We start from the raw sequence: 135,191 nt of genomic DNA on the forward strand, positions 1-135,191 counted from the left end.
CAACCTCAACTCAATTCACTAAGTATTTGAGAACCTGGAACCTATTAGCTACTTGTGGGTGATATATGATAATAGAATATTAAAAGTCATAAAGCAAAAGGCAGTCATTTGTAGTCCTTGGCAAATAGGTATTTATTTGGAGAGAGATATTACTGTAATATGCATGTAAATTGAGCCTGCTTAGTTGTTGAGAGATAACTTGAACACTTTTTAATCCTGGGCAATGTGGGAGATAGAGTGTAAAACAGGTGACTTTTCCCATTAAACCTTCTTTCCTTCTTTATTTTCAAATGGAAGTCTCACAAATGTACACATGTATGGCCCTGAGTGCTGTCTTGAATGACTGTACAGACTCTTCACATGTGCAGTGTTGTCCCCAGCCAAATTAAAAATCCATTTCCTGAGCATAATGAGAAAACAATGTGAAATGGAGAAACCCCTCCACACCCATCCAGGTTCCTCAGGAAGAGAAGAGTACATTGTTCCCTTAATATTGTCATTTAGGCTATGATTTCTCCACCCATAAGAACATTCTATAAAAAAATTTAAATGCAAAAATAAAAGTGAATTCTGGCATAGTACTGCTCTTCCCATAAACTTATTCAATTATAGACCAAAGCATCATTGTACAACCTATAAACATTTATGTTGGAAAAATATGTATTATATATCTGTTTGAACTGTGGGTTCTGATTAATAGAAAACTGGTTGAATGAAGGTTTTTACCTTTGGGGAGATGCAAATATAATGGAGAGACAAAACTCACAAAAACAATATCTAATTATAGCCAACATAAGACAACATATTATTAGGCATATCAGTGATGAATAACAGGTTGGGGAGGGTTAGTGGAATTGCATTGTGTTAATAGCATCTATGAGCAACATGGTATAGATCTATCCTAACATTTGCATACCCATCCCTTTTTTTTTTGGATGAGGGAAGCATTATGAATAGTATCAGGCACTTCAGATGAGTGTATAATTCAGTACCAAATTGACAAATGTATATTTGATGGGCAGGGGTTTGAGGAGGTAAGAAATGAAGTAGAGCTTGAATAAAGGGTACAATTTTCAAAATCAGGAGTAAGGAAGCAAGAGAGTGAATTCAGTTTTAAAAGTTTCTAAATTGTTATGTGTATCTTTATGTTTATACATATATAAGGACATTTTGATGGTTGACTTTATTATGCCTATTATATTATATCATAATATTCTGAGAGATAGTATTGGGGGTCAGTTTCAGACATTCATGAATCATTTGTTTGGCTCTTGGTATATACTGCACTGTTGCAGGGCTGAATACAAACAGTCCTTGGTCTAAAGGAGTGTGGGACTCTAAAGGCAGGAGATAAAAAAAAATAGGGTTAAGCACAGAGGTGCTTTGAGCAAATGCATATAGGAGATGGAGAGGGGAAATGAGGTGCAAACTACCTAAGCAAGCGTGATTCTAATAGTCAAAGTGGAAGATGACAGCAACCTGTAGAAATGGTGAGTTAGTGATAACTAGAATGTTCAGAGAATCCTTGAAAGGCTGCGTTTTATCCAAAGGACTTGGTGATTGACTACCACTCTACCAGATAAGTGGGAAAAGATAAAGCCTCCTAGGTTGAGTAACTGAAGAAGTTACCCATTCTAAACATTCTCAGACAGGGAACCCAGCAGAGAGAAGCAGGTAAGGAAATACCATGATTTCTGTTTTGCTCACATTGGGAAGAAGACATCTGAGTTGAGAGTACGTCAAAGTGTGGCAAAGTTAAGAAAACTCCTTTGAAATGACAACAGCCAAATGATAAAGTAGGCAGCTATAATGTCTACAAGGGCATTGAAAAAATAAGTAGAAACTGTCAGAGCTCTGGAAAATAATCAAAGGTTTACAGTAAACAAATGAGTGCTGAATCAATAAGAGAGCAAGTTAAAAATGGTATGAAAGCTTTGTGACATTTTTCCTTGCCCTTGCCCTTCCACGTCCCCAACTTGGTCACAGTCTTGAAGATTGCAGCCTGTGTTCTCAGCATGGGACTCTGGTCTCTGGTTCCAAAGAGAATAGAGCAGATATTATTAACAGATTATTGTTTTTCTGTTCTAACCTGTCTGGAGGCTGCCTGAAAAAATGACGCAGGGCACTCATCTCTGTTTTGCCTAACTGAAAAAACCACTTAGAAAGGAAAGGTGATGGGCATTGCTCAAAAACGCTATATGGTGATCAGAAATCCCACAGCTGCCTGGGGTTAAAGATTAATATAAAATTAATGTGATATTAATGAAATTCTTACACGCCCATTGATATTAATTAAAATATGATGTTTTTCTGTAACAACAATGATAACCACAACAATATAACCATAGAACACAGTAGAGAAAGCTGGGGAGAATATAGCAATTAGGAGAATATGTTTAGGAGTCATTCTGCCTGACTTCAGATTCTGGTTTCCCCACCTACTAGTTTCTTGTTTCTGGGGAAGGGACTTAATGTTTTAAGCATTGTATTACTTGTTAATATCTCATGAGATTTCTTGAGTTTCCAGTTCATGATGGTAACATAGGAGACTTCTGAAGTCACCTTCTCCCATGGACACACCAGATCTTAGCTACATATGGCACAATTCCTTCTGAAAGAAATCCAAGCACTGCCTGAGTGACTCCTACCCCTCAGGTAAATGAAAACAAAACAAAACAAAACAAAACAACACAACCATATTGTAATGGGTGGGAGAGGTTGAGACACTCTGGCCATAAACTCCACCCCTGGCACAATGACATACAATCAGGAGAGAAGTCACACTCCCAGCATTTTTCTGAGGAGTGAATGGTTTGAAATGAATGTGTAATGCCTCCAATTTTGAGACATCCAACTGAGAGATGGGCCCCCCAAAAGCCTAGTTCTGAAAGTCAAGTGGGATTTGTATCCATGAGATCTATCAGACCATAGTAAACTAACAGTTCTTTCTTTTTTAAAAAGATTTTATTTATTTACTTTTAGAAAGAGGATAATGGAGGGAGAAACAGAGGGAGAGAAACATCGATGAACAAGAGAAACATCCATTGGTTGTCCCTTGTTTGCTCCCCAATAGGGGCCCATGCCTACAACCCAAGCAGGTTTTCCGACTGGGGATCAAACTGACAACCTTTTGTTTTGCAGGATGACACCCAACCAACTGAGCTATCCCAGTCAGGGCTAATGGTTGTATTCTTAAAAATATTTTTTAAATTTTAAATTACAGGTGATGTACAACATTATATTAGTTTCAGGTGTAAAACCAGTGATCAGACATTTATATAAGTTATGAAGTAATCACTTAAATAAATCTAGTACCTATCTGACACCATACATAGTTATTACAATATTATTGACTATATTCCCTATGCTGTACTTTAATCCCCATGACTATTTTGTAACAATTAATTTGTCCTTAATCCATTCAGCCCTTTCACTCATCTCTTAAATCCCTCCCATCTGGCAACCATCAAAATATTCTCTGTATCTATGAGTCTGTTTCTATTCTACTTGATTGTTTATTTTGCTGTTTAGATTCCATATATAAATGAAACCACATAGCATTTGTATTTTTGTCTGAACTTAGCTTACTCAGTACAATACCCTCTAGATTCATCCATGTTGTTGCAGATGGTGAGATTTCATTCTTTTTTATGGCTGAGTCACATTCCATCATGTATGTGCAACACTTCTTTATTTTCCATCTATTAATGGGCCCTTAGGTTGCTTCCATATCTTGGCTACTGTAAATAATGCTGCAATGAATATATGAATGTATATATCTTTTTGGTTTAGTGTTTTGGGTTTCTTTGGATAAATACTCAGAGGTGGAATTTCTGGGTCCTTATTTGTCTCTTCTTATAGCCCTTGTTTTAAAGACTATTTTATCTGGTATAAATATCGTTACCACAGCTTATTTTTTAATTTCCATTTTCTTGAACTATCATTTTCCATCCCTTTACTTTCAGTCTGTGTGTGTCTTTTGATCTGAAATGAGTCTTTTGTAGGCAACATATGTAAGGGTCATATTTTCTTATCCATTCAATTATTTTATGTCTTTTGATTAGAGAATTTAACCAATCTGTATTTAAAGTAATTATTAATAGGTATATATTTATTGCCTTTTTTATCTTTATTTTTATTCTTAAATAAGACCCTTCAAAATTCCTTGTAATACTGGTTTGGTGGTGATGAACTCATTTAGCTTTTTCTTATCTGGATGCTTTTTTCCATCCTTTGGTTCTAAATTATAGCATTGCTGAGTAGAGCAATATTTCATGCCAGTCCCTCCTGGCCTGCAAAGTTTCTGTTGAGAACTCAGATTACAGTCTAATGTGAACTCATACTGCCTCTAAGATTCTCTCTTTGTCTTTAACCATTGCCATTTTAATTATGATGTGTTTTTTGTGGGCCTTGTTGGGTTCATCTTGTTTCAGACTCTATGCATTTCTTGAACTTGTATGTCTATTTTCTTCACCAGATTAGGGAATTTTTCTGTCATTATTTTTTCAAATAAGTTTTCAATTCTTCTGTCTCTCTCTTCTCCTTCTGGCAACCCCATCATATGAATGTTGGCATACAGGAAGTTGTCCTATAGACATCTTTACTATCCCTATCTTTTCTGAATCCTTTTTTTTTTTTTTTGCTGTTCTGCTTGGATGATTTTTGCTTTCTTATCTTCCAAATTTCTGATTTGATCCTCTCCTTCATCTACTCTACTGTAGTTTTCCTATAATGTGTCCTCTATTTTAGTTATTGTAGTCTTCATTTCTATTTGTTTTTTATATTTTCTATTTGCAGTTTTACGCTTCTGATCTCTATTAAAGTTCACCCTAAGTTCATATACTTTTCCACTAAGTTTATTGATCATCTTTATAACCAGTGTTTTGAGCTCTGCATCCAGTAGGTTGCTTTTCTCCATTTTATTTAGTTCTTTTTCAGTTTTGTTCTTTTTTCATCCTCATTTGGGACATGTTTCTTTATCTCCCCATATTTGCTATTCTCAAGTTTTTTTTTTCTATGTATTAGGTAGAGCTGGTACATCTCCCAGTCTTGGTAATGTGGACTTACATAATAGGTGTTCAGTAGGGCCAAGTGGTTCAGCTTCCCTGGTCACCTGAGCTAAGAACTGCAAGTGCAAACTTCACGTAGTTTCTGTGCACCTTCCTGGTGTAATTGAGACTTGATTGTGGTAATGTCAATGGGAGAGATTTACCCCCAGGCCAATTGCCTGTGAGGACTGGCTATGACCACAGTTATGGAGCTGCTGTACAGAGGTCAGTAGCATAGAGAAAAACTCACTTCATTGGGGCTTTGGTGCCTGATTAGTCAGCCCCTGAGTGTGTTGCTCATGGAGGTGGTTGGGTGGTGCTCCAGCAGGACCTGAAGTTGTCTACCAGGTGTGCTTGCTCTAGCTCTTCTGGGAAATGCAGGCCAAGATCAGCTGCTGCCTGTGCCTTTCCCGAGGACCACCCAGCAAATTGGGTGGAGCAGGGTCTTAGGGAATCAGTAGGGCAGGAAAACAATGATAACTAGGTTGATGGACACTCATATATGGCACCAACCAGCAAGCTCTGTGTGGGGAGGGATCAGCAAAGGAACAATAGTTCTTCCAGTACTTTTTTTCTGGGAAGAGGTTGCCTCTCCAATTCTCACCCCAAAGCCATATAATTCAGTTCTTTCCCATATATCCCCAGTGCCTTTCAAGTTGCTGCCCCATGCTGGAGCTCAGAGCAAGTTCAAGTAAGTTTATGTGTGATCCCTTCAAAAGGAATGCCTGTGACTCTAGAATCCCTCTGTCTCACTCAGCCACAATCCCCACTGGTTTTTAAAGCCAGAAGTTACGGGCACTTCACTTCCGGTCACTGGAAACCTGGGCTGGGGGACCTAGTGTGGGACTAAGAGCCCTTGCTGTTCAGGGGCTAGATATTCTTCCATAGCCTAGATAGTTCTCCTGATTTTTTACCACCATACATTGTCATGGGACCAGCTGTACTGACTATCTGCCCCTCCTATCAGTCTGGACATGATTTGTTCCCTATATGCTTAGTTACAGGACTTATGTTCTGCTAGTTTCAGGCAGTTCTGAATGATGGATGTTCTGTTGTTTAGCTGTAATTTTGATGTGGATGTGAGAGGATGTGAGTATCACATTTACCTATACTGCCATTTTGTCTGAAAGCCTTTAGATAAAAACCTTAAACCAATTGTCTTAATGTTACAGAACAAACAAGGGGGGCCTGGGACGATATACTATTATTGAAAAAAAGCCCCCAGGTCTGTCATGTCCGCCGCCCAAGGAAAGACGTCTCCCAATGCCAGAGATTCGTGAAATGGAAAGGAAATGTTTATTTAATGCTATACAAACTTAAAGTAGTGACCTAATGTCTTTATCAAAAAAATCCTAAAGTCCCTTAAAAGACCCACAAACAGACACAGTCCTTCCTTCCTTCCCCCTTTGCCCAGTCCAGAGTACCATATCTCAGGAAAGGAAATAGAAGTCCATGGCTCAGGCAGTCCCCTGGTTCTTCCCAGTTAGTACTCCATCTCGACTGGGAGACCTCCCTGGGTTCCCGGCACCCTCAGCTGAGTCACTGGGATCTCTGCTAAAACCAGGTGGTGGTTCCCCCTTCTAAGGCTGCAGGGGTCCCCACTCTGGCAAAGCCACGTGGTCCTCTCTCCCAGGGCCATGGGAGTCCCCACTCTGCCAGAGCCGCGTGGTTCTCTCAGGGCTGCAGGAAGGGAGAGTCCCCACTCTGTCCAGGCCGCTTGGTTATCCCCCAATGGCTGCCACGTCTGGGTTTAAATCCCTGGGCCAATCTTCTTCTGCAGCCCCATTTCCGACTCCTCCTACACTTGGGCACACTTGCCCTCAATCTGTTGTCTTCTCCAGCTTTTCTGGTCACCATTGTGGGTCTGGGCAGGTGTCACCCCATGTCATGGAGCCAATCTTCTCCCAGCTCCCATGCAGGCGCTGTAACTCAGGGGACCTGCCCCCTAGTCACATCTTGTGGGGGAGATCCCTTTCCATCCCCCTCGCGTTGAGCCTGGCCATAGCTATTTAGCATGTTTAAGCAACCAGCCAAAGGCTATAGGTATGTTAAATGACCACACTATGGATTAGCTGCAAAGCTGCCCTGCATGTTCTTGCTCTGTGTGCCCCTTCCCCCAACTCACACCTGTGGGGGAAGGGGTGAAGACACCTTAAAATCTCCTGGACACCTTGAGTTCTGGACCCCATTTCAAATGCTTATTTGGGATCCTCCCTCTTGGCTGCACCCTGTAACATTAATATGCTCAATAGCTGAGGAAAGCATTGATAAAGGAATTTGGGAAGATTATGTATGAACAAAATGAGAATATCAATAAAGAGAAATTGTAAAAATAAGCCAAGTAAGAATTTTAGATCTGGATAAATGCAATAACTAACTTGAAAAATTCACTAAAGGGTTGAAAACAAATTTGAGCAAGCAGAAAAAATAATCAGTGAACTAAAAGATTGGACAGTGGGAATTATCCAGCCTGAGGAGCAAAAATAAAAATGAATATGACAAAAAATGAACAGAGCCCAAGAGATCTGTGGCAAACTGTCCATCAGACTAGCATATGCACTATGAGATTCCCAGAATATAGAGTGAGAAGAAGGAACAAAAAATACTTGAAAAAAATAGCTGAAAACTTCCCAAATATAATGAAATATCTAAATCCACACATCCAAGGAGCTCAGTGATTCCAAGCAAGACAAATGGAAAGACATTTACACTGTGACACATAGTTGGATTTTCAAATGCCAAAAATAAAGGCAGATTCTTGAGAGAAGCAACTGAGAAGCAATGTGTTATGCACATGGAATCCTCAACAACAACTTATTTCTGGTCAGAAACCATGGAGGCCAGAAGGCATTTAACGTGCTGAAAGACGTTAGAAACGTTAGAACGGTAGAAACGGTAGAAAGACGTTAGACGAAAGAAAACTCAACCAAGCATTCTACATCCAGCAAAACTAAAGTTCAAAAGTGAAGATGAAACTAAGACATTTTCAAGTTAACAAAAAATAAAGGAGCTTGTTACTAATAGACCTTCTCTGTAACAAATGCTAAAGGGAGTATTTCAAACTGAAATGAAAGGATGCTAGACCATAACTCAAAGCCACATAGAGAAATAAAGAATGCTGGTAAAGGTGACTACACAGGTAAATATAAAGGCCAGTATTATTGTACTTTTGGTTTCTCATTTTTCCTTAGTGTGGAAAAATATTAAAAAATTATAAACATGTTAATGGGCACAAAATTATGAATATGCAAGCTATAATTTAAAGGACAAGAGACAGAAATGTATAGGAATAGAGTATCAAATATACATAAAAATTCAGTTGGTATTATTTAACTAGGTTGTTATAAATTTTAGAATATTAATTGTAATTTCTAACATAACTACTAAAATATTTTTTAAATTACAGAAAAAAGAAGAAATCAAGTTGTACACTACACATACACACAAAATCAAATATAAAAAGAACCTGTAATGGCTCTTTTGGAAGAATTAAGAATTAAGAATTAAGAATTAATAATGGAAGAATTAAGGAACAAAACCACAAATGACATATGGGAAACAAATAGCTAAATGGCAGAAGTCAGTCAGTCAGTAATTACTTTCAATGGAGTAAATGGAATTTTCTCACTTAAAGGCAGAGATTGGCTGGATGAATTATACAGATGATCTGTATACAGGCATGCTTAGTATTATTGTGCTTTGCAGAAATGCATTTTTGACAATATGAAGGCAAGATCCTCCACCTGTAAAATAATTACAACTCGCTGAAGGCTAAGATTATGGTTAGCATTTTTAACAAAAACATTTTAAATTAATGTATGTACATTTTTAGACAAAATGCTATTGCACACTTAAAAGACTACAGTATAAACAATTTTATATGCACTATGAAACCAAAAAAATGTGTGTGTCTTACTTAAACTGATATTTATTTTATTGCATTGGTGGGGAACCAAACCTGCAATATCTTCCAGGTTTGCCTATATGTACTGTCTGCAAGAACTCACTTTAGATTTAAAGACACAAAGAGCTTGGAAGTAAAAGGATAGAAAATAAAAAGATACAAATATTAACTAAAAGAGAACTAGGATGGCTATATTACTATATGAAAAGTACATTTTACATCTAAAAAAGTTTATGAGACAAGAAAAAACCATTATGTAATGCTGGCAGTGGGTTATCATATATGGTCTTTATTATGTTTAGGTGTGTTCCCTGTAATCCCACTTTGCCAAGAGCTTTTATCATAAATGGGTGCTGGATTTTATCAAATGCTTTTTTCTGCATCTATTGACACAATCATGTGCTTTTTCTCCTTCATTTTGTTTATGTGGTGAATGACATTTATTGATTTGTGAATGTTGTACCAACCTTGCATTTCCAGAATAAATTCCACTTGATCATGGTGTATAGTGCTCCTATGTATGTAGCTAACCTCTTTTCTCTTGTGGCTTTTAGGATTCTCTCCTTGCCTTTAAGCCTTGCCATTTTAGTTATGATGTGTCTCTCTGCAGGCCACTTTGGGTTCAAATTGTTTGGGTCTCTTTGGGCCCAAATTATTTGGGACTCTCTGAGTTTCCTAGACTTGTGTGCTTTTTTCTTTCACCAGATTAGGGAAGTTTTCAGTCATCAATTCTTCAAATAGATGCTTGATCCCACCCTCACTCTCTTCTCCTTCTGGTCTTCCCATGATATGGATATTGTTATGCTTCATGTTGTCCAAAGTGTTTTGTAAGCTCTCCTTATATTTTTCAATTCTTTTTTTCTTTTTCTGTCCTGGTTGAGTAGTTTTTTCTAGTTTTCCAAATCACTGATTTGATCATCTGCTTCATCTAACCTACTGTGTATTCCTTTCCGTGTATTATATATTTCAGCTATTGCATTTTTCAAAAATTTCTGACTGGTCCTTTTTTATGGTTTCTCTGTCTTTTTTTCATGCTGTTGAGCATCGTTATAATAATTACCAGAAACACTCTCTCTAATAAGTTGCTTGCCTCCATTTTATTTAGCTCTTCTCTAGACAGACTCTCATTCTTTCATGTGGGGTCTGTTTCTTTATCTTCCCATTTTGGCTGCTTGTTTGTAATTTCTACCTTAGTTAAACTCTGTTTTTCTTCAACACTTTGAATATCATATCACTCCCTTCTGACCTGTAAGGTTTCTATTGAAAAATCTGCTGATAATATTATGGAGTTCTCTTGTACGTAACTGGTTTACTTTTTTTTACTGTCTTAAAAATCTCCTAGTCTTTAATGTTTGACAAGTTGATCATATGAGTTTCAGTGAGTTTTTGGATTTATTTTATTTTGTGAGTTTGGGAGTTTTTATATCTGGATATCCATTTTCTTTTCCAGACTTGGGGAATTTTCAGCCTCCTTGTCCTTTCTTCCTTTCTTTCTCTTTCTCTGTCTCTCTGTCTCACTTTCTCTCTTCTGCCTGAGACTCCTATAATGTGTGTGTGTGTGTGTGTGTGTGTGTGTGTGTTTGGTCTACTGGATGCTATTAAGTACCTTAATCTTTGTTCACTTCTTTCTTTCTTTTCTTTCTTTTTTTTTTGTTCCTCTGAGGGAATCATTTCCAAAGGCCTGTCTTAAAATTTGCTCACACCTTCTTCTGCTTGGTCTAATCTGTTGTTGAACTCCTCTAGTAAATAGTTCAGTTCTGTTACTGCATTATTGTTTCCTAATATCTGTTAGATATTTCAAATATTTTTTATCTCTTTGTTGAAATTCTCACTTTGTTCATGCTTTGTTCTTTTGGCCTCAGTGAAAATCTTTATGACAGCTATTTTGAATTCTCTGTAAGGTAAATCATAGAACTTCATTTTTTAGGGTCAGTTTCTGGAGATTTATCTTGTTCCTTTGTTTAGAACATCCTCACCTAATTCTTAATTTTCCTTGAATTTCTGTGTTGATGTCTGTGCATTAGACAAAAAAGGCACCTCTCCTGGTCCCTAATAACGGTCACAACTGCCACAGATCAGTTTGGCCAGCAATTTAAAGACCTCTACCAACTTTTTTCCCCCTCAGGAAGGAGTAGGTAGTGTGTGTGTGTGTGTGTGTGTGTGTGTGTGTGTGTGTGTGTGTGGTCAGTTCCCACTCTCGTGAACCAGGAGGGGCAGCTATTTGGGTGCCAACCAACATGCCATCTTCATTCTTCCCCAGGCTGCTAGTATATGGTGGACTCATCCAAATTCCAGAATTGGCAGGACCAAGGTAAATCCTCTGGAGAGCACCTTTGGATTAATTGGGGTGATATATAAGCAGCTCTACTCTTCCATTCCAAGGGAAAACTGAGACTCAGGTGTTTTATTATGGTCCTCCTGTCCATATGGGATGCAGGCCCTCTCTTGTAATCAGGAGTCACAAGTCTCTCATTTTTAGATTCCTTGGTGCAACTGAGCATGGCATGGCTTTGGAGATTCCACAAGATCTGGCTTTAGGGAAATAACCTCTTTTGTTTTGGAGTGGTCTTGACCTTGGCAGAGTGGTGTGGACCCCAGAAACACACACACATGACCTAGTCTCTTCCTCCACAGCCCAGACACAGTGATGGGCACATGGGCTCCCTGGATGCTCAGAGTTGTATGGTGTATGTATGTGCAGTTTGCAACCTTGCATTTGGTCTCAGGCATTTATGCTCTAGGCCATCATGGCCAGGGTTTGCCCCTGCCCACATGACCATCTGCCTGTGACAAGTGAGTCTTCATATTGTGTCTCTGATGCAGAAGCTGGATAGATTATTAGAGCTAGACACCATATATCCCTGTTATCTGTATGGGATGTGGGGCCTCTCTCAATATCTCTGTTTTTTTTTTTTCTTATCTGCTTTGTCTGCATAGGGCAAAAGAGGAAGCTATGATGTTTTCCATCCCAACATGTCATCTCTGTTCTCCTCTAGGCTGTTAGACTGTGGTGGATCCATCCGCATTGACAGAGGTTATTCCTCTGAGATCCTTCTCAGAAAAGTTGGGGCACTGGACATGGGAACAAACCATTTCAATCCCCTATGAGAAGTCAAGACTTAGGGAGTCTCTTTCTGATTGTACAGTGCTGCACTGGGGGCAGGAACTGCAGCCAGAGGGTGTCCCAAATCTCCCTACCAGCTTTAATGAGCCTGGTTTCATGGTCATCTAGAGTATCGGGGCTTTTCACTTAGTTTATGGACTTCTCAAATATGGAATTTGTCCATGAATTATTGCTGAGTTAGTGAGTTTTGGGGGGGAAGGATGGCTTAAAGGTACCTGATCTGCCATCTTGCTAATGTTACCTCTTGAACATTTAGTATTGGTAACACACTACTCACCTCAAAACTCTGGCATTCAGACACTATGAGAAACACATCTGTGGACATTCATCTGTGTTGTAAAATGTACAAAATCCAGTCACATGTGAATTATCAGTAAGGGTGTTTCTTAATATTTTTCAGAATGTATTTTTTAAAAACTAGGACAAATTAATTATTGGCTTTCTTTGGATTGTGCAGAGAAATAAGCATAGTAAAAATCTTCACCTTTCTCACTTCCTTCACATTCTACATTCATTCAAATCAAATACTCTTTCTTTTTTTAATCCTCACCCAGGGATATTTTTTTTCATTGCTTTTATAGACAGAAGAAGGAAGAGAGAGAAACATTAATATAAGAGAGAATCATTAAGTGGTTGTTTCCTGTACACTCCCAGACCAGGGATTGCACACACCCAGACTGGGGGTCAAACCCATAAACTAGGTATTGCCACAACCGAATATTGAACTTGCAACCTTTCATGTATGGGATGATGCTTCAGTCAACTGAGCCACACTGGCCAGGGCCAAATTGAATACTCTTATTTGCTGCTTTACATGCTTGATAGTATTTGGGTGTCCATAATATAATATAATTGTGTTAATTGGTACATTGTTATTAAATGATCTAGAACTTTAAAAGCATTAAAAAAGCAAACTCTTTCTAAAAAATTAATGACATATGAGTACTTCACCAGCAGACAGCAAGCTTCACTCAGTTGCTTATATATGTGTACATATCTGTACAAAGATTTTATAAGTAATACATTAAGAAGGGCTATTTCAGATTATAGAATTAGTCCTGAGGTAACTAGTCAGAAATCTAATAATCAATGTGCAAAGAGATATAGTCGGTTAAACTTTAGTTTATATCAATGTTGGTGTTGAGTGGATTGAATTCAGTGGGTGGAACACCACAGTATGAAGCAAGCATATGAGGGCTGGGATTAGTGGTACCTGGGAATATTTTATTGGCCTTGGGAAAAAGGTTAGAAAAGGCCAGAAGTTGTCAGGGCTCCAGCTAAAGGGGCTGATCTTAAGTCTCACCTGGACTTTAGGCTAAAAGCGCATGTTTTGGGCCATTGTGGCTGAGGTGGACCATATTGAGGTCTGCAATATTGGTGGACACACATTATAGCTCTGAGCTGAGATTTGAAAGCATGATGAGAAACACATGATGGTGAAGAGATGAGTCCAAACACAAGAAGTGGCTCAGAGGTTAGACAATCGTATGCCTGTGGTGAAAGCATCTCTATCTCAATAGTCAAACAGAGCTGGGGATGAGGTTTGCGTCTTCATGATTTTAAGCATACAGAACAGGGCCCATTATTTAGTGCTGGCTCAGTCATGTACCTTGACTTTGAAGCCAGAGTTTCTTTGATTGCCCTACTTAGCCCCTCTAGCATCTTTCCAAGACAGAAGTCCTGAAGCATTCTTGATTTGAGACTAATACTTTCTATCATCCCCTCCCTGCATCCTGTGCCCTGTAAGATGCTCTGTGAAAAATGGACATATTTCCTAAAATATCCTATGCTTTGTTTTACGTTCCTCTTCGTGGACTCTTTTGTTGCCCTTTCTTTTCACTGGAATGATCCAATGACACTGATTCTTGCCTAAACTGTGGCTAAACTTCCTTACTCCTGGAGGCTACTTTGGATGACCTCCCAAGCCAGTTGTTTAAATGCTTTTAATAAAGAAATAAAGACCACAAGGCGATTTCCTATGTTATTCAGCTGCTGAAATGTTTCAGTGACATAATATTTGAAATTGTTTGAGGACTGAAAATGTTAATGAATTTGAAAAATCCATCAGTTTGATTCAACAACAGCATTTTATATATTTCTCAGTACCATCATGGAATTTTATTCATAATATTTTTTTGCTTAATGTCAGTTCTTTACACCATGTTATATTATTCATGTCATTACAACTTTGTGAGATTTGGGTTCAGCCCTCTAGTTATGAGTCTGCTCTTAGGTAAATTTAATGTTAAAAAGTATGCTCTTTTTCCCTCTCAAAGTATTTAACTAATGTGATCCAATCTTCCCATTATAAAGTGGTTCTCATCCAGATATTACAACTACATATTTTAGGTTTATCAAGTTATAAAATTGTTCTCATGCAAATATGGAAGCTAGGAATATTAGGCTTCTACTGTCTGAACAGGTAATGGCAAAATTACACATCATAGCATTTCTTCTTTTTAAGTACATTTTATTGATTATGCTATTACAGTTGTCCCAATTTTTTTCTCCTTTTTATTCTCCTCCACCACTTACCATCACTCCCCTCCCTTAGTTCAAGTCCATGGGTTGCACATGTAAGTTCTTTGGCTTCTCCATATCCTATACTATTCTTAACCTCCCCTGTCTATTTTGTACCTACAAATTATGCTTCTTATTCCTTATACCTTTTGCCCCCATTCTCCTCCTCCCCCTCCCCACTGATAACCCTCTATGTGATCTCCATTTCTGTGATTCTGTTCCTGTTATAGTTGTTTTCTTAGTTTTTATTTTTGTGTTTTAGGTTCAGTTACTGATAGTTGTGAGTTTGTTGTCATTTTGCTGTTCATAGTTTTTTATCTTCTTTTATTTCTTAGTTAAGTACCTTTAACATTTCATATAATAAGGGCTTGGTGATGATGAACTCCTTGAACTTGACCTTATCTGGGAAGCACTTTTTCTGCCCTTCCATTCTAAATGACAGCTTTGTTGGATAGAATAATCTTGGATGTAGGTCCTTGACTTTCATACTTTGAATACTTCTTTCTAGCCCCATTGTGACTGTAAGGTTTCTTTTGAGACATCAGCTGATAGTCTAATAGGAACTCCTTTGTACGTAACTCTCTCCTTTCCTCTTGCTTCTTTGAAGATTCTCTCCCTAATTTTAATCTTGGGTAATGTAATTATGATGTGTCTTAGTGTGTTTCTTCTTGGATCCAATTTCATTGGGACTCTTTGAGCTTCCTGTACTTCATGGAAGTCTATTTCCTTTGCTGGATTGTGGAAGTTTTCCTTCATTATTTGTTCAAATAAGTTCCATTTCTTGCTCTTCCTTTTCTCCTTCTGGCCCCACTATGATTCAGATGTTGGAACATTTAAAGTTGTCCCAGAGGTTTCTCAGCTTCACCCCATTTTATTGAATTCTTTCTTCATTGTGTTTCAGTTCAGTGTTTGTTTCTTTCTTTTGTTTCAAGTCATTGATTTGAGTTCTGGTTTCCTTCCCTTCACTGTTGATTCCTTGTATTTCCCTTTATTTCACTTCATATAGCCTTCATTTCTCCTTCATTTTGTGATCAAAATCATTTCTGTGAGCATCCTGATCACCAGTGTTTTGAACTCTGCATCTATAGGTTGTCTATCTATTCATCACTTAGATCTTTTCTGGAGTTTTGATCTGTTCTTTCATTTGGGCCATCTTTTTTTTTGTCTCTGTGTGCCTGTTACATTGTATGGGGCAGTACCTTAGGTATTCGTCTGGTCAGGGCAACTCTTTTTACTGTGTTGTGGTGCTATCTTTGGGGGAAGGGTCAGAGAGGGAACACTGCCACTTGCTTGGCTCTTGCCCCACTTTCCATCACTTCCCCTAGTTTCCCACAAGTGAATTGTATTCTTTTGGGTGCTGATTCCCAGGTGGGTGGGTTTGTGTGTGTTCTATGACCTTTTGGGCCTCTCCAACAGACTCTTCTGTGACACTGGAAGTTTCTCCCACTGCTGCAACCCCACAGAATTTTTACAGTCAGAGGTTTTGCTTTAGTTTCCCAAGCTGAAACCTTGGGTTGTATGGTCTGTCCTTCTCCCTAGTTGTTCCTCCCAACTTAACCACACACAAATGTGGGACCACCGGGTCAGCCAGCTGCCACCTTGCCCGTGTGGTCTGCTGCTTTGCCACACTTCCTCTGTGCCCCAGCTATCCATCTCTGCCCTTCCTACCAGGCTGGATAAATGTTTAATTTCTTGGTTGTTGGACTTCCATGCAGTTTGATTTTCTGGCAGTTCTAGCTGTTTTTTTTTTTTGTTTTTAAATTGGTTGTTGTCCTTCTTTTGATTGTTTGAGGAAGTGAAATGTTTCTACCTATGCCTCTGTCTTGGCCTGAACTCCTGCTGTGTTTCTTATTGCCATTAAGAACCTCTAAAAATGTTTCCTTATATTGTAGTATAAAGAGATCTCTTTTAGGAAAAATAAATATGTAAGCTTTGTAGTCATACTCAACACATTTTTCTTCAATAAGTTTGAAATAAAAGACAAAAAAGACATGGAGAGAAAAGTTTTTGACATTTAGGGATTCAAATAGTGTATTGATGACAGTTACAGAAGTTGACAGAGACATTTTGTTGCTTGACAACACCACTTTATAGATTTTTCTGAAAATGTAGTAGCAAAATCTCAATATTTTCATAATTGTCATACTTTGAAGTGTATGAGGATATAAGTCATAGACTCCAAGTACAGGAACCATAATTAACCAGGTATCCAGATACCACAGTGTGAAATCTATTGCTACCTTTGCACCAAGACCAGGCTGCCCATTGGCTGTTGCCAGTCAATGAAAGAGTATATATAGCAGGACACAAAGTCAGAGCCATTCCCAGGAGCAAGGAACTTTTTGGTGCTTGGCTCAGTGCTCCCAGAAGCCTTGATAAACCATCATTAAACAGTGAGGCAGTCTGCACTGCTTTCTTTCCCCTCTCTAGTTCAACCCCTCTTAGTCTGTCTCATGGGTATTTCCTCTAATAGAATCCTTTCATATTTAGTTTAATTCCCTTTTGGTGCCTGCTATTCTGAGGACAGAGACCAACAAATATGTAATCAATGACATAATAGTTTACATGTTTGCATGTCTACCTGGCTTAAATCCATCTCTCATTGTTGTAGTATCTTCTGCTTATGAAAGTAACACATGTTCATTAGAAAAAGTACAAAATAATTCATGTCCCATTTTTTCCTGTCCAAGAGAATTCAATAATAGTAGAAAAAATAGTGTCACAAAAATTTGTCCTACCCTAGAATGCCTGAGAACTACATTAAAATTCTGCCCTCAGAAGTTATTGGCAAAATAAACTCTGATGCATTCATGCTCTACAGCTGTGAAAAATAAAAATTTAGTTGTATTTCTTACAGGAAAAATGTTTGTGTCATTATTAAATTCATACATTAAAATGGAGAAAACCTGAAAGGATTCATACTGAAATGCTAATTTGACATTTGAGGCAGCCATTTTGACATTTTGGATGCTTTTGTTTTTATTTATTTATTTTTTACTTATCTCATTTGTTTAATGATAAAAGGGGTTATATTTCCTTCCTATTCTAGTGTTAAGCATTTTTTGGGGGTGGGGGTACTGATATTAAGACAGATACCCTATCCCAGGCACTCCATTGATCTGAGAACCTAATACTGCTTGCTTATCAGTTAAGTCACAAAGTGACAATTAACTAAAATTTTTGACTGGTATGTCTGTTAGTATAACTTAATATATCTCTCAATATAAAATGTGTTTTTCAAAAAGTATTTTCCATTAGGAAATATGGTCAATATTAGCACATATCAGATTATAACCTGTAATAGAAATTTGTTCTCTTGTCATTCCCTCTATCATGATAAATGATTATTCCCTTTAGTAGAATGGTTTTATGTTATCAAAAAAAATTATACTTGGGTTTGCTAAACTAAAATTGAGTAGCTCTGGTCCCAGATCTTTCTCTAGCAACATGTGAGGTATCAGCCAAATCCTGACAGCCTTACTTCAGCAAGCTACACAATGAAATCTAAGGTCCTATTCAACATTTTTATTCCATGCTTCCAAATAACCATTTTTTTTTTTGCTTTTGAATTGGTGATACCAGCAGGTAAAGACTTGTAATGTTCCCTTCTTTTTTATTCAGGGACTGGTTCCACCAAGCAGAAGTACCTTTGAGCTAGCTTAAAAGAAATTTATACTAAGTTTGTAATGGACAATCTTATAAGAATCCAAGGCCAGAAACCAAAGGTGTGGTCAGACTGCATTGGTTCAGAACTGGAAAGAATGAAACTATGCCTGGCTGGTGTGGCTCATTTGCTTAGAGCATTGTCCTGTAAACTGAAATGCCACAGGTTCAATTCCCAGGCATGGTGTGTGCCTAGGTTTTGGGTTCAGTTCCTTGCCAGGTGTGTATGAGAGGCAACCAATCGATGTTTCTTACATATATTTTTTCTTCCTCTCCCTCCCTTCCTAGAAACTTCTGTTAAATCCTAATTTTATGTGTAGGTGATTAATTATATTAAATTTGATTTATTAGAGAAATAAGGAGATTGTATAGGTTTTCCCCTGAAGTCAAGAAATCTATCTATCTATCTATCTATCTTTCTACCTATATACTAACTTACTTATCTACCTACCTACTGTTGCTGGTGGAAGTCAGGCTCTTTCATGGGACTGTGAGAAAAGCATTTCACCAACCCATGAACAGGAGATTGTGGTGTGGCTGTGGTAAGATTTATTCAGGTGGAAATAGAAGACTGCTCTTGTGCCCTATCTCTGTCTGTACCACCATGGAAAACATCTAGCTGTATCTTCAGCAAGGCCAAACAAAGGCCAGTGTCCAGATTTTCTGTTTCATTGTTCTGGCATTAGTAGTCTCAGTCCCCAGCCAGGTAGGTTAGTGCTGTTCCTGGCTATGGCGCTGTACCAAGGCTCCTGCCTGGGCCTGCATTTGGAGTCCACAGCTGCTAGACCTGCATGGTTGCTACCGAAAGAATGTATGAATGAAAGGGGTGAACACATATTCCCAAGTGAGAGAGAGCTCTTCCTTGTTAAGCTGAGTTATATCATCTCAGGTTTGGGATGAACTAGGTTCTTTTTCAAAATAATCAACTTTCCAAGCTTTCATAGGCTTTGGATGGGTCCGCCTCCTAACCAATCCCTTCTTTCCTCAGGCTAGACTGGCAGACCTCTATGGTCAAACAACTCCCCTTGGCACCATTTTGACCTTTTTTACACATGTGCTTATCTTCCCCTGCTCCCCTGAGAAGCTGGTACTGAAGGTTGTACAATGCCCCTGAGGAGATTGCCTGTTTTTCTGGAGGATTAAATCTCCTTAGTGGCAGTCCCCTGAAGTATGTGAATGAGTCTGTAAATGCTATAGCATCCTGGTGAAGCAAGCAGGCTTCACCCCAGTTGGTTATGCTTAACAATGCCCAGTTCCTTTGCTTCTTCCTTTATTAATAACCAGCTAACTATGCTAACATTTCCCTCCCAAGTACCTCTGGCCTTGTAATCTTACAATGGTAAATGGATGAAGGTCTCATATCTGTAGCTGCTTCTTGATGTCAAGGGGCATAGTCCTGCCTATCCCCAGGCCCAGAAGTTCTATTTGCTAAAGGAAGAAAGGAGCAAAAGGAAAGGATCAGGGAAGTAGGATTTTGCAAGGTCCAGGTCAGTCCTCTATCCCTAGGAGGTGTCATATGTGATATCTAAAGGCTGGCAATGTTGGATAAGCTGGCATCCTTGTTGTATTCTAGAGGTGACAAATTCGAAAAGAAGGTTAAAAGTCATAGTTCCAACTTCCGGGCAAGATGGAGGTGTAGGCAGACTCACTGCGCCTTCTCACACAACCAAAAGAAGGACAACAACAATTTGAAAACAACAACAACAAAAAAACCAACCAGAACTGACAGAAAATCAAACTGTATGGAAGTCCAACAACCAAGGAGTTAAAGAAGACACATTCATCCAGATGGGTAGGAGGGGTGGAGACAGGCAGCTGGGAGGAAAGGACTCACAGCAAGGTGGTGGCTAGAGGAATGGAATGGGCAGACGGTGGCTGGCAGACGGTGCCTGGCAGAGCCAGTGAGGCAGTGGATTGTGGAGCCAGGCACACAAGGCTGCAGCTGGCTCACAAGACGGCAGCCAGTGGAGCAGGCGGTCCCACATTCACTTGCAGATAAAATGGGAGAAACAGCTGGGGAGTAGACAGACTGCATGACCCAGGGCCCCAGCTTGGGAAATAAAGCCTCAAACCACAGATTAAAAACACCTATGGGGGTTGAGGCAGCTGGAGAAACTCCCAGCCTCACAGGAGAGTTTGTTGGAGATATGCACAGGGTCCTAGAACATACACAAAACCACCCACCCAGGAATCAGCACCAGAAGGGCCTAATTTGCTTGTGGGAAGCAGGGGAAGAGACTGAAATCTTGCAGAGAATGGAGCAAGCACCATTGTTCCCCCTCAGACCCCTCCCCAACATACAGCATCACAACACAGCAACTTGGGTTGCCTCACCCTGGTGAATACCTAAGGCTCTGCCCCTCACTACGTAACAGGCCTGTCAACAAGACAAAAAAAAAATGACCCAAATGAAAGAACAGATCAAAGCTCCAGAGAAAAAATACAACTAAATGAAAGAGAGATAACCAATCTATCAGATGCACAGTTCAAAACACTGGTAATCAGGATGCTCACAGAATTGGTTGAATTTGGTCACAAATTAGATGAAAAAATGAAGGCTATGCTAAGTGAAATAAAGGAAAATGTATAGGAAACCCATAGTGATGGGAAGGAAACTGGGACTCAAATCAACAGTGTGGACCAGAAGGAAGAAAGAAACATCCAACCAGAAAAGAATGAAAAAATAATTCTAAAAAATGAGGAGAAGCTTAGGAACTTCCAGGACATCTTTAAACATTCCAACACCCGAATTATAGGGGTACCAGAAAGAGAAGAGAAAGAGCAAGAAGTGGGAAAGTTATATGAACAAATAATAAAGGATAACTTTTCCATTCTGGCAAAGGAAATAGACTTCCAGGAAGTCCAGGAAGCTTAGAGAGTCCCAAAGAAGTTGGACACAAGGAGGAACATACCAAGGCACATAATTACATTAGCGAAGATTAAAATTAAGGAGAGAATCCTACAAGCAGCAAGAGAATAGGAGACAGTTACCTACAAAGAAGATCCCATAAGACTGTCAGCTGATTTCTCAAAAGAGACTCACAGGTAAGAAGGGGCTGGAAAGAAATATTCCAAGTCATGAAAAGCAAGGACCTACATCCAAGATGATTCTATCCAGCAAAACTTTCATCTAGAATGGAAGGGCAGATAAAGTACTTCTTGTTATATCCAGCAAATGTGAGAACAAATATCGGAGACTTTCAGGATATCAAAGATGTTACTTTATTGGCCAAGTTTAACCTGCGCAGGGGCGAACTCTCAAAGTGTCCAGCGACACAGTGCCCACAAGGAGCTGCACATGAGAGCCGCAACGAGCGCTCACAGCTAGGTTCTTATATAGGGGTTTTGGCCCGAGCAAGCAAGCATTTTACAGAAGCTGATGTGGCAGTTAGCTATTTGCTTACAGAGACCGCGCACGCGGGAACAGGGTAAAATTCAAATTTTTAAAACTAAACAAAGCATTGCTTATTTAGCAGCCCCAGGGGAGAATATTTGCATGACACAGGACGTTTGCTTAACTACATCCTACACTCTGTCTCCCTTGTTAGTTCCTTTTAGCTACAATGTGGTTCCTGTTTACTAAGTTCACATTTAGTTCTTAATTTTCTTGTTCCCAACACTTCTCAGATAAGGTCAAGTTAAAGGAGTTCATCATCACCAAGCCCTTATTATATGAAACATTAAAGGGACTTATCTAAGAAAAAAGATAAAAAATATGAACTGTAAAATGACAGCAAACTCACAACTATTAACAACCACACCTAAAAAAAAAACAATAGCAAACTAAGCAAACAACTAGAACAGGAACAGAACCACATAAATGCAGATCACATAAAGGGTTATCAACAGGGGAGTGGGAGGAGGAGAGAGGGGGAAAATGTACAAAGAATAAGTAGCATTGATGGTAGGTACAAAATAGACAGGGGGAGGCTAAGAATAGTATGGGAAATGTAGAAGCTAAAGAACTTATAAGTGTGATCCACGGACATGAACTAAAGGAGGAGAATGTGGGTGGGAGGGGGTGTGCAGGGTAGAGGAGAGTGAAGGGGGGAATACGGGACAACTGTAATAGCATAATCAATAAAATATATTAAAAAATAGACATAGTCCAAAAATGAGGAGAATTATAGAAACTAAAGGTCTGGTGAGAGGTAAAAACTAGGTGATAAAGGAAGGGACTAACTTCTCAGTGTCCCAGATTAAGTTGGAGAAGTGGCTTCCATAGAAGAAAGTACGTCACACCTGTCTGAAGTTCCCTTATATACCACACCTAAACTAGGCAAAGGTGAACATTTTAAGATTTCCTCTCTGAAGACCTTTGGGCCTCCTTTGTCTGAAACAATTTGGACATAAAAGGGAAAACACTTTCAGGTGAAGCTGATAGACTTCTCCCATACCTCACTAATGTGTCGTTTAGTCCTGAAAAGTCAATCTAGCCAAACTGTTGAGTCTCATTTCAGGAGATGATGATGTACATGGGCTTTTAAAGTGAGGCCTATACTGTATAAACAAGCAATCAGGTAAACAAAGTCATTGATATACACCCTATGGAAATAGAAGACAAAAATACAAAGAGTAATGAACACAGCAAATCATAAACCAGTTTATCAGTCTGCAAGAGTGTCAGATGAGAAGATTTCTAAACACAAGGCTTTGCTAGAATAAAAGCAAGCAGTGACAATTTGACAGATCTTCTTTGTCTGCACTGTGAATATCTCTGGTGATATCATCAGGTGCTGAGGTAAGTTCTGTATGGCATACACAGAAAAGCCTTAGAAAAAGTTTTAGTTCCAATAATTTCCAGTCAAAAAATGGGAGAAAAAAATGAAACATGAGTTTGGAAGGTTGAAGAAAACCAGATGAATTCAGGGACCAGTTCAGCTTACATGTAAAAACAAACTTTGAAGACAATTAACTTCACTAAAGTTCAATATCCACAACTATGCATTGTGATTTCCACTGAAACACAATTTTTCTTCTTGAAGTAACCCTTGTTTTTTATCAAAGAGCCTGCATTAAGTCCACTTTTAATTTGGCCTGATTATTTGCATGAACACAACAAGAATAACAATGGATCACACAGGCTCTTTCAAATCTGCTTTGCTGGAATCTCACAAGGAGTCTTCAACCTGGGCTTTAATTTAGTCACTCATGGTGTAGAAGCTGAGCCACACAATGCCATCTGTCTTTACCTGTAATACATGTAGGTTTGGGTAAGTTCCTCAAGTCCTTAATGTCTCCAAAAATGTCTTGAGGTTCCTTCCTTTTCATCTTTCAGCAAAGCAACCTTTGTTCCTTACCTAGAAAGACTGCCATGAACCATGTGACCAAGCAAGATAACAAGCTATTTCTAGTGGGCTTTTATTAGCTTCAAAAGTCTATCTCAATTCTCTAAGGCTTTCTGGTGATATCTGGAATTCAGGCATGTCTCTCTTAGACAGGACATTCCAGTTACAGTCTTGGGTAATAAAACCACAATTAGAAACTGTTTTTATTAATTTCATGCAAAGAAATATATTGCCATGATTCATTCATTAAGAATTTCCAAATTCATTAAGAATTGTCAAAAGTGGCAAACACACTTTTGAGAAACATACTTCCATGAGACAGGTATTATACAGTAAAGCTCACTGATCTAGAAAGTTTAAACACCTAAAATAAGTTAAATTGATTTGCTCAGATAGCCAAGGTTTTTCTGTCTCAATAAGATTTTCAAGCCCCTATTATATGAAATGTTAAAGGGACTTATCTAAGAAAAAGAAGATGATCAAAAACTATGAACAGCAAAATGACAACAAATTCACAACTGTCAACAACTGAACCTAAAAACAAAAACAAAAACAAACTAAGCAAACAACTAGAACAGGAACAGAATCACAGAAATGGAGATCACATGGAGAGTTATCAGCAGGTAAGGGGAGGTAGAAGAATGCAGGAAAAAGTACAGGGAATAAGAATAATAATTGGTAGGTACAAAATAGACAGGGGGAGGTTAAGAATAGTTTAGGAAATGAAGAAGCCAAAGAACTTACATGTGCAACCCATGGACATGAACTAAGGTGGGGGAATGCTGGTGGGAGCAGGGTACAGGGTAGAGGGGAATAAAGGGGAGAAAAAATGGGGACAACCATAATAGCATAATCAATAAAATATATTAAAAAGCGATTTACCTCTGAGAATTTTGTATTTTAAAGGATGATCTAGATAAGAATTTTTGGAGATTGGTTATTTGCACTTCAAAGGCAGATTTTGGTTTCATAAAGCCAATTGTCTATAAACCCTTTCCTTGAGGAATCCAGAGTTAAATTTTTTGCCAGTTGGCAAGTGTGCACACTAAAACAGGGTTTCTCGGGGCACTGTGGATGGAGACTGAATTGCATATAGTCTTTGGGGAGAGAAAACTTCTGTCCTTGTGAAAGAGGGTTATATTGGGTAACTGATGGAGGCATAAACATACTCAGCGCTCCCTAGCCCTGATCACAGACCAAAACCCAGGGTGGCCTATGACCCATTTGTTCCAGCCTGTGCCGGTTGTGTGGTCTGTTCCACAGCCTGTGTCTTGACTCTCCACTGATGTGGGTGAAGACCTTCCCAAAGTGGCAATATAATTTGTCCAGATGTGGAGCTTTACCAACAGTCAGTGGCAATGCTACTTGGGTTTATTTAAAACTCCACATGGGCGATTCTGATGGCCTCTGTTTTAACTGATCTTACTGGAGGTTATCACCCTCGTGTTTGTCACCTTGGGTAGGAAAACTTGTCCTATAACTCTGGTCTTTAGTTGGGTAAGTGACCTGTTTCCCTGCCTTTTATATTTCCAACAGCTTGGCCCTTCAGGAGGCCTAGTAATGTTAGGAAAGCCTCTACCAGGAGGGAAGGGAGCATTCCTGTTAAACCATCCTGATAATTAGCCAGTCCTGTAGACAGAGGTTAACACCCTTGTCCTGGGGTAAATTATGTTGCCTGTCTCTAGATAGATTAACAAATATTTAATCAGTCTCCAGTTTAGTCAATATAAACCTTTCATTTCTGTGAGCACTTGAATCTGAGGCTTTTTAAGTTATTGTATACCTATTGGAGCATAAATGAGGACTAAGAGTTTGATCATCCTGGTGTTGCAGGAGATAGCATAGGAAGAACTCAGATTGTGCTGCTGTTGCTGGCCTGCAGCTAGCATCCTGGTTGCCAGGCAACACCTTTTAACAGCAGCTAGAAATGAGTGGCCAAAAGGGAAATAAAGGCAGGGCCCTTGCCATTACAATCTAACAAAGAACTCAATACTGGAGGCTAAAAGCAAAAGCTCACACATTGACCAGGTCATTCTCAGCCTGGTTCCATAAGGTTGCCTGGCATTCTGAATAAGATAGTGTAGAGGCGCGGGCAGCCCTTGAAAGTCTGCGTGTGTCACCTCCAGTAGATGGGAAACGGAAAACCTTGAAACTGTGTATTCATCCCAAGGCCTAGAAGAGAGAAGGGAAGAGGGATTATAGTGCCCAAAGAAAAGCCCATAAACAACTTTGGTTAACTGTCTGCCTTCCGTCACTTGCAAAATGAGCAAATAGAATCTGGAACAAGATAAGGATTCAGGGTAACAGAACCCCACCCATACCTACATTTGGCTAGTCACATCTCCCCAGAAAGCTGGCACCACCTTTACCCACCAATCAAAATGTAACTTCTTCACTCCTACCGCACCAATTATATAAGTCCTCAGAACATAGGACTCTCTTGCTCTGCTGGCCACCTGACTTCTAGCTACCTGGCCCCCAGCCACCCTAGTTTTGCCACCCTACTTTTACCACCCTTGCTTTTGCTCTCCCATTCACTAGTAAATTTTGCTTGCATGCTAATAGGCTCACTCATCTGTAGTTCTTTACTGCATTCATGAGAAGAACCAGGGTTTCTCTGGTAACAATGGGCACAGACAAGCAACTGTGTCTAAGGTAGGAGCTAAAAGCACAGCAGTAGCGGTGAGTCCCAAGTAGATGCTCTGGCTTTGATGCCTTAGCAACATGAATTTGCTGGGGGAACTGGGACTTCAGATTAGGGGCAGAGCAAGCAGCAGTGCCAGCCAGCACCTTTCTCTGCATCCAGGTTGTGTGTGTGAGAGCAGCATTTCAGCTGGTGCCTGTCCCTGACACCCAGCCTCAGGCTGCACAGAGGCAGGCCATAGGGCTAGGGGTGCAAGGAGCCAAGGGCCCATTCAACCTGACCACACCTTAAGCCCAAAGGGACTAGGGTCACCCCATGGCTGGAAGAGGGGAAATTCCCAAGAAGCTTCTGGACGTCAGACCCAAGTTCAGTCTGAGCCCTAGAGATGGCAGGCCCACACTGTGTAGTCTGAGCCAAGGGGAGGCAGTGGGGAGGGAAAAATGGGGAAAGGAGCTGTGTGCTTAGGTTGCTACCATTACCCCTTGGAGGTGCTCACTCATTTATTTCCCAGCTGCCTGGAGGTTGGGAATGATGAGAATGTTGTTAGCTGATGGTTCACAGATGAAGAGAGGAGCTTTACCCAAGATGATATCCAGGTCCCAGCTAAATTTATAAAAACTGGAAGGAGCAAACAATCTTAGTGAGGAGTTGGAAAGTCAGCACTTTGATACATCTATGGTCCAAGCATTCTGGAGGATAATTGACAGTATAATTCAGAACTTCCCTTATTGGTCATACTCCTTAGCCTAGCAATGCTTTAACAGGGTGCAGCCAGGGCCCCTCACAAAGAGGAGTTTGTAATGGGGTCCAAAACTCAGGGTGTCCAGGAAATATAAAAGTATAGGATATTCTCACTCCCACAAGTCTGGAATGGGGGATGGGACACATGGAGCAGGGCTATTGAGAGTTATTTTGCATGTTAACAGTTGGCCAGCTTCATACCTGATATGCAAAAAGGTTATGTTGCATCACTATAACATCTGGTTAGCTTCATGGATATGTTAAGTAGCTGCAGCCATGCTTTGAGCCCAGGAGATGGGAGTGACTTCAACCCATGCTGTAACTGGAAGGCAGCTCCCCTTTACAGCGCTTGCAGGAGAGCTTGGAGATGGGTTGGCTCCATGCCATGGGGCCATACCTGCCCAGACTCACTGTGGTAGCCCAGAAAGGCTGGAAAAACATGAAAGTGCCAGCAGGTGTAGCCAGTTGTGGGAGGAATAGGAAATGGGGTTGCAGAGTAAGATTCTAACTGGGATTTAAACCCATTTATGGCAGCCATGCAGGGACTAACCATGGTGTTTAGGGGCTCCCTTTACCACATGGCTTAGGAAGCAGGAAAGCAAGATGTACCAGATATGCAGAGCTCTCTCTTAGCAGTTCGGAAGAATGTAGGAGAGACAATGCAGGACTAGGAATGGAGACAATGTGAGACCTTGGAGGGAAGGAAAGGGGTGAAAGGACTCTTGGTGGACCATGAGAAGGTTCCATGTGGGCTTGGATTAAGACCTGGAGATTGGGGCAACGCAGCTGATGTGGTGCTGGGAACCATAGGAGGCCTGCTAGCTAAGCACAGATTACTGACAGGAGCCAGGAGCTACCAGAGCCACGGACTTCTATTTTTTCACCTGAGATATGGTACCCCGACTGGCCTGACTGCCCAAAGGGGGGAAGGAAGGACTGTGTGTGTTTGTGGGTGTTTTAAGGGCCTTTGGGATTTTTTAATGGCGACATTGCATCATTACTCTAAATCTGTATAACTTTTGAATAAATAGTTCCTTCCCTTTTCACCAACCTCTGGCATTGAGAGCCATAACTCCAATTCCTGGCAGCCGGCAAAGAATCGAGTGACAGAGGGATTCCATAACCCCCAGGTCCATTCTATAACAATGCTACTGAAACAAAAATTTCCCCAAATCAATTAAGGATGTGCACAGATAATAGCTATCAAGATTTTTATTGAAGTATTCGGGATGTTTCATTAAGAAACAAACTAAATCCCTAATACCATAAGGACTTGTTGAGTAATGCATACCATGGAATACAACACAGCCATTATAAAGGAAGAGGCATCAGCTTTATTGACATGAGAACGAATATCAATAAAGGGCTCAGTGAAGAGGGCGGGTTGTGAAACAGTATGTCCTACGTTTTTATTTTTCAAACCATTATATAAATGCATAGGAAACACCTATAAAATTATATACCAAAATATTAACAAGGATTACCTCTGAATAGTGGTGAGTGGGATGAGGTAGGATTTTAATTCCATTATTTTTATTTTATGTATTTATTGAATGCTTTACAGAAAAAACATATTTACTGTATTATTGAAAGGCCAACAAAATTATTTTAAAAATAAATGCCTCCAGTTGTCCTCAATTATAAAGTGTGTTCATAAACATAAGTTTTTCATTAAAGTAACCCAACTCTCAAATAATCCCTACTTCAGAGACAGAACCTCAACTTTCCTCCCTATTATATTTATATTTAACTCTTGTTACATGTATTTAGGTGGAGAAATATTTGAGTGAGAAAAATACATTTTTGGTTCTCACAGAAAGGCCAAGCCCATATTTGTTATATTGTGGGCTAATGTTCATTTTCAACTTTTTCACAATGAATAACCAAACAGTGTCCTGGTTAATCCTTTATCGATTAATCAAATTGATAAGTGTGCCTGATTGATTAAATTTTTGTGTAATAATCAGTATATTATTTAAATATTCAAAGTAAGCAGTGTTTAAATTTATAAAGTCATCTCCAAACTCTTTTTGCCTTCTTTTGCACTTAAAAAAGTTTTCCATAGCATTTTTTCTCCTTTCCATGGAGAGTTTCATATATAACCCCTCTCCCCCAAAGAATTCCTACTATGCTAAGAAGGTAAACTAGGCTAGCAATGCCTTTTAATGGCCTTTCCTAAGTTCTTTAGTGTAGAAGCCATGCTGAACACCAATTTGGCTTCCTTAAGGTCCAAAGAGGTTTCTCTTCATACAGCAGAAACAGACAATGAATATTTTATTGATATTCTTGGGAAGGTCAATCTATTGGATTCCTGTAACTCTGTTGACCAGGAGTAGCAGTGCAGGCAAAGTTACACTTCAGAGACAGATGTGTGTGTCTGTCCTCTTTTTCCCCTCTCACCTACTCACACACCTCACTTCTGTGTCCCACAGCTATAGGGATAAAAGAAAATTGTTTGTTTAATTATCTTCTCTGAGAAGCAGGGACAATGGTATATCTAAGGGAGATTTACCTCTTAAGCATCCAGAATGTTCTTTTACATTCCTGAGTAGTGTGAATGGACAAGTGACCATAGTCACCTTTTCCAGATGCAGAGTTGGTGTGTGGCAGTAGTGTCATAGCAGACTGACAACCAGAGGTTTTGGATCTTGACCCTTCCACTTTAGGCCCATGGCCTCCTTGAAAGCACCAGCAGAGAATCTTGGCCTCAGGATACCTATGATGTCCTGGGAAGTGAGACAAGTACCACACCCAGAGGTGTAAAATACTGGGGTTTGACTAGCTGGTACCTCAATCATAACAGCAGAAACTGTTTCAGTGATACTTAAAGGGTACTGATGGGAAACATCATGAATATTAAATCCAAGCATCTCTACCATGGCATGGTAACCAGAAAACAAGGATCCAGACATTGTTTGCCTGCCTTTCCTTTTTATTTATTTATATCATCATTATCTTATTTTCTAGAATTTATAGCTGAAAACAGAGCAGAAAGGCTTTTTGTTTAAAAAAAAACTCATTACAATTTTCCATATCCTACTTTTGTAGATTGTTTAGAAGTCCCCTTTCATCAAAAAATATTCTTCTACAAACAACAAACACACAAAGATCTTTTAAACATTCATTCCCCTTGCTTTCCCTCTTAGAAGCATATTTTCAATCACATTTTTAAAAATTGCTAAGATTCTAACTACAAAAATCAAATGGGAAGAAAACATATTGTAAACAAATTAGGTCTTTTGTTTGTAAAATGGCATTTATTTTACCATGCACGTATGAGGTCAAACTGAAAAAACAAAAGTATATTTTCTGCCCATGTGGAGCTCTCATGGAGTGCGCACACAGGCTACTCCAAATACTATACACCTTTTTTTGATCAGCTTTTGTATACCTTCCATACCAAATGGCATTCCTCCTGCTATGGGTTGTAGTGGCTTAAAAAGGAAAAACTGAAGCATATCATTAAGAAAAATGCTGCGGGATGTGTCTATAAAGAGTATTGTCATTAAGACAAGGGGTGTGTGGCCTTCCATAGTCTGTCTGGGCATTGCCTAGCCTCATCCTGAGAGGAAGTCTCCGTTTTATAAAGCAGATAGCTTACACTCTTTTCGGGTTTGTTCTCTTTTGGGCACTCCTAGCTTTAATGTTCTTCTTGGGGATGGCTGGCTTGGGAGCAGGTGGCTTTTCCTTTGGTTTCGGAGGATTACTACGACTGGTGCGCGTGGCTGTTCGCTTCTTGTCCTGGATTGTTCTCTGCTGTTCCCGCAGCCTTTCTTCCCACTGCTGGGAGGCATTTGTAAACATGACTGTCAAGTACATCTCACCCCTTTATGCTATTAATCTAAAATCAGAACTAACGAAATTTTTCCACTGTTACATACGAATCATGACAAAAGTTACAATAGCTACTTTACATTGTTGAGCACTTACCATGTACCAGAGACTTTGGAAAGTGCTGAATATATGATGAAGTTTTGACATGCACTCATTTCATTGAAACTCACAACAGCCCTTCTAGGTGTGCACCACTGTCACGACCAGGAAACAAGCACACCAAGGTTATTTGCAGAAGGTCACACGGGTGATAAATGTCAGAGGCAGAATTCAAATTCACCAGTCTGGCTCCAGAGCCCAAGGCCCTAACTCATTCAGTTTCTCCCACTGACCCACTAATGCAACATTCCTACATAGCAAACCCTTCTAAAAAGGGTTGACATGGCTAAAAGCAGAAATTTATCCAGCCTCACCGGAAATCATGGGCCTCTCCCCACACTTATAGATTCACTTGATTCTCTCACATCTAATAGAAGACAGAAGCACCATCCACATCTGGTAATCCAGTCAGTGTTAGCTATCCAGAACTGATGGGAAATGTATCACTCTGGACAGTCAAGTTTCCTTGATAAGAAAGGACTTACTATTTATAGCATAAATAAATACTATTTATTTAAATAGCTGCATACAAGGAAAAAGAAAAAGTGAGTCCACTTAAATAGACATTACTTTTTATTTAACACACATGTCCCTACTTTATTAGATTGTATCTCAATCAGCGGAGTTTGAGCACAACTGTAGGCCAAGAATTCTTCAAGGCATGAGAAATACAATGAAATGGAAAACCCTGTCCCCACCCTCCTAAGGTGTTCTAAGTAATAAACTCATTACCATACATAAGTATTTTGTGGTAATATTTTCAAAGTCTTACTGAAGTATGTTATAATGTGTGTTGCCAAAGTAAGTGGTCCAGATAGCTGATTCTTGAAAGCTTTCTTTCCCTTCAGATCCTTATGGTAGACTTAACTTCTTCACTGATGCTTCTAATCTACTGCAGTCTTGGAAACCAGATAGCTAATTTTTCCAGAATTTTATGTCTAGTGACACTGAGGCATACTCTTCAGCAACTAATAAGTTTTTAGCTCAGATATAACAGTAGTGTTTGGTTCTTTTATTCAGAAATGCACTGTGTAGGAGAGGCTATGTTACATAACTCAGTATTAACATACAGTCTCCCATTTACCTAGTGTTTTATTCATGCAAAGAAATCATAGGCAGTGGCAATACCTTTGCGAACCTTAAAACAAATTCTCCTGAATATACCTAAACATATTTCAGAACAGGAGATATTTAAAAAATTTCAAACAAATGAGTTTATTTCCTAGGTTCTAGTATGACTTCACATGTCTGGGGAATAAATTGTTCTAACTCATCTAATTGAATTACCAGTATGTTTATGATATTACCACTTAAATCATGGATAGTACAAAATACAAAATAGTTACTTTTTGTATATGATTTATTTTGATAAAAGTCTTAAAATTATTTTAAATACAGGGAGAGATTCTGCTTTGTACAGTGATAGGATGAGTTTTAGAATTAGGTATTCACACCCCTGCATGTGTGAATAAAACATATGTCTGTTTTAATCCCTCTGGACATTAATTCTGCTCAAGTACCTGACTGCTAAAACAATTAAATGTAATACAATAAAGAAACAAAAAAAATTTAATCTGGAAATAACCAATAGGTCAGTATCGAATGCAACCAAATTGACTTTGAAGTTGAGAGAGATAATAAAAATTCCAAGTGAGAATAGTTATACTCATAACTACCTTTTCAAAAGAATGGAAAGAATTCCTAAATTCTACAGAATTTCTTTGCATGCATTTACATCCATATTCCCAATAAGTATAATTGTTAATTATACTTACTATGGATCTTTTACTAAGCTGGTCTCTCCATTTTTCAACTAAACAATTTTCAAGAAGCATCATCCTGAAAAAGAGTAATTTATCTTAATAAGTGACTCCCAATTATGAAAGAAGTTTAAAATTGCGAAAATTAAAAAAAATTCTTCATTGACCTCACAATCCACCATTTATTTTTTCTTAATATATCTTTTCATTCTTCCTTATAACTATATACATATTTTATTTTTTCTCATGTAGAAGTTATTCTTTATTTTTATTTCTATTTACTGTATATCTCTATATATTATAGACCATACTGTATATTTAGATCATATTGTACATTTCTTTTTATCATTGTATTATACAGGGTGGACAAAAGTAGGTTTACATTGTTCACATGGAAAATAACATAATAATAAATAATAATACAAGAATAAATTTTGTGTTTTGTGTACTCACAACTATAAACCTACTTTTGCTCCACCCTGTATGCATTCTCTGATATAACTAGAATTCAAAAATATCACTTTAATAATCAAATAATATTACAACCATGAATATCTATAATATATTCTATTTCTCCTTCTCCCTCCCCCCCTGCCTCTCTCTCTCTCTCTCTCTCTCTCTATATATATATATATATATACACACACACATATATATATATGTATATATATATGTATGTATATATGTATGTATGTATATATATACATATATATAATTTTGAAAACAATCTAGCACTATGCATTGTGTATACATGTTTTTTGTGTATATGTGTTTTCAAAATGATTGAATGTTTATTCAATTCACTAACATTAAGACTAAGTAAAAATTAAATCTTGTTTTTGGATGGGAGAATTAAGGTGATAACATTTTTAATGTTTTATTTACTAGTTGTATTTCTTGTGGATCATGTCTCTTTAGATATATGTACACAAAGTGAAATAAACCATTAAGTGAAGACAAATACCATATGATCTCTGTTATATGTGGAATATAATAAACAAAATAACCTAATGTACAAAATAGAAACAGAAGTGTGGATGCAAGGAACAGACTGACAGCTTTTGGAGAGGAAGGAGGGACAGGCTAAAAGAAGGAAGGTGAAGGGATTAGCCAAAGAACATATTTTCATGACCCATGCTCGCTGACAACATATTGCCTGAGGGCAGGAATGGTGGGGCTGGGTGGAGGTGGGCAAAGGAACAAAAATCAGGCACGACTGTAATAGCTTAAACAATACAATGGAATAAAAAAGTTTTATGTACACATATTTCTATGTTGCAGGCTTAATGTTTTAAATATTAACTTACATGAAATTTACATGAAATTTAAAAATAGTAAGATTACCATTCTTTTGTCATACCTGTTGTATTTTCTTAATTTTTGTCTTTCTATTTATTTATATTTTTTATTGTTGTTCACGCACAGTTGTCTCCATTTTCCCTCCACCACTCTCTGTCTTTCTATTTTCATTTGTGATTTCAATATATATGCTAATGTGTGGTCAAATATGTGTACTAATTTTCCCTTGTAATTTGTTTTTAAATTTATTTCCCTTGTAATTTATGACATTACTTTTAAGTTTACAAAGTATTTTTCCATTTAGATATCATACATTTATTTACTTAATTTTATCTTCTTTGATTATTTAAATATTTAATTTCTTTAATATATTTGAAATATATTTTAGAGTATAATGTGAAATTATTTAGCATTTTTCCAAATAAAGATATTTGCATCTTTCACTGAGTATTTTTATTTTCCATTACTTATATAATATAGGTTCTTTTATGCATCAGAATCTGTTTTAAGACTTTTGCCTCTGCTTTATTTATCTTTATGTCTACTCTTGTACCACATGGTTTTAACAAGTGTAGCATTATACCAATCTGAATGTCTTATAAAGCAGATTTCCTCTCATCCCCCTCTTATTTTCATAATGCTCTTTACATGCTCTTACTAGTTTATTCCTCCCAATGACCATTAACATCATTTGTGAATACATAAATTCCAACTGTCCACAAATTTTTGGGGGGAGGGGGTTTGGTCAGAATGACATTAATTTTACAAACTAATTTGTGAAATTTAATTTATTTATATTCATTCATTTGTCTAATAGAATTTAATGACTAACAACATGGTACATCTCCAGAACTGCATCTAATACAGTAGCTGATACAAATACCATGCAAAAGATAAGCTCAGAAATATTATTCAACATTCGTTCATTCAGCTGCTTTAGAGGGATGAGTTATAAGAAGAATAGCTTTAAAACCAAGAACACAAGGTGCTCTATGTGGTATGAGGAGGATACCCAAGTACTGATAGAGTACAGAACAAGAAAGTTTTCAAGTGAGGTCACTTTTCAATTTTTTTTCCTGAGAAATAGAGTCTTGAGCTGTATCTAGAAGGAACAAACAGATAAGCATTAATGACAGAGAATCAAAGGGAAGACCTGTTATAAAAAATGAATAATTTTGCTGGAGAAGTATATTACAGCAAATATTGGGCTCATCCTGGAACCTGTGCTGAAGTGTTTGAGTTTTATGTTATAGGTAATATACTGGCATATAAAAAGGTGCCAAAAAAAGAAATGTGGGGAGACATACTTTCCGTTAGAGATATGAGTACATATGTTTGTGAGCATGTGTGCGTAATACTGTAGCAAAAATTGTAAACTAAGTGTATATAACAAAAAAGGTGTGGAACTGTAGTCTCAAATGGCCATTTTTACTTGATCTGTAAGTTATTAAAGAGACCTTAAAAATTCAGTATTTACCACAGTAAGATTGACTTGAATGATTTGAAATTAATTGGTTTTACTCTGTTTATCTTCCTATATATTTTTAAATCATTTAATTAATTCTGAAATTCATTTTTAAAGATTTTATTCAAAAAGTCATATACTTTTTCTTAATTCTATGAAGAATTAATTAATATTTAAAACATATGTTATCTCAACAATGGCATCTATTGAAATAGCTTTTTAAAAAGGGGGTGCCATTTTTTTTAACCATGACTACTAAATAGGGCTCATATTTTTGTAAGCTGTCTTGCAGTTTTTTCTACCCGCCCTGTGCCTACCGTGAGCGCCACTCATAACACATGATGAGAACATCTTGATGGGGCAGGATGTGAGGACACTGGCAAGAGGAATTCGTAATGAGTGGGACTTGAGTTCGAGGGATGGGTGATGAGGACTTGAAGATCTCTTTCACATCCACCACTGTTGTTACTTCATTACAGCCACTCCTCTGTACAGCCTTTATTTTGGCATGGATGACTGAAATTTAAAAATCAGTATAAGTGTTGTTGAAGCCTTTGGAGAAAAATAGGGATAGTATATTCATGCCAACTCCTGAGCCTCTCTAAAAAAATCAGTCCTGTAATTATGGTCATGTCCAAGTTGCCCAAATGCAGAGAAAAAGCCCACAATCCCATGCTAAATATAAGGCCTCACATGTTGTCAACATTGTCTTGAAAGTTCTGAATCATGCTGCAAGACACTCAAGTAAATTGACAAGCAGGCTTATTTGGGTCAGTGACTGCTCATTGGGCAATAGATAGGCTTTGATTAGAGAATTCCATGGGTTCTTTTGAGTTCTAAAATTCCATAGTCCTAAAATTAGGTGTTCTTTTTTTTTGTCAAAAAACATGTCAGGAAATTTAGTTACATAAGACTATCAATAAAAATTTCATAGAGATAAATATTTGTTTATAATCTGCTTTGTTATATTTGAAGTGAGAATCATATATTCTCAGAATCAGAAGCCAACTTAGAGTTTGTGTGGTTCAATTACCCAACTGAGGCTTGAACTTCCTCTGTTCCAGTGTAAGTCATTAGTGTCAAAACATTTTAGATTGGAAGGAGTCTCTGAAGATCACTGTTCTCAATCTTTAAATTTCCCACACTGTCAAAGCGAGGTCTGTGGTGAGTAGAGGTAGAACTGTTATTATAGATGGCTGTTTATGTTACTGTGTCTGATCAAGCTTTAAATTCTGGTTCTTTTGGTCCCTTCCTCTTACTGTGTGCCATGGAGTTCTAATCAGACTAATATGGATCTATCTCAGATTCCATCCTTGGAAGATAGTTGATGAAGAAGCCAAAGGATTTAAATAGAAATAGTTTCATCATCAAAGTAGTTATGAGGCCATGACACCCCAGAGAACACCATGAGAGTAAAACTCAGATGAACGGACCGAATAGATCAGATTAAGACAATATGAGTATATCTACATAGAAAGGGTTTTAAACAACAGCAAAAAGCTAAATAGAAAAGAAAGTATTTTTTGGTTGAATTACCTACATTAGTTATGATGATTCTCAAGTCTGACAACCTAAAAAAAAGGTTATTTTTTCAGACTTTAATAATGCCATATTTTTCTTACTTTCATGTGTGTTTATAGTATAAAGATTCTTATGATATAAAATATCACTTCAAATATGGAAACAAAGTTAGTGAATAAAATGAACATTTTTTCCCAAAACAGTTTTGTTATTTCAGCAAAATTACTTAAGAAATTCAAAGAACCATAAAATAGTCCAAATGGATATTTTAAAATAAGAACATATTTTTAATTAAATTTACTTTTAAATAATGATAGTAAAATTAAATTTACTTAAATACTCAAAATAGAATGATTGACTTATTCTTCAAAGAAAATGCTGACTAGTTTTGTGTTTTTTCAAATAAAAGAGAAGAGGGTATTTAAGCTATGTCAATAATTGTAGTCATAAGCTCTTGTGATTAACATATTTCTACAGCTTTTTTAAGATGTCAAATATTCGTAGCTATTTATAAGTAAAAAGATACAGGGGCAGATCTTAATTACTCAGTATCTGGGCCTAAGATAACCAAACCCATGGATCACTAGCCCATCCTTCCTGTAGCAACAAGATCTTATGAAAAGAACGAGTGGGGTATGCTATCCTGGCTGAGCAGGACCTCTCACCCAGACAAGTAAGACCATGATGTCAAACTTGCAATCTGAGCCACATCACCAGTCTCATCTGAATAATTTACTTTTGTATTTACTTGATTTACCCAGAAAAGCAAGAAATTTTACAGTTGTTATTATGCCATGTGAAACCCTCACAGTTAACTAGAAAAATCACCAAACCTCTTGTTTTACTTTATGACCAGCAAATCTAGCTTTGGGAATGTGCCAAGTCCCAAAGAGAATGATCTCATTAGGTGACTTACCATAACTGTAGTTTTTGCTCAGATATGTAGCCAGAGTTGGCTTCACTTTTCTGCACTTGCACCGGTCTAAAGAAGACAAGAAAGAAACAAAATGTTGAACAAGGATTAGGAGAAACCAGTCTGGGAAGAAGGAAACTGAGCATTGAGGACAAAGAACTCACCTGGGCTTAGGTGTTTACAGTCAATGTCAAGAGGCCTTTCTTGTACCATCATTTCTGGTGTAATATCTATCCACTTAGCATCTGAAACACACACAGGGTCACATGGATGTGGTCAGTGATTTGGTCTGTTCACCCAGCTGGAATAAGGAACCATCCAGAGACATAAACTAATACAGAGTCACACACACAAACATGTGATTGTCAACTACTTCTTTGATATACATGGCCCTGGGCTTAGGAAAGACTTTCAGGTGAGACTGCCTATCTAGCACAAATTAATGTGAACTCACATCCACTTAACCTTCCTGATACATGCAGCCAACCTGGAAAAATTATGTCATTCTTTTTCAAATCCATTTAAAATGTTGATCTTATGCGTTGACAGCCTACACTAATCAAAATAATTAGAGTGTTTCCCAGTCCTCATCTTCCATTTTGCAATGCAGAAACAGTCCACGGCCATGTAATCCAGCACAAGCACATTCCTTTATCATTCATATAATTCAAGCAAGCAATAGTTTTTTTCTAAAACTGAATTAGAGAGGAGTTTCAATCTTTCCCTTCACTTTACTTCTCTTTCTTCATATTTTGGGCAATGCTGTGAGGTCCATGTAACTTGAGAAACTACACCATAATCTTTTTAAATGTGCAGCAATCTGGGTCAGGTATAAAAGAATGCAAAAATATTCTTAGGTTTTACTTCAACAAATGGATTTAAGCCTGCTCCTTCTTCCTAGGGGGAAAGAAAAACCAACCCCCCCCCAAAAAAAATAACAAAAAACCCAGCAAAATGACCAAAGAGAAAAGAAGGAAGTGGAAGATGAGATCCAGTTAACTAAGATGCCACAGATGTTGGCTCCTGGTCAAAGACCATGAAACAGACATCACAATTTTCCAGGGCGACTACATTTACCAGCTGCAGTGCTGGTGGGGAGTGATGGCTAGAAATACTTTTTCAAAAAGTACTTTCAAGGGCTAACATTAAGTGGAGAATCCTGGTGGGGTTGCTTTAAAGATTTTAAAGATTAAATGATCTTGTAAAGATCATGTAAAGTGCTTAACGCTGACTCAGATCCACCATAAGACCTATATACCTGTTTACTACTGCTACAATTACTATCCTGTTATTAATGTAAGTGAAACTGTCCCCAATGACTCCTTTTGTAAGCAAAATCCCCCTTCCCTTTATGGGACATGTTCTTCCTATCGAGAAGTCAGACTCTCCCAAAAGTAAAGTCACCAGCCCTTCCCAACTCCTCCAAACCCTCCGAAGTGGGATAAGGGAAGGGGGCTGACAGACCAAAGGCAGGTAGCTGTAGGTGTGGCATAATGGTTCTCACGTGGCAGCGAAAGCCAAGGGTGGTTCCTCACCCCCTCAGTCCTTCCCCAGGCCTCACCCTCCGGCAGGTCAGTGACGATGGCCTCCGGTGAGATACACACTCCGCGGTCGTAGACTGGAAGGTCATCGCAGGCTAGGCTCTCGGGCCAGCTGTGGTTATATATCTTCATGAGGGGCTCGCAGTCGTCCCTCGCTCGCTGGCACACCGACTTACACGGCTTGATGGGGTCGTGCAGGAACTCCAAGGTGCAGATAGGAGCATACATGGCGCAGAGGAAGAAGCGCAGCACAGCGCTGCAGTTCACATCCACCAGCTCCTCGTACTGCTCGATGGCCAGGATCGCGTTCTCCTGCGTGCTGTGGTGCAGGTGGTTGGGCATCCGCGTGATGTTCCAGGGCATGTGGCGGCACATGGGGATGCGCACCGCCTCGCAGGGAGCACCACGCACGCCCAGGGACAGGCGCAGCCACAGGCATAAAGCGGCCAGAATGGAGAGAAGCATTGCACTGTCCTCCTGCGCTGCGACCTCGATAGGCGGAAAGGTCCCTTCTCTTCTCTCCCTCCTTTTAATCTTTCTCTCTCCCCTTTCCGAGGAGGTCCTTTAGGGCACAGGGCTCCCCAAAATCCTGTAGGCAGCGACGCGAAGCTGCTGGGGCTTAAGGGAGAAGTCCACTGTCTGGAGCACAGTGCACCAGCAATGCCAGCCCTTCAGCCTCCGGGGCTTGAACCCGGCTGGGCAGCTCCAGCCCCGGACCCGGCAGCTCCAAATGCAACTAGTCACGGCCATTGCGGGACCCTATTTATCCTGATACCTCCCCTGACGTGGGCTCCTAACGCTCCCTTGGCAGTTGCAGGCGCGGCAAGGGCTCCCCCCTTTACCCCCTCCACCGCTCCACCCCCGTGCTCTCTTTGCAGAAGTGGTGACATCATCTCCTCTGGGCCGCAACCCTGGGCTCTGGCATTCCCCCGAAGTCCCACCTTTTTGGTCTGGCCAGTCCCTTCTCCTCGTACCAAGTAAAAGCCTTTGGCACCGGATCCAAAAGGGTGTAAGAGAGCACTTCAAGAGAGGAAAAGACGCTCGTTCCAGTCAAAGCTGAACTTTGCATCTTATGCAAGTACACAGTTGGAGGATACTGGGAACTTCTGCTGACCTTTAATTCTCAAAGATACATGCTTCCTCCAGTAGGGGGCATGAGAAATGCTGTGTAGTGAGATTGTGTGGGATGAGAAAGTGTGGTAGTAATTGCTGGAAGAGGATGGACATGTTACATAAACAACCCCCCCCACCCCACCCCTCAGGGTGTAATATAGAGTTTGTTTTGTTGTTATTGTAGTGGCTAATAGACGTTAGTTTGGGCTAAGGTTTTTCCAGAATGGCATTTGGTCTATTCCTGCTCCAGGAACAGAACTGCCTGAAGGTGCAATAGCATCTTTTAGTTTGAGAAATACCTTCCATCTACCAACTTTTCCCCTATCTTCTTTTAACTCTCTATTCCTCTCTCCAACATAAATGAAACCCAGGAGAAAACAAAGAAAAGTCTGGATACCACAGCCTTGCATGACAAGAGATTCCAACCCAGCAACCTAGAATCTTGATTTTTAATGTGCTTGGAAACTGTTATTTAAATTGAGTAAGAAGCTATGCACCATAGAAAACAATTATGCATGTTTTGTCTTTTTATTTTATCTTATTTTTATTAAGAAGAGGTGGTAAAACCACTGCTGGCTCAGTTATCCACAGAAAAGGGCAGCATTATTGTTGCAAGGATACGTGGATCTTTGGGCAGTAAGATTGCTGGTATATGTTATTTTCTTAGGGCATTAGAATATGAAAAACGTCTTCTCTGAATGTTAATATTTAAAGACATAGTTTCATTGGAAATCTGAACTTAAAGCAGACTGGCTTTTCTCTCCAAAACTTAGAACCACCAAGTTAGTTTAGTTTTGACTCCAGTCAGGACTCAGGACTAAACAGCCCAAGGAATAAAAAGCACAACTGGCATTTATTGAGCATTTACAATGGGCTAGGCATGGTTTCAAGTGCCTTAAATAAATTATCTTATTGTGGGGGGATGGAGGTGGAAGGGCATGAATTAAGCATGTAAGTTTAAAGGGTAAATGAGACAAATGTATTTCAGGATTCACTGCAGGAGTCCAGTTTTATTTAGAGGAATCCCTGGCCAGTCCAGAGAGGTATTTCAGTTTTCTATAAGACAGATACTAAGCTTCTAAAATGCCAAGCTAAGCTAGCAAGATAGCAAGCAAAGGGGAGTGCCCAATGAGATTTCAAGTATTTCCTGCAGTAAAGTACAATGAGACTAAATCCCTGGCTTAGTGAGAAATATTTTCAACCTGAGTTCTTATGAGGGAAGAAAATATAGTTTTGAGAAAGAGCTGAACTGCCTGCCATCTTCCTGTGAGCTGGTTGAGGAGGGACAACTTGGACAGGGCTCATACATATGCAGCCAGTTTGAAGCTGCTGCATTTGTTTAACTATGCAAGTACCAATTCACATTTCAGGTGCTTCCTTGATGTTCTCCATGGCATGTCTTTTACGAAAAGGTGAGAAGTTAAGAGTTCTTATCCATAAAGCTTTTCACTCATCTCATCATGTCAGTTGGTAGTCTGTTGGTAGTGTTTTAGGCCAGGGAGAGGAGGAGCAGTGAGGGACTCATCAAGGAAATTCTGTCAACCCACTTACCTTTTCATGTCCTGCTTTAGCACTCAATCCATTAATTCATACTTGACACTGATTTGTCAAAAGCTTGTATAACTCAGTTGGTCATTAGCTTCTCTTTGGTGATTTGCCAACTGTTTCCTTGGGGGACAAAGTCACCCTGGGTGGATTGCCACTGTTCTACTCTTTGGCTTCACTGATAGCCTAGATGCCAATGGTTTCCCATCCAGACCCCTACCCCTGCTTATTCAACTGTCTGGAAGTGCTTATTCAACTGTCTCTGGTCTGTTTCCACCTATACATCCCATAATCATCTCAAAATCAACCAATTCTAAACTGCTTTTATCTTGTATAGCTCAAGACTATTAGAATTCCAGTGGCCTGAAACCAGAACTCTCTCTGAGTATAAATCCTCCATAGTTCACTGTTCCACTCTCTGCATTCTGGTGACCACCACCTTACTTCTGATAGTATCTCTTGTCTGGATTATGACAGCATCTTCTTCCCTCTTCTTCCCTCCTTTTGCCTTGCCCTGCCTATTCCCCACAGTGGCACCTGAGTGAGCTCCCTAAGGCATGTATACCTGCTGATGCCTCTCCCTAGCTTTGAATTTATCCATGGCTCCTACCACCCTCATAATTAATGCTAAATCTTTAGAATGGCTTTCAAGGCCCTGAGTGATCTGGCTCCTTGTTGCCCTCTGCCTCATAATTGAACCCCAACATTACAGTCATTTTCTTTTGTCCCCATGTCTTTCATCCGGAAATATTCTCTCCCACTTTCACCTGGCTCACTCCACCTCATCCTTGAGATGCAGATCAATGTAAAACATGCTATAAACTTGGAAAGCAAGGGTCTTTTTTAAAAGTTGCTTCTTTTTTCTCGATTCCACATTACAGATCCTAACATTACATAGACATAAACCATAAACCCAATTAACTTTGAAGATGCCAAACTCCCAGACCCACACATATCTAGGCTTGAGGTATTGTCAGGTGATGCATGAGGGCTGCAGTGTCACTGCAAGTGTGTCGTGGAGGCAATGCCCCTGAGTCCTCAGGCTCAGAGCGAGGGCCTATTTTGTAGTCCCCTAGGCTCTATGCTGAGAACAGGAATTGGGGTGTGTTTACGAGTGATTGGCGTCATTTCTTCAGCAAGGAACACTTCTTTACATTTTTAATTTTGTGGAAGAAGATAGCAATTTTAGCAAAAAAGGAAGGCATGTGGCACGTAATAACAAGCGCAGCTGCACTGCTTTCCTGACCTTGACTTTGTTCCCCACTGTGTGGGTTACCTGCTGATCCCTTAAATTATTGGAGAAACCTATCCCTTCTCACCATCCCCTCCCCCTACGTGGATGCCCTTCAGGATGCTAGTGGCACCACTGCCACTGCATTTCCTGTTGGCAGCAGAGAGCAGAAAGCCGAAGCTTCAGTGGGCAGCAGCCCGGGCAGAAATAGCTCCTGCGTGCTTCACCAAAGCCTTCACAGGCCCCAGGCCCCGGCTCCTGGCCTCACGCATCCTGTTTCCAACAGCTGTAGGGGCAAGCTCTCACAGGAACAGACAGCAAATTGGCCGAGACAGCATTGGAGCACAGCGCGGGAGAACCACGCGCAGCCGCCCTCTGCATAGCTGCCCCTTGGACTCCAACTGGCTTTCGGGAGTTGGCGGACGTGGTGGACCCCGATGCCAGAGCGCACTCCCCTCCGTGGGGCAAGGGGGCCCCTGGGCGCCTGGCTGCTGGGTGGCCTCTGGGTTTGGGTGCTGGGTGGCCTCTGCGGGCTAGGGGCAGTAGCGATGCGAGCCGGAACCTTGGGGTCTCCGGGAACACCGAGCCCTTGCCAGGCGCCGCAGCAGTGGGAGGGGCGCCAGGTGTTGTACCAGCAGAGCAGCGGGCGCAACAGCCGCGCCCTGCTCTCCTACGATGGGCTCAACCAGCGCGTGCGGGTGCTGGATGAGAGGAAGGCACTGATTCCCTGCAAGAGGTACACGGGGAGCCGGGCGGGGGCGGGGGGGTCGGTGGGGTAAGGCTTGTGGGGGCTGCTCTGGGGCTCTCGATTTCCAGCGATTCGCGGGGCCTTCCTCCTACCAAAGAGGAACTTCGCCAGGAGGATCACTCCTAGATGGTACTGTTGCGGGGTGGGTGGAGGGGCTGACCAACCGAGGGCAGCCTGCCCTCAGGCACTAAATGAGACCTAGTGGGGCGGTGGCTGGTGAAAAAGGAGCCCAGCAGGAGCTTGATCACACTGCCCGAGCCCCGGTGCCCAGGCCTGAGGTTCTTGGAGCCTCGTTCAGCCTAGGTGGGGTATGTCTTCTGCACTGCACATTTCTTCCAGGAACAATCTGGGAGAGCACATATTTTTAAAGAATTAGTCTTTACATATTAAAGGATATGACAACACTACAAAAAGTATGAGGAATCGACCAAAGAAAACAGCACCCACAAATTCATCACCCTGTTACAACTATTAAAATTTTGGTCTACTCCCTTAAATTTTTTCAAAGAAAATTTTACATACTTGGATCAAAAACATGTATTATCTATATCTTTTTTTATATAACATAGTGTCTTCTGTGTCATTTGCCATTTTATTAGTTGGCTTCCTATCTATTTTTAATGGCAGCACAATATGCCATCAAAGGGCTATACTTTGTGTATATATTTTTAACCACTGGTCTATAATTCACCTTTCCATATCTATTGTGATAAAGGACATCCCCTTCCTGAGACCTGTCTTACTTCTGACCCCTATAAGCCCTGGTTTCTATTTTGGGATTGCCACCTGTCAGTTTTCCAGTCTTCCCATTTCTCTGTGTGCTCCTCTCAGGTTATATTAATTTTTCTGTGTGGCATCTGCCTCATCAGAAGGAGGAGCACATGGTCTCCTCCTTCTGGAGGAGGAGCACAATGTCCATGGTCTAAAGCCCCAGTGGGGAGTAACATCTGCAGCAAATCTTGATATCAAATTCATCTAAAAGCTTTTATTGAGTATTAGGCAACTGGGAGAAAATGTAGGATCCTTTCAAAGCAGTACTTTAAAGAGTACAAAATAATACATTATAAAATGTAAAACACGAGTGCTGAGGAGGCCTGGCACAGCCGAGTCATCTTGGGGTTTGGGACTATTTGTGAGGTCTTTCAAGAACACGAATGTTTTTTGTTAGATCTCTAAGGACTCAGTAATAGTAATAGTAACAACCAAAATTTGAACATGTTGTATACCAAGCATGGTGCTGAGGACTTTCCACATACTATGTGATTTGGTTTAAAGCTCACAAGAACTTGATGGTATAAGATTTATGACCCTTATTTTACAGAGAATCTGAGGTCTAGGAAGATGAAACAACTTTCTTAAGATCACACAGCTGGGACTTGAAGAGGCAGGGTAGATTTTTACACCTGTCATATACCAACTTTTTGTTTGTGTTCATTCATTCATTCTACATGCACTTGTGTGTGTGTGTGTGTGTGGTGGGGGGCATTGTTTATAAACAGAGTGGGTCCTGGGCTTCAGGGAGGTCATAGTCTGGGGCTGGAGTCACATGAATAAACAATTTTCATAGAGTGAGATGAGGGCTGAGCTGAGGGATGAGTGAGATGAGGCATGTGATGAGATGCCTCAGATGGGTACCTAACCCAGGCTTCCTGGAGAAGGTGAAACATGAGTGAGCCCCAAAGCTCCAGTATAAGCTGACCAGAGGAGGTATGCAGAGAAGAATGGTTTGGGAAAATATGAGTGTATTCCAGGCTTGGCTTGTGTGTCATCCTGGAGCAGACATTGCTGAGAATATTCCAAAAGCTGTCGGCCTATCACTGTTAGAACTGAAGCACAGAGTGTGACAAGTAGTTGGGGCTCCACTGAAGGATTTCTAAACAGTGAAATGCCGTGATTGGATAATATAATCACTAGATGCATGGTTGAGAATGAAGGAGAGTAGGAATGGAAAGAAGAACATGCCCAGAAAACTTTTGTAGAGGTCCAGGTGAAAGACAGGCAGTGGCAATGGTGATAGTGAAAAGTGGACACACTAAGGAAGTATTGAAAAGGTTTATTGAAGGACATAATGTGCAAATGATTCAACAGTGTGTGGCTGAAGTGGTGACATGCAGGGAAGCATCATTTGGTTTCTGAAACCAACCATATGATGGAATGGAATAGATGGTGATGGTGACACTGTTCACTGAGATACGGTTTGGCTTTCTGAACTTCTGGTTAAAGGTTGATTGGTACTCTTTATGTGCATTGATGTGAAGGCTGGTAGAGTAGTGGTGTATTGATGAATAGTCATGCTGAAGATGGACTGGATGGACCAAAGCACACTGATGAAGTAGAGGAGTGCAGCCAGGAGAAGGATAGAGCTCATCTTCCAGAGGTAGTATTTTCAGAATTTAGGAGAGTAAGGTTTAGAGTCAGACAGATGTGGTTCTGAATGATTTCTTATGTGGGTCTCTGGATAAATTACTAAAACTTCCAGAGCTTTAGGTTCCTCATTTATGAAATAGGAATATCAATAATGCCTGATTTGATTGGTGTAGGGATTAAATGGGTTCAAGTGTGTAAAGCACACAGTGCAGTATCTGACACATAGAGGTTGCTCAGCAATGGCTGTAGTTGTCCCTGTCACCACCATCATCATCACCACCCTTATGAATTTACCATGGCCCAGAGACTCACTGCCAGCCCCGTGGGCTCAGAAACCTAATCTCTCAGAGTACTCCAGGGCTCTTCCTTTGGGAGCTGAGTCAAGTAAGCAAGCCCAAATGCTAAACTGTATATTTCAATGAGTGCAGTAGCTGGCATGGGGCCAGAATTCTCAAATCTGCAAGACTAGGTTGTTTGCTCCCTGTAGGCAGAACTGTATGGGAGCAAAATTATAATCAGGAGATTGTGAGCAAATAGCTGGAACAGATTCACTGAATCTAACATTTGCCTGCTCTAGACTAGGCTGTATGCTAAATATGGAGCTTTCCATCATGAATGACACAGGCTCGCTCAGAGAAATCTGGCTAAGATGAAATGATGCACTCATTTTCACCATAGAGATGCTGTCTCCCTGGCTCATTGCTGGTTCAGATTCCTTCGACTCTGCACAGAGCCTTGGTGGAATCTATGCAGGTCTGCCTTAGCAGCTCTTCTTCTATAGCTCCATGGTTGGCCTATATGGTCTTTAGATGTGCGTATTGTGTCTTTAGTGGGGCCACACTAAACCTTGCTGGCCTAGAAGCTTTTTTGTCCCATGTGGTATTATCATATTTCCCTGACCTGGTCCATCAATTGATTTCACACTTTAACATTTAGAAGACAATTTTATTCCCCCTCTTTCCAATTTCTTGGCAAGGTTCTGTCTCATGGCCCAATCTCTCATCTTAAATCAGATGTAGAAAAGAATGTTTAAAACATAAATGCATTTTAAAACTCCCTAAATGTGGATTGGTTGAAACAAACTCAGAAACTTTTTCAGGTATTAGCAGTCTGGTCAAGAAACCAGATGTTATTTGAAGAAAATATGGGGGGTTGTCTCTTCATATTTATTCATAAGTTGAGAAGTTTTAGAATTGGATCAACTTCTTAAGATTTTTATTTTGTATTCAGATAGTTATGGAAAATCCTACTGATAGTTACTGTGGAATGACTAGGATTTTTCAGGCTCTCTTTACCCAGAGAAGATGGAAAAGATTAAACAACTTTATAAGCTTCAGATAAAGCAAACCTTAGCAGAGAATGGGAAATGTTAGTAAATAATACTGTTTTGTTTTCTGGTTCCATCTTTCTTTCCTGATCTCTTGACTAAAATCATAAGCATTATATTTGAAGACAAGGAAAAGCAAGAAGATTTATTTTCATAATCAGTCAACACACTGAACTTCTTTGAATAAGCAATGTAGATATTGAATGAATTTGTTAGGCTATCAATAACTTATTGCTTCCACTTCAAAATAGTGCCCTGGGTTGTGTTGTTGCAGTTAACAAAGCCACTTATGTAGAGTGAGCAGAGAGGCATTAAGATAATATATATTGATAAGTCAAGGATAAATCTTACAAGACTATTCAACAACTGATTCTAAAATGAGCAGAGAACCTGAAGGAGTAGACATGTCTCCAAAGAGGACATACAGATAGCCAATAGGCATATGAAAAGATGCTCAGTTTACTAATCATCAGAGAGATGCAAATTAAAATGACAATAAGGTATTACCTCACACGTGTCAGAATGGCTATCATCAATAAATCAGGAAACAACAAGTGTTGGAGAGGATGTGGAGAAAAGGGAACACTTGTGCCCTCTTGGTGGGAATGCAGACCAGTACAGCCACTGTGGAAAACAGTAAGGAGATTCCTCAAAACATTAAAAATAGAACTACTATGTGACCCAGCAATCCCACTTCTGGATATTTATCTGAAGAAATTCAAAACACTAATTTGAGAAGATATATGCATCCCTACCTTCATTGCAGCATTATTTATAATAGCCACTATATGGAAGCAACCTAAGTGTCCAATGATAGATAATTAGAGAAAGAAGAAGTGGTACATATATATACCATGGATTTTACTCAGCCAAAGAAGAAGGAGTGAAATAAAAAAGAGTGAAAAAAGAGTGAAATCTTATCATTTGCAACAACATGAATGGGCCTAAAGGGTGTTATACTAAGTGAAATAAGTCAAACAGAGGGAGATAAATGCCATATAATATGTACTTGTCAGATCTAAAAATAAAATAGACGATCAAACTAAACAGAAACAAACTCATAGTTGCAGAGAACATTCTGATGGTTGCTCTATAGGAGGAGGTTGAGGGCTGGATGACAAAGGTGAAGGGATTAAGAATTACAAATTGGCAGTTACAAAATAGTCATGGGAATGTAAAGTACAACACAGGAAATATAGTCAATAATATTGTAATGACTATGTATGGTGTCAGATAGAAGTGTGAGATTTATCAGGAGGATTACTTTGTAAATTATATAAATGTCTAATCACCATACTGTACACCTGAAACTAATATAATATTGAATGTCAATCGTAATTGAAAAAGTAAAAAAAAAAAAAAAACAACAAAAAAACTACCAAACAACCAATCCTACCTATCTGGGAATTTTTTTTTTCTTGGTAAATGATGAAAAGAAAAATATGTCTTAAATGTATTTGGCAACTGGTTTTTTTTCTTTTTTTAAAAGATTTTATTTATTTTTAGAGAGGGAAGGGAGGGAGAAAGAGAGAGAGAGAGAGAAACATCAATGTGCGGTTGCTGGGGTCCATGGGCTGCAACCCAGGCATGTGTCCTGACTGGGAATCGAACCTGCTACACTTTGTTTCACAGCCTGCACTCAGTCCACTTAGCTATGCCAACCAGGGATAACTGTTTTTTGTTTTGTTTTTTTTTTTTCAAATTCTGATCAGTCCATAACTGCCTTAATTTTTCCAGAATATTTTACATCTTGGAGAACAGAGTATCACTTCTTTCATCTTTTTTTTTTTTCAGCAAATCACCTCGTATAGTGGAGAGAGGATGGGCATCCATTTAGATAGTCATGGGCTACCAAATGTGGCTTCTTATCTTGGCTTCACAACAAGGTCCTTAAATTCTCAGAACAGCAGTGTTTTCTATCTTTTGATTTGATTTAATGATACCTATAATGTTGATACTAAATATTTAGGTTTTCTTTCATAAGTTGGGTTCAGATAAGATTAAATGATAGCATGAAAGCTATCATTTTATTACATCAGGCTAATTCTTATTTATACAATGATGTGATGAATTTGACATAGATTCTAAAATTTTTCTCGACTTGTCTCTTCATGTAGTTAAATTCAGTTCTTTTTCTTCCTTCTCCTTTTCACCTAAGCTTGTGTTTAGAGGTAGAGAAAAGATACTTTGGACCCAAACTCAGAAAGCTTTCCTGTCTGTGGAGTTCCTTGTATACACTAAAGGACTGAATGGGACTGCTCATGGAAGTGTTCCTTCAGGTATCTACTGAGGAAAATCAGTTTGAAGGCATGCTCTCACACTGGCTAACTTCAGGGATCATATGTGTTTAAAAATCAAATGAATCATTTTTCTCTAAATATATAATTTTATTTTGAAACTATCTTGTACTTACAGAAAAGTTGCAATTATAGTCCATAGCTACCATTTTTCACCTGAACTATTTGAGTGAGTTGTCAACTTGATATCTCAATAACTCCCAATTACCTCAGTGTACATTTATTGTTATTAAAGACATTTTTCCTGCATAACTGCAACACAAGCATAAAAATCAGGAAGTTAATCTATGATGAGGCCTGTCCAGAAAAATTCCAGCCATTGTTCATATAATGAGAATGGTTTGCGTGATATCAATGTAACCTGGCAGCCAAGGAGAGTGGATTGGAATGCACTTGTGTAAACAATGATGACTTCACTGTACTAGTCTGTGGAGGTGGTAGACGTTGTTGAGTGAGCATGACTACTGTGTAGACATCACATCCAATATGACTGAGTAGAACAACAAATCCGCATCAAATTTTGCATTAAGCCTGAACATTCCTCCCCAGGAGCTAGCTATTCAGATGACTCAGAAAGCCAGAGCCATGGGCAACTGGTGATTAGCAGCTTCATCACAAAAATGGGCCCATTTATGCTGCATATATCATGCAGAGCTTTTTGGTGAAACATTGAATCACCCAGGTGACTCAGTCTCCCTTCGGCCCTGATTTGGTGCCCTGAGACTTCTGGCTTTTCCCTAAAATCACCTTTGAAAGGGGAGAGATTTCAGATTATCGATGAGGTTCAAGAAAATACAACAGGGCAGCTGATGGCGATGGGAGAACTGTGTGAGGTCCCAAGGTGCCTAATTTTGAAGGGAACTGAGGTGTCATTGTCCTGTGTACTATGTTTCTTGTATCTTGTATCTTCTTCAGTAAGTGCTTTATTTTTTATATTACATGGCTGGATACCTTCTGGACAGATCTTGTATATTCATTTCTACCATTTGCAATTAAAGTCTCATTCAGATTTTGGCAGTAGTTCTTTTTATGTTCTTTACAGCAAAAGGATACAGTTTATATTCAAGCATTGCATTTAGGTGTGTGTATTTTTGGCCTCTTTCTGTCTGGAACAGTTTCTCATTCTTTCTTGCACTTCAGCACTTTTGAAGATTACAGTACATTTTTTTTGTAGCATGTTCCTCAATTTGTGTTTATCTGCTATATCCTTATAATTAATTAGATTCAAGTTATTGAATCCTACCTATGGCAGGAATATCACAGAGGTAATACTTTATTCTTTATGCACCCTAATGTTTACTTTGATTAACTGCTGTTTGGAAGATTTCCTCAATGTGAAGTGATATTTTGCTATTTTGTAAATAGTATTTTGGAGGGAGATGTTTTGAAACCATGTATATATTCCATTCTTTCAATTTATCCATTTATTTATATCAACATGGACTCAAGGATTGTCAATGTATATATTTCATTTGCTCTCATTGTTTATTTGATGTTCACACTGTTCCATATTTGGCCAGTGGAAGCTTCTTCAAGCTGGCTTCTGTGTTCATTTGATATGTTTCTCTTAGTCTTTGAGGATTTCCTTGTTTTCAGCAACCACAAGATATTCCAAGATCACCTGTACTTTCCCTGCCATAGTCCTGGAATAACCCATTTCTCAAGAAGCTCTAGTTACTTTTACTGGAGAATAATATTTGGAAGCCAAGATCTCTGCTGTAGTTATGATCTTGGCTCTTGGGTGGGGCTGCTCCCAGGCTCTCTCAGTGGACAAAGCAAGGGGATATAGGTTTAAACACCAACCCCCCTACATAGTCGCTTACTCACACATATATACACACATTTACATCTACATTTATTTCTAAGCTTCCAATTCTAGTTCATAGAGGTGTTTATACCAATACCACTAATTCTAATCTACCACCACATGGTATATTGTAGTCATCTCCAGTTCATTTTTGTAACTCCCTGCTCAGAGAAAATTGGTTCCCATTATTCAGATGTGGTAGGTAACCAATCGGGCACTGCTATGATATTTCTTCCCTGCATGGATGTCTTTCTGGCTGTGCTTGGGCTCTGCACACCAGGCCAGGCCATGCGGATACCTGCCTTCTTTGGCACTATTTAAGGGCTCTTATTTGTTTAACAAGAGGAATGGGGAGATCATGTTATTTTTTTTTTTATGTTTGTTTCCCTCTGGATCTCTCAGGGTAATAGCATTGTAAATTCTCAGAATGTGTCTCTGTGGCTGAGGTAAATTAGTATGAAGTGCCCAATAAATTATTTGATCACAAACCCTGTTTTGCATGAATTGGGCTTTCATTTTATGAAAACATGATTTCCAGAATTTCAGAAGAATGACTCCTTTTGATTTTACTTCTTCTAGATCCTTAATGGCTGGAGACAGCCCTTTTTATTAGATCAGAAGTTTGACTGCTTGTGGTCTTTTGCTCCTTGAAAAATAAACCAATACTGAGTTACAATACTGACTTTTTCTTCAAGAATAAGATTTTCTTGGAAGCATGTAAAGTTTTCTTTTAGAGTCTCAATTCGGTGGGTCTGTTGACTATGGATTTCAGAAGATTGATGTTGGATGATGTGGAGGGGAAGCAGACAGTGAAGAACAAGAAGTTTCAAGGAAGATAAGCCCGGGAAAGTGAAAGGATTGACATAACATAACAACATAAAGACTAACATAAATAGAAGCTGGGGAAGTCACCGTACTGCTCCAAAAACATATTTACTTTTCTCCGTTAATCTTGAGCTCTTCCTTCCTGATTCTGACCTCAAAGATGATGGTCAGGGGCAAAGTGCCCAAAGATCTGAATATATTCCACCAATTAGTGGTTTGTTTTTCCTGGAGTAAATGCGATAGTCTTATATTTCCCCAATTCCAGTAAAAATCTTCTATTTACCCTTTTTATAATTTCTTTTATTTTACCCATCTTTAAAGAAGAAAATATTTTTTCTCTTGATCCTACTAGCTGAACCCCCATTTTCTCATTATATTGAAAGCAAATCTCATGCCAACTCCAATTTCTTTCCTCCCATGTTCACTTGAATCCTCTCCAATCAAACTTTCACCATCTGAAACTGCTACAGTCAAGAGAAATCTTTTTCACATTACTAATCAACTGATATTTTATCAGTTCTTATTTTACAGTTCTTCCATCTTGATATACATTCTTCATGTGACTTTCAGGACACTACGCTCTTCTGGTTTCCTCTTCTACCTCCTTTTTTTCTCATTCTCAGTCTCCTTTGTTCTTCCTCCTCTCCTCTAGGACCATTAATGGTAGAATGTCTCATGGCTCAGGCTTTCCAGCTCTTTGCTTTTCTGTCTATACTCCTCTCTGTTGATCTTGTCCAGGTCATGGCTTTAAATGCTGTCTTTGCATGGAAGACTCCCACGTGAATATCTCCAGCCTATAGGTCTCTTCTGAATATGCTTTGTTGAGTTCTTCACTTGGATCTCTAGTAGTCATCTCAAACTCAACATGTGCAAAACTAATGGCTCTCCATAAACAAATAAACAAACAAAAGTTCTTTCTCTTGCTTTTTTTTTTTATCTCAGCCAATAGCAACTCCAGTTGCTTAGGATCAACCCTTGGAGTCATTGTCGATTTCTTCTTCTCCCCTTGCCACAAGTAATCCATAAATAAATCCTATTGATTCTAATTTAAGTATAGATCCAAAATCTTTATGAAAACACAACTTTACTATAATCTTGGCCCAAAACTTCATTATTCTCACCTGTATTTATTGCAATAGCCTCTTCATGAGTTCCCCAACTTTTGCCATTGCCCCTTTTGGTCTCAGCACAGGATCTCAAGTGATTCTGCTAAAAAATGTTTTATCATGTCACTTGTATGCTCAAGAACCTCCAATGCCTTGCCATCTCCCAGAGTAAATGGCCTTACAATGACCTGACCATACTGTGGGATCAGCTCCTCCATCCCCTCCATACCTTGTCTATGACCTCATCACTCCATTGTCTATCCATTATTACATCATCAGCTCACTCACTTTAGCCCATGACCTCAGCATGCTTCTGACCCTTTGGCACTGTGTTATTGCTCCCCCTGCCCAGAAAGCCTTTTTACTAAAAAGCTGCATGGCCTCCTTCCAAGTAAGACTGTCTTTTTTTTCCACATTCTTATACACCCCAGCTTACTCCCCTATATGTTCAAGATTCTTAACCACCATCTAGCATAATATTTAATACTTTTTAAGTTTTTCCTCAAAACATTCTGCAAACTCACCCATATCAACTAGTTTATTTCTATCATCTTTCAACTCCTGACTCCTCCTCCTTTAGTTTTTGTTGTCATCTCCTCAAAGGGGACTTCTGTGACCATTCCACAAACCTGTCCCTACAAGCCACTATATAGCACACCTCATTCTGTTTTTCTCAGGATACTCTCACTGTGTAACATTGTCTTATCATTTTAATTGCCTGGTGCTTATTGTCCATCTCTCCTGCCTAAAGTGAGGGGAGAATGCTATCAACCTGGTTAACAGCAATTCCCTAGAACCTAGAGGTGCTTGGCACACAAGAAGTCTCAATAAATGTATGTTAAATGAATAAATGCTATTTTTATGGCTTTTGGGTTACTAACATTATACATGTTTGAGGTGAAAAATTTAGATAACATGGAAGAGCAACATAAAGAGGTTAAAAATTGCTCATAATCTTATTATCCAGGTTTAGCAACTTTGGTAAATGTGCTTCTGGATTTTTTCCTATTTGTATATATACAATTTTAAAATTAAAATGAAAACACGCTATGCAGTTTTTTATTTAACAAAATATTGTGTGTATTTCTCATGCTACTAAGTAATCTTTAACAGAATCATTGTTAGTGACTGTGGTATTCTAGCTAATGGATGGAACATTGTTTCTTTAAGCAGTACCTTATTATGGGACAATTATCTTTCTTTATCCTCAATTTTTCACCAGTATAAACAACTGCATGTATAATCTTGTGTAATATATGTGTACCATTTAAAAATATATTTTGGATAAATTCCTAGATAAAAAATGTTAGAAAAGGGATTTGCACATTTAAAAATTTTGATGATTTTGCCCTTCAAGAAAGTTGTTCCAATTGACGTTTCAATTGGTAAAGTATGAGTGTTTGTGTTTCCCATGCCTATAAGGAGTCTAACTCTTAGTGATTTCTAACATGATAAGAAACAGAAGAGCAAATTGATGTACCCATAGTGATGTCACACTTCCTTGTCGTGATTCCCACTCTAATGTGAATGCCTTTAATATTTTAGTTAGGTCTCCTATAAAGTTACTCTATCATGCTCAGTAAATATCTTTATGAGCTATTTTATGAAGAATTTATTCTAATCAGGAAGGATATTAAACTTTAGCAACCTAGTGATTTTAACTAATAGATCACTTTACATTAAACCATCTTTGCATTCCTGAAATAAATTCTAATTTATCAGTATGTATAATATTTTAGTACTTTGCTTGATTTTATTTGCTATTATTTTTCTTAAGACTTCTTTTTAATCCATAGCCACAATTTAGCTTGATCCGTAGTCTTTATTTTTATGCTTTATATATTTTAATGTGACGTTTTTCATATTTTTGTAAAAACATTGACAAGCTTTCTATATTTCTTTATGCTCTAAAGCCTTGAGGTTGGAAAATACTAATTCATAAAACCATTTGGACTCAATTTCTTTTGAAAAAATATCTTTGATTTATTTTTAAGTTCAAAGATCAAAGATGTAAGATATCATTAGGTCATTTTAAGGATTTTCCCCCTCTCTGGTTATTGGTCCACTTAACTTCCTGTTTCATTCTGAGTCATTTTTGATTACCAGTATTTACATTTTTCTATGAAATCTTCCATTTCATCAGATTCTATTCATTATTTTTGTACATAACTTTTAAACAACTCTACCTTGTCTATTGATACTGTTTCTTCTCAATTACATTTTAATAATACACCAATGGATTTGTACAATGGTTTTATGGTGTATTATTCATTTATATTTTATATCATATAGCTCCTTTATTAAGAATAATTTTTGACATCAAATTACACCATATACCCATATTTTTAAAAGTTTCTAAGCAGAGTTGTAATGGATCCCTCCCTTGGAGGGCATCTCACAACTTATGAAAATGGATCCCATGTGTTCCTTTCATGTATGAGCCTCTCCCTAGCTGTTCTCTTATCAAACACTGTTCCAAATGTCTCTCTTGCTCCTCAATCTAAGTTTTGGGGAATTTCCCCCAATATGGGCATTGAAAGTTTTCCAAATGTCATTGGTTTTCTTCAGAAGCCGTGTTCTTTTCCTCTTTTCTTGGTTCCTCTTTGGGCTGAGAGGCTATCTGAAAAATCAGACCCCCTAACAGGTGCTTATGTTGCTCTCAGACCCTCCAAAGAAAGAAGAAGCTCTCAGGACAGATGGCCTCCAAACAGAAGGTAGCTGCCCCCGGAAAACTCTTTGCAGAGAGGCTCTGGAGGAAGTGGGTAGGCCAATGCAGCAAATGTGCAGAAAGTACAAGAGGGTGGAAGCTCTAATTTCAGGAGAAACAGGACAATGGACCAGTGGACAAATCTATCAGCCCACACTCAGCAAAAGATGCTGAGGAGAGAATCTACCCAGGATTTGATATCCATTGAAATACCACATCATGAACACAGAACACAGATGCTGTGTTCTGTTGAGGTTCATATGTTTCTTCTAGATGTGGGAGTCCTCTTTCTTTGAATTGAGTCTCTACTTGTCCCCCCTTTATCACATACTCTGTATTTTGGACAATGATTCTCCTCCTGACCCACCTCCAGGTGTTGTCTGTCTTACCCATGTGACCCCAGAGGGGCCACTTTTGTGAGGTGTCAGTTATTTTTAAGGAGTTAGAGAATGAAGCTTGGAAATCTGCTTTTCTGATGTCAGGATACAGATTTGCTGTGGTGGTGGTGGTTGTTTTCGTAAAGGACATGTATTTATTTCTATATCACTAGGTATGTTGAAAAGAACTTAAAGTGTTTGGATGGTTTCTGTTCTTTTATCATGCAGTTCAAACCTCTAAAAGGTCAACTTCTTTGCCAGTTGAAAGACAGTTAAATTTTTCTAATGTGTATATTTGTACAAACATATAAGTAACTTTACCACAAGGTCTACCATTAAAAAAGGAACATTTATTATTTTACACAATTTATTTGTCACTGTAATTTCTTTTATACTAATATTCTTGTTTACCTTACCTGAATCCTTTGTTTTGATTCATGTTTCAGTTAACTAGAAAACATATTCAATTAATTTTCTTCAGACAGGATACTTTCAGAGACTTTGAATGTTTGAGAACATCTACTTACTGCTGTCTTAGATAATGATGATTTGAGGAGTACGCAATTCATTAGGTAAAAATCATGTTTCTGCTTAAAAATTTTTATGGCATTTAGAGATCTAGAAGAGAACTCTGATTTTAAAGTAATTTTGGTTTAGTGTTAATAATTTTTTCTGCCCAAGTTTTTGTAGGTTGTTTCCATTATCTTTGAACTTTATTAATTAATATTTCCAGGTTATGTATGGCTGTAGGGAAATTTTATCTACTGTTTCTGGAGGTTTAATACTCTTCTCTCTTTGTTCCTTGCAATATTTCTCTCCTTACATGTATTGGTTCTCTTACATCTGTCCTCCAAATTTCTTATCTTTTCATTAACCTTTCATCACTTTATGTTTTTGTCTTAGCTCTGGTATCCCTTCTAATTCACTGCTGCTGTTTTTGTTTCCTGTAGCCAGTACACTGCCTCTTCTGCATTTTCTATTTTAATAAATCATGTTTTTCACTAGAAAGGTATTTTTGTGGTCACACATTATTCCTTTTATGTAGCATAAAATATTGCATAAATGCAGAATTATCCCAAGTCTCAGTGAATGTAAAAAATAACATTTATATTTTAATTTCATTAATTGTTAGCTGGAAGGGTGTGTGTATGTGTGTTTGTGTTTCAACATGGATATAACTGATATATTTCTACTGAAAAGCATAATGCTGCCTCTATAAACATGACTATTCTAGTACCCTCCCAACCTGTTTAATACTCCTTGACATGTAGTTCTAGAAATCATTATGTACCAGAGCAATAGGGATATCTCAATATTAATGAGGCTGTTTCTTTTAGTGATAGTGGAAAGAAAAGTTATGTTGACCTGTCTTATGAGAAGTTTTTTATTATGTTTCATAGGATGAAAGAATTTATGCCTACACATTGCCAATATCCATCCAGATACATTTTGGGGGAAATTTTATTTCAATTTCTTGAGCAGTTTTCCTCTTTTGAACTAGAATCCAAGTAGTACAGATCCATCACCTACACGTTCTTAAATTGCACACATAATCACACTTTGATTCTACTTTTCCTAGGGCTGCATTCTCAAGCAATTTAACTTTCCTTTTGTTGTATTTGGTTGGCATCAGCCTGCACAATGAGTTTGTGTCTAACACAGCAATTTCAAAATAACGTTTTTCTTTTATGTCTCATAATCACTGCAGGGTGTAACTCTGTCTTGTTTTACGCCAGAATGGCAAGTGGCTGCAGCTCAATTCTTCCTGCTAAGAGTCAGAGAGCCGGCATGCATTACTAATCTATTATGTTGCATATTAAACAAATCCAAACTTTGTCCAATTTCTTTTATAAAAGCCAAAGTCCTTTTGTGATCACAATATAGTATTTGTCCATTCCTCTTTCTGTAATTTAATATACCTTGGGTAGTCAAGAAATTTTACATGGACAGGAAGAATCATTCTTTCCCCTTGTGGAAGGAGAGAAGGAGCATGGTGTTAATGCATTAGAATGAGGCTCATTGGAGATCAGATCTTTGGTTAAATCTTGGCACAAATATTTGCTATTAAGTTATGCTCTGAGCTTCATATTTTCTCATCTGTTGAAAAAAGGAGAAAAAAGTTAATAACATGTCAGTCAGCTGAATTTTCCAGTCTTAAGACTATTTTTCTTTTTTAGTTGTTGTTTGCTCTTTTGTTTTTTTTTTTCCTGACTATACTAATTCAGGTTTTGTTTTGCTTTGTTTTCTGACTATATTAATTCTTGGCTGTAAAGGCAGTAGCTGTTCAGAGTCTTCTGTGCCTAGCTTAGATTCTGGTGTTTTGGATTCTAACATTAGCCAAATTCTTGGGCCCTGCTCATTGACGTGAAGACTCTCATAGACTTGTAAACTTATTATAAGGAACCCTATAGGTAATACCTTGTAAAGCAGTGGTTTTTACTTATTTCATTTCAGGTGTTTCAGTTGCAGTAAATCTGACTATCAGAGGTTTAAACTATGAGGATATTTGGTTTCACCAAGGCCCAAAGTTCTTCTCCATTCACCTACACTGACATTCTTAGAATGTTGGCTTTTAGTTGAAAGATGGCATACTGACTTATTGCCTCATTGTTTAACGGTGGCTGCTGCCACTCCAAGCACATGTTCTTACCCAACTATGTTCAAAGACAAGAAATTAATGAAGAGGAATAGGACAGAGACTCTCCTCTTTTTGTTTCTTTCTTTTTTGCACTGAAATTTTTAAAATTTAATTTTTTAAATTCAATTTATTAAGGTAACATTGGTTAATAATATTATTTAATGTTCAGGTGTACAATTTCATAATACATCTGTATACTCCATTGTGTTCACCATTCAAAGTCTAGTCTCCTTTAATCACCATGTATTTGATACCCTTTACCCTTTTTGTCCTCCCTCTACTTCCCTTCACTATTCTATGAGTTTGTCTATTTTGATTGTTCTTTTGTTGCTTTCTGTTTTGTATCCTATATATGAATGGAATTATACAGTTCTTATCCCTTTATGTCTGACTTATTTCACTTAGCAAGATCCATACTTGTCACTAATTGCAATATTTCATTTTTTATGACCAAATAGTATTCCACTGTATATATGTGCCACATCTTTATTCTCCTTTTCTTTTGAGAGAAGAGAAATGTCCAGAGGATTTCCTCTCCCCACATGTGATCATGTTGCTTTTAGGTTTCCAGTGCCAGAATGATCTATACCCCTAGCTCCAAAGGAGACTAAGAAAATGAGTGTATGAGCATACTTTTTCAGCATCTATATTAAGAAGCCAGCAATAGAGAAGGGGTGGGAATGCCTGCTGGTCTTCTATAAAAGGATCTGCTATAGCACTCAGAAATGTTCTCTCCTTACTTCTCCATTTCACCTGGATGAGTTAATTCTTCTTTGTTACATACTAGATCAAGTGTTAAGTACACAAGTTAATGAAGTAGTTTCTTTATTAAACATTATAGTAAATACTGTTATAACCAGGCTTTCCTACAAAGCTGTATATCCTTGTATTTATATAACAGTTTTATAACCATTATCTCAAATCATCTTTATAATAATGCTATGACCTTCAAAATGTTAGTCTCTCTTTACATATGATAAACAGATTAAAACTATGATCATACAGCTCATCAGTGGTTGACTGGGAACCTTCATTCTTTGACCTAAGCTTCTTTACAGTGCTTTTCACATTATAAACCTTAACCTGAAGTAGGAAAACTACACATAAAAGTTTTCTCACTGACTTCTGGTCAAGATGGAGGTGTAGCTTAATGTGGTACTAGCACCCCCCCCCCCCCGACAACCACACCAGAATTACATTGAAAGTACAGAACAACCATCATTCAGAACCACCAGAAATCTAGTCAAGTGGAAGTCCTACTAGGGATTTAAACAAGAAGCTACCTTGAGACTGGTAGGAGGGATGGGGACATGGAACTGGCTGGTCCCACACTCATGTGTGGCAGATAAAAACTGAAAGGGTTATCTCAGCTACAGAGGTGCCCCCCTGAGGAGTGAGGAGCCCCAGTCCCACACCAAGTCCCTTAGACTAAGGTTCCAGCGCCAGAAATAGAAGTCCTCATAACTTTGGGCTGTAAAAACCAGTGCAGATTGTGCTTAAGTGAGACAGAGGGCTTCTGGAATTCCAGGCAGTTCCTCTTAAAGGGCCCATGCACAAATGTACGCAGACTCACTCCCTCTGAGCTCCAGTGCTGGGGCAGTAGCTCAAAAGGCACCAAGGACATGTGGAGAGGAACTGAATTGTCTGACATCAGATTGAGAGTTGGGGGTAAAATTTTAGCCATACAGAAATGCTGCCAGAGGCCATTGTTCCTTTTCTGAGACCCCACCCACAGTGCTAGCAGGCAGGCATCATTTCTGAGTACCCATCCATCTGGCTCACACTCTTTGTGAGCCACAAACACTGGTGATTACCTGAAACCCTGCTATACCCAACTGGCTGGCTCATCCAAGCTGTGCTCAGTCGCTCTTTTATATGAATGGCATATCTTGGCTCATGCTTCATACTATCCTAAAATCTCCAAAACAAGCACCATCTGGCCTCAGGATGTCCCATACCTCTTGATAAGTGGCTCTAGGACTGGCACTAGTAGCAGCCAGCCTTGTTTGGCACCTTGGCCTCACCTGGGCACCTCCAATACCAGCATAAGCAGCAGCCATATGAAAATTGCTTTGTAGCTCATGCCAGGTAACTCTGGGTAAAACACAGGAAGCAGGTGACCTTGGCCTGCACCTTCTGGGCGGCCCCAGAGCCACTGCACCCAGTGGAAAGCTTTAGAACACATTGGTGTATCACTACCTAACCACCTCTACAGTGACATGGGGTGGACTCAGCATTCACCAGAGCCCTGCTGAAGTAAGTCCTACTCTGTGGCGGGGGCAGGGGATGGTGGTGCTGCACAGCTGATCCTCCATAGTAGTTTCAGCCAGCTCTTACAGCCAATTGGCCTGGGGGTAAATCTCTCCCACTGATGTGTCAACAGCAATCTAGGCTCAAATACAACAGAAGAGTGTACACAATCCATGGGGGTGGGGTACACCTGGAGAAGCCAGCTTGGGTGATCAGGGAGGCTCTGCCCCTGGACCCTACAGAACACCTACCACATAAGACTACTCTGCCAAGCCAGGAAGTTGTAGCAGCTTTACCTAATACATAGAAACAAACACAGGGAAGCTGCCAAAATGAGACAAAGAAACATGACCCAAATGAAAGAACAGAACAGGATTAAAAAAACAAACAAACATGTCCCATATGAAAGAATAGAACAAAACTCCAGAAAAACAAATGCACAAGCAATCTATTAGATGCAGAGTTCAAAACACTGCTCAGTGAACTTAGTGAGAATATCAACAGTATAAAAAGGACATGGAAGCCATAAAAAAAGAGCCAGAAATGAAGGACATACTAACTGAAATGAAGAATTTTTTAATCCTCACCTGAGGACATACTTACTGATTTTGTGTTTATAGAGAGGGAAAGGAAGGGGAAAAAAGAGGGAGAGAAGAATTGATGCAAGAAGCAGCCTCTCATATGTGCCCTGACCTCAGACCAAACCTACAACCTAGGCATGTGCTCTGACTGGGAATCAAACCTGTGACCTTTTGGTTTATGGGATGATGCTCCAACCAACTGAACCTCACCACCAGAGTTGAAATGAAGAGTAACTAATCAAAGAAGAGTAGATGAAGCCAAGAATCAAATCAGTGGCTTGCAATGTAAGGAAGCAAAAAAGACTCATTAAAACAGCAAAAAGAAAAAAGAATCCAAACAAATGAGGTTAGTGTAAGGGTTGCCCCCTCTGGGACAACATCAAGCACACCAACATTTGTGGCATGGAGGTGCCAGAAAGAGAACAGAGACAGCAAGAAACTGAAAACCTATGTGAAAAAATAATGATAGAAAAATACCCTAATCTGGTGAAGGAGGTAGACATACAAGTCCAGGAAGCACAGAGAGTCCCAAACAAGATAAACCCCAAAAGGCCCACATTGAGATATATCATAATTAAAACTCAAAGGTAAAATGCAAAGAGAGAACTTTAAAAACAGTAAAAGAAGAGCAGGTAGTTTTCTACATGGGAGCTCTTATGACACTGCCAGCTGATTTCTTAACAGAAACTTTGCAAGCCAGAGGGATTGGCAAAAAGTGTTCAAAGTGATGAAAAGCAAGGACCAACAACCTGCATTACTCTACGTAGCAAAGCTATCATTTAGAGTTGAAACACAGATAAAGACCTTCCCAGATAAGAAAAACTAAAGGAGTTTATCATCACCAGACCAGTATTACATTAAATTTTAAAGGGTCTTCTTTAAGAAAAGGAAGGAGAAGGAGAAGGAAGGTGGAGAAGAAGAAGAAGAAGAAGAAAGATAAAAAATGTGAATATAAATAATAAAATGCTGATAAATATATATCTTCCAAAAATTGAATCTAAGAAACAAAATAAACAAGCAGAACAGATGCAGATTCATAGATATGAAAACATTTTGATGGTTGCCAGATGGGAGGGGGTTGGTAGGATAGTGAAAAAGGTGAAAGGATTAAGGCATACAATTGGTTGTCACAGAACAGTCATGGGGATGTAAAGCACAACATAGAGAATATGGTAAATAATATTCTGTGTATGTAACTATGTATGGTGTCAAATGAGTATGGGAATTATTGGGATAATCACTTAGTAAGTTATATAATGTCAAATTACTTGGGTGTACACCTGAAACTAATATAATATTGTATATCAACTGTAATTGAAAGAAAAAAATATTTTAAATTAAAAAAGAGTTTTTGTCTTATCATAGTAAGGTAAACTTTTAGATTTCTGGCCAAGATGGAGAGGTAGGTAGATATACTTTGCCTTCTTGCACAACCAAAAGAAGGACAACAACAAATTTAAAAATGAAAAATAACCAGAATTACCAGAAAATTGAACTGTATAGAAGTACGACAACCAATGAGTTAAAGAAGAAACATTCATCCTGAGTGGTAGGATGGGTGGAGATGGGAAGATGGGGCAGAGAGGACTTGAAGCAAGGTGGTGGCTGGAGAACCAGGGTGGGCGAGGTGGCGACTGGTGGGGTGAGTGGTTCCATGTATGCATGCAGATTAACTGGGAGGAAAAACTGGGGAACAAGACCACATAAACCAGAGTTGCAGCAAGGAGAGATAAAGCCTCAAAACTTCTGACTGAAAAATATCTGTGGGGATTGAGGTAGCAGGAGAAACTCCCAGCCTCACAGGAGAGTTCATTGGAAAGACCAATGGGTCCTAGAACATAAACAAACCCACCCACCCAGGAATCAGCACCAAAAGGGCCCAATCTACTTGTTTGTAGTGGAGGAAGTGACTGAAAGTTGGCCAAGAGCTGAACAAGCAGCATTGTTCCTTCTCTGATCTCTCCTCCACATACAGTGCCACAACACAGAAATGTGGGTTGTACTGCCCTGCCCAATACCTAAGTTTCCACCCCTTACTGTGCAACAGGAGCCCCGAGACAAAAAATGGCCCAAATGAAAGAAATGATCAAAGCTCCAGAAAAAATACAGCTAAGCAATGAAGAGATAGCCAACCTGTATGATACAGAGTTCAAAACACTGGTAATCGGGATGCTTACAGAAATGGAGGAAAAACTGAAGGCTATGCCAAGTGGAATAAAGGAAAATATACAGGGAACCAACAGTGAAGAGAAGGAAACTGGGATTCAAATCAATGGTTTGGAGCAGAAGGAAGAAGTAAACATTCAGCCAGAACAGAATGAAGAAACAAGAATTCAAAAAAAATATTGGTAGACTTAGGAACTTCTGTGACAACTTTAAATGTTCCAACATCTGAATTATAGGAGTGCCAGAAGGATAAGAGAAGAGCAAGAAATCTAACACTTATTTGAAAACATAATGAAGGAGAGATTTCCTAATCTGGCAAAGGAAACAGACTTGCAGGAAGTCCAGGAAGCTCAGAGGGTCCCCAAAAGGTTGGACCCAAGGTAGCACACACCAAGGCACATCACAATTATGTTACCCAAGATTAAAGAGAAGAAGAGAATCTTAAAAGCAGTAAGGGAAAAGGAGACAGTCACATACAAAGGAATTCCCATTAGACTATCAGCTGATTTCTCAGAAGAAACCTTGCAGGCAAGAAGAGGCTGGAAAGAAGTATTGCAAGTCATGAAAGGCAAGGACCTACATGCAAGATTAGTCTATTCAGCAAAGCTATCATTTAGAATGGGAGGGCAGATAAAGTGCTTTCCAATAAGGTCAAGTTAAAGGAGTTCATCATCACCAAGCCCTTATTATATGAAATGTTAAAGGGACTTATCTAAGAAAATAAGATAAAAAATACAAACAGTAAAATGACAACAAACAACTATCAACAACTGAACCTAAAAAGAACAAAAACAAATACAAAAATGAACTAAGCAAACAACTAGAACAGGAACAGTTTCACAGAAATGGAGATCACGTGGAGGGTTATCAGTAGGGAGGGGGTAAAGAGAGAATGGGGGGAACGGTACAGGGAATAAGAAACATAAATGATAGGTACAAAATAGACAGGGGGAGGTTAAGAACAGTATGGGAAATGGAGAAGCCAAAGAATTTATATATGTGACCCAAGGACATGAACTAAGGTGGGGGAATGATTGTGGGAGGGCGGTACAGGGCAGAGGGGAATAAAAGGTTAAAAAAATGAGACAACCCTAATAGCATAATCAATAAAATATATTTAAAAACTTTTATGTAATGGGTGGAAATTAATGAAGCTGTACATTCAGTTAAAAATTACAACGTGCTTTTTTTGGGAGGGGGAACAGTATTATCTTTTTTTTAAGATTTTATTTATTTATTTTTAGAGAGGGAAGGGAAGAAGAAAGAGAGAGAGAGAGAGAGAGATTGAGAGAGAGAGAGAAAGAGAGAGAGACATCAATGTGTGGTTGCTGGGAGCCGTGGCCTGCAACCTAGGCATGTGCCCTGACTGGGAATCGAACCTGCGATGCCTGGTTCGCAGCCCATGCTCAATCCACTGAGCTACGCCAGCCAGGGCAGGGGATGGTATTATCTTATAAAATACATAATGGGAATTTCCTTTGACCCAACAATATCAGTCTATAAATTTTCCATTTTGTTGTAAATACAGGCAGAAGGGTTTATCTCCCATTTTTAGTCAGCATTGTTAATGGTGTTAATATTAACAAATTGTAGAAATAATTTAATCTCATATATTTCTCATGTAGATGAGAAATATGCATTTAGTAAAATTCTTATAAAGCAATCTCATTTATGAAAATTAAAACAATCATTAATTAATAATTTCCGAATGCCAAACTGAACCTAGCAGCACATAAAAATAGAAAAGAATACATTATGACCTAGTGAGGCTTTGTTCAGGAATGCAAGGATAATTTAATTTTAAGGAATCCAAAAACATTTATGAAAATAAACATGTGATCATCACTTAGTTTCCAGAAATCCAGTTGATGAAATTAAGCAAACATTTCTGATACAAAGTATTCAGTAGCAATTGATGGATACTTCCTTAATATGATACCATCTGTACAGTTCTTAGTTTACTTAGTATTGGAACCAAAGTCTCTTTCCCTACTAAACCCAGGAAGAAGGCAACAATGTGCATTATCTCTATTTTTTTTGATATTGTGTTGGATTTATTGGCCAATATAATCAGAGAGATAAAATAATTAGAGGTGCAAAAGTTATAAAAGAAGAGATAAAAAACTATCTCTGCCATTGGATGCAGCATTTTTGAAAACATAAAAGGCTTAAAACATAAAACATTCAAATAATAACATATTTAGTAAGGTAGCAGTATATAAAATTAATGTGAAAAATTAGTATTCTTAATATATAGAAACAATAATCTGCTAGAAACTACAGTGGAAAAGATTTTATTTAAAACAGTATCAGCAGTAACAAAAGCCAAACAGGAATAAATTTAAAGAAGATGTACAAAGTCTATACAGAAAAAAATTAAACACTCCTGAAATATACAAAGAGACACAAAATAATATTTGAAAACATTGAAAGATTTTTTGGGGTGGTAGGATGACTCAACATTGTAAAGTTATGCATACTTTCTACATTAATATATAAATTTAACTCAATTCCTCTTCCCAAAAATGTAAAAATGGTTAGTTTTTTGGGAATTAAGTAAGTGGTAGGGCCCTCCTGGAACTATATTTACAGTGGTGTCTGGCCAGCAAGGAGGAATTTACATGCCGTTGGTGAACCAGGGCTGGCCTGCCTGCCTTTCCCTCCATTCCAGCACCTCACCTTGCTTGACTGCACCCCAGGGGCATAGTTTGTGACAGCTTACTTCATTTCAGAGCCAGGCTTTGATCTCTCCTCCCAGAATCCAGTTTCTGTTGAAGTTGGTCGGTTCTTTGGGTCTACAGTTATTACCCTCACAGCATCCTAGGCTGATGACTCATTTCAACCCTGGCTGACCTCTGCATTTTGACCTTGTGGCTCTGTTGGGTTCCAGGCCCTGTATCCTATTGGCAATGAAGAACCTGAAACTTAATTGTGCATATGTTCACATAAACATACAAGCCACTACAGCATCATAAAAATCTTTTCCAAAACTCTCTGCAGAGTAGTACTCACATTTATATGCACGTGTATTTTGTAAAACAAATTTTACTGTTCTATTTTGTTTCTAATTAAGTGAATATTTTCTGTCTTACTTAAGATACTCTTGACATAGCTCAATATCAGACTGTGCACTCATTAAAACATTTTTTATTTTGAAAACAGAAAAGAACAGAGAACAGTATAACAAACACCTGTGTTCAGACCACCCAGAATTAACAAATGTTAACATTTTATAATGATTGTTTCAAGTCTAGAATTCTCATTTTAAAATTAAATTGTACTTTTTCGTATAGGCAAAGCTGGCCTCAGGAGAAGAGTAAAGTTGGCCATTCCGCTCCTGCTATCACCTTCCCTTCCCTGTCAGGTGACCACCCCGGCGTTGGTGGCCCTTGGTTCTGCAGCAGATCATGCCATGCCTCTCCCAGAACAGCTGTACTGGTAGCTGTTACCCAGGACTCTGGATGGAACAGTGGAATCCTCAACTATATTAGAAATGAGTCCTGCTTATGAGTCACACAAAAAGTTCCAAGCAGAAAAAGGAAAGTTTATTAGAACAAAGGAAACATATAACTTTTTTACAAGGGTGTCTCTAGGCACTGGGCCCCAGAAAAGAAATGCATGTAGGAACTGAACAGCTGTTGGAATTCCAGCTTGCTCTGTGCTTCTCTCTGCTTCATTCTTTGCTCTTATTCAGTTCACTTATTGGGAAATAGCCTCCCATGACTTCTGTGTTTATATATGATGTATCCAGTCACATGAGACGGACTGGCAAAACTTCTGTTAACATACCACATGTCTGAGGGAGTGCAACTGGTTGTCCTGCCTAGGTCAGGTGTCCATCTCCTGTTGAGCAAGCTCTGCTGAGTTTGACCAAGTCATGTATGCAGACTTGGCTGCCATGACCTCACTTCTGTGATCTTGGATTTAGGGGCTGCAGGCTATTCTCAAGAAGGAACCTCCCCTCCTGAACATGACTGTACATCTTCCAAGGGACAATCATGGCAATTTGAGAAGCATTTGACTGGAGTGTCAGCAAAAGCTAGGAATGACTCTCTTCACTAAACACCCTAAATTTAGAAAGCACAGGAGCATGCCACTGATGATGAAGAGAAGAATAACAAAGACCACCCCTAAGGGCAAAAAATACAGGCATTTTGTGGGGGCCTGCTGTCATTAAAAAGACCATGGAACAGAATTTGTGTGGGCACAAAAATTCCCACGCTTACAAATGGACTATGCTCTGAAGTTGATGTTGTTTTTGTATTCCTTTCATGAATGTTTAGACCCTGAAGTGCCAGGGGCCTAACAAGAATATGGTGACATGAGAAAACAGTGACAACCCAACCCCAAACTCCTCCAAAGGGCTTATAGTTTGATGTGAACCCTGGGTGTGTGTTATAAGAGGCTGACTCCATTTTTGAGCAATGTGGCATAAAATGAACACTACCTTTTCTGTCTACATACACTCTCACTTCTAAAGGGCTGTGCTTGAGTTTTACCCTTGTAAACCATTTCAAATATTTTCTGTAATAAGCAGGATAGATATATTTAAATATATAAAATGAGGTCATGTATATATTTCTATACTAGCTCTTACAAAACAGAAGCCCTAATACTATTTTAACCACACAGACAGTGATCATTTATAATACTTTTTCCTGAAGAAAGTAATTTTTGTGCTTGTTGCGCGTGGGTCACCGGCCAGCAGTGACCACGGAACACTGTGGATGGCTCGACGATAAACACGCGAGAAATAACAACATGCACAGAGACAAACTAGTTTCTGTGGGGAAGTAGGGACGAAATGGCCACCCCCCCTAGTGGGGGAGCGCGCTGATTTACCGTCCATACCTGCTTTTATTAGGCTCATTTTGCATAATAATTCAGGTAAAGTACAGTACTCATTGGGGGAAGTAAGGAACTACAGAAAACAAAGAACTCTGCCGGTCTATTGAGTTGGGGTCAAAGAGCTGTAAGACTGAGGAACAAACTAACTTCCTCCTAAGACCCTTCTCATTCAACTGAGAGCATTCTAAACAAAGGAGGTTTCACAGTAATTTACATATTCTTTCTTAGGCCTGATCACCCAGGGAATCCGCACTTCTCAGTACCGAGCTGCACCACCCTGTCATTGTTTCAGGCTTAGGTGGAGCAAGGGAACTAAGGCAACCGAGAGATAAGGAGATTTTCTTCCAGACGCTGAGAACTCAGGCTATGTCAAAGCCAAGGAGCGAGGGTCCATCACCCCCCTTTTGCTGCAGCGCCCCAAGTCCTTCTTTTGGGGGGGGCCTCCCAAAGTGATCGTGCCTGGCTTAGGGTCGTTCCCCCCGTGGGGAATCTTACCCGTCTTTGGCTAACCGACCAAGCTTTTTGGGGGTTCAGTTATGAATAAAGCAGCAGAAGCAGCATTCCTGCCAGGAAGATAAGCTTTTATCTCCTTGCCGGCTTACGGTTCCAAGGGTGTTCCCTTAGCCTTAGCTAGGTGGGGGTTTCAGCCTCTGATACCAGTCAGGGCGGTTCCCAACATGTGCTCAGACTTGGAATGGTGAGCAGGTATCCTTCATGAAGGCTGTGAAGTGGAGTTACTTGCTCATGAAAAGCCACTTCTCTAGGCTCTGCCACCCTCAGGTGCTGCAAATTTCACTTTTTGAGGTCAGGGCTGCATCCTCATGCTGCTCAACCAGCAGCATGGCCTGAGTTTTGTATTGACAGTCAAACACGTAGAAACTCCATTGGCATATGATTTCCTTTATGTGGAATTTGAAAAACAAAATAACTAAACAAGGAGAATAGAAACAGACTCATAGATAGATAACATTTTGATGGTTACCAGATAAGAGTGGGGTTGGAGGATGGGTGAAAAAGTACAAATTGCTAGTTACAGAATAGTCATGGTGATGTAAAGTACAGTGTAGGGAATATAGTCAATAATATATGTATGGTGTCAGATGAGTGTGAGATTTATCAGGATGATCGCTTAATAAGTTATATAATATCTAATCACTAGGTTGTATACCTGAAACTAATATAATATTGTATGTCAAGTACAGTTAAAAATAAAAAATTATTTAAAGTAAAAAAAAAAAAGAAACTCAGTGGGCTTCACTTCAGATTGCTTAGATTTAAAAATGATACAATATGGTTGACAACACAGTATGTAAGATGATCACAGGTGGTCTGCTGATTCCTGGCACAGCCTGGGAGTAGGGAGTGCCCAGGGCTGTGAGAGAGGAGGCAGAGAGCATGCAGACAATCTGCACAGAAAGCCATTCATTTTGGGGTCCCCTCAGCTTTTGTCCTTGCTTATCTAAGCCTCCTGCCAGTCTGTGAAGTGTGTCCATTCTCATTGCTGCTGTATCTCCTCACCAAAGTCCTTTCTTTATTCATGACTGACAGTCTAGACAATGGGGCTGAGGTGCCTGGTCTATCAGTGTGTTCTTGTCATTATACATTCAGTAAATGTAATTCTTTGACTTAGTGCTATAAGGAGAACTCAACCAAGCCAATGATCAAATCTTCCTGTATCTGTGTTTAAAGAGGTCACAAATATCTGTTAATCCATGGTCAGGTCTTCCTCATGTTTGTATCCTAAACACAGAGTTTGGCATATGGTGCTTGGTAAGTAATTGTCCAGCGAATATTCAGTTGTGTGCTCTGTACTCATATGTCTTGTGTTTATAAGCAAATGATTACCTACAAGCTATTTTCTGTTGTAGGAGTAATTTATATCAAAAGTTTTTGGCCTTTGTGCTGATAAAAATCCATGATGATTATCATGTAAAGTCCTGAACTATTCTCTTTTACTATGTCTTTCAGATTGTTTGAATATATTTTGCTCTATAAAGAAGGAGTGATGTTTCAGATTGAACAAGCCACCAAGCAGTGCTCCAAGATCACACTGACAGACCCCTGGGATCCTCTTAACATTCCTCAGAACTCTACCTTTGAGGATCAATACTCCATAGGAGGGGCCCAGGAGCAGATCACTGTCCAGGAGTGGTCCGACAGAAAGTCAGCTAGATCATGTAAGTGTTCAAAAAATATGAGATGGTTGCATCTCAGAAAGCATCATGGGAAAAATATTTAAGCCTATTAAAGAAGGTAGTTGTTAGGGAAATTTATAAGCTTAATTGAATTGTTTAATCCTCATTGACAACCCCACTGACATCCCCACATATACTCTGCTAGCAGAACTGGGAACTAAGCATCATATTTGAAATACCTCAGCCTTCTAGCACCACCTGTACCTTTCTGCCACATTAGCTGTTATGGACTTGGCTTTGACTCTGACATTTAATGATCTCCATCACCCCACCTCCCCGGACCAGTGACATGGAAGGTGTTTATCTAAGGCACACATTAGAATTGAGTGCGTTCTTTTCCTTCCTCACATCACTTCCTAATGTTACACTGACCAGATTTACTGCCATTATTTTTAGTGTCTGCTTTTATACACAGATGTGAAGCTCTTCTCTGTTCTGTTGCCAATACCCTACCCCAAGACTGTGTCAAAAACACAGGCCTTTATGCTGTGGGAAATAATATGGCAGCTCGCAAAAAACAAAAAAGCATAGAATTACCATATGACCCAGTAATCCCACTTCTGATCATATACCTAAAAGAATTAAAAGCAAGGACTCAGATATTTGAACATTTATGTTTATAGCAGAATTATTCATAATCTCCAGAAGTAGAAACAACCCAGGTGTCCATCAGCAGGTGAATAAGTAAACAAAATGTGGTATATTCATATAATGGAATATTACTCAGCCTTAAGAAGAAGGAAATTCTGACACATGCTACAACATGGATGAACCTTGAGGGCATTATGCTAAGTGAACTAAACCAGTCACTAAAGAACAAACACTGTATAAGTCCATTGATATGAAGTACCGAGTAGTCAAGTTCATAGAGACAGAAAGAAAATGGCAGTTGCCAGGGCCTAGGAGGAGGGGGAATGGGGAGTTAGCATTTAATGGGCACAAAGTTTCAACTGGGGAAGATGAAAAAGTTTTGGAGAGGGTGGTGGTGATGGTAACACAACAATGTGAATGTACTTAGTGCCATTGAACTGTACTTAAAAATGGTTAAAATGTTAAATTTTATGTATAATTTACCAAAATTAAAAATACAGGTATTTTGCCTGTTTTATATATTAAAGAGTCAACTTCCCTTCCTCCTATAGATGAAACCTGGATTGGCATTTATACAGTCAAGGATTGTTATCCTGTCCAGGAAACCTTCACCAAAAATTACAGTGTGGTACTATCCACACGTTTTTTCGACATACAGCTGGGCATTGCAGACCCCGCGGTGTTTATTCCCCCAAGTACATGTCAGACAGCCCGGCTGGAGAGGATGAGTGAGGACTGCTCTTGGTAAGCCTGAGAATGCAGGAATGACCGCATTGGACATCAGACACTGGTGGCCTTAGTTCAAAACAGATTTGAGACTTGAGAGATGAGAATCGTCTTTGAAGATATACATTGATTTTTTTTTTACATATGATGTTAACTACTCAACCTATGTTTACAAGAGAGAATAGGATGGAGACGCTGTGGTAATGTGAACTGGAGAAAGGAATATGGGGACTTGGGTAGCCTGTCTGGGTGCGGTGCTTTCTATGCGCTCAGTGTCTAGGAAATGCAGCATCTTATGTGGGGCTGAGAGCGGGAGTAGTTTGCCTTGAGAGACAAGAATGTTTTATTACCGACATTACTGAGAACCATCAGATTCCTGGCACATGGTGATAATAACAAGCAGAACAGTTTTGGTTAGTTTTACTATTAATTTTTAAGTTCTCTGCGGATAATGACCCCTTTATTGTCTCCATCAAGGAGTTGACTGGTCTCACTGCCCCCAACCCATGCTCCCTAGGCTACTGAAAGAGCGGTGCCTTAAAATCCCACCCAACCTTAAGAGTTTATGGCATGAGCCAGTTGATATAAACATTTTGGAAGGAAATGAAATGCTATAATGCAAAGTAATTACTCCTCTAAAGGGACATTTTAAACAAGAGAGTTTGAAAATCTTGATGTCTATCACTGGGTAAGCATGAGCCATGTCTGTTTCCTTTTTTCAATCAAGTGTATTTATACTTGTGCTGAATCATCACATACTTGTCAGGTGACCCACAGAGACATGTAGTGTTCTAAAAATAGAATTGAACCGGGAACAGGAAGACTATTGTCTCCAAAATCCAGGACTAACATTTCCCTGTACAGTAATGCTTTTGGCTAACTAAATGTTCCATGCTTTTTCTCACCTTGGCCTTGCTTGGGTACAACCTCTTTGTCTACTTGATTTCTCCTCATCCTTTGTAGATCAGCTCACACAAGACCTTCAGAGAACTTCTTCCAAGCCTGGATCAGGTGCACCTTGCAACTTAAGCATGCTGTTTTCGGCTGTGTGTTAATTTCCTGCTTACTGGACACTATCACATACTTGCTTGGATAGGATCTCCTTCAGTACAGGAACTGTGCTGTTTACTTTTATATGCCCAGTACCAAGTAAGTGCCTGGCACATGGTGAATGCCCTAAAAATTAGTACAGTGGAAAATGCCAGCCTCTCTAGTTTTTAGTTTCCTCGCCTGTTAATGGGGTTCAGTTTGCTGATCTATACGGACACTCCCAGTAATAAAATTAATTATTCTGTAATATTCTATTATTGTATTTCTCCAGCCTATCTATTTACTATCTCTTACCAGGAGAAATGTGTGACACCTATGTTATGCTGAAAACAATCTGTATTACCCACTGTTTATATTATTTCAATAAACAAATTTAATTGTATTTCAAAGTGTTCTTTGATATATTTGCTTCTATAATAAATATAAATTATCTTGGTTATAAGGGAGTTAAAACTCTTTAGTGAATAAAGTTCTTTATGTGATCTAAACCAAGTTCATTATACCTTCTTGCTCTTCTGCTTAAATTCCAGTTGCCTGGGTCAGAAGCTTTAGAGTCATTCTTGACCCATTTTTCTACTTTAGTTCTCACAATCAGTGTCCCGAGTCCTATCAAAATATGTCTTAGAGCTACTGCCTCTTCTCCATCTCCTCAGCCGCTATTCAGGTCCAGGCTATTAGCATCCCTGGATTTGCAAGATCTTAATACCCTCTGTCCTTTCCTTGGTCTTTTCTTCTAGAAGACATCCTCTGCTCATTCAGTCAGTCATAAGCCAATACTGACCCTTGTTATCTTCGATGCCCATGCTGGTTCTTAGAGTCACAGAACAGTGTGAAGCCCAGATGAAGAATGCACAGATGGGGGACTTTCACAATGGCCTTCAATATGGGCCAGCCTGACAGAGCCTTTGAAAATGTTTGCCCCACTTCTTATCTCTCCACCTGCAGGATGGCTCTGCTGCTCTCCAGAATATGCATCTCCCTTAGCTGTGGATCTTTGCTGTGCCCTACCCATCCACACTCCTACTCAAAGGACAGAGGAAAGGAACTCCTTTTATTTTATTCAGGAACATAGAAAGTGTGTGGCCTTTCATTTTTCAGTTGGCCTGTTTTAGCAGTTTAGTTATTTCACAGAAATGATTAAAAAGTCCCTCTTCTGGAAGGATTTTACACCTAGTGGGACCTCTGTACACATTTGATGGTGCCCTGTTCCTATGGTTCTCCGCTGTCTCAAAGTAAGGTGGAGTCTCCTTAGTTTGATATCAAGGCCCTTTCCATCAGGTTCCTGATTTCTTTTCCAGCCTCAGTGTTTGGCACTGCCCTCTTTCCCAGTTGTCACAGAGTGTGAGAAGTGAGGCCTGTGTCACCTGTGGGTGGCAGGAGGGTTCCCTTAGTCACCAATCTTATGTAAAACTCTCTAGTGGCCACTATACTCAGAAATAGAAGAGCTCTTAAACAGGGCAGGGACTTATCCCATTAATAAAGTGGAACATCCTGAGTCTCACCTGCAGAAATGGTGTTCCTGACAATGGGCCTGATCTAGGAGTGGGTGCCACTTTGTGGATACCCTGCTCCATGTGTCTCTGAGCTTTTATGCTACAAAAAATAAAAACAACTTACTTCCACTTCTCCCAAGGCAAAATGCCAGCCTCTATGCAAGTGCTGAAGTGTTTGCTATCCTCTACCTTCAACTCTGCAGGCCCAGTCCTGGGACAGAGCTGTTCTTTCCTCTTTTACATTGACCCATGTAGAGTCAAAGGGGCCTGGCCTTTCTGCACCCAGTTGCTCTATTATCAGGTTGAGTTTCTTAGATGACACTTTGCTAATTGAGATAATGTTACTTTTCCTAATATTGTGTTCACACTTTAAAATTATTTAAATATTTTTTAAAAGCCAAAATGTTTAGGTCTCTGAAGAAATTTCCCATGAAGCACGCTTAATTTCTTACCAAGCTAAATTCCATACCATGTGAAAACTCAACACCCACCTCTTGCTGGATTTTCTTTACAAAGTCTAGCCTTTCAATGTTCCTGCTGTTATTTTAAATTAATTTGTCTGTGTACTCACCCATAATACATGAGGGTGTTTTTCAGTTTTTCTTAGTTTGTAGCTCTTGTCTTTATCTATGGAAGGCTCCTCAAATGCAGGAACAGTGTCCTTGCCCTTCTTGTTGAGTGAAAATGACTTCACTCAAAGTGAAGAGGAGAGAGTAAGCCTCCTTAGCCAGCCTTGTGAGTAAATTTATGAGATTTAAAGACCTTGTAAATAAACATCTCCTTAAAAGACAATCTTACCTTTGTATATGGATATTCTAGAACCAGTAATATTGTCTTTTAAGAACTATGCTAGAATAATAACCGAAATGTATATTTATTTGTCTTAGCTCAGTTACATATGTAGAAAAATATTGGGTTTATAATTTGTTGTTTATTTTATTCAGGGAGAGTGATGCTTACTTTTATGATATCCCAATTAAAAAATTTATATTGTTTTTAATTAGAGCAAAACTTAACATATATTTACAATATCAATTTCATATTGAAAGGCAGAATATCTAATGTAGGCTCAGCAATTAAGGAGTGGGCTATCATTATCCTATAGTTTAGGAATAATTTGCAGTGGATATGGCATGCACAGTATTTAGGTAACCTGAGTATGTGTGTGTGCTATGCAGCAATTGCAGCTATATCACTCCCAGTGTCATGCTATATATTTACTTTAGCATATATTTGTTCAATTCCCATAGCTAAGTGTTCCTTTCCTGCATCAGGATAATTTTTGATGGCAAAATAGGTGCTCTTCTTACTAAAACATGTCTGCTATCATAATTTTCCATTGAGCTCTATAGTTTAAATAAATAAAATTATTTTAAAAATCACAAATGATCTTATCTTTTGAAATCCCTTTTCAAACCTAAAGCATGTTATTTAGTAACCTCTCAGCCTGGTTGATTAGTTTTATCAGCCTGGAGAAAGGTTGGGAAAACACTAGTATTGGTTTCCCATCAGTTTAAACTATTGGAAAGTTCCCACTTAACTAAATACAGATATGGAGAAATCTATTTCATTAACAGTGTAGTTTTAGGCTAAGACATATGCAGATTATATATATGTGATATAATATCACACACATATATAAAATTTTATATTATATATATTTATGTTGTATTATATAATATATTATATATAAAATTATATGTTATATAAATATAAATATATATAAAATTATATATAAAAATATATAAGCAGCAAGAGATAAGGAGATAGTTACCTATAAAGGAGTTTCCATCAGACTGTCAGCTGATTTTTCAAAAGAGAACTTACAGGCAAGAAGGGGCTAGAAAGAAGTATTCCAAGTCATGAAAGGCAAGGACCTACATCCAAGATTGCTCTATCCAGCAAAGCTTTCATTTAGAATGGAAGAGCAGATAAAGTGCTTCCCAGATAAGGTCAAGTTAACAGAGTTCATCATCACTAAGCCTTTATTATATGAAATGTTAAAGGGACTTATCTAAGAAAAGAAGATAGAAAACATGGACAGTAAAATGACAGCGAACTCACAATTATTAACAACCGCACCTAAAACAAAAACAAAAACAAACTAAGCAAACAACTGAACAGGAACAGAAGCACAGAAATGGAGATCACATGGAGGGTTAGTAACAGGGGAGTGGGAGGAGGAGGTGGGGGAAAGGTACAGAAAATAAGTAGCATAGATGGTAGGTACAAAATAGACAGGGGGAGGATAAGAATAGTATGGGAAATGTAGAAGCTAAAGAACTTATAAGTATGACACATGGACATGAACCAAAGGGGGAATGTGGGTGGGAGAGGGTGTGCAGGGTGGAGGGGAATGAAGGGGGGAAAATGGGACAACTGTAATAGCATAATCAATAAAATATATTAAAATATATATATGTAAATTTAGGGTCTCTTTGTTTTGTTTCACTTCTAGTGGCAGAAATGGCACCTTTGTTATGGAGTATTGGTACATCTGTCCTGTCTTATAAACAAGTACATCTTAGCCAAGCCAAGTTTCTCACTAAATTCCTTTATAAAATGCAGACTTCTCATACAGGAAACATAAAGTTGTGTAAGGAATAAAATGAAAACTTTTTGATGAGAAAAAGACTAAGATAAATGTTTCTTTTGAAATGTTTTGTAATCACCTTATTTGAAGGGCATGTGTGATTGGCAGTAGCAATTTAGTTTCTTTTTAGTAGGGCCCTTGGTTTTTGCAGAAATTTTTCATTCTAAATTGACCTTTCCTTAGTAGCTCTCACCTCCCTAAGGGCTTGGGGTTGATTAAGTGAACACATATATTGGTCTTCTTGCATGATCTTAGGAAATTATAATGAATATGGTGTCCATTAGCATCATAGGAATAAGTCAAGTAATGTCTCCAGTCCAAAAATGTGTATGTTTTTAATAAAGTGTTTTGGTGAAACCTCCTTTCACTTAACAGTATTCATAATTTCCTCCTAAATCAAGAACTCTACATGTTTTCTTATCACCATAACTCATACTATATAAAAAGCAACCCATAGCACTACAAATATTTCAGATGGATTCTAATATGCCTGAGAGCTTGATATTAAGGATATTGTTTATATCCTTATGTGTTCTACCTAACATCAACAAATATGATTATAGCAATCCTATAAATTCTAGCTCAAACTATCTATGTCCTAAACAGCAAAGGTAACTGGAGAATAAGTATATGAGGAGGAGGAGGAAGGGTAAGGAAGGAGAGCACAAGGAAGAGGAGGAGATGCTATTTGATTTATCATCATAAATTCTCAATCCAAAGTTATTGATGTGTATTGATGAATTAACATGAGAACATTCAATCCAAACTGTGGCAGCACTTTACAGATTTTCAGTTCAGATATCTCCCTTTTAAAGTTATCCTAATACAGAGCATTTCCAAACTAAATGTTCCTCCCTAAACCACAGACCACTGGCTCCTTCTATCAGAAATTCAGAATGATTCCCATGCCTGTGGATCTATGCATATTGTAGAAGATGTTGCCACTTAATGAGACAGGAAAATAGCCTGAATTAGAGAGCCTACTGATTTGGAGAATACTGTCTCTGCTTTCTCAGTTCAATAAATTTAAAATGATTTTATTTTGTCTATTCAGGACAACTAAAGTTCAGTATTCTGGTGTGCTTACATGTGTAGAAATTGAACTTTGGAAGACAGTTTTCAATTTAACTCTGTATGGAAGTTACACTATTATGTAGATAGTCTTTGGATAATAATGGGTTACCATGTGATTTTGAAAACTAATTAGTCTATTTCACTATCCTAAACCTCTTACCTTCCCAATTCAGTAATGAAAACTTTGTATTTCCTAGGTTAAGGGTTAGGAAAAGAGGGAAACAATTTCATTCAGATAATTCAGGTAGTTCAGATAATACAAGAGTGATAGAGTTTACTATGTTATTTGCAGTGGATGATCCTGGAATGGGGGTACATTTTCCCCCAGATTCTTGCCCTCTATAATCTTTCAGTACAACTGGTCTGTTCAAAATGTTTGTTAATAAATTTTCTGTTTAGCTGAATCAGTGTTTCTCTAGCAGAGTGTTAGTAACAAATTTCAGTAAGTCAGACATAAATAGGCTAAACTTAGCTGTCTCTAAACTCAAAAATAAAGTTAAGCTATGTAATTGAGACCAATACAATGAATAGATGAATGATTTATTTATTTCATTTTTTAATATATTTTTTAGAGAGGGGGTAGGGAGGGAGAAAGAGAGATAGAGATACATCAACATAAGACAAAAACATCAATTGGTTGCCTTTTGTGTGTGCCTCGATTGGGGACTGAACCCATAATCTAGGTATGTGCACTGATGGGGAATCAAACCCAAGACCTTTTGGTTTGTGGCACAACACTGAGTCATGCTGGCCAGGGATAAATGAGCTATTTAGATATTTAAGCCATGGAAAGAGAAAGTCTGCCTGTTCAGAGCTGAAAAAATGGTGAAATCATGAAGACCTAATAAAGCAAGATTGCCATTGGAATACCATCTCATTAAGTTGTTGTCAGAATGGGTTTTTCTGTGTTCATGTGAAAGAACACAGAAAAACTATTATTTTTTCTGAAGACTTTTATCAGAAGGAGGTTGAGTTACATGGAATTTGGATAGGAAATCTAAGTCAAAGGATTTGTTAATGTTACTTTAACTGTGTCCAGAAGAGAAAATTATGGAATTTGACAGAAGATGTTGGGGACAATTTTAAGACAAATGTCATGTGTTGTTACTTTGGCCAAGATCCAGGAGTACCCAGATTTTACTTCCTTCTCTCTGAAAAAGATTTATAACTGAGAAAGCTCAGAAGACAGAGACATACAAACCATCACCATTATGTAGCTGGACCTGAACTAGGCTAGACCAAGTGGAAGAAGGTCAAAGTAGCCATGGCCAGAGAAGGCTAAATTACTAGGTTTGTCCATTCTATTACAAATGCTAACTCAAATAGATCTTATAACTCCCAGTTCAGCAAAAGGGCCCACAGAGCAGACCTGCTGGTACCAGAGGAAAGGAACAAGGCCACAGAAAGAAAGTATTTGCTTCAATGCCCACTGCTGCCTTCCCTTGACCTTGGCTGGTCAGACCAATAGCCAAACTGCTTGAAGTGGAACACCCAAAATCGAGACAAAGACTTGGCAAGGCCTGTGAGTCAGGCAGAACTCAATGGACTCAGTGGCCTGAAAGAATTATTCCCTCTGACTAGGTGGATTCCTTTCTGATTAGAAATTTTGCTTCTCAGTAATTTATCATAGGTGAATGACCTAAATGGCAGATTTAAATATTCCACTCACTGGAATATTTACAAAAAACACCATTATAAAATAATACATTGTTGTTTTGGTTTATACACTAGTCTCGTATCAAAGTTAGGCCACCTAATAATAAATGTCAGTTTCTGAGAGAGGCTACATAGTGTTATAGAAAGGACCAGGGTTTGAAATATACACATCTGAATTCAAATGCTGATTAGACCCTTTATCTAAGACAAGTTATTGCAACTTCCTATGAGCCTATGTTTTCTCCACTTCCTACTTTAAATGGTTTTGATATGATTAAATGAAATAGTATTTATACAGTATGCAGCAGATGGTTTTGCAAGGAATAGGCACTCAAAATTTTAGATACTTCCTATCTTTACTGTTTTTACCCTGAGAGTCAGACCAATCCTCTGTGGACCAACACATTCAAACTTTTATGACTGTGGAAATCTGCTAAGGATTAAAGTTGTGGTGACCCTTGAAAACTGTGCCCTCTTTGGGCTCCCTTTTGCTTATTAGCTGGTCTTCCTTCTGAGGTAATTCTTTTCTCCATTGCTTCACACCCATTGGCAAAAGCATGTACCTATCCCACACTCAGGTACCATCAGGAATAATAAAAGCTTAGTTTTTAGAATAGCAATGACTTTCTCTTAATAAATATGGCTTTTATGGTTCTTGGCATTTTGTACACAACACCTTAAGGGCAGAAAAAATAAAAATAGTATCAATCTCAGTCTTAGAGAACATTACTAACACTTGCTTTGTGTCAGGGTCTTATTCAGAGTTTTGTGCTGATCATCTCATTTACTCTCCCAGGGCACCCAATCTACAGGCTATGGCTGCATGCAGCCCAGAATGCCTATGCATACAGCCCAACACAAAATCCTAAATTTACATTATGAGATTTTATGTGATTACATGTTATAATATATTTAATGTGTGGCCCAAGATAGCTCATTTTCTTCCAGTGTGGCATAAAGATGCCAAAAGTTTGGACACCCCTGCTTTGAGCTAGATGATATTATTATTATTGTTTTATTAATTATCCCTAAATCAGAAGTGAGAAGTCTGAAATTTAAATTAAATGCCCTTGACTGAAGAAGATAGCTAGTAACCATCTTCAACTATTATTTTACCTACTAAGTGTGTGTTATTAATGTGTTACTTGTAAGAGTCACATTTGTTAAATGCAGAAACTCAATGAATACATTAAAACACAATTTTTTAATATATTTTATTGATTATGCTCTTACAGTTGTCCCATTTCCCCCCTTCTCTCCCCTCCACCCTGTACCCCCTCTCCCACCCACATGCCCCCCCCTTTAGTTCATGTCCATGTGTCATACTTATGAGTTCTTTAGCTTCTACATTTCCCTTACTATTCTTGCCCTCCCCCTACCTATTTTCAACCTACATTCTATGCTACTTATTCTCTATACCTTTTCCCCCTCTCTCCTCCTCCCAACCCCCTGTTGCTAACCCTCCATGTGATCTCCAATTCTGTGGTTCTGTTCCTGTTCTAGTTGTTTGCTTAGTTTCTTTTGGTTTTGCTTTAGGTGTGATTGTTCATAATTGTGAGTTTGCTGTCCTTTTACTATACATGTTTTTTTTTTAATCTTCTTTTCTTAGATAAGTCCCTTTAGCATTTCATAAAATAAGGGCTTGGTGATGATGAACTCCTTTAACTTGACCTTATCTGAAAAGCACTTTATCTGCCCTTCCATTCTAAATGAGAGCTTTGCTGGAAAGAGCAGTCTGGGATGTAGGTCCTTGTCTTTCATGACTTGGAATATTTCTTTCCAGCCCCTTCTTGCCTGCAAGGTCTCTTTTGAGAAATCAGCTGACAGTCTGATGGGAACTCCTTTGTAGGTTACTGTCCCCTTATCTCTTGCTGCTTCTAGGATTCTCTCCTTCGTTTTTACCTTGGCTAATGTAATTATGATGTACCTTGGTGTGTTTCTTCTTGAGTCCAACTTCTTTGGGGCTCTCTGAGCTTCCTGGATTCCTTTGCCAGGTTGGGGAAGTTCTCCTTTATTATTTATTCAAATACGTGCTCAATTTGTTGCTTTTCCCCTTCCCCTTCTGGTACCCCTATGATTCGGATGTTGGAACATTTAAAGATGTCCTGGATGCTCTTAAGCTTCTCGTTTTTTTTGAATTCTTATTTCATCATGCTTTCCTGCTTGGTTGATTCTATCTTCCTTCTGGTCCACTGTATTGTTTTGAGACCCAGTTTCCTTCCCTTCACTATTGGCTCTCCTCTGTGTATCTTCCTGCATCTCTTTTATGGTAACCTACATCTTTTCATGTAATTTGCACCCAAAATCAACCAATTCCGTGAACTTCCTGATCACCAGTGTTTTGAACTGTGCATCTGATAGATTGGATATTTCTTGGTCGCTCAAAAGGATGAGTCCTGGGGGACTGATTTGTTCTTCTGTTGGAAACATGTCTCTCCTTGTCTCTCCTTTTTTTTTCCCTTTTTTTTCCGGTCTGGCCGCTCTTGTTCTGGTGGGGAGTGGAGCCTTAGGTGTTCACCAGGGCTGGGCACCCTAGTCGCTAGATTGTGACGTTATATGTGGGGGCGGGGGTGGGAGGGGGACGGGAGGGAACAGTGGTGGTAGTTCCATTCTCCTGGGATCTCAGTCCCTTCTCTGGGATCGTGGGCTGCGAGCTCTGCCCTGGTCCACAATCGCAGCTTGCGTACTCAGGGACCACCGCTGCGTTCTTGCGCGCCGGATGGCTTTTGCGCTGATTTCACACCAAGCTTTCCCCGACCTCCGCGCACCGCCCCGACCCGTGCCCACCCGGCTCGTCCTCTCCTACCAGTCTGGATGTATGGGTCTATTTCAACTTCTTGGCTGTCCGACTTCCATTCAGATAAATCCTCTATCAGTTCTGGGTGTTATTCTAGCTGTAAATTGTTGTTGTTCTAATCTTGGTTGTGCGAGGAGGTACAGTGCATCCACCTATTCCTCCATCTTGCTGGAAGTCTTAAAACACAATTCTTTACTGCCAATTTTGAACATGGTCTCAATATAAAACTATGTCAAAATCATCTTTGTTTGATTGATAGCAATACCTGTGAACTTCTGGGTTGTCATGGCACCTTCTTATCTTTTCCCAAGTTTCATGGTCACATGACTACTTAAACAAGCGAAGAAAGAAAGATAAGATATAAAGTCACAATAGTGTGGGAAACAAGAAATATCCATCAGCAGTTTGCCAACTGGTGCAAGAGTTATCATTAACTAGCTAGCAGAGGGGCTAGCTGAGCAGGGGCCATGACCATTCCATGACTAGGCTCTGAAAAGCACCATGGCAAGCCAAAATAACAGAAAAATGTCCCTACCCACTGTTACCACTTCTGCTAAAGGTCTGGCTTGATCAGTCAGAAAATGAGCATGTATCTTCCCAACTGGGAGAGAAAATTTCTAGGACAACTGAAGCCATCCATTTATCCTCTATTTTCACTCCTCAACAGCATCACTTTACTGAGTCAATTCCAAGTAATACTATTTCTAGCAGCAGACAAGGATGAAATAGGACAGGTAAGTTTCTGGGAACTGCAGCTTTCAGGCTGAAGAAGGGCTGTTACCTGTTGAAAAGATCGGGTATCTATCCATTCATTCAACTTTACTGAGACCCTCCTACATGAGAGACTCTCTGAGGTACTGGAATACCATGGAGGACTGGTTGGGCAAGGTCCTGACTTCAGGGAACTTCCATTCTGGTGTATGTGTGTTGAGGGGTGGCAACAGAGAGACCATTTAAAAATCCAGAGAGTGACAAGAACTAAAGAGAGAATGAAAAGAAAGTAATAGCACAGAGTGAATAGTTACGTTAGATAATGGTCAGGAAAGGCCTCTCTGAGGAGGTGCCTTTTAACTAGAGATCTCAACATCAAAAAGCAGCTAGTCATGAAAAGATCCAGAATCAGTTTACAATGAGTTCATGTTGCTTGAGGAAACATACAGGCCCAAGTAGAAGGAGCTTTGTCATCAAGACCTTCAAAGAGAGTGATTCCAGATGAGGATGAAGAGAAAGAAAGGGAAGAATCCTGGATGCTAGTGGAACAGAGGAAGGAGTCTGACTTTATTCTAAAGACAATGGGGAGATGATGAAAATAAAAAAAATCTGATTATGAAAATTGTATGATGAAAGTAAAAAGACATTTTAAAAAGATCCTCTGTCTGCTGTGTGAAAGTAGATGGTAGGGGATGGGAGAGAAAGCAAGAAGAGTGGAGGCTATTGCAGCCACCTGGAGAGAGAGAAAGGAAGGAAGCTTACATGAGGGTGGCAGCAGTGAGCTGGGAAGAAGGGAGAGGATCAGAATATGTTTGGAAGTCAATGAGACATGTTAATGGATTAGGTGTGGGAAGTGAGGAGGAAGAAGGAGTCAAGGAAATCCCAGTCAAGTGTAAGTCATGATTAAATTTATCTCAGATTCAGAGATGAACAGGAAAAAAATCTTCCCTCAGTGTAGTATCTAGCTGTGTGTGTGTGTAAACTATTCGAACTTTGGAGAACATTTTATGGATAATATACATTGAAATCTGTCCAGAAAGTACTCAGCCATGTAATTTGAAAAATAGAGACATTTATTGAAGACGATACAAGATACAAGAAACATTGTACATAGGACAATGATGCTTCAGTTCCCTTCAAAGTAGGTACCTTGGGATCTCACACAGTTCTCCCAGTCACCACCTGGTGCCCCATATTTTCCTGAATCTCATTAGTGGTCTGAAATCTCTTTCCTTTCAAAGGTGATTTTAGTTTTTGGGAAAAGCCAGAAGTCAAAGGGCATGAAATCTGAGCTGTTGTGGACCTGAGTCACCTGGGTGATTTGATGTTTTGCCAAAAAACTCTGCATGAGACGTGATACATGAACAGGCATGTTGTCATGATGAAGCTGCTAATCACTAGCTGTCCATAGCTGCAGGCTTTTGAATCATTTGAATAGTTTCTGGGGGTGGGAGGATGCTCAAGCTTAATGCAAAATTTGATGCAGATTTTTGACAGAGACTAAAGGCCTCAAGCCAATGGGCTTGTATATTTTTAGCAGGTTCCCCTGTCAAGGCAGATGTATGTAAGGCACCAGAGTAAGTATCAATAGAAATATGAATGTATTTGAATTTTCCAAAAGGAGCGTAATGAGTGACATCTGTTTGCCAAATTATTTCAGAACTTAGTCCTTGAGGATTAACTCCTATGGATGGGGGTGCCTTGTTAAAGGCTTGGCAATCGGGACATTCTTTAATAATTTGCCTAGCTTGCGATGAGGAATATTAAATTGTTTTTGGAGTGCCTGGCCATTTTGATGAAAAAACTGATGAGAAGCTGCTGCTTCCTGGAACACAGTAAGGACACTAACTAAGGTATCTGCCTTATTGTTACCATCCACCAGGGAGCCAGGCAAGCCTGAATGGGATCGAATATGAGTAATGAAGACGGGGGGTTCTCACTTGTCAAGGATGGATTGTAGGGTCAAAAATAGGTTAAGTAAATTGGGGTCAATAAAAGTCTTAATTAATGCCTGATCTAGATGCAGAATAGTATAAACAGTGTATCCTGAGTCACAGACTATATTCAGAGGTTCTTGGGGTTATTGCCGAAGGGCCATGATTGCAGTGAAAAGCTCAGCCCTTTGAGTAGAGGAATGTCCTCAGGATACAAAATTTCTCCAGTTTTTGCCCTCTTGCCGGGCAATAGCAGCCTGTCTATTTTTTCCGGACCCATCAAGAAACACAGTTCTCTAACTGGCTCCCCAGTTACTGGCATTGGGCTGACTTTTTCTGCTAGCCTTATTTGAAGGAATGGAATGTTTTGAAGCAATTTATCTGAGGGCAGGTTGATTTCCAGTCCTCCTACAAAGTCAGCTATGGCACACTGAAATTGTAAAGACTGAGCTGCCAATTGTTGTAAATAGACTTGAGTTAAGAGGACGTGAATAAAAGCAGGATTGTATTCAAATAACTGCTGTGTTCGCTCACGTTCTTTTATAATAAGATGGCACAACACAGTTATATAGGTGGTAATAGTGCATTGTGGCTGGCGAGACAGGAAAAGCCACTCTATCATAGTTAAATGAGGATATAACTGTCCTATAAGGCTCGTAGGTGTGCCTAAAGTTAGAAAGCAGAAAAGCCAGACAGGAAACTGTGAATTAATTCTAGTTAGTTGTCTCTGCTGAATATGTTGATTTATTATAGTTAATTATTATAGGGCCTCGGAGGATAGTTTTCTGGGGGAATTAAGATCCAGGTCCCCTTTAAGGGCATTAAATAAACGAGTTAATTGTTGGGTAGGTATTCCAAGGCTGGGTTGCACCCAGTTGATTGCTCCCAGGAATTGTTGGAGGCAATTAAGAGTCAAATCTTTGGGTGGATTAATTTGAAGGACTTGAGGCCAAATTGTCCTATTAAAGAATATAGCCTAAATATTTCCAAGGTTCTGACAGCTGGATTTTTTCTGGAGCAATTACTAGTCCAGCAGAAGCTACAGAATTTTTAAGAAAGGAAGAAGTTGTTATTAAAATATCTTGTGAAGGAGCTGCAATCAGGATTTCATTCATATAATGATAGATAATTGAATTAGGAAAATGATCTCTTACTGGCTGAATGGCTGTATGAACAAAATGCTGGCAGATTGTTGGGCTGTTAAGCATTCCCTGAGGCAAAACTCTCCATTGAAACCTCTGTAAAGGCTGAGAATTGTTAATGACTGGGAGGGAAAATGCAAAATGCTCCCAATCCTTTTCTGCTAAAGAGATTATAAAGAAACAATCCTTTAGGTCAATAACTAAAAGTGGCCAGTCCTTTCCAATGCAAGCTGGATTGGGGACTCTGGGCTGCAGAGGGCCCATAGGTTGGACGGATTCATTGATTTTTCTTAAATCATGAATGAGCCTCCATTTGCCAGATTTCTTTGGCACAACAAAAATAGGTGTATTCCAACGGCTGTTAGAGGGTTCAATATGACTTGCTTCTAATTGTTGTTTAACTAAAAGGCAGGTCTGTTCAAGTCGCTCTCCTTTAAGTGGCCACTGATCAACCCATACCAGCATACTGGAGAGCCAGGTAAGCAGTAGGGAAGTTATAAGAGCAGTGGCCACTAGGGAAAATGCGGCAGAGAGATTTGCATTCCCCATTGACTGAGGAGATCACCACCCCAAATATTAATGGGCATAGGCAGGATATATGGTTGAATTTTCCCTATCTGTCTGTCTGGTCCATAACACTTAAGAGACCATACACTGACTTGTGGTTGAGAAACTCCTCCAACCCCTGTTACAGGCATTCTGCTGTCTGTTAAGAGGCCATTCTGGAGGCCAAAACTGATTTGAGATAACAGAGATGTTGGCTCCTGTATCTATGAGGCCATGAAAGGTTTTATCCTTTATCTTTACTTGTAAGATTGGTTTATTTAATTTTATTGATTCTGTCCAAAAAAACTGATTGATTGCCTGTACTACCAAAGCCTCTCTTCCCCTTCACTGTATTCTGAGTCTTTGAGATTATATAGGGGAGTAGGAGCAGCTGGGCAATACGAGTTTGGGCAGGAATAACATGAGAACCAGAAGCTTTAAGCGTGATTTTAATTTCCTCTTGATAGTCTGAGTCAATGACCCCTGGCTGAACAAAAATGCCTTTGGTAGTAATACTGGATCTCCCTAAGATTAAACCGACTGTTTTTGGGGGGTAGAGGTCCCCAGACACCAGTGGGAGCTGCAATTACTCAGGCACAGCCCTCAAGGCCAAGAGAAATTTGAGCACTTAAACTATAAGCATGAGGATCAAGCCTGGCTTGAGCCACAGCGGTGACAAAATTACCAGACCCAAACAGCATAGGGAGGGTGACAGGATTATTCATCTGTGCATTCTCAGCTGCTTGGTGGCCGGCTCGCTGAGAGTTCTCCAAATGCCAGACTGTGAACTGAGCTGGGGTTAAGACTGTCCTGGCCAGAGCAATCCAGTCACAGGGGCCATTCTATAGCTGTCAGTGATGGCTTGAAATAGCCCAGTAGTAAAAGGATACTGAAGCCCATTTTCTTTAATGCTCCTTTTTAGATCCTTGTAAAGGGAAAAAGGAAGGGGCTTGTGGATTTTTTTTTTTGACCCCTGGCTATAATGGGGAAGGCTGAAAGGGCATCTAAATCTCCAGCCTCTGCTGCCTGTTGAAGGCACTGTTGCATGGCCCTAAGAGGATATCTCTCTAGATTTTCTGGTTCTGTTGGTGGTGAGTAATCCTGTGAGGAGGAATTCTCTCAGGGTTGATGTAAGAAGTGATGGTTATGAAGCAGGTCCTCAGGTGATGCTGTAGACAGAACTCTGATAGCTGGTTCTTCCACTATATCACATACAACTTCCTCCTCTGAATTAAACTCTTTATCCTCCCTTTTGACTAGTTCTGATCTCCCAGCCTATATGGGCATGAGAGCATTCCTTACGAGCCCCCAAGTTACAAAGGTTTGAGTTTGAATAAAAACACCGACATCCTGTAAAGTTCTTAACCAATTGCCTACTTCTTCCCAAGTTTTTATATCTAAGGTTCCCTCATCAGGAAAAGCAGGGCAGTATTCCTTTATAATTTCTAAAAGCTGAATGAGATGCTTTTCCTTCACCTTGTAACCCACTCCCCTGAGGAGCTGCTGTAATATCCTCAGATAAACTTCTTGCTCTTTAGATGAATCAGAGCCTATTCTTGCTATTAAAAGGCTCTTTTTCACTTACGATTATTGTCTCTTCAAATTCTGCTGCCTGTGCTGAACCGTAACTAGTTAGCTATTGAGGGATATAGTGTGGTGGGTCTAGATGTATTGTTGGTGAAAGACAGTCAGGGAGAGGGGTATCGGACTTTCCAGTATCCTCACTCCACTTATGGGTTTTGGGTTCTTTCCCAAGCGTTTAGGACTGTGGCGGGGGTGGGGGCTCCTAGTGCTAGGTGACCAACTTTTATATGGCATTTCCAAGACAAGCCAGTAGTTATATTAACCAGTGTTGGAGGTCCCTGTTAGGCCCCTGCACAACTCAGGAATTTATCCCAAACACCCTCGCAAGGTTCTGACTCACGTGGGAACACCCAATTTCTCAGGTGAGGGGAGGAAGTGCCTTTTGTCTTCGTAGCTTGGTGAATGTCAAAAGCTCTCATAAAAATCCTGTAACTAACACTAAATTCTTCTGGAAATTGATCTTCAGAGTCTGGTCGAAACCGAAACACTCATTCACTATCTGTTTTTCCTTACGCAGGTGGACAGCAAGAAAAGGCAAAATCAAAAGGACTGCAAGAGGCGGCTTAAAAAAGTTTCTGAGATGCTTGTAAATTGTCCTGTAACTAGTTGATATTTTTAAAGGGAAAAATCTTTGCTCTTTCTCCTAAGCCTAGACCTAGTTGTCGGTTGTGCTGCAGGGATAGGCTTGTGAGTGTTTTTACAGTGTGCCTTGCATTGAATGGACTTTTACTTGCACCTGGCAGGAAACTTAGTGTTCTAATCTGGTCCACATACCAGGTAATCCTGTCATGGGTGGCTTCTAGTGGCAAGCACCCTTGTGGCTTTTAACTGCTTGACCCATGCCTGCGAGGTTGAGGCGAATACTTGGGAGAGAGAGCAAGGTTCCTATCTTATTAAAGAAGGCACAGTTGCAAAGTGGCCACAAGAGACAGCGACCTAGGAAGAAAACCCTTTTCCTCTGTAATCCAACACACTGTACAAACTTACCGAAAAGCGCTTGGTGTCATCGGCCCTTACCTGGGCTAATACATGCACTCCAACTAAGTTGGTGTATTGTCCACAACAATGGCTCATAGCCTCTGGGTCCCTGTTCCTGGGCACCAGCTGTCATGGACCCCCACTTGTGGGGTCCATGGTGTTGTAGCTGAAACAAAAGAAATTCACACAGACTACTGAATCCTGTGGGAAAAAGGGTAAGCGGCTTCTCTCTTAAGGGGAGCAAAATCCTCGGCCCTCACTTTGATGGGCTTTTATTGTCTTACTGGGCACATTACATGAAGGTCCTTACTAACTATGCACAGGCTCGGTTTAGGTGGTTACCTTATACAGAAAACAAAGGAGAGGATGCTGGTAATCACATCACAGAAGAGGGATATTTGCAAATTAAAAGGCAAAAGTGGTTGAAGTGGTTACACTGGTCCTTGGAAGGTTTAGCATGGTTTTTAGAAAGTTATTTTGCAGTAAATGTTTGCCACTGGGGGCTGGGCCCACGCCACGCAGAATGGTCTCCTACATCATCTACCACCTGAGCCCTGCCTGGGGCCAGCTGCATGAGCTACACAGTGATCTACAGATGGATGATAAATGTGCTGGACTTGGAGGTGCCTGGTAGAATCCAAATTGTGAACTGAGGCTGGTTCCTGCTAGAGCTAGGTGTGGGGTCACTTAACAAGAAGTATGGGTTATGCTAAGGACTGCTGTTGTTTGTTTGAGAGATTTTAGGAAAGTTCACACAGTGTGATCCAAGAGAGGCTATTTGTACAGAAAAGCCACTAGAAATAGTTTGGATGGGCCCCGAAAATTGGATCAGATGGAGTCTCAGAAAGTCACCAGGGTGGGGCTAAAACAATATTAGCCAGATTACTGGAGACTCAGAAATGGTGCCTGCCTGCTGGCTCTGTGGAGGGCTCAGCAAAGGAACAATGCCTTCTGCTATCACTTCTGTCTGGGAGAAAGCTACCCCTCCAGCTCTCGCCCCCAAACCAGACAATTCAGTTCTTCCTTCTCCATCCCTCATATCTCTTGAGCTGCTGTCCCAGTGCAGGAGCTCAGAATGAGTTAGTAGATGTATGCGTGAGCCCTTTAAGAGGAAAACCTGGGACCCCAGAAGTCTTCCATCTTATTTAGCCACAACCCCTGCTGGTTTTTACGGACAGAAGTTATGAGGACTTTTTCTCTTCCTGGCACTGGAACCTTGGGCTGGGCTGCCTAATGTGACTCCTCAGGGGGGATTTTTTCAGCCTAGATATCCCTTTAGGTTCTTCTCTAACACACATGGGGGTGGGACCAGACTGCTCCGCATCTCTCCCCTTCCTACCAGTCTCAGTGTGGGTTCTTCTTTAAATCCTTAAGTGTAGGACTTCTTTTCAGCTAGATTTCAGGTGGGTCTGATTGATGGTTATTCTGTAGTTTAGTTGTAATTTTGATGTGGCTGTGGGAGGATTCGAATTCCCTACTTACCATATTGACAAGTACTCCCTATCCATTTCTTTCAGAAACAAAATCTACTTGTAGTTTTTCGCATACCATGCATAGAAATAAATTGTAGTGCATTAAAGATATATATATATATGTGTGTGTATATATATAGAAACAGTATAAGACCACTATAGAATTTTTTTAAGCCTACTAAAATAAAATACATAAAAGCATCCTGATCTTGGCATTAAAAGTTTAAGCAAAAAGGGAAAAAAAGGAGCATTGAAAGAAATCACACAGGAGAAACAACTTACTATAGAAAGTTGTATACTTAAAAATATATGAATAGTATTATAAATATGATGCAGTAATGTAAAATGTAATAGATATAGAATATTACATTATATAATATTATACTATCACATATATAATATCATAAAGAAGATTAAAGACAATTGATAACTAGAAAAAAAATTTACATTGTACTTCCTACATAATATGACACTTTATTAATCAATTAATATTTATAGTTCATTAGGAAATAAGCAAAAGACACAAATAGACAATTCACAAAGAAAGAAATATGGCTAATAAGCAATTCTGAATGTCTAACTTTAGTAGTAATCAAATATATGCAGGTTAAACAACAATATAATGCCATTTACACCTTCTTTGACTTTTAAATATTAAAAAGCTCATAATCCTCAAAGATGTTAGAGGGTTAATGATGAAATAAGTGCTTTGAGACACAGCTGATGACCTGCCCTTTGGTGCATTTCTGGAATGAATTTTGATAATATGAAATTGAGAACATTATAAAATTTCTTATGCCTCCATCTCCCACTCCAGTCCCTAAATGATTGTGACAAAGATTTGGCATGATCAACTTTAAACACATTATAGCTGAATTCTTGCAGTATGGCTGTGTGCTATAGAACTTTTAAGTTTTAATGACTCATTTGATTATTTCTTGGCATAGGCTCCATGTTATTTTTTCCCACATTATTTTTTTAAAGAATGCATTGGCACTCATTCAACTCATCCTTGAGAGTTGGAGCAACTTTCCATCCATCAGTTTTCTATTTTTTAATCCTCACCTGAGGATGTATTGAGTATTTATTGATTTAGAGAGAGAGAAGGGGATGGAGGGAGGGAGAGAGAGAAAGAAAGAAACAGATATGAGAGAGAAACATTGATCTATTGCCTCCTGTACACTCCCCAATCAAGCATTAAACTTGCAACCTAGGATGTGCCCTGACCTGGAATCGAACCCACAACCTTTTGGTGTACAGGGTGACACTCCAACCTACTGAGCAATCTGGCCAGGGCTCTATCACTTTTCTATTTTTTAAAAGATTTTATTTATTTATTTATTTACTTATTTATTTTTAGAGAGAGGGGAAGGGAGGGAGAAAAAGAGGGAGAGAAACATCAATGTGTGGTTGCTTCTCTCATGTCCCCTACTAGGGACCTTGCCTGCAACCCAGACATATGCCCTGACTGGGAATCGAACCAGAGACCCTTTGGTTCACAGGCTGGCACTCAATCCACTGAGCCACATCACCCAGAGCTACTTTTCTATTTTTGATCAAAGGGTGTTAATTCAACCTGATGGGCTATTAAAATCTTGGTCTTCCATCAATTGGCCATGGAATCTTTAAATCCTCTCTTCTTCAAAACACATGTATTCAGGCAAAAATCACATTGTGTCTTCCACAGGTCTTTAACACAGTTTGAGATGATTGATCAGAGTAAAATTTCAAGAGCAATGCTTCTCAAATTGTAGCATGAATTGGAATTACTGGAAAGAGTTGATAAAACAGTTTGCTGGTCCCCACCCCAAGAGTTTCAGATTTGATGGATCTTATTTGGGCCTGAGAATGTGCATTTATGACACGTTCCCAAGTGATGCTGATGCTGTTGGAGAATCACTGGCCTGGAGCAAATTATTCCTAAGGTGAGCAGGACAAGTAATCATCTGATTTTGGGGGGCAAAAGTGTCAATTATGTTTTAGTCAGTGTGTGAGAAGTATTTCACTATCTTCTTAATATGACAGCCAGACTCCAACAGTCACTTCTATTATTAATGTGAGATCAATTCATGGTTTCTCAGCTAGATTTTATTTTCCTCAAGAGCAAGACCCCATCTTTAACTTTTCTTGAAATCCCCCAAATTATTTGCACAATGATCAATATAGAGTTGCTAATTGAATTGAATTTATAAATCACTAAACTCTGAGAAGAAAGCACCTATAGAAAGTTCTGAGTCTACAACCACAGCTACAACTTTCGATTTGTGCTTTGACCATTAATAAATGTCACTAAATCCCTATCTTGCCATTATCCCACTTATAGCTGAGGATAAGCTGAGTAAACTTTGAGGTTGAAGAATTTAATGATGGTGAGGCTTCTCTAAAATTCTCTGGATGGGTTTTACTTGAAGATTCCAGTAATAATGGTAGATAATCATGGAACAAAGATGGTAGTGTTCAGTTTATCCAGATCATTAATGAAATTGTGGGGAAACAAGAGGGAAATGAGAGATGTAAATAAAGGAATTAGCTCTTACTGGAAAAGTTTTTAAAAACCAACATTTCTCATGTATCTCCTCTGGAGATTTCATTTCATTTCTTTTCTTTTTCTTTTCTTTTCTTTTCTTTTCTTTTCTTTTCTTTTCTTTTCAGGAGGATTTCTTGGAATGAGCTGTTGAAGTTGTGTATTGAATGTTCTTTTTCTTGTTCTTTTTAAAATATATTTATTTGGTTATAGATGTATTCACTTTTATCCAAGAAGCCTTGGGCAATATCCTATTTTGCCCTGATGAAGTTGGGACTCTGCTCTCTTTCCAGTTATAATAATAGTAATGGGTAGCTTGTTTATAGCACTTGCTAATCACCAGGCACTGTCCTAAGTATTTCACAAGTACTAATTCATCTATCTCATAGTGGTCCTATTAGATGAATATCTTCCTTACCTATTTTATAGTTAAGGAGTCGAAGCACAGAATGATTAAGTATCTTGTCCAAGATCACAGAGCCAGGTAGTGATACAGTTATGATTCACACAGGTCAGGCCCTAACTGCAGTGGGCTACAGGGAACCTGTGGGCTTTCAAGTCAAACTACCCATGTGAAATTCTGGCCCCGTTCACAGACCTCCTTGGGGTGTATTTTTTATAGCTGTAAAGATGATAATCCTAGTAATTACTTTACAGGTTTAACAGAGTAAAAGATAATGTTTGAGCAAACAACTACAATAGTTCCCTGAGCATGGTGTGTGTTCAGCATATCTGAGATTCTGTCTTTAGTGAGAAGAAATCCTCAGAACACAGACAGCCTTCTGTCTCTGGTACTCACATATCTGTGGGCTTTGTCCTCATCCTCAGAGGCCTGACAGCTGGTGAATAGCCTGAATGTGATCTTAATTTCTATTTCCTATGGCATTGCATGTTTGGAGGAGCTATCAGTCACACCTACACATACTTTGACTGAGTCTCTACATCTACAATTGCATATGAAAAAGACAAGAGGGAAGCCCTCAACTGAACTGAATTTTCTGAAGTTTTTCTATGGTAGTGAGACAGAGTGATATTTTAAAGTATCACCTCCCCCAGGCCTCACTGAAGAAAAACCAGAAACATTTAAAGGTTTTTAAAAGCTGCAAAACAAAGAACTCTGTGGCATGAATATTCTAATGTATATTTCCAGGGTGTCTCTGTCATCCCACAACCACCCCAAATGAGATAGGCCTCAGTGAGCTCCAAGCTGAGACAGTGTGGGCCTCCCAGCAGTGCACTGTTGAATGCCCCCTGACCGGTACACTACCTGCTGCCCCTCTCGTAGGCAATGCCTGTGGACAGGCTGCCTTCTACAGACCTGAAGACTTATGGCCCTGTCTAAGGATGATGGAAGGGAAAACCTCACCCTCTGCCCAAGGAGGAGTAGGACAAGCCTGGTAGCAACTTATGTATGATCCAGAAAGGCTGTGGGCAAGGGTCACTGATGCACTTGCCAAAGAGGAAGCTTCTCAGGAATGGGTGGAATAAAAAGTACAGTGTTCAGAATACTGCACCTAACAGGCCTCCACCAGGTCTTGCCTATATTACTAGTATAAGAGCTGATGATGCTCAGCTTACTATTCTAAGAGTATTTCATGACATGTCTCATTTAGTCTTCACAATGGCCCTCATTATCTCTTACTATGAGGCAATTAAGACTCAGAGAGATTAATTCACTGGCTTGATTCCCACAGCCAATATTCCTTCTCTCCTGTACTTTCTCCTCTATTGCCAATCTTTAAGTCTTCCCACTGCTTTTCAGAGGAAACTCAGTCTCCATCACACAGCACTGACAAGGCCCTTCAGGGTCTAGCTCCTGTGCCCCTCTCCATTCCACAGTCAGGCTGTGGTGAATTGCATTCAGCTCATATAAAATGTTTTATATTTTCTGTTCCCTCAGGAGCTTTGCATATGTTTTCTCTGCCTGGAACAACCCCTCTCTTACCTCCCTGCACCAGGAAAATCATTACTCAGACTCCAGTAAACTCAGACCCAGCTTTCTCCCCGACTGGAAGTGGGTAGTTACCCCCACTTTTTGCTATATGGCATATTCTTTTTTGCTTATCATTTTACTTTATTGTATTGACAGATGTAACTGTTAATTTCCTCCTGTAGACTTAAGGCTCTACATGGCTAGACCTGCCATTGAGTGAAAATTCAGTAAACATTTTCAGATGAATGAGAGATGAACTTTTTCCTTTGCTTTGTTGTCTCATTCACACTACCTTCCCATCCCTAAAAATTCTAAAATTCCTATTACCAGTTATTGTCAGTATAACCTAACTAATCCTTTGTTGTCTCTATCCTTGCCCAGCAAGAGCAAAAGTCCTTCTATACCAAAATCCTTGTTCAAAAGACGTTATAATGCCAGACATGCAAAGGAAAGCAGTCAAAGAGATGGCCTTTCTTTAACTTTTTTTTAACTTAAGAAAATTTAACTATTCTCCTGTTTCCCTCGAAGCCACTGACACATGCTTAACCCTGGTCTCTGTAACCTCACAGCCCCGAAACCACACATCATGTGCTTTGCATCTCACATATCACTTATGCACAGAAGCAGGGTAAGAATGGAAAAAGCATTGGTTTCAGGGTAAAACAAACTCAGGGCATATTTTCAGCATAACCACTCTCTAGATATATAAATTTGTGCACTGTATTAAATCTCTCAGGGTCTTGATTTCCTTCTCTCTGAAATGGGGTTGCTAACATCTACTTCATGGAGTGGTTATGAGGATTCAACAGAATAATAACTGTCAAGAGTCTAGCCAAGGGCCAGACATGTAGCACACAATTGCTGATGCCCATTTTCTTCTACCTCTTCTTTCTTTGCCCTTATCCTGTGGGATTTTAGTCCAGGAATTTTATAGCATCTGTGCAGGAATATAACACTGGGCTCCAGTGGATCTGTGAACACCCTGAATTACATGCAAGAGTTGTATATGTCCATGAGGATTTTTACTTCTAGAGAGAGAATACTTGTGTTAATTTCTTGGGGCTGCCTTAATAAGGTACAACAAACTTGGGAGCTTAAACTGTAGAAGTTTATTACCTCACAGACATGAAGGCAAGATGTCCAAAATCAATGTCTTAGCAGTATCGGTTCTTTCTGTGCCTTATGAGAGGAAATCTGTTCCAAGACTCTCTCATAGCTTCTCGTTGCCTCTAGTATTATTCCTTGGTTCTACAAGATGACATTCTTTCTGTGTCTTCACATTGTGTCCCTCTGTACATGTCTGTCTTTGTGTCTGATTTCCCCATTACATAAGGACACCAGGTATATTGGATTAGGACCATCCCAACAATCTTATCTTGAATACGATGATCTGCAAAGATCCTATTTCCAAATAACATCCCATTCACAGATACTGGGAATTAGGATTCCCATATAGCTTTTTGGAGGGGATATAACTCAATCCATAACAATATCCATAGTTTTCAATGAACTTTTAAAGGAGTTTGTACCCCTTCCAAAGATTAACAGCTAGTGGCCAAAAAACCTGCTTTATAGAATGTCTTGTATTAATGTAACCAGAAAGTTCATAAGCTTGAGATATTCCAGTTTGTCTTGAGTGCCAAATTGGGGACTAACACCATGGTCACTTTGATGGGGTTGTCTAAGCAGGCACTAATGGGCAGAGAGTACAGAGGTCTCTTTTCCAGACTTGATTCTGTTTGGCAACCATTGCCGTTTGGTTAAAATCTTAATGGCTGTTTTCAGAATTTCTTGAGTCCCACTCATAAAATTTTCAATCCAATGGGTGAGGAATTTCTATGAAATAATACACATGAACATATAATTATAAATTGATAGTGAAGAACTAAAAAAAAACCCCATCATTTTACAATAGCATAAAATTAAAGAATTTTAATTGGCCTGGATCATTCTGGAAAGGTTTCACTGAAGAAATGATGCTTCATCTGAGATCAGAAAGACAAACTAAAGTGCACTTAAGGGGAAGAGTAATTTAAGTAGAAGAACATCATATACAAAGGCCTTGTGGTGTAAGGAAACATGGAACATAGAAGAACTGGGAGAAAACCAGTGAGGCTGGAACAGAGATTTTGAAGTGGGAAGATGAGAGAATAGTGTAAGATGAGGCTATAGAGGCTTTAGACATTGTGAAGAATTTAAAGTTTTATCCTAGGCAAAATGGGAAACCACTGGAAAGCCTCTCCATCTTACTTGATCTGCATGCCAACTCTTAGCCCCTACTCATCTTGACTTCTTGAAAGTTTTAACCTTGATTCTTTAGAGATAATACCTTATTCTGGTGCATTTCTAATGCTATGGTTATGCCTTTTGAATGTCATTTTTCTGTCTGTTATTAAATGTTGCATTACATTCTCTCCCGGAGTAATCTCATCATGTTGCACAGTTTCGGCTACCACCCTTCTGCAGATGCCTCCAAAACTTTTCCCCTGGGTTGCAGTTACCTTTTCCCATCTGCTTATAAAACAAATAATGCACAGATTTGGTCACATGAATATCAATATGGTCTGCTTAAACCATGTTTTGTAACTCTACGGGTAACTTCTTTTTAGAGGACGTTACCAAATCAACATCATTTGGACTATTAACAAGGATTTGCAACAGGGAAAAGGAGAATGAATAGCCTTTGAAGAGGCTTGAACAGTTATTGCTAGATGCTTTCAACAAGGCCTCCCCCGTCAGCAGTGGAAACAGTTGACAGATGGTTTGCCTTTGTGCTTTTCTCCTGATGTATAAAACACATGCTTTGAGTTTGCTGAGGTTTCTGCTCATCTTCCCTGAGGGACCCTGACTCAAGACTCAGGGTTACAATCACCCTCTGCTTACGTCCATGTGGGCACAGAGCATCACCCTAGCTGAGATGGTGTGGGAAGAAGCCAGCAAATTAATGCATTTGAAGGTCACTGTGGCCAGGTCTATGTGAGTACTGAAAATCAGACTTAATTGGAAGTCTTGGTGAGTCTGATGGTTAGGGGTGATGCCTCTAAGGTATCTACTATGAAAGATAAACAGGAGAAAGAGGAAGAAAGGGGGGGAGGAAGGAGTCAGAAAAGTAAAGCTCCAAACCAGTATTTATTGAGCACTGCATGATTTACTTTCACATATATACTTTATTTGATCCTCATAAACAGCCTGTTAAGGTGGGTATTTTGGTTTGGGAAATCAATAATTTTTCTTTTGTAGCTGATGTTCTTTCAACCATACCACAAAGCCTAGGTCATGGATATGGAGTGTTAACCAGAACTTTTGACTCATACTGGTTTCTGTCACTCCCATGAAGACTCAGCTACCTTTGAGTTCTCTAAGCTTTTCCTTTGAGACACCTTGTCCTGAACTTACACATTTGAGTTGAACCAACTCAGATGAAACCTAAATCACTTGGGTGATAGCAAGTACTGGCAAGTCCAGGGCACAACAATTCCATGAGACAATCACTCCCATGGCAGTTCTTCCTGACCTTTAGTCTAGGTTTTTCCTCCTGATTTGATTCATTTCATACTCTTTGACATGTGATAATGTTTTTTTTACTGGCTTTAACTCAGTACTTATTGAGGACCTGCCACCTGGGCCACTTGTTAGTCATACTGGACTTATTTTAGGTTCTTGCATGTTTCATGATTCTATCTGAAAGCAAAATTCTCATACTTGTCTACCTGGATGAAACTCTACATGCTCCAGTGCTAAACCCCTGTAGGGCAGGAGAGAGCTCAGAGAGGATTATGAGGATTATGTACAGAAGAATCTGACTATGGGGAGGGCCTTTGGGCAATTCCAACAACAGCCTCCTTAAGTAGGTTATACCTATCTGCTCCATGGCTGGAATGTTATGTTAAGGAATTTGAAAGGAAATTTGTCCAGCAAGAACTCTCTGTTCCAGTCATCATTAACAGAATATATTTGGCAAGTGCTCATTCAACAAATCCCTAGGATATTGGGAAACCTCTGTTCAACTCAATCAGTTGCTCTATCCTTAGGATTCCAGTTTTGTACAAATCTCCATTATCATATACAGTAATTAGTCCCTAACAGTGAGTTTCTGTATTGGGTAATCTAAATATATGTGTCTTTACTTCTCAATTTTCACCCCCTCAATACCCAGAATTTTGTGCATTGTGAATTATCCTTGGAGGGGTTTATATTTCCACAATCACCTCTAGCCATGACTTCTGGACAGGGTTAAATCATTCCCTGCATTTACTGTTATTCCTGATTATCCACATCTTGGCATTGATTGAGACATGGATCTAACCTTTTTCCATTATTTCCACAAACAAACAAATAAATTATTCAAGGTATTTACTGCAGTTTTAGGTAATGGAGTTTATGGGCAGCACAGAATGCATTCTAAGACTGATCAAGAAAACTTCTTAAGGTTCTCTTGGGAAATTGCCCCACATTTCTTGGCCATTTCTTTCAACAACTGTCTCTCCTTTCTTTTCTCTTTAACTTGGTCCCCACGTCACTTTCCTTTTCTAATTAAGAGCAATTAAGCTCTTTCTTTTACTTCTTGTCCTTTCCTAACCAATGCTGTCATTGACTAAACTATCTCAAGTAGTTTGTTCATGTATTTTGCTAAATTAAAGCAATTGTTTCCATAAGAGCCAGTAGCTAAGATTATCATTGTTTTAAACAGAATATAAACATATAAAATTTCTCTTTACTAGAGAAATCATATACCACTATAGCTGGAAACATAAACCTGCCAATTGGCTGCTCCCTTTTATCTAACTACTTAGATCAGCAGGTATTTTTGCTTTTTTTTTTAAGATACACTCCAATCTGAGCATTCACAGTTTCTTCAGCAGAAGCATATTTTTTAAAAAATCCTCACCTGAGGATATGTTTATTGATTTTAGAGAAAGGGAGAGAGGGAGAAATGTCAATTGGATCTAGGTATCCCCCTGATGGGGTGGTGGGGAGGGGGGTCAAACCCATAACCTTTTTGGTGTATGGAATGATATAACAACCAAGTCACCCAGACAAGGCAGCAGAAGCATATTTATGTCATTCCATATCTCCCTGTAGACAGCATGAGAAGGAAAAGAATGGGGCAAATGAGCAACCACAGGACACACCCTGATGCAGACTCTGGTCTTCAGTAATGATTTAGAGAATTCCCCAGTTCTCAAAAACTTCAGTATCATCCTGGACCCTAAAGAATAGGCAGAGAGGTATATACATCCCTTTGCCTAGCAAGCAAAACCAAGTCTACCAGTTATTAAGATGATTTTCTTAACCCTCTGTAGCAACATTCAAGCCATTCTGTCTCAGGCAAACTCAGTAGAACCTAGTCAGAGGGAGTCATACTTGAAGTCTTTAAGTTGAAAAAGCAGTGGACTTTTTAATTTTAGTCATTGTAAGTAATAAAAATATGCAGGCTTTAGTAGGTTTACATGTTACTTTTAGAGACCCACCTGCTTTATGCCTTCCAGTGTTTAAGTTTCTAAGCTTAAAAATTTTCTCCCTTGATTTTTTTGAGAAATTTGACTTTTATGATTAATGAGGGGCTTCTGTAGCTTTCCAAATTATATTTATTTCCAAGTATACTTCATTCTGCACTCTGAGGTCCTTTAAAGTGCTGATATATGTAGATTGAAAGAATGATTGAATAACAAATGAATGTGAAAAAGAGAGAAAGAGAAGAAAAAAGAAAGAAGAAAAACAGAGAAAGAAATAGAGATGGATCAGGAAACAGAGAAAGAGTTGGTCTGAGGTGGAACCTAATTAACAAAACAAACAAGCAAGCAAAATATAACAAAAGGCATTGAAATAAAGAACAAACTGACAGTAATTAGAGAGGGCAGGGAGAGGGATAATAGGGGATAACACGAGAAGGGCCGTCAAGGAACATGTACAAAGGATACATGGACAAAGCCAAAGGGAGTAGGTTCAAGGGTAGGAAGCAGGGATGGGTGGGACAGGGGTGTGTGGTAGGGTGAAAATGGAGACAACTGTACTTGAACAAAAATAAAAAATTTATTTTATTTAAAACAACATTACTAGAATAATAAGTATCACCCAGTCAATGTGCTATTTAAGGGGAACACTCAACTTGTCAGTAATGAAAACAGCAATTATATTCAGGATAAGGCACCATATCAGAAAGAAGCTCAAATATCTTATTAAGATCATGCGATAACTAACAGAAGAAGATTTTCTGGATAAATCTGAGGAAAAAAATACAAGAGAACTCTTTTTAAAAACAATATTACTATTTGCTGTCCATTTAAGATTTGTGCCCATGTTTTATCTTGTAGAAAAAAAAGGAAAAATTATTTGGGAACATTTCCCACTTCCCATTCCTGTGACAACAACTCGTCAAAGTTCTCATAGTACAGTAGTACTGTTTTAAACATCTATCAGTTGAATACTGTTATATCTGAACTAGAAAATATTTAAGAATAAAATGAAAAGCAACTAGTGGTTTTATCCTCATCATTTTATTTTCCTTCTTTTTCCCTCCTTTCTTCAAAACTACCAATCAGCACAAGTACAAAAGAACCACTACTTAACCACAGGCTTTTATTTAAGGAGGGTAGAAATTTTAGCTTAGAAACCCAAAAATGACGAAGTCAATGATTCAATAAAGGAAATGGAAATAACATTTTCATGGAGAAAAATTTACCTTCTTAAGGAGAAATAAGTTTTCAATTTAAGCTGTTCCAAAGCCTGATAGTGGCCGGAAGGACTGATTTCCCAAGAAGCTTCCAGAAGAGCACTTGCTGAGCACTTTCTCATTCTTCCCTGCTCTGAAGTTGTATCTACTGTGGTTACAATCAAAATGAGCCTACAGTTGATTTGGAACTATTTGAAATGAGACACAAACTGAGAGGCATGGCTGTGGGCTTCTCCACTCATGTGGCATTAGTCGCTGATTGCCATGCGCTGGACTTTCTCTCTGACTCTACCTTAGGCACATTTTAGGACAGACAAGAAGCAGTATTCAGGTCATCAGAAGTCAACTAAGGGATGCAGATTGTCAAGTCTCATAGAGGCATATTACTAAACTTTCATTTTTGAACATTGGTGATAGTAACAATTTTAGCGGCAAGTACTATTTTTTGATTCAGATATTTGGCCAAGTGTTTTACATGAATCATTATATTTAATATTCCTCATTGTACAATGAAAGTAATATGTCCAAGTATAACATTCTGTTATATAGAAGAGAAATCTGAAGCTTATGTAGGTATATTAATGTGCATAAGTTCAATAGAGCATAGCCATGGCAGAGCTGTGGTATGGAGTCAAGAAATTTGCTTAAAAAGCCTGCACTTTTAACTGCTACACAATATTATGTATTTATTAAAGTGATAGTTTTTCAAATCAGGTACAAAGCATATATATTTGTAATCTGTAACATTTTAAGTTTTGTTTATTGTTTTTTGAGTTGTGCTTTGGTCTAGAGTCACAAACACTGGCTGCTAAGGATGACCTTATAGCTCCATTTTCAATCCTATTTGTAGGTGCTCACCATCCATTACTATAAACACCCTACACTCTTCATATTCCAATACATTTTGTGCCTTTGCTCAAACTGTGCTATCTGCTTCATGTCCTTTTTATCCTTTTTGCAGCCAGCCAAAATCCAGCTTACTCGTTGGGGTCTAGCTCAGTAGTCACCTTCACTCAGTAACAGGGAAATGGCAGGAAGTTGAAATACAGTTGCTGAATTGCATTGTGGACCTAGCATGTGTTTTGGTGAAACTGATACTGGTTTGAGTGAAGTTGTACTGGTTTAGGGAGTCATGTTGTTTGCCAAGTGAGGGCAGACAATTCTGGTTTCTACATCTACTGTGATTCTTCAAGAACAAAAGAGGATTTCTCTTTAGGACAGGAAGAGGCAGGGGTACAAAAGCTGTAGTGGTGGGATTCTTTTATTATTAAAAAGAAAATTTAACTGCAAGGGAGCTCAGTGTGTTCTTACAGATAAATGGGAAAAGTAATATATCCAAAAGATCTTTCATCCCTCATGCAATTGTTTATACTCTGCACCTTGTTTGCAGTTAGGTGTATTTGAATTATCTTATTGATGGTATATTGGGGTCCTTTGCCTTTTTCAAAGAAAAGTAATAAGTATATAGATGGATTTCAATTTTACTTGTTATTGGTTAGTTACCACATTAGGCACTTCCTATGCAGTATTAACCAATCTCTAAAACGCTAGTGACTTAAGCAAAACACGTGTACTGGTCACTGGTATTTCTGCATTATTAGCAGCTGTTCATCACTTAGGCAATTCTGCTCCATCAGCCTTCTCTGCGTGGGCATTAAGTCAGAAAAGCAGCCTTTTTTGCTCCCATGGCAGAAGGAAAAAGGAAAGAGAGTGATGAAAAAAATCAATGGCTCTTAAATCTTCTGCTTGGGAGAGAGGTATGCCACACACACTCATCTACCACTGACAAAATCATGTCACATTGCCAAGCCTCATGTCAGTGGAGCATGTATGTTTATTCTTCTCACTGGAGGCTCTGCTAATCAAATTGCCCTCTTAAAAGCAGGGCAAGTGAGTAGTTTTTGATGGTTATACAGTCTACCAAATCTACTTAGATATTACTTATAATGTGTGATATCTACTGCTAATTGTTATAGATTGTATTATGTTGCCTCAAAATTCATATATTGAAGTTTTAAAACTCACTACCTAATGAATATGACTACATTTTGATGTAATATGTTTAAAAAGGTAATTAAGGTTAAATGAGTTCACTGGTGGTGGGTCTTAATATAATATGACTGGTATCCTTATGAAAAGAGATTGGAACACAAACACACACAAAGGAAGACTATGGGAAGACATAAAAAGATGGCCATGTACAAGCCAACCAGAGAGGTTTTAGAAAAAAACCAACCTTTCCAATGCCTTGATTTTGTATAGCTAACCTTCGCAATTGTGAGAAAATAAATTTCTGTTGTTTAAGCCACCCACACTATGGTACTTTGTTATAGCTTCCATGGCAAACTAATACACTAATAAACAAATTAGTAGATTTTATGACATTAACATTTATGCTCCTTATGTTAATTAATACTTGTAATAATAACAATCTCTAAAAATATTAAGCATTTACTATGTGCTAAGTACATCAGTAAGCATTCTACATACATTATCTATTTTATTTTCTCAAGGTAATTCTATGACATAGGACTAATGTCCACATGTTATATAGGATAAGAAATATATAACATTATATATAACATTATATATATATATATATATATATATATATATATATATATATATGTACATCTTAGAGGACCTAAGAAACACACAACTTTATGCCAAAATGAAGAGCTGTGATCTGATCCTAAGCCTCCTGATTACAGATCTAGCTACCTGCTACCACCTTCAAGGGACATTGGAATCTTTCATAGTATTTATTAATCTCAAGAAAGTTAAGGGAATATAAAAATGAGTGAGCCATGATGTCTGTCTTGGGGAATTCACAATCCATTTAACAAGAGAAGAAATAACTATAATTCTAAGGAGGATAAAATAATGCCATATAACAGGCACTGTCCAGAATTGTTATTTATAACTTTGATAAAGAAATTGGAAAAAAAAAGAAATTGATGGCATGATAATAAATATTGCTGATGACATAGCTGGCAGGGGCACATATGCTTTGGGTAATAGGTACAAAAACTTAAAAAGAAGATAAAAGAAAACCTTCTTGTCAGGATGGAATGATTGGCAAAATCTAAAGAACTGAGGTACAATGAATAAATAAGATGAACTTTTCCTCAGTCCAAAAAGCAGCTGGATCAGAACAACAACAACAAAATGTGTGTAGACTGTTATGAGGACAAAGGGTATTTTAGTTTTATTAGTCTGTGGTATCACTGGTTATTGGATAAACATTTCAACAAACCATTCAACAAACATTTATGGAATTCCTTCTTTGTTTCATGCATTGTGTTTGGAGACAGAGACAGAAAGATGAACAAGTGAAAGCCAACACTCTCAGGGAACCCTCAGGTAGAAAGTTAGAGACATGAATATATCATTATAAAATAATCTTTTAGATGCTTTCTAAAAATTTTTATTGTTGTTCAATTATAGTTGTCCCACTTTTTACCCCATTGTTCTCCCCTATCTGCCACCCTGGCTCCCACAGTCAATCTCCACCCTGTTGTCCATGCCTACAGGTCCTTTATACATATTCCTTGACTTGATCCTTCCCCTTCTTTCCTCCATTATCCCCTTCCCCCTCCCTTCTAGTCACTGTCAGTTTTTTTCTTATTTCCATGTCTCTGGTTCTATTTTGCTCATTTGTTTGTTTTGTTGATTAGGTTCCACTTATAAGTGAGAGCATATGGTATTTGTCTTTCACTACCTGGCTTATTTCATTTAGTATAATGTTCTCCAGTTCCATCCATGCTGTCAGGAAGGGCAGGAGCTCTTTCTTTCTTTCTGCTGTGTGGTATTCCATTGTGTAAATGTACCATAGTTTTTTGATCCACTCATTTTACTGATGGGCACTTAGGCTTTCATATGGGTTTGAATGAAGCACTTTTGGTTGTACAGAAGAGTGAATAGCTTGTAATAGGGTCAGGGGAAGAAGTTAATAAAAACATTTGACATTAAGATGGGAAAAAAGAGCTTGCAGGAAAGGGAGTTAATGACAAGCTAGGAGGAATGGTCAATTAGTGAAAATTCAACCTTATGAAAAAGTTCAGATCTGTTTAAAATGGCTGATAATGTAGATTTATTAATGGGCAGAGGCATATGATAGGCTGAAAATGTGACATTTTCTTAGTATGTAACAACAGGATAATAAAAATTTTGAGAGTAATGACATGACAACATGTGAATTTTTGAAAGATAATTGTAAGAAATATAGAAAAGAAGACTGGAGGGTGGAGAGAATAGTCCAAAATGATCAGTTACATAGTAGCTGATGAATTACATAGTAGCTGTAATTCATCAAGTAAGAAAAGTTGTATCCTCACTTAAGCATGTTCTACTAATATTCATACTAATGTAATAAGAGTGGATCTTGCCACCATCCAGGCTCAATGTAAAGTTTTGAGCTGTTTGGGTTTTTTTTTCTAATACCACCCAAGTTCAGATATTTGTTCCACAGTCCCTTTAGATGTCCAGGGCTTCACCCTATTTAAAGGCCTTAAATGTTCTATGCTATTAAAAATAAATGTAGTAGAGTTTGACTTCCAGCCAAGATGGTAGCATAGGTAGAGACACTTTGCTTCCTCATGCAATCAAAAGGACAACAACAAATTTTAAAACAAAAAACAACCAGAACTGCCAGAAAATCAAACTGTATGACAGTCTGACAACAAAGAAGTTAAAGAAGAAACATTGATCCAGACTGGTAGGAGGGGCAGAGATGGGCAGCCAGGGTGGCAAGACTGAAGCTAGAAGACTAGGGTGAGTGAGGTGGTGGCTGGTGGAGTGGGCGATCCCATATTTGCTTGTAGACAAATGGAGAGGAAAAACTGGGGAGCGAGGCAAACCCTGCAACCCGAGGTTACAGGGTGGGGAAATAAAATCTCAAACTTCTGACTGGAAAAACTGTGGGGGTTGAGGCAGCAGGAGAAACTCCCAGACTCACAAGGAAGTTTGTTGCAGAGACCCACAGGATCCTGGAATGTACACAAGACCACCCATTTGGGAATCAGCACCAGAAGAGCCCAATTTGTTTGTGGGTAGAGGAAGAAGTGACTGAAAGCTGCTGAGAACTGAGCAAGTGGCATAGTTCCCTCTTGGACCCCTCCCCCATATACAACGTCACAAGGCAGCAACGTGGGTTGCCCCACCCTGGTGAATACCTAAGGCTTCACCCCTTACTGTGTAACAGGCCTTCCTAGACAAAAAAAAAAAAATATGGCCAAAATGAAAGAACTGATCAAAGCTCCAGAAAAAATACAACTAAGCAATGAAGAGACAGCTAACCTATCAGATGCAGAGTCCAACACACTGGTAATCAGGATGCTTACAGAAATGGTTGAGTATAGTCACAAAACAGGAAAAAGTAAAGGCTGTGCAAAGTGAAATAAAGGAAAATGTACAGGGAACCAACAGTGAGGGAAGGAAACCGGGACTCAAATCAACAGTTTGGAGCAGAAAGAAGAAATAGACATTCAGTGAGAACAGAATGAAGAAACAAGAATTCAAAATCATGAGGAGAGGCTTAGGAACCTCTGGGGCAACTTTAAGCACTGCCACATCTGAATCATAGGGGTGCCAGAAGGAGAAGGGAAAGAGCAAGAAATGGAAAACTTATTTGAAAAAATAATGAAGAACTTCCCCAATCTGTCAAATGAAATAGATTGCTAGGAAGTCCAGGAAGCTCAGAGAGTCCCAAAAAAGTTGGACCCAAGGAAACACACACCAAGGAACATCACAATTATGTTACCCAAGATTAAAGATAAAGAGAGAATCTTAAAAGCAGCAAGGGAAAAGGAGACAGTTATGTACAAAGGAATTCCCATTAGACTATCAGCTGACTTCTCAAAAGAAATCTTGTAGGCAAGAGTGGGCTGGAAAGTATTGCAAGTCATGAAAGGCAAAGGCCTACATGCAAGATTACTCAGCAAAGCAATCATTTGGAATGGGAGAGCAGATAAAGTGCTTCCCAGAGGAGGTTAAGTTAAAGGAGTTCATCATCACCAAGCCCTTATTATATGAAATGTTAAAGGAACTTATTTAAGAAATAGAAGAAGATCAAAAATAGGAACAGTAAAATGATAACAAACTCATAACCATTAACAACTGAACCTAAAAGAATAAAAACAAATACAAGAATGAACTAAGCAAACAACTAGAACAGGAACAGATTCACAGAAATAGAGACCACATGGAGGGTTATCAGCAGGGAGGGAGTGGGGGGAAAAGGTACAGAGAATAAGAAACATAAATGGTAGGTACAATATGGGGGAGGTTAAGAACAGTATGGGAAATGGAGAAGCCAAGGAACTTATATGTGTGGTCCAAGGACATGAACTGAGGTGGGGGAATGATGGTGGGAGGGAGTGTATAGTGCAGAGGGGAATAACGAGGAGGAAAAAAATGTGAAAAAAAAAGAAAGAAATATAGTAGTTTAAATGGATTAAGTAAAATCTCAGCATATACTTGAGTAACACTTTACTGGGTTATACATGGGTCAGAGGGTGAGTTGCAAGCAACTAGTAAGGATGATACATGCTGTGCTCTGTTGATTGGTAAAAGGCAGCTCTCAGCATTGGTCTGGCTTCATCACCTATCCCTGGATTGGCCACAATGGTATTCTTTTTGGCAGAGACTGGCTTCTTTCTAAATATGATCTGTGCTCTTCTCTATGTGATCCTTCCAGGTCATCCAGAAGGTTACCCTGACCTCTGTGCTTATTCTCTATCTTCCTATTGACTCCCTGGAAAAGTGCAGTCTTAATATATTACTTATAGGCTAATTTTATAACTTGATGTGTCAAATATTTGCCTTTAGATTTTCAAAATTTATTCTCTCAAAAAGCTTGGTTTTTATAAATTAAGAGCTTTCAAAACTATTGTCTATTATATGGATTTTAAGAACTTTGACTGTTTTTCTTTGTATTCAAGAAAAAATTAATCTTAAACTTCCCTTTTTTTAATCCCCTTAAACTAGTGGTCTACCTCCCTATATAGGGAGATATATGATCAAGGAAGTATGGGAAAATCATATTAATTGTTATTTTTTCAAAATATAGTTTTGTTAAAATAATTGTTTTTTAAATTTAGCTAAAGTGTATGATATCCTAGGAAAATAAAAATTCCTAAAATTGAGTCAAGATAAACAGAAATTAGAATAGGCTAGCAATAAAAAAAATAAAAAAAGATGTTAAAATACTAGAGTATGTCACAATAAAGATGCTTAGTTTTAAATGTGATGACTTCAAGGATCACATTTAATTTCTATATTTAAAAAATATTTCTTTTAACTTGGTTTTCAAAGTATCTAGGTACAATAATCACTTGAGGAGCTTAGTAACATGTAGACTCCTGTCTTCCCAGCCTCATCTTCCCTTTGAGACTTCCATGCAGTGCTTATTGGATGGGACACAGGAATCTGAATTTTAAACAAACAGATGCTTGGAGAACCATGCTATTTATTCTTTGAGAAAACTGTTTAGAACCATGGTCTTCAATATAAAGTTTGCATAAATAATCCAATAGGGTGAGGAAAAAAATAGATTTACATTTTTTCTTATTAGGAAATAAGTTTCACTTTAATAGTATTTGTTTTATTGACAGACCTGGTTTCCTTTCTGAGTCCATATTGCAGTTGTCGAAGTCACACAAATGACCCTGCAGAAAGAGGTTTTCAGAGAAAAGTATGGGTGTCACCTGGTCCCCTCGCTGATGCATTTGTCCTTACACACAGCTCTGCAATTTTCCTGTGCTATTTCATATAGTTGTTACTAAATGAATCCCTACAAAATAGACAAGTGGCATGATTATATTATTGAACAGAAGTCACAGCTTGAAGAGAGTGCTACTACTAAGAGGGTACTTTTTCTACCCATAGTTCAAATGAAAAATTTCATTAGTCACATTATGAGTCAAAAGCAAATATGACCTAATCAGATATAAAAACCATCAACCAAAATAATGTTAATTAATCAAAAATGTTACTGGAAACTAGGGGCCTCATGTATTTTATGCCTTGTGTATTAACTAATCAAAGGATGAAATCATTACAAATGTAGGGTTTTAAAAATATAAACCTCCATAATATTATTAATAATTTCATTTATAGATATAATTTATAAATAAATTATAATACATATGTCATGGTCATATTCTATCATCATTTATCCTGATAGGTGTGCATCATCAAAAATATTAACATATTGTCCAAGCGGAGCTACTCAAAGTGTTGTTCGTGGATGGGCACCAATAATGAAATATTTGTTATAGGTCTGCAATAAATACAATTGAAAGTCAATGCTTAGAAACTTCTATAGTAATTTGATAAATTTTATGTCTACTAAAACTAGTACTGAAGATTTTTACTTTGTATTTTGAATTCCTTTTTATTTTTTTTTAATAACAGTGTATGATGACTTGGAAATTTAAAAAAAGTCTCAGAAATGATTTAAAAAGCACTGTTCTAGATCACAAAAACATGTAAACTATTCCAATTTATTTTATAAAGCTAGAATAGTCCTGATACTCAAACTTGACCAATATCTTACAAATATAAACATACAAACTAATTTCAATTATGTTATAAGTAAAATATTAGCAAATCAATCCAGCCTCAAGTTAAAATACTAATATGCCACAACTAAGTAACAATTTGTTTTTTTCTTTATCTTTTGAATGATATAGTTCAATATTACAAAATCCACTGTGGTGAAAGAAAAATACCATATAATCTCACCTATAAGTGGAACCTAATCAACAAAACACAAGGCAAGTAAAATATAACCAGAGACATTGAAATTAAGAACAAACTGACAGTAACCAGAGGAGAGGTGGGAAATGGTAACGAAGGGGAAAGGGGGAAGGGTTGTCAGGAACACGTATAAAGGACACATGGACAAAGCCAAACGGGGGTAGGATTGAGGGGGGAGGTGGGGATGGCTGGAGTAGGGGGGTGGGGTGAAAATGGAGACAACTATAGTTGAACAACAATAAAAATAAATAAATAAATAAATACTAAAAAATATAAAACTAAAAACAAAGAGAGAGTTTATGGGTAATCCTTTGTTATATAATAAAGGTGATATAAAGTTAAAAATATATACATTATGCTAATAGTTTAAAAGAGCCAGTAACAATTACCCTAGTACTAATAAAAATGACTACATCAATAAAGCAGGTTGTTAAACAGTAATGAGTACAATTTTTCAGAATTATATTTAAACACATTATTTGTATAAATTAATAGAAAAACATCTGGAACATTATAAACTAAAATGTTTACAGTAGTTACTTTGGTTTTGATTCAGATCTTCTGTCCTCTCCCCAAGGTTTATTGAGATATTGTTGACATATAACATTGTATACACTTAAGGTATACAATGTGACTTGATATCTGTATGAATTCTGAAATGACTACCACAATATGCTTAGTTAACACATCCATTACCTCACACAGTAACTTTTTATTGTATGTGTGTGTTTGTTGAGAACATTTAAGATCTACTCTCTTAGCAATATTCAAGCATACAATACAGTATGGTAAATATTAGTCACCATGCTGCACATTAGATTCCCCAGAACTTACTCATCTCTGTCATCTCTGGGGGATAACAAAGTTGGTGGTATGATGGCACAGTTCAAAAGATGGGTGGCATCTTCAGGACAAAGGAAATCCAGGTTGAACTGGACTGTTTAAAGAAGAGAGGAGGGTAAGACAACTCTTGTAAGCACTTTTCCTGTGAATGGGCAGGAGCTAAGAGAGAGGTCATGACAGAGCTTTTTTTAAATGGAAATATTATGGTATATTTTTCCCTTGGGAATGACTGATTAAAGGAGGGAGGAAATGGTGAGGTTGGAGTGGAAATAATTACAGGAAAAAGTCCTGAGAAGAGGATAGGAATGGGATCCAGTGCAAAGTGGAAGGTTTGTCCAAGAAGCAAACCAAGGGCAAGTGCATGGGACAATGCCTGTGCATGGGGCATTTTGCAAAAAGATCTGTTCGATTGCTTCTGTATCGGTTGAAATCTTCAGTTGGGAATAGGAAGCAGAGAGGGGATGTTGAGGTTTGAGACAGAGAAGAGAGTGTGAAACTGTCTTCTAGGCGGATAGGTAAGAGTAGAGGCTGGAACTGGTAGGACTGAGGGCCACTAAAGGGCTTTGCTATGTGAAAATACTTACAGATGGTTAAGTCTGCTAAAATATTGATGTCAAGATCTCTAGTGATATTTCTTTTTTAGAGTTTTCCCAAGTTTTCCCCAGTAGGCGTACATTACTTTCATAATTAGCTTTTTCAAGCTGTGTATGGAGCAATGAAAAGCAAGACATATGATGTTGGAGACAGGTACTTATGATTTATGGGAGATAAGCAGGGAACCAGAAAGACAATGGAGACATCATTCTGATTGCCTCTGAAAGCAATACCGGCACAAAGGATGAGGAGCAAGACAAAATATCTTCGACCCTTTCTTTCTCAGGCCATCAGATTTACTCTTAGTATAGGCCTGGGCCAGCGACTGTGTTTCTCACTTGAGTTTGATTGGCCTCAATGTAGAACCACCCCAACCCCAGGTCTGGCACTAGGTTGGCTGCCATTCTTGTTTTTTAAGTGGTGGTGTGCACTCTCATTCTTGTTTTTATCTTCAGGGGTGTTTTAGCGGGAAACTGGGTGAGGCTTTGTCAGGGACTAGCCAGATACATCTTACAGCAGAAGCATTAATATTTTTAAGTTTGCTTGCTTGTTAAACTAGTTAAAAGTAAATGTTTCTCCTCAGAGTGTCCTTCATCATTCACTATTTATGTCTTAACAACTCTGTCTGATATTTCAAAAAATTTCAAATAAAGATTATTGTTCCAAAAGGGAATTTCAGAGATAATACATTATTAGGAAATAACTTACTAATTTCAAAACATTTTCACCCGGTTAGACCCTGTAATATTAGCTCATATGTGCTTTGATTTCAACCCATGATAGATGGGGTGGTGAGTAGGGGAATTTCAGGGCAATATTTTAAAATGAGTTCCTCTGAGCAATTTACCATCATTTTTCTGTTGAAATCTTTATTGGGATCATAAATCTAGCTCTCAGATCAAGATGTGGGAATTAGATTCTATGATTGCTAAAAAAACCCATGGAGCTCAGCTATGTGGGCTTAGAGGCAGTAACTCTGCAAGGGGTGTGAGATAGGGTGTGTGTGCTCTGTGTCTGGAACCCTGGGGGTGGTGAGTTGAAGATTTCAGAGCCAAGATGCAGCTGTGGAAACCAAGTCCAAAGTTTTACATTGGGATAAGGGGAGTGGTATTTCTCTTGGGGTAGAAATAATATTTAACTCAACAACATGTCAGTCTTTCTTCATGAAATCTACAAACTCATTGATGAATGTTTTTCATCATTAAACTCTTTCATAATGAAGTTCTTAAATAATATGTCTTCGATGAGTTGATCCATCATTTGTATTCATACATGAAGGTAAATTCTTAAAAGGGAAGAACAGTTATTTTAACAGTATCTCATACATGTTGCCATTGAGAATAAAGACAAATAGATGAAGAGTACTGTCTGAGTACTGGGTCTTACTTGAAAAACAAAAAATGGAAACTTGGGTGATGTTAATGGAAATATCTACAGATCAATTAAAGGGAGTTATTTGCAACTTGGCTTTTCTTTTCCTGAAGGAATGTCTGTGATGTCTTCCATTACATGGGCTGAAGTGGAGAGGTGAGAGCTGTGGTTATCATGGATGAAAAGCTCAAGGTGTGCTTAAAAGCAGATTTTTAGGATCTCGTTAGGAAAGATTCAAAGTAGAAGAAGATCGGTAACTGTCCAGGGGTGTCCAGCCTGCAGCCTATGGGCCACATGCAGCTGAGGATAGCTGTGAATGTGCCCCAGCACAAAATCGTAAACTTACTTAAAATGTTATGAGTTCTTTTGTGTGTGATTACCTACATGTCACAGTGTATTTAATGTGTGGCCTAAGACAACTCTTCTTCTTCCAGTGTGGTGCAGAGATGCCAAAAGGTTGGACACCCTTGGTAGATAATGATTAAAGTTGCTTTGGAAGATAAGCAAAAGATAGAGTTTTCCTTAAGGAAACTGAAGCCAGCAGTCAGGCAAGCTAAAATCAGTATCTTTGAAAAAGTCATTGACTTATTGATCATATTTGTCCAATGAAACAATATCTACATTACAGGATTAATAATGTAGGTAGGATTATGTAGTAGGATTTAAGCAAGAAAATACTACACACACTCACACACACACACACACACACACACTGGATATAGTACAAGTTTAAAACATTCTGGTTTATTAGGTTCCTGAGAGATGGCAAAATGGTCACCAAATATAGTCCTTTAGAATTAGATGACAAGACCAACTTGTGGACAACATGTGAGTCCAGGCACCTGAAGTATCTGTAAGTCTATTCTCTCTTTTATTTCTGAGGGTGAAACTGGAATCCTAGATGTTTTGGGACATTTGCATGGAAGTTGCATATTTTTTTCCAATCTGGATAGACTAAATGACTACAATTACCTCTCTTTCATAGCTGGTGTAAAGGATTTAACTCATTGTTTTCCCCTGAGGGGTAGAGAAGATGGAAATCCTCATCTGAGGAAGAGTCTACATAAGTCGTAGAGGACCTTGACAATTTGGGTGGCTGACTGCAGACCCAGACCCTCCCAGACTTGGGTCAGGGAGTCGGTCACTGGCTCTGCTCCAGCCATCCAGGGTCTGGCAGTGGAGGAGGCTCACAGGGTGACCCGATAGACAGCTGCAGAAGGGGAGGATCAAGTCAACCTCTTCCAGATGCATTACAGTCCCCCAAAGCATTAATGACCTTTTTGCTTAATACTGACACAGGGAAAATTTTAGTTCATTGACCTTACAAAAAATGATGGCTCTTTGGAAAGCTTTTGTTCATGGAAACTGGCAGCACTTCCAAACACTTTAAGGATGTTTATTATTCTAATAGCACCTGTCCTTTACCCTGTCTGCATACTTCAAAAAAAGTTAACTAAAAGAGGGAATGATTATATCCTGATGTTTTCTTATGACCACAGCTGTGGCCACTTTGGTGTCCAGCAAAGTATTTCTTTGGTAAGTGATTTAGGGAGGGGTGGAAAGTGGAATGGAAGAGGTTACTGGAAAGTCTTTAACAGTAGGGCGTATTCTCTCCCTATTTGGCTCCAAGGAATTCCCACTCATGGAATCTGGCCTATCGTAAAGAACTTCTCTTTTCTGTACTTGATTCATCTTAATAAATCATGTCAACAGGTATGGAGAATGAGGACTGTTTTTCATACTACAGAACAATACCCTTCCTAGTTGAAACTCTGGAAGGGTAAAAACCTCAGTCCTCCTCCCTCCTTCCAGTCATAGTCTTCTGTTTCAGCTGGCTGGATTCTCTGGTTCAGAACTCATCCCCTAGAAGAAGTGCTTTTTTTTTCTGACCCCTAGGACACCCTGACATACATTCCTCTTTTAACTGTCTTTGTCAGCCTTAATTCTGAACTAACATTTCTTTAAGATTCAGAAAGCTGACTTTCATCATCCAAGAGGCAAATCCTCAATGAGGACAAATTGTTTTTCTTTAAAATCATGCCTAAACTAGCCAGATTTAGAAAAAGCAGAAGCTCTTTTACATTTTTTAAAAGTAGACTTAAAAAAATAAATTTGTCCCACTACATAAATGGTAACTGGTATTTGAGATAGCACGAGATTGAGAAGTATTCCTTTTACTTATATTAACAATAGTGTGTTTGCCTGTCCCCGAACAGTATCACAAATTATTAAAATTTGGTGCACATAGTGTATTTCACACATCTGAATCTTTCCTAAATAATCATACTGTTTTCAAAGGTCACAACTCTCTTTCTAAACCAAACCTCTCCTGGAGTCTATCTCTATAAAAAGGTTCTCTTTCTGAGGAAATTCCATACTGTTTTCCACAGTGGCTGCACCAATCTGCAATCCCATCAACAGTGCACTAGGGTTCCCTTTTCTCTGCATCTTCTCCAACACTTATTTGTTGATTTGTTTAATGATGGCCATTCTGACTGGTATGAGGTGGTATCTTGTTGTGGTTTTAATTTGCATCTCTCTGATGGCTAGTGATGCTGAGCATCTCTTCATGTGTCTCTGGGCCCTCTGTATATCCTCCTTGGAGAAGTGTCTGTTCAAGTCCTTTGCCCATTTTTTAATAGTTTTTTTGTCTTCCTGGAGTGGAGTCATGTAAGTTCTTTATATATTTTGGAGATCAAGCCCTTGTCTGATGTGTCATTGGTAAATATGTTTTCCCATACAGTTTGCTCTCTTTTCATATTAATGCTGTTTTCTTTAGCTGTGCAGAAGCTTTTTAATTTGATGAGGTCCCATTATGCTAAGTGAAATAAGCCAGGTGGTGAGGGACAAATACCATATGACCTCACCTTTAACTGGAACATAATCAACAAAACAAAAAAGCAAACAAAATATAACCAGAGTCATTGAAATTAAGAACAATCTAACAATATAACCAGAGGGGAGGGGCGAGGGGACAGTGGGAAGAAGGGTTTTCAGGAACTACTATAAAAGACACAGGGACAAAACCAAGGGGGAGCATGGAAGCAAGGGAGGGGGGGTTTAGGGGGGTGGGAAGAACATACAGACAACTGTAATTGAACAACAACAAAAAAATTTAAATTAAAAAAAAGAAAAAATAAAAATAAATTTTAAAAAGGTTCTCTTTTCAATTTTTTTCTAATAACTCTGTGCTTACTTTTGCTCCCTGCTAAGCACACCCACTACATGGTGGGGAAAAAATAGGCATATAGTTGTTCATATGGAAAATAATACAGTAATTAATAAATAATAATTCCAGAATAAACTCTGTGTTTTGCATATACACAACTGTAAACCTACTTTTACCCCATCCTGTATAATCTCCAGCCTTGTTCTGGTCCTTGTAGTTTTGCTCTATTTTATATCTACCATTTCCCCTCCCTTCCTGTTACAACCATCCCAGCTCAGGTATACAGGCTAGCTTTGCTTTGCACAGTAGTGAGAAATCATAAAAGTGACTGCAAAGCATGCAAAGCAAGCTTATTAATCAAAAAGGAGAAATACAATTGTTCTGATACCTTTAAAAATTTTTGTCAACACATAAAACTTTTTTACTGTAGGTTATAAACACATAGGGACATTTGAAAAAGTAAAACTAATATTAATACACTGAAATTTCAAACATTAGAAGTGCTATACAGTACAATGTTTTGTTTTTCTTTGTACAAATCTGATCAAGCACAGTTTGAGCAGTGTTCACTCTCTTCTTCTCATTGTGTTACAGCATGGCATGACTATCTCTATGATGCCTTTGTAAACAGTCGTAGTCCTTTCTATATTTGGATCAGCTCCTGATACTGTGCTTTCAGTGTCAGAGAACTTCTTTAATGAGAGGGTGTTTTGCCAGTGTGCCTTCTTCTGGGACACCTTCATCCTTTAATTACAACCATTTTCTTCATTTGTGTCACCTAATTTGCCTTCACTGAGTTCCTCTGCACATCTAGAGTCTCTCAAACAGTTACAACATCCACATCCTCACAGGCAGCTATTTCATAACTCATTTATGTTCAATTTGAATTTCACCTGCAGCCTTATCAATTTTTGTTTCTTTGTTGTGATTTCATCTTGGTTGCACTTGATCTCTAAGCCATTATCCTTCTTTGATTATCCATTGTTTCCAATGTTACTTAGGATAATCCCTGGAAGACAGGGAGACAACACAATATATGTCTGTGTGTGAATTGAATAACAGATGTGTGGTGGCCAATCACTGACAGACTTTGAAAGAGGCCATGTGATTGGTCACTAATCATGTTGTGTCTATTATTTATGTAGCAATTTGTGAGTTGAAGGTCTAGCAGGGAAGTTCACTTGAATACATTATGGTAACTGAAATCTAGACTGTGTTGTTTGGGGGCTGGTATCATTTAACTAAGGGGTGGTACCTGAAATCAATGTAAAATTGGAACTTTGAAAAACCAAAATGGTCTGATAATTTCTAGGACAATTTTCTGACTTCTCTCTTTTCTTTAGTGTCTCTAATCCACCTGACATTCACTAGTTCAGATTTTCCTCTAGGATAGCTATTGCCTTGTTCATCATTTAACCAAGGACCTCACAGAATCTTACATGTTGTTTTCACCCCTCCCTAGGTGTAACAGTTAACAACCATCTCTCTAGTTGGCTTAAGCATCTGTGCTTATATTCTCAGATTTCATCTCTATTAAGCCCTGGGGATAACAGCTGTTCCTGAACCTTGTCAGGGGATTACAGAATTGAGACTGCTGCTCTGATAATTTAGGGAAAGTGAGTTAGAAGACTCTGGGATTTTGGGAAAGAAGCTTGGACTTTCTAGGTATAATGTCTGAGTGATATCCCAGTAAGGTGGGTCTAAAGAACTGTCCCTTTTGTTTTGCTGGCCTTTTCCACAAGACTTGTTCTCCAAACACCTCCAAGACTGTGAGACTCCATAGCTGCTGTGATCCCAGGTGGAAAACCCATAGTTAGACTTCTTAAAATTGTTGCTTTGCAGGTGACAGCAACATAGGCACTTCTGCCTGATGATCTGTCTGCTCTCTGAGTCTAGGAAGAGTAATCTTGCCTTGTTCACTTAAGGTAGCTCTCTCTCTAGTACCGTTGTGATGAGATACCAATGCCTCCTTCTTGGTAGTCTCTCTTTTGGTTCCTAGGAATTAAGATGATATCCCTGAAGTTTTCTTTGTTTATACCAAAAAACAACCTCTAAAAAATAACAAGCAAATAGAAAGAGAATTTGTCTGAAGCCCCAAAGGAAAACCTGTAGAGTTAATCTGGGAAGACTATCTTGGCTGTATATAATGGAAGTGATACCTCATGCTTTTTGAGGTTAGATAATGAGAGTACCTTACATTTCTACCTTGTCTTTTTAGGACACTCATTCTTAGAACCTAAATGCTATGTATTCTGTGGCGAAGCACAAACTAGCCCACATACAGAGGCCATGCATAGGTGATTTGTCCAGCAGACCAGCTGATGTGTCAGCCAATAACCAGCATCAACTGCCAGACATGTGAGTGAAGATGCATCCAGATGATTCCTATGTTCAGCTGTTGCATTCCAGTCTTTTTGTCTTCCCAGCTAATGACCTGGACATGCTGTAGCAAACATAAACAGTCCAATTGTTGTCCAGAATAAATTCATCACCCATAAAACCTATGAATATAATTGTTTTTATTTTTAATACAATTGTATACCACTGAATTTGGACTAGTTTGTTATGTAGGAGTAGTAATGAACAGAAATGCTTGACTCTGTAAAGACATTTAAATTATCTGAGTGGTGAGATAAGTGAATTCATCTTTTATTATATATACTTTCTAACATGCACAATGCACCTGGGTAACTTGTGTGGCCAATAAGGTCATAGAGAAGTGGCTGATTAGACGTGGACAAGAGAGAGAGGTATCTGGGATGCTGCCCAGATTTCACATCCTTGGATGCTAGTGAGAAGGAGCTGTTCTAAATTAGTTGTTCCCCTTATCTTACACATATAAAGGACACTGGTAGCACATTTCTTCTTGTTAAAGTGTTGTATTAACTAACTTCTTAGAAGTAGCCCCAAAACTGTAATAAAATGTGATGTGATCATTTCCCACCCTCACCAAATACTGCCAATATGTAAAAATCACCTTTCATTTTCCCTATCTAATTTTTTTTATTTTTGTGCTTGAACTGATGCATTTCAGTTTTAGGATCTTTCTGACAAAACCCAAATAAGCCAGCTAGATAGTTGTGGCCCTCAGGGGAATAAGAGGCAGTCTGAACAATAAGGATCACTTTGACCACCAGTTCACCAAAACGAAAGCCAAAACATTACCATCCATTTAGTGGTATAATGTGCCAGGAATTGCTTGTTTTAACTAGCTGAATTCAACCTGTTGTAACTAGGCAAATCTAAGTGCTTCATTTATCCTTAGGAAGTAGGTATAACTTACTTTTCTATCTTCTAGAAAATAAAAGCATTTATGATCTCCAAAATGGATGGATCTACCTTCACAACATCAGTAGAAAGTAAATTCTATAGACGTCTATCAACCATTAGGACTTTAAGACTGTATTCTGGTGGTACTTCTTAGAAAAGAGAAAGAAGTAAAATTTCACCCATGGAATAAATTATAGGCCAAATGTTTCTTTTCATCTTTTTGTAATTTTAAAGAAGATAGTCTCTGTAAATCTAAAAAATTTCTATCTTGACCAAATGGGGATAGAATAGTTGGAGACTGAAGTGAGCAATGACCACAAGGTCCTTGGAGAGATAAAAAAAAATGAAAATAACTGAAATTACATCTTTGTTATGTGAGGGGCCAAAAACAGAAAGCTACATACAAGGTTTTTTGTCTTGGCAGCCAGTATTGTCCTTACACCATTGAATGTCCTTGCAATCATATGGTATCAATAACAGTTGAATTATGGCCCAAGTGTCTACAGTCAGTTCTTACAGACTTTAGGTCTGAATTCTCCTTCTCACAAATTTCAAAAGCATATTAATTCTGAACTCTGGCCAGGTTTCTGACATTTCTGCTGACCTGAAGGGGTTATGTAGCTGAGGTAAGACTCAAACTAATGCCTGGAACATCCTTCAGAGTGGCCAAAATATTTTCTTTATGACTGCAGAGTAATTTCCAAATCATGTCGCTTGCTGTTGCAGAACTTTCTAGACTAACGGTATATCCCAGTATAATCACTTCCAAATTTTGTATCAAGACTTGGGTTAGGCTTTTTTAAGATGGCCTAAACACTTTCCCAATTGATAGCATTTTGCTGGGCCCACTGAAATAGATTTTGGTGCCAGAGGCCAGACACAGGATCCTATATCTATTTTTGACACCGTTTTAAATGATCTTTGTGGTTAGCATGGTCAAGACATTAAATCTTTAACTAAGGGGATAGGAATAAAGAAAGTGAAATAACGAAAGAATTTGATAACATTCTGAATGTGGGCAGTAGGGGGAAAAGAAATAAAGTTGGTCACCTCATGAGTGACTGGGCTAAGATAGGCTTTGCGAATGTCCCTTTTCTTTTTCTACTTAACAACCTCATATGTAAGAAATTTGGTTACAATTAAAGACAAACCACTTTTTATTTATATGAAAAAATGATGTATTAAAAGAGACTAAACCTCTTTCAACTTTATGTTAATTTTATTTGAAAATGATAAAAAGCTTATTTTAAATGCTTATTAATGGTGAATTACTAAAGGAATTCCCATTGGTAAGAAAAAAAGTATGACTACTTTCTCTGATATTCAGTATTGTCCTAGTTTTATTCCCAATGTAATAAACAAGAAAAATAAGTATATATTAGAACTGAAAATAAATTATTTGCCACTGATATGATTTTCAGAAAATGAAAAATACAGAGTTTAGGGACAGATAAATGATAATACAAAACTTAGTTCTTATAACAAGGAAATAAATTCTGTAACTATGTGTGGTGATGACTGTTAATCAAACTGATTGTGGCAATGCAACAGGGTGCAGCCAAGAGGGGGGACCCCAAATGGGGATTTGGAATGGGGTCCAGAACTCAAGGTGTTCAGTATATATTAGAATGTCCTCTCCAACCACCACGGGTGTGGGTTGGGGGAAAGGACAAATGGAGCAGGGCCATTGAGAGCTGTTTTGCATAGCAACAGCTTTGCAGCTAACCTCTGGCATGGTCATTTAACATATCTATAACCTTTAACTGGTTACATAGATGTGTTAAATAGTGGTGTCCAGGCTCTGAGCCAGGGGAATGGAAGTAACTTCCCCACCAAGATGTAACTGGGGGGCAGGTACCCCCAGTTACAGTGCCTACATGTGAGCTTGAAGAAGATTAGCTCCATGACATGGGGCTATGCCTGCCCAGACTCAGGATGGCAGCCCAGTAAAGCTGGAAGGATATGAGTGCTGGCAGGTGTAACTGATTGTAGGAGAAATCAGAAATGGGGCTGCAGAGGAAGATTGGGATGGGGATTTAAACCCAGATAGGGCAGCTATTGCAGGGAGGACTACAGCCAGTGCAGGGGGAGAACCACATGGTTTTGGTTGAGCAGAGACTCCCGCAGCCATTGCGCAGGGAGAGAACCATGCGGCTTTGCCAGAGTGGGGACCCCCGCAACATTAGTAGGGGGAACCACCACCTGGCTTTGGCAGAGATCCCGGTGACATAGCTGATGGTGCCAGGAACTGAGGGAGGCCTACCAGCCGAGACAGATTACTGAGAAGAACCAGGGCTGCCTGAGCCACAGACTTCTATTTCTTTTCCTGAGATACAGTACCCCAGACTGGGCAAAGGGGGAAGGAAGGACTGTGTGTGTTTGTGGTTGTTTTAAGGGACTTTGGGATTTTGATGGAGACATTAGGTCACTACTTTAAGTCTGTATAGTATTAAATAAACATTTCCTTTCCTTTTCACAAATCTCTGGCCTTGAGAGATGTCTTTCCTCTGGCGGCAGATATAACGAACCTGGAGGGTACCTTTCAGTAATAGTATATTGTCCTTTGGCCCCCCTCTTTGTTTGGTAACAGCAATAATTTCACTATATATTATGTATATATATTATATATTAACATTATATTGTACATCTAAACTAATACAATATTGTCTGTCAATTATGTTTTATATTAAAAGTATTCTATTTCAAAATAAGAATATAAAACTCAAGAACATTATCATGAACCAGCCTTAATCTAATCAAAATTTTAAAGATAAAAAGTTCTCATTCATATTGACAACTCTAAAATATATTAGTATATACTTAGAAAAAATGAGTATAAACCACATGGATAAATCTATAAAATGTTACCTAGCTTACATCTGACTCAATGAGAATATCCAGTATGATTATATGTTACTTACCCCAGCCTTCTGCAACCTAAATGTTTAACAAAATTTTAATCAAGTTATCAACTTTATATTTTTGGAATTTGAGTACCTGACTCTAGGTTTTTTCTAAAAGAGAAACATGTAGGAATATTTCTCAAATGAATATGTGCTGAATTTCTATCAACAAAGACATGTAAAAGAACATTAGAGTTTGGTCATCAGTTCTTTTGTTTTAATTTGTTTTTATTTTATTTTTTTAACACAAAAGCAAGTTGACACCCAATGTACTTAAAAGACAAAATGTCACTCATTATGTAAGTTTTAATGCAATTGCTACAACATTTTAGATGAACGTTTTGCAGGATCTACATTTCAAAATGTTTTTAATTTTAACCTAACAATTTCAGCTGTAGTAATTTTTTCTAAAAAAAATAGACACATAAAATATAAAGATATATAAAAACATATTCACTGCCATATATAAAACAAAAATTGGAAACTAACTTGTGTAAGTTGTAACTCATTTTAATTGTAAGTAGCAGAAAAACAATTGCAGATTAAATAAGATTGATATTCATTTTTCTTTCATGTGAAATCCCAGGTAGACAGTCCAGGGTAGGTGTAAGAGTTGATATTTTCAGCATCCAGCCTACTTAATGTCTTGTGGCTTCACCACATTGGACTCAAGCTCAGGATACAAGATGGCAGCATGTGCTCATAGTGGGATGGAGGAGGAATGAAGGTAGAAAGGCAAGATAGGCATCCCATCTCTTAGGAGGTATCCTTGAATCTTCTGTGTGATGTGTCTATTTACATTCTATTGTCCTAAAGTTAATCACATTATTACATGTGCCTGTAAGGTAGACTGGAAAATAAAGTCTTTATTCTGGGCCACCATGAGCCTAGTTAAACAAGTGAAAGGACTATTTTCATAGATAAAAGGGAGAGTAGATTTCAGGGAACAATTAGCAGTCTCTGCCACATGACAGAATGACCAACAACAGGGCAATAATTTCTAGAACATCATACATTTGAATATGCAGTTATAACAAAATAAAGCAGCTTTACATGGATTTGCATGGATAGCTGTTATAGAACAGGATGTTTTTCCAACACTTTCAAAAAAGCATGTGTAAGAAATGCTTGTATAAGTTCATCAAAAAACATTTCAAAATGTTTATTTCTGCATTATTTAAAATTACCCAAACAATAAAGTGTGGCAGTTTATATAGTGAAACACTATAGGTAATGAGAATAAACACAGTGTGTCATATGCAACAATATGGGTGATTCTTAAAACATAGTTGAACAAAAGAATACAGGCACAGAACACAGAACATATAAGCACTTTTTCTAAATTCAAAAGCAAACAAAGATAATGTAGAGAAAACAGGGTAAAGTGGCCTTTAAGGGATGGTGTTGGGAGGACAGCAGCAGGAGGGAGACATTTAAGGTATTAAAAATGTTCTGTACCTTGAACAGGTGCTGGTTATTTGGAAATGTTCATTTTGTGAGAATTCATCAAGCTGTACATTTGTGCATTTTTTAGTGTATAACATTTCAGTAAGATTTTTAAAAAGCATATATATACTTGTACATATGTAGAAAAACTGGAAGTGAATATGCCATATTAAATTAGGAGTCAGCAAACTTTTTCTATAAAGGGCCAGATGGTAAATATTTTAGGCTTTGCTGGCCAGTCTCTGTCACAACTACTCAGTCCCTGTTATAATGCAAAAGCAGCCCTAGACAATACTGAAATGAATGGGTGTGGCTTGTTCCAATAAAATTTATTTACAAAAAGAGGAGACCTCCTGTAGCTTGTTAGCCACTTTGCCAAATTGTTTATAGTACTTACATCTAGGGCTAGAGTTGAAGGGTAGGATGCTTTTTACTCTCTATATGTTTCTATGATGTCTAATATTTTATAATTAGCATTTTATTTAAAGTACCTACTTTTATTAAAAGTTCATTGATACAAATGTTTCCCTGAAAAAAAAAAAAACAACACTGAATCTAAGAACAATCAGGGACACTTCAAGGTAACAATATAAATCTGATGCAAATGAAGCAGCAAAGGCATATTATCTGTCACCTAAAATGCCTACAAGAATACAGCAGAAATTATTGCCAATCATTAACAAGATTAACATCTGTTAATAATAAAAAATCTATTAACCAAGATTATTTATCTATGCTTGTAATTTTCCACTTACAATAGATATTGAACAGATATGAACTATGAGACGCATAGTGTCAATTTTCTGTGTTATAAAAAGAAAATTGTTGCTTCTTCTTTTCATCCAGAGCATGTATTTTGATGAAGGTATAAGCAGGTCACAGCATAAATGTGAATATGCAAAGGGAAACTATGATTCATGGGCTGGAAAAGTATTTGCAAATAAGGTGACAATTACTTTTGAACTTTGTTAAGAAAAATTTCAACTGTTTTGCCTTATTAATAGTAAAATAAATGTATGCCAGTATCCATGGTTCCTAAGAATTTAAAATCCACTTGTAGACCCAAGATACACACAGACAACATTAACTTTAGACATTCTTTGCTTCTTATTTTGGCAGATATATGCAAGTGCTATAAAAAAAAACAAGAAAGACTAAGCATTGTGACCCAGCATAGAGGAAAACAACTTTTGAAAGAAACAGAATAGAAGAAGGGCAGAAGACAACTGGACTTTCCAGGCTAGGGGAATAGCAAGAGAAACAGAGAACAGAGTTCCAAGTGATCATGACCTGCTCAAAGGACAGCGCAACCAGTTTGCTTTGGGGGAAAGCCAGTTCAAAGATCATAGGCTTTCTCCAGAGTTCAGTGGGAGATTGAGCAAGCAATGGATGAGTTCTTAAGAAGAATAATTTTGAGACTATGTGTACAGTGCATGACCTTTTCCCTCACTTTCTTCCAAATAATAAGCCCTCTAACTGCAAAACTTCAGGCCAGGATCTTAAGATCAACCAGGTCACTGGACACTCCAATCAGAATAATGACAGTACAAATAGTTAGATGGACATGAAGTTCACTTTCCATGCCTGAATGTCCAATGCTTTTAGCAATAGTCCATGCTATGCTGATTATTTGTTTTGATGTTAGTCTTTTGTCTCTGATTTCTACCAATATCTCAGAAGTTCATACTTTAAGAACTCCTAACAGAAGGTCAGATCTCTAGTAAAAGCATTTCTTAACTACTAGAGTTTCTTGTTAGTGGCCATTATTTTATCCCCAGAAAGCCTAGACTCTCTGTCTGAATGGTCTGGGACCTCGTGACTAGTGTCAGAGCCAGGTAACATCTTGCTGAGGCTTCTCTCCTCCTCCCCAAAAGACTGGTTTTGCATTTTGTTTCTAATGCTTTCAGGGATTGTTGCCCTTGGAGCAGGAAAAGGTTAATCCAGCTCTTATCTATACTATTTTTCTACTTTGAACTGCTGAAAATGCCTGTCATTTCTGACATCTGGAATCAGGCAAGACCCAGGTCAAGAGGTTTTGGTGAGGAAGAGGAGAAGTATGTAAGAGGATCCTGTTCTCTTTCAATAATACAAAGCAGCATTTCTCCTTGGAGGGTAAAGGTAAATGTGAGGGTGAAAAATAGACCATGACTCTATACTGAGTGGAATAGGGACAAATCACAGCAACAAAAAAACAGGAAAGAGGCAGCAACCGCAAAAGCAGACCACACTAAAATAAAGTGCCTTTGGCAAACAGGCATGACAGGCTCCAGGGTGGCTGCAATGAAAGGGACTTGGTGCAGTAACATTTTTTCCCCATGGATATATTAGTTTTTCAAATGAAGAAAAGGACATTGCTTAATCTTTAAGGAGGATTTCTTTTGGAAAGATGAGATGGTGGGAATGAATCTAAATTGATCTATTCTCTTGAGAGACCATGGCTAAACCATCTATTTTAGCCAGCTTTCAGCTTTACATGACCATGTGTTGGGCACATCAGGGGATGGTTCATAATTTTATGGGATGCCTGCTTCTATCATGGCCCTCACTAACCATTCAAACTCCAGAGCTCCTGCCATTTCTATCTCCTTATACCCAGGCTCTTTGAGGGCTGTTGTTCACTAGATACATCTGTCCATTAAAGTTAGGATTACTTGCATGATATATATTTTTCCCCATATTTTTATTTTTAACATATCTATATAATTACACTTAAAGTGAGTTCTTGTAGACAGCATATATAGTTGGGTTGTATGTTTTTAACCACTTGATAATTTCTTTTAATTTGTGTGTTTAAACTACTTATTTTTCATATAATGTTGATTTTTTTATTTAGGACCACCATTTTATTTATTTATTTTGTTTATTATCTCATTTTAAAATTATTATTGTTTCCCCTTTCCTATCAGTCTTTGGATGTGTGAATTTTTTTAAAGATTTTATTTATTTATTTTTAGAGAGGGAAGGGAAGGAGAGAAAGAGAGAAGCATCAATGTGCAGTTGCTGGGGGTCATGGCCTGCAACCCAGGCATGTGCCCTGATTGGGAATCGAACCTGCAATGCTTTGGTTCGCAGCCCATGCTCAATCCACTGAGCTACGCCAGCCAGGGCTGATGTGTGAAATTTTTTAACATTTAATTTTATCCATTGTGCTACTATATTCTTTGTATATACTTTTTGTTGGCTTAATCTAAGGATTATAATATACATACTTAACTTTTTGAAGCCTACTTGAAAGCATTATTTTATTACATGAAGTGATAGCAACAATACTATAATATAGGTTCTACTCTACTCTCTTTATATTGTAGCTGTCACATATATTAAATCTACATATATTAAAAACTCCATCAGATAGTATTATAATTTTTGTTTCCAATTATCAAACACATTTTTAAAAAAAGTTAAAAGCAGAGAAATAGTCCATTATAATTACCCAAATATTTACCATTTCTGTTGCTCTTCTTTCCTTCCGAAAGTTTCAAGTTTCCTTCTGTTATCATTTTCCTTCTATCTTTAACAATTCTGTTAGTATAGGCTTGCTGGGAAGAAACTTTCTCCGTTTTCTTTCACCAGAGAATTTCTTATTTTATCTCCATTCCTGAAAAATATTTTTGCTGCATATAGAATTCTGGATGGACAGTTTTTTCCTTTCAGGCATTGAAAATCATTGTGCCACTTCCTCCATGGTTTCTATTGAGAAATCCAGTTACTTTTACTTTAATTGTTTTCCTGTGTGTATGAACTGTTTTTCTCTAGCTACTTTCAAGATATTTTCTTTGCCTTCAGTTTACAAAAGTTTGATTATGTTGTGCCTGAGTATGGATTCTGGGGTTTATCTTGTTTGAGGTTTGCTTATCTTCTTAAGTCTGTAGGTTTATGCTTTCCACCAAATATGAAAAATTTTCTTCAAATACATTTTCTTCACATACTTTTTTCATCCTGAATATTTCTCCTCACTGTCTGATTCTTCAGTGTCATGAATGTTAGAACTTTTGGAATTATCACTTGAGTCCCTGAGGCTCTGTTAAGCATTTTTCTTTTTAATATACATTTTTCTCTTTTTTTGCTCAATCTTTATACTGCCATTTCTCTGTCTTCAAGTTCACTGATTCTTTGTCATTGCCATTTCACTACTGAGTTTATGCAGTGATATATTTTAAAATTTAAGTTATGTTTCTAGTTCTAACACTTCTATTTGTTTTTTTCTTTAAAACTTCTATTTTGTGCAATTTCTTATCTTTCCATTTATTTTAGAGTATTTGTTCTTACTTACTGGTACATTTTTATAATATTTGAATTTAAGTCTTTCTCAGATAGTTCCAACATTATGTTATCTCTGCATTGGCTTCTATTGATTTTTTCCACATGAGATGTGATATTACTGTTTCTTCACATGCTGGATCATTTTGTATTGTATCCTCAACATATTGAAAATTACATTATAAAATTCTAGGTCTTATTTAAGTTGTATTGAGAATGTTGATACTTTGTTTTATTAGGCAATCAATCCAGTTGGAGTCATATTGCAAGGTTCAACTCATCTTCTGTGGGTGGTGATTTCAATATCCATGCTATTTAAAAAAAATCCTTGAAAAGCTATTTTCATTTGTCTTGAAAGTGTGCTACCTAGTAGCCAGTCTGGAACCTGGGCAATGGTTCTACCTCTTCATTCAATTATTAACTGAAAAACTGTTGGTGTATTATGTAAAATCATGTCCTTGTATGTGCAGCTTGGAAGTAAGCCCACGAGTACATAAACAAATTTACACGGTTCACTTACTAAGCCCCCTCCTTTTGGTTTCCTGTGGCTCCCCTTTCAGTCTTCCAGATAGAAATCCTAGGTTTTATCCACCCTGTTCTGCTGTACACTTTCATAGGCTTACCCATTTTTCAGCTCAGAGGTAGGATGACAGAAAATGGAAAAGCAATAGGAGTTTACCTCACTCTCTTGAAACCAAGTCCTCTGGTTGGAGAGAAATATTTTTTCCCTCAGAATTTAAAGCACCAGCAAATCTCTGCTCTGCTGTTGTCCCTACAGTTATTGCCATGGAGTTGGGATGTGAAAGAACCAAAAAAAGAAAGAAAAAGAAAGAAAAGTGAGGGATTCTTCTTCATTCTCCCTGAGCATTTGGAGATCCTATTCTCATATGTTGAGCCAAAACTTGAGGACTTCTGTAGCTCTCTTTTCTTTGTTAATAACCACCTCTGGATGACAGGTTGTCTCAAGTTCAGGGTTATGGATGCTGAAGGAAAAAGTGTTAAACTCCTTAGTGGTTTTGCAGTACTTCTAATTCTGGTCTTTTTCTTTTCTTTTATTGTTGTTCAAGTACAGCTGTCTCCATTTCCCACCACCACTTTACCCAACCACACCCCCCTCTACCTCTCACACTCAATCCTACCCCCCTTTGGCTTTGTCCATGAGTCCCTTATACATGTTCCTTGATGACACTACCCCTTCTTTCTCCCATTATTCCCCTCTTCCCTCACATCTGGCTGCTGTCAGTTTGTTCTTTATTTCAGTGTCTCTGGTTATATTTTGCTTGCTTATTTGTTTGTTGATTAGGTTGCACTTAAAGGTGAGATTATATGGTATTTGTCTTTCACCACCTGGCTTGATTTAGCATAATGCTCTCCAGTTTCATCCATGCTGTCTCAAAGGGTAGGAGCTCCTTCTTTCTTTCTGCTGCATAGTATACCATTGTGTAAATGTACCACAGGTTTTTGATCCACTCATTTACTGATGGGCACTTAGGTTGCTTCCAGAACTTGGCTATTGTAAATTGTTATTATGAACATTGGGGTGCATAGGTACTTTTGAATTGGTGTTTTAGGATTCATAGGGTTTAAGCCCAGCAGTGAAATTGCAGGGTCAAAAGGTAGTCCCATTTTTAGTTTTCTCAGGAAATTCCATACTATTTTCCACAGTGGCTGCACCAGTCTGCATTCCCACCAACAATGTACTAGGGTTCCCTTCTCCCCACAACCTCACCAGCACTTAATATTTGTTGATTTGTTTATGATGACCATTCTGACTGGTGCAAAGTGGTATCTCGTGGTTTTAATTTGCATCTCTCTGATGACTAGTGATGCTGAGCATCTTTTCAAATGTCTCTGGGCCCTCAGTATGTCCTCCGTGGAGAAGTGTCTTTTCAGGTCCTTTGCCCATTTTTAGTTGGATTGTTTGTCTTTCTGTTGTGGACTCATGTGAACTCATATATTCTGGAGATCAAACCCTTCTCCAAGGTGTCATTGGCAAATATGTTTTCCTATACAATGGGTTCCCTTTTCATTTTGCTGATGTTTTCTTTAGCTGAGCAGAAGCTTTTTATTTTGATGAGATTCCAATTGTCTGTTCTTTCCTTTATGTCCCTTGCTCTAGGGGACATATCAGTAAAAATATTGCTGTGTGGAATATCTGAGATTTTCCTACCTATGTTTTCCTCTAGTACTTTTATGTGTCTTGACCTATATTTAGTTCATTTTTGTGTGTGGTGTAAGTTGGTGATTGGGTTTCATTTTTTTTGCATAAAGTGGTCTAGGTCTCCCAACACCCTTTGTTGAAGAAGCTATTTTTACTCCATTTTATGCTTTTGCCCACTTTGTCAAATATTAATTGACCTTAGAGACATGGGCTCTCTATTCTGTTCCATTGATGTATTGTTTTTATGCCAGATGGTTTTGATTACAGTGGCCTTGTAATATAGTTTGATATCAGGTATTGTGATCCTTCCTACTTTGTTCTTTTTTTCTCAAAATTGTTGCAGCTATTAAGGGTTGTTTATGGTTCCATATACATTTCTGAAATGTTTGTTCTATATCTGTGAAATATGCCATTGGTATTTTAATAGGGATTGAGTTGAATCTATAAATCACTTTGGGTAGTATGGACATTTTGATGATGTTAATTCTTTCAATCAATGAACATGGTATATGCTTCCATTGTCTTTGTCTTCCTTAATATCTTTCTTCAGTGTTGTATAGTTTTCTGAGTACAGGTCTTTTACCTCCTTGGTTAGGTTTACTCCTACATACTTTATTTTTCTTTTTGCTGTAGCAAATGGGATTTTTTTTCCTGATTTCTGTTTCTGATATTTCATTGTTGGTGTGCAAAAATGCCTTTGATTTCTGAATATTGACTTTGTATTCTGCTGTTTTGCCAGATTTACTTAATAGGTTGAGGAGTTTTTTTGGTGGAGTCTATAGCATTTTCTATGTATACATCATGTCATCTGCAAACAATGACAGTTTTGCTTCCTCCCTTTCAATGTGGATGCCTTTTATATCTTTTTCTTGTCTGATTGCTGTGTAGGACTTCCAATACTATGTTCGATAGAAGTGATGAAAGTGGACAACATTGTCTTGTCTCTGATCTTAATGGGAAAGCTTTTAGTTTTTGCCCATGAAGCAATGTGTTGTTTGTAGGATTTTCATATATGGTCTTTATTATGGTGAGGTATGCTCCCTCTACTCCCACTTTGCTAAGTGTTTTTTTTATCATAAATGGATGCTGTACCTCATCAAGTGCTTTTTCCACATCTACTGATATATATGATCATGTAATTTTTGTCTTTCCTTTTTTTTATGTGATGTATTATGTTTATTGATTTGTGATTAATGTACCATCCTTGCACCCCTGGGATGAATCCCACTTGATAATGGTGTATGATTTTTCTAATGTACTGCTGGATGCAGTTTGCCAATACTTTGTTGAGAATTTTAGCATCTATGTTCATCAGTGATTTTAGCCTGTAGTTTTGTTTCTTTGTTGAATCTTTGTCTGGTTTGGATTTAGGATGATGCTGTCCTCTGAAAAGAGTTTGGGACTCTTTCCTCTTGATTTTTTTTGGAATAGTCTCAAAAGTATAGAGGTTAGCTCTTCCTTAAATGTTTTGTAAAATTCTCCTGTGAAACTGTCTCTTCCAGGGTTTTTGTGTGCTGGGATTTTTTGATTGCTGTTTCAATTTCACCAGCTGGTATCACTCTGTTCAGGCTTACTCCTTCTTGTTTCAGTTTTGGAAGATTATTTTTTTCTAGAAATTTGTCCATTTCACCCAGGTAGTCAAATTTCTTGGCATATAGTTGTTTGTAGTAATTTCTTATAATCCTTTGTATTTCTGTGGTGTCTGTTGTAATTTCTCCTCGTTCATCCCTGATTTTATTTATTTGGGTCCTCTCCCTCTTTTTCTTGATGAATCTGGTTGAAGGTTTGTCAGTTTTGTTTATCTTTTCATAGAACCAGCTCCTGGATTTATTACCATTTGAATTGTCCTTTTAGTCTCTATGTAATTTAATTCTGCTCTATCTTGATTATTTCCTTCCTTCTACTCACTCTGGGCTTTGGTTTTTTGGTCTTCCAGTTCTTGTAGATGTAGTTTTAGGTTGTTTATTTGAAATGTTCCCATCTTTTTTTAGGTTGGCTTGTATTGCTATGAGCTTCCCTTTCAGGACTGCCTTTGCTGTGTCCCATAAGTTTTGGGTTGTTGTGAGTTCATTTTAATTTGTTTCCAGAAACTTTTAAATTTATACCTTGATCTCATTATTAACCCATTCATTAACCCATACACTATTTTCCATGAGTTTGAATGTTTTTGAGTGTTTCCCTTGAGGTTGGTTTCAAGATTCAGTCCCTTGTGGTTTGAGAAAATGCTTGATATGATTTCAATTGTCTTGAATTCATTGAGGCTTGTTTTGTGTCCTATCATGTGGTTTATCTTTGAAAATGTTCCATGTGCATTTGAAAAAAATGTGTATTTTGCTCCTTTGGGATATATATATATATCCTTCATGTTGTAAAGAATACACTTATACTAAGCAATTTTAACACCCCACTGTCACCAATGGATAGATCTTCCAAACAAAATATCAACAAGGAAATTGTAGAACTGAATGACACATTAGATCAAATGGACTTAACTGATTATATAATAAGTGTATAAGTGTGTTGCTGTCTAAATCTTTCTTGAAGCCCTCCAAGAATTTTCTTATATATTTGGGTGCTCTTATGTTGGGTGTATATATGTTTACAATGTTTATGTCTTCTTGGTGGATTCTTCCCTTGAGTATTATGAAGTGTCCTTCTGTGTCTCTTTTTATGGCCTTTGTTTTGAAGTCTACTTTGTCTGTTATAAGTATTGCTACCCTGGCTTATTTTTCCTGTCCATTTGCTTGGAATATTTTTCCAACCCTTCACTTTCAGTCTGTGTAGGCCTTTTGTTCTGAGGTGGGTCTCTTGTAGGCAGCATATATGTGGATCATGTTTCCTTGTTTATTCAGTCTCCCTATGACTTTTGATTGGAGCATCTAATCCATTTACATTTAAGGTTATTATTGATAGGTACTTTTTCATTGCCATTTTACCCCCTTTGTAACTGTATTCTCCTTTTTCACTCTTTTTCTTCTTCTTAAAGCAGTCCCTTTACATACCTTCCAGTATAGTTTGGTGGAGGTATATTCTTTCAGCCTTCTTTTGTCTGGGAAACTCCTTTTTCCACCTTCTAACTTAATTGAGAGCCTTGTTGGATGGAAACATGTTGGCTGCAGGGCTTTGATTTGCATCACTTGAAATATTTCTTGCCATTCCCTTCTGCCTGGAAGTGTTTCCATTGAGAAGTCAACTGGTAACCTTATTGGGGCTCCCTTGTATGTTACTTCATATTTCTCAATTGCTGGCTTTAAGATTTTTCTCCTTGTCTTTGAATTTTGCCATTTTAATTATCATGTGTCTTGAAGTGGGCCCCTTTAGATTCCTCCTGATTGGGACCCTCTGTGCTTTCTGGATTTTTGTGACTTTTTCTCTCATCAAATTAGTGAAGTTTTCCATCATTGCTTTTTCAAGCAGGTTTTCTATCCTGTGCTCCTCCTCTTCT

The 135,191-nt window shown here is 38.5% G+C and overlaps 2 protein-coding genes across 4 annotated transcripts; one reads left to right on the top strand and one right to left on the bottom strand.

Moving 5' to 3' along the window:
* Positions 1–25,615: 25,615 nt before the first annotated feature.
* SFRP4 (secreted frizzled related protein 4) lies at positions 25,616–40,170 on the bottom strand. 2 transcript variants are annotated; one of them, XM_045826938.1, is made up of 6 exons: positions 39,385–40,170; positions 37,988–38,068; positions 37,827–37,892; positions 35,707–35,905; positions 32,641–32,704; positions 25,616–25,719 (listed from the first exon to the last, which is right to left on the bottom strand). In XM_045826938.1, the coding sequence occupies exons 1-6, from the start codon at positions 39,827–39,829 to the stop codon at positions 25,708–25,710; spliced, it is 867 nt and encodes a 288-aa protein (XP_045682894.1). In that variant the 5' UTR covers positions 39,830–40,170; the 3' UTR covers positions 25,616–25,707. The 2 variants fall into 2 exon arrangements, with proteins under 2 accessions (XP_045682894.1, XP_045682893.1); XM_045826937.1 differs by lacking the exon at positions 25,616–25,719 and adding an exon at positions 28,175–30,715.
* Positions 40,171–43,425: 3,255 nt separating this feature from the next.
* On the top strand, positions 43,426–74,248 carry EPDR1 (ependymin related 1). 2 transcript variants are annotated; one of them, XM_045827965.1, is made up of 4 exons: positions 43,426–43,989; positions 71,266–71,474; positions 72,635–72,827; positions 73,773–74,248. In XM_045827965.1, coding segments are annotated over exons 1-4 (702 nt in total). In that variant the 5' UTR covers positions 43,426–43,690; the 3' UTR covers positions 73,774–74,248. The 2 variants fall into 2 exon arrangements, with proteins under 2 accessions (XP_045683921.1, XP_045683920.1); XM_045827964.1 differs by having other exon boundaries at positions 72,635–74,248.
* The last annotated feature ends 60,943 nt before the right edge of the window (positions 74,249–135,191 follow it).

The sequence above is a fragment of the Phyllostomus hastatus genome, unplaced genomic scaffold, assembly GCF_019186645.2.
Source record: "Phyllostomus hastatus isolate PE091 unplaced genomic scaffold, TTU_PhHast_1.1 phas_scaffold_78, whole genome shotgun sequence".
Classification (NCBI taxonomy): Eukaryota; Metazoa; Chordata; class Mammalia; order Chiroptera; family Phyllostomidae; genus Phyllostomus; species Phyllostomus hastatus.

Bases quoted from the DNA above. Each gene is read 5' to 3' on its own strand.
- SFRP4 (XM_045826937.1), bottom strand. From the start codon at position 39,829: ATGCTTCTCTCCATTCTGGCCGCTTTATGCCTGTGGCTGCGCCTGTCC. The intron at 38,069-39,384 runs GTGAGGCCTGGG...TGTGTGTTTCAG, and splicing joins CGTCACTGACCTGCCGGAGG to ATGCTAAGTGGATAGATATT. The intron at 30,716-32,640 runs GTAAGTATAATT...AATGCCTCCCAG, and splicing joins AGCTTAGTAAAAGATCCATA to CAGTGGGAAGAAAGGCTGCG.
- EPDR1 (XM_045827964.1), top strand. From the start codon at position 43,691: ATGCCAGAGCGCACTCCCCTCCGTGGGGCAAGGGGGCCCCTGGGCGCC. The intron at 43,990-71,265 runs GTACACGGGGAG...TATGTCTTTCAG, and splicing joins GCACTGATTCCCTGCAAGAG to ATTGTTTGAATATATTTTGC. The intron at 71,475-72,634 runs GTAAGTGTTCAA...TTCCTCCTATAG, and splicing joins CAGAAAGTCAGCTAGATCAT to ATGAAACCTGGATTGGCATT.